Below are 134,625 nucleotides of genomic sequence, written 5' to 3' on the forward strand. Positions count from 1 at the left end.
TGTAACTTGCCCAGACAACTATCCAATGCCACGCACAGATGAACTATTGGAGAAAATGGGAAGGGCCCAATTCATCTCTACTTTGGACTTAACCAAGGGGTACTGGCAAGTACCGCTAGATGAATCCGCCAAGGAAAGGTCAGCCTTCACCACACATGTCGGTCTGTATGAATTTAATATGCTCCCTTTCAGGCTGCGGAATGCACCCGCCACCTTCCAAAAACTTGTAGATGGTCTCCTAGCGGGATTAGGAGAATATGTAGTCACCTACCTTGACGATGTGGCCATATTTTTGGATTCTTGGGCAGAACACCTGGAACATCTACAAAAAGTCTTTGAGCGCATAAGGGAGGCAGGACTAACTGTTAAGGCTAAGAAGTGTCAAATAGGCCTAAACAGAGTGACTTACCTTGGACACCAGGTGGGTCAAGGAACTTTCAACCCCCTACAAGCCAAAGTAGAGGCTATCCAAAAGTGGCCTGTCCCAAAGTCAAAGAAACAGGTCCAATCCTTCTTAGGCTTGGCCGGATATTACAGGCGATTTGTACCGCAATACAGTCACCCCACTAACAGACCTAACCAAAAAGAAACAGCCAAATGCCGTTCAGTGGACCGAAGAGTGCCAGAAGGCCTTTAACCAGCTTAAAGTGACACTCATGTCTGACCCTGTGCTAAGGGCCCCAGACTTTGACAAACCGGTCCTCGTAACCACAGATGTGTCTGAGCGCGGTGTGGGAGCAGTCTTAATGCAGGAAGGACTGGATCAAGAATTCTACCCTGTAGTGTTTCTCAGCAAGAAACTGTCTGAGAGGGAAAGCCACTGGTCAGTCAGTGAAAAGGAATGTTATGCCATTGTCTACGCTCTGGAGAACCTACGCCCATACATCTGGGGACGGCATTTCCACCTGCAGACCGACCATGCTGCGCTCCAGTGGCTTCATACCGCCACAGGAAATAACAAAAAACTTATTCGGTGGAGTCTACCTCTCCAAGATTTTGATTTCGACATACAACACATCTCAGGAGCTTCTAACAAAGTGGCTGATGCACTCTCCCGTGAAAGTTTCTCAGAATCAACTGGCTAAAATCGTCCTTGAAATGTGGAAAATATTGTTAGTCTTTATAAAGTTGGTAGTATATTTAGAGGTGCATGTGTCTTATTAACTCTGTTTTCTCCTAGAGCTCCAGGAAGAAATCACAGCCAGTGTTTCACCCCATCTGTGATTTGGGGGGCGTATCATAAATATAAAGGGAAGGGTATTCACCTTCTGTACACAGTGCTATAAAATCCCTCCCGGCCAGAGGCAAAACCCTTTCACCTGTAAAGGGTTAAGAAGCTAGGATAACCTCGCTGGCACCTGACCCAAAATGACCAATGAGGGGACAAGATACTTTCAAATCTGGTGAGGGAAACAAAGGGTTCTGTCTGTCTGTCTGTGTGATGCTTTTGCTGGGAACAGATCAGAAATGCAAGCCTTCCAACTCCTGTTAAGTTAGTAAGTAATCTAGCTAGAAAATGAGTTAGACTTTCTTTTGTTTAATGGCTGGTAAAATAAGCTGTGCTGGAGGGAATGGATATTCCTGGTTTTGTGTCTTTTTGTAACTTAAGGTTTAGCCTAGAGGGATTCTCTATGTTTTGAATCTGATTACCCTGTAAGGTATTTACCATCCTGATTTTACAGAGATGATTCTTTTCCCTTTTCTTTAACTAAAATTCTTCTTTTCAGAACATGATTGATTTTTCATTGTTCTTAAGATCCAAGGGTTTGGGTCTGTGTTCACCTGTACCAATTGGTGAGGATTATTATCAAGCCTTCCCCAGGAAAGGGGGTGTAGGGCTTGGGGGGATATTTTGGGGGAAGACGTCTCCAAGTGGGCTCTTTCCCTGTTCTTTGTTTAAAACTCTTGGTGGTGGCAGCATAGGGTTCAAGGACAAGGCAAAGTTTGTACCTTGGGGAAGTTTTTAACCTAAGCTGGTAAGAATAAGTTTAGGGGGTCTTTCATGCAGGTCCCCACATCTGTACCCTAGAGTTCAGTGTGGGGAAGGAACCTTGACAGCTGGATTGGCTGCATAAGGGCTTGGTGCATTCCAGGGCACGCTGGACGTCCAAGGTGTGCAGCCACCTCTCCTCCACGATGGAGTGTGGCTTCAGACAGAACATAAGGAGGAAGATATCCTGGTTGACATGAAAAGGGGACACCACCTTTGGAAGGAAGGCCAGATGGGGCTGCAGCTAGCCCTTGTCCTTGTAGAATACCATATACGGCCGCTCCGAAGTGAGGGCCTTAATCTTGGATACGTGAGTCGCCGAGGTAATGGCTACAGAGAAAGCCACTTTCCACGACAGATGGGAAATGGAACAAGAAGCCAGAGACTCAAAGGGTGGGCCCGTGAGTGTAGAGAGGACCAAGTTGAGATCCCATTGGGGAACTGGGTCCCGGACTGGTGGGAAGAACCACTCCAGGTCCTTTAGGAACCGGATAGACACCTCATACGAGAACTTCAATTTACCTGGACACGCAGGTGGAAGGCCGATATGGCTGCCAAGTGCACCTTGATCGATGAAAGCGTGAGGCCTTGGTGCTTTAGGTGGAGCAGGTAATCCAGGATGGACTGCAGAGATGACTGGTCGGGGAGATGCTACGCTCCAACGCCCAGCAGGAGAACTGCTCCCACTTTGCCAGGTAATCACTCTGGTGAGGGGCTTCCTGCTTTCCAAGAAAACCTGTTGTCCCTGGCTAGAGCAGGTCTGCTCCTCTGGATTCAGCCACACAGCAGCCAAGCCGCGAGGTGAAGAGAGGGAAGGTTTGGGTGCAGGTACCAACCGTTGTCCTGCGAGAGCAGGTCCAGGCGGCTGGGCAGTGACCATGGGGCAGTGGCCAGGTCCATGAGTGTGCCGAACCAGTGCTGGCGGGGCCGCGCTGGAGTGATCATAATGACTCGCGTCTTGTCCCTTTTGATTTTCCATAGGACCCTGCAGATCAGCAGAATCGGTGGGAATGCGTACATCAGATCCTCCGCCCACGACAGGAGAAAGGCCCCTGAGAGGGTGCCCCTGCTGAGGCTTCGGAGATAGCAGAACTGATGACATTACCTGTTCTGTCTGGTGGCGAACAGGTCCACTCGGGAGCCCCCTACCTCTGGAAGAGCATGCGGGCAACCTGGTACTAGGCAGCGCCCTCCAAGTGGAGCAACCACTCGTGGGGAGAGGAAAAGGACCTGCTGAGGCGATCCGCCCACGTGTTCCAGACACTGGGGAGATGCAAAGCTTCCAAGTGGATCACGTGCTAGGTGCAAAAGTCCCACAGGTGTAGGGCCTCCTGGCAGAGAGGCAACGAGCACGCTTGCCCCGACCTGTTGACATAGAACATTGAGACCACGCTGTCCGTCAACACCTGCCCTACCCGACCGGACAGCTGGGGAAGGAAGAACTGCAAGCTAGGCGGATGGCCCTGAGCTTCCTGACGTTTATATGTAACACCAACTCCTCTGGAGACCATGTCCCCTGGGTCCACAGCACACCGAGATGTGCTTCCCAACCGAGGTCGGAGGCATCCGATATCAGGGAGACCATGAGCTGTGGACTCTGGAATGGCACTCCTTCCGGCGCCAACCTTGGGTCGGTCCGCCGCTGCAGAGAGGGAAGTACCTTCGGCGGGATCGTGATGACCATTTCCAGGTGATCCCTGGAAGGGGAATAGACTGTGGCTAGCCACAGCTGAAGGGGCCGCAGTCAGAGCCTTGCATGACAGATGACCTAAGTGCACCCTGCCATGCGACCCAATAGTCTGAGGCAGACCCAGGCCGCGGTGAACGGGTGGGCTGAGATGCTGGCAATGCGATCTGACATCGTCCCGAACCTGGCCTGTGGCAGAAACGCCCTGGCTTGGGTAGAGTCAAGTACCACTCCAATAAACTCTGTCCTTTGGATCGGGATTAACGTTGATTTTTGCTCAAATTATCAACTGGCCCAGGGTGTGGCACGTAGTCTGCAGCACAGTGATGCTGCGCTGAACCTGGGCCCTGGAGAGGCCCTTGATGAGCCAGTCATTAAGGTGCGGGGAAATCTGGATACCCCGCTGTCTGAGGTAAGCCACCACCACCAGCATGCACTTGGTGAACACCCTCGGCACTGTTGCTAGGCCGAACGGGAGCTCTGCAAACTGGTAGTGGAAGGTCCCCACCGTGAAGCACAGAAAATGTCTGTGTCCGTGGAATATCAATATGTGAAAGTATGCATCCTTCAAATCGAGGGTGGCGTACCAGTCTCCCAGATCCAGGGAAAGGATGATGGAGGCCAGGGAAACCATGCAAAACTTCAGCTTCTTGAGATATTTGTTGAGGCCTCGCAGGTCTAGGATGGGCCACAGACCCTCCTTGGTCTTTGGGATTAAAAAACAGCAGGAGTAAAACCCCTTGCACCTTAAATACAGTGGGACTCCTTCCCCGGCTCCCACCTGCAGAAGGCTTTGCACCTCCTGACCGAGCAGATGCTTGTCAGAAGGGTCCCTGAAGAGGGATGGGGAGAGGGGTTAGAAATAAACTGGAGGGTATGCCCCCCTGCTACTGTGCTGAGGACCCATAGGTCCGATGTTATAGAGGCCCAGGCAGGGAGGAAAGGGGACAGGTGGTTGGAGAACAACAGGGGAGCAGGATACAGGCTAGAAGGTCGCCCTCGATTGCACCCTCAAAATGCCTGCTTCCCACCCTGTTGGCTATAGGTGGAGCTCAAACGAGCAGCGGATGCTGGCTGGTGACCTTGCCGGCACCTATACCCCTTGCCCTTCTTACAGTAGGGCTGCAACCAACGTTGGCTACCAAACCTCTGGCTCTACTGAAGCTTGAACTGCTTCCTAGCCGGCCCTGGGGTGTGCCGGCCCAGGGTGTGCAGGTCTTTCCGACCATGCCGTTTTCTGTCTGTTTGCTCAGAGAACAGCGCCAGGCCCTTGAAGGGGAGGTCCTGGATCGACGGCTGAACCTCCGTTGAACGGTCTGACGACAGCCTCCGTTGAAAGGCCTGACAACCAGGATGCCCGCCTCATGGAGATGGCCAAGGCCAGGGCTCGGGCCGCAGAGTCCGCTGCATCCCAGGCCGCTGGGAGGGCTGCCCTGACCACCGCTCTGCCCTCCTCGAGGACCGCCAGGAATTCCTTCCTGGGCTCCTCTGCCAGCAAGTCCCAGAACTTGGCCATGGACTGCCAGAGTTAAAGTCAGAGCAGCCCAGCAAGGCCTGGTGATTGGCCACTTGCAGTTGGAGTCTGGAAGTTGGATAAACTTTTCTTCCAAAAAGATCGAGCTTCTTTGCCTCTTTGTTTTTGGGTGTCGCACCTGGTTGGCCCTGCCTGTCATGCTCCTTGACTGCGGACACCACTAGAGAGCTTGGGGCAGGATGCATGTGCAAATATTGGTACGCCTTAGTGGAGTCCTGTGTCCAGTTTTGGGCCCCACACTACAAGAAGGATGTGGAAAAATTGGAAAGAATCCAGCAGAGGGCAACAAAAATGATTAGGGGACTGGAACACATGATTTATGAGGAGAGAATGAGGGAACTGGGATTATTTAGTCTGCGGGAGAGAAGAATGAGGGGGGATTTGATAGCTGCTTTCAACTACCTGAAAGGGGTTTCCAAAGAGGATGGATCTAGACTGTTCTCAGTGGTAGCAGATGACAGAACAAGGAGTAATGGTCTCAAGTTGCAGTGGGGGAGTGTCACGGAGTGTGGGGGAGTCCAGGCCCTGCACCCCTCTTCCTGGGATTCACTGAGACTCTCAGCCAGCCAGTAAAACAGAAGGTTTATTGGACAACAGGAACACAGTCCAAAACAGAGCTTGTGGGTACACCCAGGACCCCTCAGTCAAGTCCTTCTGGGGGAGCAGGGAGCTTAGACCCCAGCCCTGGGGTTCCCTGTGTTCCTCCACCCAGCCCCAAACTGATACTAAACCCACCCAGCAGGTTCCCTGCTGCAGTGTCCATCCACATTCCTGGCAGAGGTGTCACCTCCCCCTCCCCCTCCTGGCTCAGGTGACAGGCTCTCAGGTCTCCCATCCCCAGGGCACATTCCCAGGTCAACACTCCCCCCTCCCTGCTACGTCACGTCGTCACATCTCTCCCCCCTTCGAGACTGAACTGAGCAGGGTCACGCTGACCAGTGATCTGGGGAAGTTCGGGGCCCCCTCTCCGGGACAGCACGTCCGCTATCAGGTTGGCCCTTCCCTTCACGTGGACCACGTCCATGTCGTAATCCCGCAGGAGCAGGCTCCACCTCAGGAGCTTGGCGTTGGCTCCTTTCATCTGGTGCAGCCAGGTCAGGGGAGAGTGGTCGGTGTAGACGGTGAAGTGTTGCCCGAAGAGATAGGGCTCTAGTTTCTTGAGGGCCCACACCATGGCCAGGCACTCCTTCTCGATGGCCGCGTAGTGTTGCTCCCGGGGTAGCAACTTCTTGCTCAGGTACACGATGGGGTGTCTCTCCCCCTTTTCATCCTCCTGCATTAACACCGCCCCCAGTCCCGTGTCGGAGGCGTCGGTGAACACCACAAAGGGCTTGTCAAAGTCTGGGTTTGCCAGAACTGGGCCACTGACCAGAGCCTCCTTCAGCGCCCGGAAAGCCTCCTGGCACTGCAAGGTCCAGACCACCTTGACTGGCTTGCCCTTCTTGCATAGCTCAGTGATGGGGGTGGCTATGGCGCTAAAGTGGGGCACAAATCTTCGGTAGTATCCTGCCATCCCAATAAAGGCTTGGACCTGCTTTTTGGTGTGGGGAGCGGGCCAGTCTCTGATCACCTCCACCTTGGCTGGTTCCGGCTTTAGGCGGCCGCTCCCCACACGATGGCCCAGGTAAGATACTTCAGCCATCCCCACCTTGCACTTCTCCGCTTTTATGGTCAGCCCAGCCCCCTGGAGTCGGTCCAGCACTTGTCTAACCTGGGACACGTGGTCCTCCCAGGTCTGGCTAAAGACACAGATGTCATCAATATACGCCACGGCAAAACTCTCCATCCCCCTCAGGAGCTGGTCCACTAGGCGCTGGAAGGTGGCTGGAGCTCCCTTGAGGCCGAAAGGCAGGGTCAGGAACTCATAGAGCCCCAGAGGGGTGATAAAGGCCGATTTCAGCCGGGCATCTGCATCCAGCGGCACTTGCCAGTAGCCCTTTGTAAGGTCCATGGTGGTAAGGTACCGAGCTCCTCCCAGCTTGTCTAGGAGCTCGTCCGACCTGGGCATGAGGTAGGCATCCGATACAGTGATGGCATTGAGCTTCCCATAGTCCACACAGAACCAGACCAACCCGTCCTTTTTGGGGACCAGCACCACCGGCGAGGCCCAAGGGCTGGCAGATGGCTGGATCACCCCCAAAGCCAGCATGTCCCGGACCTCTCTTTCCAGGTCCTGAGCAGTTTTCCCTGTGACTCGGAAGGGGGAGCATCTTATCGGCGGGTGCGACCCTGTCTGCACCCGGTGGACAGTCAGATTAGTGCGTCCAGGCTGGTTTCAAAATAGCTGTCGGTATGGACGCAGCACCCCCCTGACCTCAGCTTGCTGGGCAGGGGTTAGCTGATCCGAGAGGGGAATTGTTTCCAGGGGGGAACCAGCTCTGGTCCCAGGGAATAGATCTACTAAAGGGTCATCTCCCTGCTCCTCCCACTGTCCACACACGGCCAACACCACATTCCCCCTGGCATAATATGGCTTCATCATATTCACATGGTACACCCGCGGTGGTGTGCCCGGTTCGACAGCTCCACCACATAGTTTACCTCATTGAGCTGCTTGACAACCTTGAAAGGGCCCTCCCAGGCGGCCTGTAGTTTGTTCTTTCTCACGGGGATGAGAACCGTCACCGGATCCCCGGTGGCGTAGGCATGGGCCCGCGCCGTGCGGTCATACCAGACCTTCTGCTTCTTCTGGGCTCTGGTCAGATTCTCCCTGGCCAGGCCCATGAGTTCAGCCAGTCTCTCTCGGAAGATCAGGACATACTCCACCACTGACTCTCCATCGGGGGTGGCCTTCCCCTCCCACTCGTCTCTCATCAGGTCCAGGGGGCCCCTCACCCTCCTTCCATATAACAGTTCGAAAGGTGAAAATCCAGTAGACTCCTGGGGCACCTCCCTGTACGCGAACAGCAGGTGAGGTAAGTACTTGTCCCAATCCTGCGGGTGCTGGTTCATAAAGGTTTTCAGCATCATCTTTAGTGTCCCATTGAACCTCTCCACCAGCCTGTTGGATTGGGGGTGATATGTTGAGGCCCAGTTGTGCTGGACCCCACATTTCTCCCACAAGCACCGGAGCAGGGCCGACATGAAGTTGGAGCCTTGGTCTGTCAAGACTTCCTTGGGGAACCCCACTCGGCTGAAAATGGTCAGGAGCGCATCGGCCACGGTGTCTGCTTCAATGGAAGCTAAGGGCACTGCCTGGGGGTAGCGGGTGGCAAAATCTACCACCACCAGAATGTATTTCTTCCCCGACCGGGTCGTCCTGCTGAGAGGCCCCACGATGTCCATGGCCACCTTCTGGAAAGGCTCCTCTATGATGGGCAAAGGTCTCAAAGCCGCTTTCCCCTTGTCCCGGGCCTTCCCCACCCTCTGACAGGGGTCACAGGATCGGCAATACTGCCGGACCGTGGTAAAGACCCCGGGCCAGTAAAAGTTCTGTAGCAACCTCTGCCGGGTGCGCTGGATTCCCTGGTGCCCTGCGAGGGGGATGTCATGGGCCAGGTACAGGAGCTTGCGGCGATACTTCTGGGGGACCACCAGCTGCCTCCTGATCCCACAGGACTCCACTTCCCCTGGGGGGCCCATTCTCGGTACAGGAACCCCTTCTCCCACAGGAACCTCTCCTGGCAGCCTCTCCTCATGGTCCGTACCACCCTGAGGTCGGCCAGGTCCCTGAGCTTCCGCAAGGAGGGATCTTTCCTCAACTCGGCCTGGAACTCAGCGGCTGGGGAAGGGATGGGGCCCGGTTCTCCCTCAGTGGCCAGGTCTGAGGCCTCAGCCTCTCTGAGCCGTGCCCCTCGGCCCTCCCTCCCCACCAGGGTAGGGTCCTGCGCCTCCGGTGTGGTACCCTCCCCAGGGTCAGGGTGCAGTGTCCCTCTCCGGCTCTGGCTACGGGTCACAACCAGGGCGGTCTGGGGCTTGCTTGGCCAGTCCTCTAGGTCTCCCCCCATCAAAACTTCAGTGGGCAAATGGTGGTGTACCCCCACATCCTTGGGGCCCTCCTTGGCCCCCCATTTCAGGTGTACCCTTGCCACGGGCACCTTAAATGGGGTCCCACCGACCCCTGTCAGGGTCAGGTAGGTGTTGGGCACCACCCGATCTGGGGCCAACACCTCAGGCCGGTCCAGCGTCACCTCCGCGCCCGTATCCCAGTATCCATTGACCTTCCTCCCATCCACCTCCAGGGGAACAAGGCACTCGCTCCGGAGGGACAGCCCCGCGCCCACCCTGTAAACCGAGCACCCTGAGTCCAGAGCATCCAGCCCTCTGGTGGAGCTGGCCTGGGGTACTCTTCCCTCCTGAGCAGGTGGTAAACTGGTAGCCCCCCTTGCCTGGGTCGTCTGCCCCTCGTCCAGCTGGGTCCCTACCCAGTTAACCCTGGGTAGGTTGGGTCTGCTCAGTCTGTCCCTGAGCCCGGGGCACTGGGACCGTACGTGGCCTCTCTGGCCACAGTGATAGCAGCTCAGGTCATGTTGGTCTCCTCGAGCGGGTCGGAGGGGCCCGATGCCAGGCGTTCCCCTTTGGAGGGGGTTCTCCCTATTTTCCCGCTGGGAGGCCCCATGGTGACTCTCTCTGCATCGGGGGGGGGGGGGGCTGTCCTTTTGGGACTCCTCCCGGCTACCCCCGACTGACTGTTCACAAACTCGTTGGCCAGCTGCCCTGCGTGCTGGGGGTTCTCGAGCTTTTTGTCCACCAACCACAGCCTCAGGTCGGAAGGGCACTGTTCATACAGTTCCTCCAGTACGATTAGGTCAAGCAGGTCGTCTTTAGCTTGGGCCCCAGCTGTCCACTTGCGGGCATATCCCTGCATCCGGTTGACCAGTTGTAGGTAGGTGACCTCAGGCATTTTATGCTGACTCCGGAACCTTCTCCGGTACATCTCGGGGGTCAGCCCAAACTCACGGAGCAGGGCCTGTTTGAACAGTTCATAGTCCCCTGCCTCCGGCCCTGTCATTCGGCTGTACACCTCCACGGCTTTGGGGTCCAGTAAGGGCGTGAGGAACTGGAGCCTGTCTGCAGGGTCAACCCTGTGCATCTCGCAGGCATTCTCAACGGCCGTCAGGAAGCTATCTATGTCCTCCCCCTCCTTCCGCTGGGCCAGGAAGCACTTATTAAAGCTCCTTGCAGTCTTGGGTCCCCCCTCACTCACCGCAGCCGGGGTCCCACTGCTCCTCAGCCTGGCCAGCTCCAGTTCATGCTGTCTTTGTTTCTCCTTCTCCTGACGCTCCCTCTCCTTCTCCTCATGTTGACGTTGTTTCTCCTCATGTTGACATTGTTTTTCATGATCCTCCAGCTCCCTCATTTTCATCTCCCTCTCCCATTCCAGCCGCATCCGCTCCAGGGATGGGGAGCTCCGCCGGGAGGATCCCCTGCTGGCTGGCGGGGCCAGGGTGCCCTCGGTATTCGCTGGGCTTTCCCCAACCCCTCCCCCAGGCATAGGTCGGAAGGGTCTCGGGATGTCCTCGGCAGCAGTCTGACCCCTCCCAGCCCGGTCAGGCCCCAGGGCCCATGCTGCGTCCGCCGGGCGGCTTCCCTCAGGGACAGGGATCGGGTCATCCAAGCGATCCCCCTCCTCCAACTGGGCAATCAGCTGTTCCTTGGTGGACCTCCCGATGCGCAGCCCCCTCTGCCTGCACAGCTCCACCAGGTCGCTCTTAAGGCGTTTAGCGTACATCTCCCTGCTGGCCACTCGCAGGCCGGGCAGCTTTCCACGGTTTCCAGGAAAAGCCCCGAGTGTGCCAGTCCTTCTTGAGGTCACCACCTCTTTGCCAGGGTCGAGCTGCAGACTCCTCCGCCCCTGGGACCGCTCGCTGCAATCCCCCGGGGGACCCTGTTACTGCAAGAGTCCTTCTCTCTGGTCACACATTCCCAGGGGTTAACCGCCCCCCGAAACCGTCTCTCTCTGAATCTTCAGCATGCCTGGTCCCCGTCAATTCCTCTTCGTTTTACTGTTTCCCAGTCACTTACTGCAGGAAGCGCCGTTCACGGGGTGCAGTAAATCCCACCTCTGCCACCAGTTGTCACGGAGTGTGCTTGAGTCCAGGCCCTGCACCCCTCTTCCTGGGATCCACTGAGACTCTCAGCCAGCCAGTAAAACAGAAGGTTTATTGGACAACAGGAACACAGTCCAAAACAGAGCTTGTGGGTACACCCAGGACCCCTCAGTCAAGTCCTTCTAGGGGAGCAGGGAGCTTAGACCCCAGCCCTGGGGTTCCCTGTGTTCCTCCACCCAGCCCCAAACTGAAACTAAACCCACACAGCAGGTTCCCTCTTGCAGCCTCCGTTCACATTCCTGGGCAGAGGTGTCACCTCCCCCTCCCCCTCCTGGCTCAGGTGACAGGCTCTCAGGTCTCCCATCCCCAGGTCAACACTCCCCCCTCCCTGCTGAGTCACATCGTCACAGGGAGGTCTAGGTTGGATATTAGGAAAAACTTTTCACTAGGAGGGTGGTGAAGCACTGGAATGGGTTACCTAGGGAGGTGGTGGAATCTCCTTCCTTAGAGGTTTTTAAGGTCAGGCTTGACAAAGCCCTGGCTGGGATGATTTAGTTGGGGATTGGTCCTGCTTTGAGCAGGGGGCTGGACTAGATGACCTCCTGAGGTCCCTTCCAACCCTGATAGTCTATGATTCTATGACATGGTATTTATACTCTGCCCACTTGGAGTTGGGGGGCAGCGATGAAGGCGCCTGCCACAGGGTTTTTCTGATCTTTGCCACCCCTTCGTGTACCGGCAATGCCACCCTGGCTGGGCGGCCGAGCTTAAAACATCAAAGAGGGAGTCCAGGGGCTCCACCAACTCCTTGGCCTCCAGCCCCCGGTTTGAGGCGACCCTCTGTGAGCCTTGGCAGCATCCTGGAGGACCGGAGGAGAGGACCCCGTTATCACCTCACCAGGTGAAGATGATGACGAGGTGGATATCAATGGGTCTGTCGCCTCTGCAGCCTCCGCCATGGTAGCCTCAGCTGAGGCTGGGGGTCCCTGAGGAGCCCGCTCTATGCCCACATCTGAGTCAGGGCGGGCAGGAGACCATCGCCGACCTCTTGGCGGATGCTCCCGAGTCCCTGCAATGGCTGGGGAAACCCCTAGGGGTTCCAGAGATGCCATGGGGCCAGCCACTGGCCCTGAGACCATGCTACTGCTGGTGGTCCTGCGGGGAACGCTGGGGCCCCCAATGGGTGGCCCGGGCCCGTGGGCAGGCTCTGTTCCTCACTGGCGGAGCCTGAGGAGGGGGATACATGTCTGCGGGACCTGGCCAGTGCTGAGGCCATCTGCCCACCCCGGTCCTGTCGGTGCCGACCCCGGACCTCCACTGAGGATCTGAGCAAGGGTGATGACTCTCGATGCTGCAGTCCCGGTGACCGACAGCGGCATTCGGCAGATCGGCGACGGTAACCCCACAATCTATGCCTGCCGCGTAATGGGCAGCGTTACTCCATCGAGCAGGAGCAAGTAGACGGCCGTCTTGGGGATTGATACCGCGCCCGCAGCGACCCGTAACAACGCTCCGGCGACCAGCGGCGGGGCTGAGTGACGAGGCTGGCTCGGGTGCTCCCTGCACCGAGGCTGTGGGGACAGGTGCCGCAGCTTCCGCAGGTCTGCGCCCACCCACTGCTGATCGCTGCCTCGCGCCCGAGGGCCGTTGCCTGGAGTCTGGGGACCGACGCCGGGAACTCTGGCCTGTCCAGGGTCTGGTAGCTCTGCATGGGCGAGCGCTGGCAGGACACACCCTGAGGTGAGGAGCGGTGCCGCGCTCAGGGGAGAGTTGGAAGGGTCCTGAGGCAGGTTTATCCCTCAAGCAGGGCACCTCCGTGGCCGGCGTGGGCGGTACCAGTAGGAACAGGATGGCCTTTGCGGCCTGAAAGGCCTCCAGTGTGGATGGCACCGTCAGGTGTCCGGCGTTTCCCAGGGTGGTGGGCGGGGCATGGAGAGGGCTCACCCGCTCAACAGGAGCTGGGGCATCACCTCCGTCCGGAGGGGAAGAGCTGCCCCTCGCGGGTCCTTGCTCTCCTCCGGCCCTCTCCTTCCCTTTGAGGGACGTAGGAGAACGTCCCCTCCTGGCCTTTCTTTGCTTTCCGCCGGTCCCGGGGGTGGGGGTCGATGCCGGTCCGAGGCCGGTGCTGGTGGCTTGCTCCACACCGAGGACACAGTGCTGGGCGGGGGGAGTCTGACCTGGTCGGCCCCAGGGCGGTGCAAGGGCCGACTCCATAAGGAGCACTCGGAGACCAGTGTCCTGCTCCTTTCTGGTCCGCGGTTTGAAACTTTCACTGATGCGACTTGTCGCTAACGTGGGTTTCCCCCGAGCATTTCAAACAGCTCCTGTGGGGGTCGCCAGCTGGCGTGGGCTTCTCGCAACAGTCGCAAGGTTTGAAGCCTGGGGATCGGGGCATGCCCTGTCCCTAGGCTACGTCCCTCCGGGCCTGCAACCTAACGCGAAAGCACGCTAAGGGAACTCGAAAACTAACGACTATTAACAGCGACGTTTGCAACGAGCAGTCGAGAGGAGGAAGCTTGCCGAGGCCAGGGGAGCATTCCAGCACCAACGCGGGGGTAAGAGGGAACCGAGGGAGCGGGGAGCCGGCGGTGCTCCTTACACCGGCGCATACACGCGTCACTCCAGAGGGGGCCAGAGCCAGCCCCCCATGGACACCGCTGGGGGAAAACGCCCAGCCCCGGTGCCTGGGGCGAGCACTCACCTAACACGGAGTGGACGTAAGCAAGCACTCGAAGAAGTGGATGTGCTCGGCTGCTGCCACTGCTAACCCTCGCAGCTCACCCAGGCCAGCGGCTCTGCAGAGGGGCTTGGGCCCCGGCTGCCCACCTGGCCCATGCCCATGGCAACCAGGTACGTGAGCCAGCAGCCGCATGGGCCAGTAGCAGGCCCAAGCCCCTCGGTGGAGCAGCCTGCCTGCCGTGCTGGCTCCTGGGCGGCCGCGTTTGCCGGCACGCACCGCAATTGCCATTCTCAGCACAGGGCGGGTGGAAGCTGGAAACCGAGGGGAGGGGCAGCCCCCTGATCGGCTGGGAACCAGGCTGGGCAGGCCCCTGGCCGTTTGCTCCTTCGAGGCGGGTGCGGCGCCCCCAGAGCGGAGGGGCCCCGTCCCCCTCAGGGGGGCCCCATCCCCAGGTGCCCACTCCTGCTCAGGCCCGTCTGCACTAGTCCGCCTGCCTGGCTGCTGCTACCTCTGCTCCTGCCGGCAGCTGGGTGCATTCGACTCCACGTGCCCCACTCCATGTGCCTGGCACATCCCCGGGCCCAGCCCGACATGCCAACCCCTGTGCCCGCCCCGGCTTGCAGCAGTTCTCCCGGTGCCACCCCCCATGGTGCTGGCTCCCCATTAGCTCTCCCTCCCTTTCCACTTCCACTAAGGCTTCCTGCACGGGCAGGCCAGGAAGGCCCCTGCCTGTAGATATGGCCCAGCCTTCACCAGCATCGGCTCTGGGGCGGCCGCAGGGCTCTCCTACAGCCGTGCCCCCGAAGGTCAGGCTGCCAGCTGGTCTGGGTCTGGCCCCAGCTGAACTCCACAATGCGTAGTGCCTTGGTTGTGCCCGGGCATCCTGGCACCTGGCTGAGACAGGCCACGCGCCCATGGGCGAGCTGTGCAGGCCCCAAGCCAAAAACCTGCTCTGTTAGCTGCCCAGGGTGGGACGGCTGAGCCATCCCCTCTGCCCGGAGGTGGGGTGCCCTCCCAGCCCAAGGCACCCCGTGAGCCTACAGACGGTGGAGGGCAGCGAGCGTCACCCCTGCACCACAGCAGGGCCTGGGCTGCGGGGCACACCAGGAGCAAGGATCGTCTGCAATCGCTGGTCTTACATAGAGACACAAACCTCAAAAAGCTGCTGCCCGTAACGATGAAGCCGGCCAGGAAAGGCAAGTGAAGTAGCCACGGGCACGTGCCCACTGGCGTTCCCCGGGGGTTGGCTGGAGGATTGCAGCTCAGAGGGGGAGAGTTCCCAGTCTCTGGGGTTCACCCCCCCCCCAAGTTCTGCAGCTGCAGGAAGGGCCGGAGCAGCCCAGCGATGGCAAAGGGCTGGCTCAGCACAACGACAACACCCTGCAGCCCACGCGCCCTGACCCCCGGACCCGCCACAGCAGCTGGGCCGATGGCTCTGGGGCCGGCGCAGAGCCAGACCCTCGGCCCCTGGGATTTGGGTTCTCAAGGGGCTATTTGTCATGCCTGCCGCTGCCGGCTGGTTCTGACGAGGACCCTGCCTGCTACTTAGGGCTCAAGCAGCTGGGGCCAGACCCGGACCAGCTGGCAGCCTGACCGGTGGCCATAAGGGGACGGGAACCTCAGCCCCAGGGAGGTTCGGCTGGGGCCAGACCAGGAACCTCAGCCCCCGGGAGGCCGGTATCTCACTCGGGCCAGACCGGGATGCTGCAGCAGAGCTGTGTCGCTCAAGGGGCGCTGGGCTGTGATTCCCCAACTAGCACGCCTGGGCAGGCGAGGCTTACACCGGCCCAGCTGGGCTTTCACTGGGGCCGCTGGGGGAGCTGCGGGGCTAGCTGCAGCCACAGCATCCCGGTCTGGCCCGAGTGAGCTTCCCCAGCAGCCCGGGCTGAGACACCGGCCTCCCTGGGGCTGAGGGTCCCACTCCTTACGGCCACCAGTCCCCCAGCACTGTGCCTGCCCGGGCTGTGGCTGCAGGGGGAGGCTTGGGCAGAATGCGAGGCCAAGCCGCTCTTGAGGCACAAGCTGAAGCGATGTCCCTCCCGCAGCCAGACGCCCGGAGCTCGGCCAGTCTCCGGTGAACGCGGGCGGCCCAGCCCTTCTCCAGGCTGCGGTCCCTCCAGCCCCCAGCGCCCCCAGAGCTGGGGGAATCCCAGCAGATGGTCCCCCTCAGGGAAATGGGGTCGAGCTGGTGCAGAGCAGCGGGGCCTGGCTGCAGCCCCTCGGTCACTGCTTCGGGGGGCTAAGCACAGCAGGAGAGCGCTCCAGGGCGATGGGGCCATGTGGAGGGGATGGATGGCAGTAGAAGGCACCAGGCAATGCATTTCGGGGTGCTCCCTGGCTGGGTGAACAGGAACCGGAGAGGAAAACCCTGCTTCCTAATCCAGCGTGTGGGGCCAGGCCCTGAGCTGGAGTCAAGGTGCAAACAGAGCTGAAGTCAAAGAACCTGCAGCAGCCGAGGCCGGGACGTCCGGCGACTGCTCAGCAGTGCTGGGGGCAGGGTAACCCCGGTAAGTGGGGATGTGCCAGCAGGGGCCCAAACAGGACATGGCGCTGGGTCGGCGGGGGTCACCTGCCTCCGGCCCTGAGCGGCTTTTGGAAAGAACAGCCCAGGACAGCGTCAAACCAAAAAGTCATTTTTATTGGTACCGTACATGACCCCAGATTGGCACAAACGAGGCCAACCCTCCCCCCCCAAAAGAGGCGGCATTAGAGTGCGCCGGGGATGAGGTGGGGCAGGGCAGGGGGCACATCACGGTGCCCAGGGGTGAAGCAGGGGGCATGCGTCACCATTTCATGCCAAGCCACAGCAATGGGGAGGTGACAATGGTCCCTCCAGTCACAAAAGGACCCTCCCCCCCTCCATTCAGAGTCCCCAGGCTCCTTGGACAGGCTGGTCCCCATGCTCCATCTTAGCCGAGAAGCCTGGAGAGCCGTGCCCAGGGTGGGAGGGGGAGAAGGTGCCCCCCCAAGAGCGTCCAGGCCTCCTGCTCCACACACAGCCTCCTACACGAGCAACACGAACCTGCCCGGCCCCAGGGAGAGGCGCGAGCCGTGCAACTCGGTCGGCAGAGCCAGGGCAGGGGACGCGCTGGAAGGACACCAGGGCTGCCTGGAGTCTAAGCCAGGTGCCCCGCGGGGGGGCCAGGCTTTCCAATGACTCCCCAGCCAGAGCGCTTGTCTGGGCCAGCTGCCCGGGGCCCAGGATGGCGGAGGGACGGTGCTGCCCCCTGCAGGACACTTCTCCAATGCGGGGGGCGGCGCTTTCCCCTGGGCCTTGCAAGCAGAACTGATGGGGCTCCCCACCGGGCTCAGATCTGCCCAGGGCCCTGCAGCAGGAGCCCCCGGCTCGGGACAGGGAAGGAGTCGGGCTGGGGACGCGCAGAGCAGGCAGCCAGCACTGGGAGCCGGGGCCCTTCTGTCCCCAGCCGCCAGGCCTAGGCCCCCCAGAGTGGGTTTGGCCACAGGAAGGCAGGAAGTGGCCCGAGGGGGCAGGGGATGGAACCTACGCTGAGCCCCCATCCCCAGAGGGGGCCACCCTAGGGACCCACAGGGTGACCTGAGAACGGGGCTGGGGGGCACTGGTGTGGGGCAGAGGCGCCCCCTGGTGGTCACTGGGAACCAAACACTGCAGGTTCGGCAGGGAAATTCACCGGAGCAGGGGCCTGACCCCAGCCTGGGGGCACCTTGGGCTGTTAGAGACCTGCTGCCCCTGCGCTCCCCCGCCCTGCCCACAGGGCACCTGCTCTACCACGCTCTGTGCGGCGAGGGGTGGGAGCAGAGAACACCCACCCCCACATTCCTGCCCATTTCCTACAGGCCCCCCCGCTGCCCACACCAGGCTCAACCAGCCCTGTTGGAGCTGCTCTGCCCTGGCCCCATCCCAGCTGGGCACCCAGCAATTCACCTGCCCCACCGCGGGGTCGTGGGCAGCCATCACCCCTCCCTCAGCAGGGTGCTGGCCAACCACATGGTACCGCCTGTCCCACCCCCCGCAGACACCCCAGGTGTGAACTGGTGACGACGCCCCCTTCCACCCGCTCGGAAGAAGCCGGGGAAGGATTTTCCTTTTAAAAATCATTATTATTCTTCTGGTTTCCCCTAACATCAAAGGAGGCAGCTGCTCTAGTGAGAACACATTGAAAGAACAGGATCATACACCGTCTACAGCGCGGAAATGTACAAGCACGAGGTACACAAACCCGAGGAGGGGGGAGTGGGGACAACAGCACACAAGATTTACATTGAGGGAGGGGTGGGGGGGCTTCCCCCCACCCCTGGAGGGATTAGAAAGGAAGTCTGCAAAGTCTCTCCTTGGTTTGAAGCTCTCTGAACTGTATATAAAACAAGACTCCCAAGAGATCTAGAAGCCTGTACAAAAATCAGGACAGGTTTGGGGGGTAGAAGGAGGGGGGACCAGGGGAAGGGGGGACCAGGGGAAGGGGGGGGTTCCATTTTTTTTTAAACTTACAATTTTAATATTATTTTAAAAAAAAACAGGTGGGGGCTGGAGCCCGGGGCTGCACCGGGGCCCAGGCCGACGCGCGCAGAGCGAGAGGCACGGCACAGAAGCCAGGCGTGGACTGGGGGCGCTTTCCCACTGCGGCCTCTGAGCCTTGGGCCCCTCCTCCCATTCCAGCCCCAGGTTTCAGGGGATTCTCTCCGTCGCGGGTTTCTATATACACAACGCTCCGCCTCGGCCCGCCGCGCTCTCGCTCCCGAGGGCAAAACCTCTCCCAGCCAGGCGAGCAGGGAAACGCGGCCGTGCCTGGCTGCCGCTTCCCCAGCCGCCAGACAGGGACGAGCCTCCCGAATGGCTACCTGCCCCAAAGCCCCATCAACCCACACCGCCTACGGCATGCTTGCAGTTGCAGTTGCTTGCAGCTCGGAGGGGGACGGGAGAAGCAGCCGCTTCGTGGTTGTGGGGCTGGAGCGACGCACTCACTTCGCTCCCCATCGCGGCAGGGCCCTGCAGACGCCCGGCCTCAGTGTACCGCAGCTTGGGGAGCCCCAACCCGTGGTCCTCGGGCGCTTGCCGGCTGCTGGTTTCCCCATCAAAGGAGGGTGTCAGGTAGTAACGGGCGGGAGCCACAGAAGCAGACCCCCCTCCCACCAGAGCCGGGCTCTCCCACTTGGCAAGGGCAGGACTGGGAACATGGGAGAGGGAATTCAGGCTCTCCCGGGGGGTGGAGTAGAGAGGGGGCCCCATGGGAAAGCAGGAGTGCAGAGAGCGGGGGCAGGGCGGCTGGCAGGGCTGGGGTCTCCACGCCCTGGTACCAGGCAGCACCGATCCGCTCCCCAGTCCCTTTCCTTTGCAAACGTCCGGGTGGATGGGCCTGGCCGGCGTGGGCCGGGCGGGCCGTTACTGGGAGGCCTGCGACGTGGGGTTCTCCGACTTGCTCTCCTGGCTGGAGGGCGGCTTGCTGTTCCAGGGGCTGTTGGCGCCCAGGGCGGGCGAGTTGTTGAAGCTGTCCTCGTCGTCGATCCCGTTGGCGGCGTCGAACTGCGTGTTCTCCAGCCGGGTGATGAGCCGCTCGTCCTCGTCGCCGAACTCGCCCCCCATCAGCGTGGGCTCGCCCACCACCATCACATCCTGAAAGGGGAGACGGTCCCGAAACATAATCAAGGCAGAGGCAGCCCCGGCCCCCCCTCCTCTCAACGGGACGGGGCTCTAGCCCCGAGTGCCACCTCCTTTCCAGCCACCGCTTCCCTGGGCCCCCATGGCCCCTCTCCCACGGCCCCACGCTGCCAACCTATTTCCGGCAGGATCCCGGCGCGTTACCTGCTGGGCCGTACACAACCTCCCCCAACCCGGGTCACTGCTCAGCTGCGGGCCCCAGAGGTGGGGCTGGGATCCACATGCAGAAAAACCTGAGAGTCTCTGGATTAAGTTTAGAAGCCTGAGCAACAAGGGTGATGTCGTGGTGGGAGTCTGCTATAGACCACAGGACCAGGGGGATGAGGTGGACGAGGCTTTCTTCCGGCAAGTCGCAGAAGCTACTAGATCGCACGCCCTGGTTCTCATGGGAGACTTCAATCACCCTGATATCTGCTGGGAGAGCAATACAGCGGTGCACAGACAATCCAGGAAGCTTTTGGAAACTGTAGGGGACAATTTCCTGGTGCAAGTGTTGGAGGAACCAACTAGGGGCAGAGCTCTTCTTGACCTGCTGCTCACAAACCGGGTAGAATTAGTAGGGGAAGCAAAAGTGGATGGGAACCTGGGAGGCAGTGACCATGAGATGGTCAAGTTCAGGATCCTGACACAAGGAAGAAAGGAAAGCAGCAGAATACGGACCCTGGACTTCAGAAAAGCAGACTTTGACTCCTTCAGGGAACTGATGGGCAAGATCCCCTGGGAGAATAACATGAGGGGGAAAGGAGTCCAGGAGAGCTGGCTGTATTTTAAAGAATCCTTATTGAGGTTACAGGGACAAACCATCCCGATGTGTAGAAGGAATAGTAAATATGGCAGGCAACCAGCTTGGCTTAACAGTGAAATCCTTGCTGATCTTAAACACAAAAAAGAGGCTTACAAGAAGTGGAAGATTGGACAAATGACCAGGGATGAGTATATAAATATTGCTTGGGCATGTAGGAATGGAATCAGGAAGGCTAAATCACACCCGGAGTTGCAGCTAGCGAGGGATGTTAAGAGTAACAAGAAGGGTTTCTTCAGGTATGTTAGCAATAAGAAGAAAGCCAAGAAAAGTGTGGGAGGCAACCTAGTGACAGAGGATGTGGAAAAAGCTAACGTACTCCATGTTTTTTTTGCCTCTGTCTTCACGAACAAGGTCAGCTCCTAGATGGCTGCACTGGGCAGCACAGCATGGGGAGCAGGTGGCCAGCCCTCTGTGAAGGAAGCAGTGGTTCGGGACTATTTAGAAAAGCTGGACGTGCACAAGTCCATGGGGCTGGATGCGCTGCATCCGAGAGTGCTAAACGAATTGGCGGCTGTGATTGCAGAGCCATTGGCCATTATCTTTGAAAACTCATGGCGATCGGGGGAAGTCCCGGGAAGATTGGAAAAAGGCTAATGTAGTGCCCATCTTTAAAAAAGGGAAGAAGGAGGATCCTGGGAACTACAGGCCAGTCAGCCTCACCTCAGTCCCCGGAAAAATCATGGAGCAGGTCCTCAAGGAATCAATTCTGAAGCACTTAGACGAGAGGAAAGTGATCAGGAACAGTCAGCATGGATTCACCAAGGGAAAGTCATGCCTGACTAATCTAATTGCCTTCTATGATGATATAACTGGTTCTGTGGATAAAGGGAAAGCAGTGGATGTGTTATTCCTCAACTTTAGCAAAGCTTTTGACACGGTCTCCCACAGTATTCTTGCCAGCAAGTTAAAGAAGTATGGGCTGGATGAATGCACTATAAGGTGGATAGAAAGCTGGCTAGATTGTCGGGCTCAACGGGTAGTGATCAATGGCTCCATGTCTAGTTGGCAGCCGGTATCTAGCAGAGTGCCCCAAGGGTCGGTCCTGGGGCCGGTTTTGTTCAATATCTTCATTAAAGATCTGGAGGATGGTGTGGATTGCACCCTCCGCAAGTTTGCGGATGACACTAAACTGGGAGGAGAGGTAGATACGCTGGAGAGCAGGGATAGGATACAGAGGGACCTAGACAAATTAGAGGATTGGGCCAAAAGAAATCTGATGAGGTTCAACAAGGATAAGTGCAGAGTCCTGCACTTAGGACGGAAGAATCCCATGCACCGCTACAGACTAGGGACCGAATGGCTAGGCAGCAGTTCTGCAGAGAAGGACCTAGGGGTTACAGTGGACGAGAAGCTGGATATGAGCCAACAGTGTGCCCTTGTTGCCAAGAAGGCCAATGGCATTTTGGGCTGTATAAGTAGGGGCATTGCCAGCAGATCGAGGGACGTGATCGTTCCCCTCTATTCAACACTGGTGAGGCCTCATCTGGAGTATTGTGTCCAGTTTTGGGCCCCACACTACAAGAAGGATGTGGAGAAATTGGAGAGAGTCCAGTGAAGGGCAATAAAAATGATTAGGGGACTGGAACACATGACTTATGAGGAGAGGCTGAGGGAACTGGGATTGTTTAGTCTACGGAAGAGAAGAATGAGGGGGGATTTGATAGCTGCTTTTAACTACCTGAAAGGTGGATCCAAAGAGGATGGATCTAGACTATTCTCAGTGGTAGCTGATGACAGGACAAAGAGTAATGGTCTCAAGTTGCAGTGGGGGAGGTTTAGGTTGGATATTAGGAAAAACTTTTTCACTAGGAGGGTGGTGAAGCACTGGAATGCGTTACCTAGGGAGGTGGTGGAATCTCCTTCCTTTGAGGTTTTTAAGGCCCAGCTTGACAAAGCCCTGGCTGGGCTGATTTAGTTGGGGATCGGTCCTGCTTTGAGCAGGGGGTTGGACTAGATGGCCTCCAGAGGTCCCTTCCAACCCTGGTATTCTATGATTCTATGCAAACTGGAGCTGTTGCGCTCCGGCAGGACCGGCCCGGGCCCAGCCTGGGATCCCACGTGGCCCCGGGCAGTGGCCTGCCGGCTCTGCCCCAGTGCGTCCCCCCAGCTCAGGCCTGATGCAGGGGAACTGGCCGTCGGGGGCCGGGACATGGAGGGTTCCTGCACATTCAGCCCCCTGGAGACAGGGCTCTATGGGCCCGGCCTGGGCGAGGGCTCCGGGGGCGGCTCGGCAGGACGGGGAAGAGAAATGGAAACGGGATGCTTACAGGTACCTGACTGGACAGGGCGAAGGTGCTGGCCGGACTCTTCTTCTTGCTGCTGCTGTTGTTCGCGTTGCCGCCGCTGGAGCTCATGGTGCTGCCCCCCGACATCTTCCTTTTCCGGCGCTTGCTGGGCTGCTGCCGTGCCGGCTCGGCTGAGAGGGGGGCGGGGGGGGGCGGCTGTTAACCAGGCTGGGCTGGAACTGGCTCCCCATCCTCACCCCGAGGGACCCTGCCCAGCCCCCGCTCCCCTTCTCTCCACCGCACTCGCCCGGTTTTCAGCCCCACTGCCCAGGCAGGGAGGCCGAGGGGAAGGGACGTGCCCACGGTCACGCTGGGAACGGAACCCAGGAGTCCTGACACCCAGTCCCCTGCAGCCCACGCTGCTCCCTGCCACGCACCCTCAGACCACGCACTCACAGCCGGGGGGGGGGCGGCCGAGAGCCCCGTCCTGGGTGGTCAGAGACACTACCAGCCCCCCGTCCCATCCCAGGGCAGGTCTCCCCACCAGCCCCCCACCGCCAGGTGCTACGGGCCCCGGGGTCTCACCTGGCGGCGCCACCATCCGCTGCCACTTCTGGAACAGGCAGGTCTTGAGGCAGTCGCGGGGACTGAGGCTGTAGGTCTTGTGCCGGGACATCAGCTCCTGCATCGGCTCCAGGATCACACAGAGCTGGGGGGAGGAGAGATTCAGCCACCGCCGCGTCCGAGCCAGCGCCCCCCCGGGACCCCGGGCACAGCCGCACGCAGCCATCAGGACACCCAGCGCCCCGCCCCACGGGCCCAGCCTCTCCCAGGCCCACCCGCACCAGCCCCACGTATCCTCTCCACCGGCCCCCACCACAGGGGCTGGGCTGCCTGCCTAGGTCCCCTGGGCTGCCCCGGTCCCTGTGGGCGCCAGGCTCCAGAGGAGCTGTGTCACGGTAGCAGGCTGGGCTCTGGACCGTCCCCCAGGCGGGTGGGACTCCCCAGGGCAATAACAGGCCACCAAACACTGGGGGGTCCTGGTGGGCATGACAATGTCCTACAACGTGCACAGCTCATGAATATGCATTGCCATATTTGCCTGAATACTCCCCCACCCCTTCAGGTCCCCCTCTCCCTGCCCTCAGGTCTCTGCCCACCACGGTGCCAGGAGCTCCAGCTACATCTCTAGGGCTGGGCTCCCCAGGCTGGAGTCCTAGAGCCGCCCCCCAGGGCGATAACCCCAGAGCCCTCGGGCAGGAAGAGTCTGGGGCCCCCGGTGACAGAGCCGCGCCCCCCGCCGCGATCCGCACACACGTACCCGGAGGTAGTTGAGGGTGGAGTTGGAGAGCCCGCAGCGGGTGATGTTCTTGGATAACTGGTCCAGCATCTGGGGGTCCTGTGCCTAGGAGCGCAGGGGGACAGGGACACCTCAGCCGCGCTCGGGCTGGGAACGGCACCTGGACAGCTCCAGCCCCCACCCCGCCGGATTTCTGGCCTGCCCCGCCTGTGCGCCCAGGGGAGCCGAGGCTCATCCCCTGTAGGTCTGCAGCCCCCCGGACAGTCGCATGGTGAAGAGACAGCTGAGCAAACAGCGTCGCAGCACACACAGCTCCGGCCCCGGGGGTGGATGTGAGAGTTTGAACTAGTAGGGGAGAGATGCACGTCCTGTCCCGAGGGACTCCTGCCCCGGGCCAGGCTGCAGCCCTGCTGGGGCCTTGGGGCTCGGCCGCGGGGCCATCGGCGCCGAGCCAGGGACTCACGTGCATGGCGAGGATGCTGCGGGGAATGAGCTCTCGATGCTGCCGGATGCTGAAGTGCCACGTCTTTATCCGCATCATGTCGTCGAACATGAACTCCAGGTAGAGCCGCCCCTCCACACACACCTGGGGCGGGGACGAGACGTCAACCCCAAACGCCCCGAGACCCGGCCGAGCCTCCTCCACCCCTCCCCGCAGGATAAACTGCACCTGGCCTCCCACCCAGCGTGCAATGCATGGCCGCACCTTCGGCCTCACCCGCCTGCCTCTTCGGCCACGGTGCCAGGAGACAGGCTTCCCGCGCTGCCAGCCGTGTGGCCCAGACAGACTCCAGTGCCCTGAGCCTACGCAGCTGGCAGCTGCTGGCCCCCTTGCACCAGCGCCCATCTCCCCTTCGCCCGAACACACTCTGACCTGCCAGCATCTCGGGCTGCAGGGGACAGGCACAGCCATGCAGGGGGTGCCCAGGCTGCCCAGGAAGCCCAGATACCCTCTTGCACTGGGCACTACCCGGCGGCTAATCGTCTCCCGAGGGCCAGCACCGCGGCAGAGCCCAGAGCTGGGCTCTCCAGCCCTGCAGAGTCCCGAGGGAGCCAGGCCCGGCGCCCGCCCCTACCTGCGTGAACATGGGCTTGCCGTGCTGGGTCACCATGGTGCACTGGTCGCAGTCCAGAGAGACAAAGTTGTTGTGGAAGGACTCCTTGGGGTGCTTGAGTACATAGTACAGCTCCGTGGCACCCCCCTCAAAGATGCTGCGGAAGTAACGGGGAATCAGAGTCCGGCCGATGGCTGCAGCAGGGAGGGGAGAGAGGGAGAAAGAGAGTCAACGCCTGGCTTCCCTGGAGCCCCGGCTCAGCTCGCTGCAGGGCTGTGGTTCAGGCCAGGCACCCCCAGCTACCGCCCTGCCACCCCATCCTCCAGTGCGATGGGCCGGGAGCCAGGCACAGAGGAACCCAGCTCACACGGCAGCCGTGGGGCAGAGGTGAGAGGTGCAGGGCGGGCAGCCTGCAGGACGAGACGTCCCCAGGGCCGCTGTGCGAGGCCGAGCGCCTGCTGGCAGGAAGCCACCCTGGGTTCCCCGCCACTGGCTCCGCTTTGCCTTTGTTTCCCTGTCCCTGAGGCCACACAGGCAGGGTCCTCGCCCCCTGTCCACAGGACTGCGAAGGTGCCCATCACCGTGGTATCGGGATCTGACATGCAGCTCAGCTCTGCCCTGGAGTAACTGTGGGCCAAGCCCGGAACCACGGCACAGACTCAGCGCGGCAGCTGGGGCCCCCTGTCCGGCCCGCACAGCACGTGGCATCGTACTGACTGGCTATCAGCCCTTTCCCAGCTTCATCGGGGCGGGCCCCCGGCCATGCCTGGAGCCGGGCCCCCGGCCACTCACTGTATCTCTTTGGTCCATCCTCCAGGCAGAAGGTGATCGTTAGCATGGCATCGTCCTCAAAGAACTCCGTGGTGAAGGCGTCCCACCAGAGATTGTCACATTCCTGGGGGCGGGAGATGGGCGCGGCGTCACGGCGAGGGGAGAGAACCCACCCCGCCGGGGGACCTGGGACCCTCCATCCTGGCTGGGCTGAGACAGGGAACGATAACGCCCTCGGGCCCCTGGAGACCCGCACGGTCTGAGGGGTCTGGCCAGGGGCTCTGCCAGTGTGGACACAGGCTGTGTGGCCATTGGGCCCAGCATGCGATGCTCCACCCTGAGGCTACCCACGAGCACCCATGGGTGCTCACCCCCCCGCCCGCCCCCAAGGTCCCCCACTCCCCCGCCCCCGCCCGCACACCTCTGTCCAGTTCTGCAGCCGCTTGTTCAGCTCGAATATCCTGTAATCGGTCTGGTTCCCGTACGGCGTGTGCCTCCTGCCAAGCAAGCACAGCGGGGCCTCTCAGTGGGGCCCGGCCATGCCCAGCCCGCCCCAGCCCACCCGTGCGCCCCACCTCAGCCCCAGCCCGCCCCCGCGCCTGCCCGCCCCCCCCAGCTCCAGCCCGCCCCAGCCCACCCGCGCGCCCCACCTCAGCCCCAGCCCGCCCCCGCGCGCCCCACCTCAGCCCCAGCCCGCCCCCCCAGCCCCCGCACTCCCCGCCCCCCCCGCACTCCCCCCCGAGCCTGCTCCCACCTGCCCCCGCGCTGAGTGCTCCCATGCAGGGAGGGCAGGACCTGCCCCAGGGTGGCGTGAGCTGTGGACCCAGGACCCTAGGCTGCTCACCCCGAGCAGGGGAGTGGTGCCCCATGGCTCGTTTAGCCCAGGGGTTGGCGTGGGGCTCCAAAGCAGCCTCTCCCCCTCTTGGCACCCGGTTGGGCGGCACCACCAGGGCTCCTGCTGCCTCCCACACCCAGGCGTGAGCCCCCCCAGAGCGCGAGCAGTGACCCCCCCGCCCCCCGCCGGAGCGCAAGCTCTTACCCTATCCCGGGCTCCAGGTACGTCGGTGGGTACATGGGGGTAGGTCTGCGGAGAGAGGCGCCAACGGGCGGTTAGGGCACATCCCCATGGAGCCTCAGACCTAGCCTGTGTTGTCACCCCCTCCCTGCCCCCCGAGTGACAGGCTGCCCGGGGCTCTCTGCCCCCAGAACTGGGTCAGATTCTCCCCACACACAGCCTGGGGAGCCCAGCCCCCCTGAGCCCAGCCTGGAGCAGAGAGCAGGCGGGAGGCACGTTCTGCCCAAGGGGCCCACAGGAGGTTCCCTCTAGTGATCAGGTGCCATGGGAGCCGTCTGGTCAGAGCACAGCGAGGAATACCCGTGCCCGGTCGGGGGGGAAGCAAATGGACCCTGAGGATGAACCCCAAACACAGTGTGTGACCCCGTTTGGGGGCAAGGGGGGGGTCGGACCTGCCCTGGCCCACGGTTGCTTTACACCAGGACCTGGGAGCCAGGCAGGAGGGGGCTGGTGCATGGGTGCCTGTGGCTACCCCATTGCACTGTGGGGAGTAACCCACCCTGGCGCCACCCTGAGGCTGAGCCCCCTCAGCTCCCCCCAGAGCCCAGGGGAGTCAAGGACACCCCCAGGATCACTGGGTCTTCCATGCCGTTCTTCCACCTTTCTCAGGGCTATTAACGCCCCTGCCTGCCGCCTGGCACCTCAGCCCGCATGTCTCTAACCTTCCCAGCCCCGGCCACCCCACACCCGCCCTGCCGCTTCGGGGCGGCCCACGCATGCAGGGGGACCGGCCCCCGCCGCTCCGTGCCCCGCGCAGCCGCCACTCACCCCACATCTCGATCCAGCATGGTGCCCGGGTGGAAAGGGGGGAAGGCGTTGCCGTTTGGGGGCTCCTTTGGCGAGTACAGCTTGAATGACTTAGAGGAACAGCCTGGCGGGAGAGACAGAGGTGTGGGGGGAGCAGGTCAGTGGGATGCGCAGCCCGGAGCGCTCGGCCCGTGACGGAGCGAGCAGCACGCATTGCAGCTGGGCCCCGGCAGGATCGGGCCCATCAGGCTAGGCACAGCCCCCCCACCCCCGCTGCAGGCGGTGCGGCTCGGAGGGGCCGAGGGGCCTGAAGGAGCCCACAGTGCGCCGGGGGCCAAGGACACTGTCCCATGGCCCCGGGGTCTCCTCAGCTGGCCTCGGAGCCTGGGAGCTCACAGACCCAGCTGTGTTTCGGGGTGGGGATAGCAGGGGGCTGCGGGGCGCCGGCAGAGCTGGGGGGGGGAGGGAGGGATAGCAGGGGGCTGCGGGTCGGGACTGAGGGACGCCGGCAGAGCTGGGGGAGGGGGGGGGGAATAGCAGGGGGCTGCGGGTCGGGACTGAGGGGCGCCGGCAGAGCTGGGGGGGGGAGGGAGGGATAGCAGGGGGCTGCGGGTCGGAACTGAGGGGTGCCGGCAGAGCTGGGGGAGGGGGGGGGGATAGCAGGGGGCTGCGGGTCGGGACTGAGGGACGCCGGCAGAGCTGGGGGGGATAGCAGGGGGCTGCGGGTCGGAACTGAGGGGTGCCGGCAGAGCTGGGGGCGGGGAGGGAGGGATAGCAGGGGGCTGCGGGTCGGGACTGAGGGGCGCCGGCAGAGCTAGGGGGGGGAGGGAGGGATAGCAGGGGGCTGCGGGTCGGGACTGAGGGGCACCGGCAGAGCTGGGGGGGGGGGGGATAGCAGGGGGCTGCGGGTCGGGACTGAGGGGCGCCGGCAGAGCTGGGGGGGGGAGGGAGGGATAGCAGGGGGCTGCGGGTCGGGACTGAGGGGCGCCGGCAGAGCTGGGGGAGGGGGGGGGATAGCAGGGGGCTGCGGGTCGGGACTGAGGGGCGCCGGCAGAGCTGGGGGGGGGAAGGAGGGATAGCAGGGGGCTGCGGGTCGGGACTGAGGGGCGCCGGCAGAGCTGGGGGGGGGAGGGAGGGATAGCAGGGGGCTGCGGGTCGGGACTGAGGGGCACCGGCAGAGCTGGGGGGGGAGGGAGGGATAGCAGGGGGCTGCGGGTCGGGACTGAGGGGCGCCGGCAGAGCTGGGGGGGGGAGGGAGGGAGGGATAGCAGGGGGCTGCGGGTCGGGACTGAGGGGCGCCGGCAGAGCTGGGGGGGGGGGGATAGCAGGGGGCTGCGGGTCGGGACTGAGGGGCGCCGGCAGAGCTGGGGGGGGGGGGGATAGCAGGGGGCTGCGGGTCGGGACTGAGGGGCGCCGGCAGAGCTGGGGGGGGGAGGGAGGGATAGCAGGGGGCTGCGGGTCGGGACTGAGGGGCACCGGCAGAGCTGGGGGGGGGGATAGCAGGGGGCTGCGGGTCGGGACTGAGGGGCGCCGGCAGAGCTGGGGGGGGGAGGGAGGGATAGCAGGGGGCTGCGGGTCGGGACTGAGGGGTGCCGGCAGAGCTGGGGGCGGGGAGGGAGGGATAGCAGGGGGCTGCGGGTCGGGACTTAGGGGCGCCGGCAGAGCTGGGGGGGGGGGGGATAGCAGGGGGCTGCGGGTCGGGACTGAGGGGCGCCGGCAGAGCTGGGGGGGGGGGGGATAGCAGGGGCTGCGGGTCGGGACTGAGGGGCACCGGCAGAGCTGGGGGAAGGGGGATAGCAGGGGGCTGCGGGTCGGGACTGAGGGACGCCGGCAGAGCTGGGGGGGGGGGGGATAGCAGGGGGCTGCGGGTCGGGACTGAGGGACGCCGGCAGAGCTGGGGGCGGGGAGGGAGGGATAGCAGGGGGCTGCGGGTCGGGACTGAGGGGCGCCGGCAGAGCTGGGGGGGGGGGGGATAGCAGGGGGCTGCGGGTCGGGACTGAGGGACGCCGGCAGAGCTGGGGGGGGGGGGGGAGGGATAGCAGGGGGCTGCGGGTCGGGACTGAGGGACGCCGGCAGAGCTGGGGGCGGGGAGGGAGGGATAGCAGGGGGCTGCGGGTCGGGACTGAGGGGCGCCGGCAGAGCTGGGGGGGGGGGGAGGGATAGCAGGGGGCTGCGGGTCGGGACTGAGGGGCGCCGGCAGAGCTGGGGGAGGGGGGGGGGGATAGCAGGGGGCTGCGGGTCAGGACTGAGGGGCGCCGGCAGAGCTGGGGGGGGGGGGGATAGCAGGGGGCTGCGGGTCGGGACTGAGGGGCGCCGGCAGAGCTGGGGGTGGGGGGGGATAGCAGGGGGCTGCGGGTCAGGACTGAGGGGCGCCGGCAGAGCTGGGGGGGGGGGGGATAGCAGGGGGCTGCGGGTCAGGACTGAGGGGCGCCGGCAGAGCTGGGGGGGGGGGATAGCAGGGGGCAGTGGTTGGGATTTTAGTTCCCTGTCCAGTCCCCTCAAAGACCCTGCATCACAGCAAGTGCAGAGGTCAGGCCAGGCCCGGCTCCCCACACCACACCAGGGTCACCGAGAGCCCAGCTCAAGCTCAGGCTCTGGCCGGTCCCAAAGAACCAGCGCCCCCCACCCCCACCCGGAGGTGCATTCAATGCCGACGGGCCGGGGGGGGAGGCACAAGGGCCAGGATCCCACCCCGTCCCCTGGCTGCTCCGACAGGACTGTCAGCAATGCAGGGCAGCGTGGGGCACGCCTGCCCCTCCGGTCCCTCTCTGGCAGCAGGCAGGAGACAGACCAGCTGGGAGGGGAGGCGCGGCGGATCCTGCCCCAGAGCCGGCGGGTCTGCGGCCTGGCTGGGTGCACTGACGAGCCCTGGAAAACCAGCCCCGAGATTATAAACACCTGGCACCGCCCCAGAGAGGCTCAGGGCATTCGTAGGCATCAGTGGGTCGCCGCTATCTCAGAGGGGTCTTTGCCTGTCCTGGGCCACGCTGGCTCCTCTGGTGGGCAGGGCAATTCTGGGACGGACAAGGGGGCTGGGGGGTCCATGCAGGGTTTGTTGGTCTGGTTCAGGAGGTCGCGGGTTCCAGACACCGGGTCAGTAACTGCTTAACCACCCCCTGGCCCCGACTGATGAAAATCCTGTGCCTTGCTCTTTGCTCAGTTTCCCTTGGTACCCGATACCTGGGTGAGGGGCTGCCACAGCTTTGCCCACATGGACTGGCCCAGCCAACACCCCCCGAGAGCTCTCAGGGCCCAATTCGACCCCAGGGGCTCACGTTCACAGAGATCCCTCTGCCCCCTCCAGCCACGGGCGCTGGGGGGTTGGGCTGGGCCCTCTGGCCATTCCCACACTGATACCAGCACCCTCTGCCACCCGGCCGGGTCAGCAACCCCACAGGCCAGCTCCACCAACAACCCAGCCTCGTGCCCACTCAGCCAGGGCCAACCTGGCCTCGCGCAGCACCCCCAAGGCTTGGTCATGGGGCCGGCCAGGCAGGCATCAAAACGGCACAGAGCTGGCAGCCCCATACCTACCTCCCCCCAGAATACACCCAGCCCTGCCCCCACCAGCACTGCACCCCTGCCAGCCGGAGCTAGGGCCCAGCCTGACCCTGCTCGGAGAGGAGCCGCTCCAGACAGGCAGATCCAAGACACCATCCCCGAGGGAGACCCTGTCTCCGAGAGCAGGGCCCTTGGCAGCAGGTCACCAATTGGGCCTCAGCCCCCAGCACCTTCTCTTGACCCCAGCCCTGTTGTGGCGAGGCTGGGGGGCACCGAGCTGGCACTGGGCTGGGAGGCGCAGGCAGGGCCCCGTTCACAGGTACTGGCTTCTCCTAGCTGCCCCCACCAGAGCGGACAGGAAAGGTGCCCAGCAGGAGGGGACGCTCTCTCCCAGGCCAAGGGGGGAGGCTCCCCAGGGGGTGTAGGGCCCAGCTGCCGGGGCGGTGGGTCCGACAGACCCAGGTAATTCAGGGCCGAGTCAGGGCCGAGCCCCAGCGGGATCCAGCCCCGGCCAGCGTGGGGAGTCTGAGATTCCAGCCCCACTGGGCCGCCTTGCCTGGATCGCGGGGTCAATGCCAGAGCAGTCTCTGCCCGGTGCCATTCCCACAGCCCCAGTGGGACCCGATCCCCCAGCCCAGCGCCAGGCTTGGCACGCCGGCTCCCCCCGGAGCAGCTGGAGCCAAGGAGGCGCGTGATGTGGGGAGGGAATTCTCCCTGACCCCATCACTCCCATCCTTGGCTCTCTCTGCATGCCGCAAGCCGGTGACTCAGCCCCCCTCCCCTGGGCACAGGGCCAGCGGCACAGATGGGAGCTGGGAGCAGCCAGGCAGACCGGGATGGGCTCAGCCCACGGACGGGCGACCTCCATCCGCACAGGATCATCCTGCCCCTGGAACCACCAGGGCCACGACCTCTATCGGGGCTGCTCCCAAGAACCCTCCTCACTGCCCCAACAACAAACAGCGGGGTTGTGAAAGCCTCGGGGAGCAGCAGGGGGGTGTCAGAGCTGCTGGAGCGACCAGGGCCCATCATGCTCCCCCCGTGTGAGATTAGCCGCTGACAAGCACCGCAGTCGCCTCTGACCACAAACGCTGAAGGAGAACGGCACCAGAGGGCGACGCAAAGACGGAGCTGCTCCAAACCGAGACGTCTCCTTGTCCCAGGGCTGCGCTGAGGTTGCGGCTGGTCAGCAAAGGAGCACGGAGCCCAAAATTCATGGACCAAAACAGGGGTTTTGGAAATTTGACGGGTTTATTTGCCACGGTGCCAAGCCGCCAAGGTCTCTGTACCCAAAAAATTCCAGTGACTTCTCACTGCTGGACGATATCACCACTAACATCTTTGTGGCAAGATTTTCCCCACTGTATTTCCCGGTCAACTATCCACGCTCCAATCATACACAGCTGCAGCCACAAGCGTCCATCCCACCCCGTTGGCCAAGCACCCCCTTAACACTGGTTACTGGAGGCCAAGCAACGCACAGAGCCACACGCCAGCGCCCGGGTCTCCAGCCTGCTCCACTCCTGCATCTTCATCGCCTCCTAAACCCCCAGCTCTGTGTGTGCAGGAGAGAGAGACCCCCACGCCCCAATCACTCCGTCATCCTTACTGATGGCTCTCCTCTTCGGAAAGCCCTGGTCCACTGAAGCCCCTAGGCGCCGAGACCCACAGCGACGGTTCCGTCCCCAGTTTCACTACAGAGCGGTGGATGCTAAAATAAAAGCATTTGGCAACCTCGTGGCATTTCCTCTCCTTGCAACAACAGCGCAGTTCCCGGCTGCTGCTGCCTGCGTCTGCAGGAGCACAGAAAGGGTCGTGTCTGGATCATGGCCCCGCCGTGCTGGACACACCTGAGGGAGCCGTGGCCTGAGGAGAAGCGCTCAGTGCAGGAGCTCAGCCTGGTCTGCTCCCAGGGACCCACTATTCGGTGACACGCCCCTTTCTCCTGCAGTCGGTCCTTACGCCCATCGGAGGACGTGGCAGGAGACCGTAAACTCTTCCAGGCAGAGACCACGTTATCTTCCGTGCACGTGCAGGGTATTACAGTGGCACTTGCAAAGAATAGCAGTCCCACGGGCTCCCGTGCTGGCCGTCCCCAGGGGAGCTCTGAAGGCTGTGCGGACCAGGACGGCATGAGGGGCACTGCTTGGTTTCTCTGTATCCGGCTGGTCCGGGTAGCCTGTGGTAGCTTGGTAGCTGCCGCGAATATCCCGTAAGTTCTATGCACCTGCTCCGACAGTGGCCTTCGTGTCTGGGGAGCAGCCAGGGTCTGCACACGAGAGGCTTCTGGGTGCTACTGTAACACCAATAATTAATCCCAATCCCGTGCTGTGAATGAAGTGACGCTGTCTGAGCAGCAGCACCCCAAAGGTGTTAGCTCAGCGGGGAAACCCACCAGGCAGGAGCTGTTCGTGGGTCCTCTCCAGGCCCTGGGGAGAGGGATGTTCAGGGATTGTCACGCACTGAGCTTTGAGCGAATGCCTGCAGCTGAGTAATACATGGGGCTAACGCTCTGTCCCTAAGCCACGGTCGTGGCCCCCGAGCATCCTGTGCGTGGGAGCGACACCCCAGGGGTCATTCCGGAAAGGAACAAAGCCCAGAGGAGGAGGGGTGGGAGAGAGTTTCAGTTTGGGGCTGGCTGGGAACATGGAGTGAAGTGCAGACAGTGTTGTCTGGCTCACTGCCCCCCAAAATGGACCCAGCTGAGGGGTCCTGTTCTCTGCACCTACAAGCTCTGTTTTAGACCATGTTCCTGTCGTCTAATAAACCTCTGTTTTACTGGCTAGCTGAGAGTCACGTCTGACTGCGGAGTTGGGGTGCAGGACCCTCTGGCTTCCCCAGGACCCTGCCTGGCTTCATGGGGAGCAGTTCCAGAGCATCGCCCGGGGACTCCGTGACACACCCCCACCGAGTAATCATGGCTCCTGGAAGTGGAATCGGAACTCTGCGCCCCGGATTCCACTTGGTGTTGCTGAGCCCGGGCCGGGGCTCCCGGAGCAAACATCACTGCTAGAGATGGAAGGGTTGGGTTGTTTAAGAAGTCCGTCCCCTCCCATTCTGCAGCCTGCCCTGTGCCCCGACACGCAGCTTCGTCCAAACGCTCTGAGTCTCAGGGCTTCCAGCACTGTCCCATCACGGTGCAGTAGGCAGGAGCGTACCGGGGAGCTCAGAGACACAGCTCCATCAAATCCAATCACCGAGAGCTCACAGCGAGGGGCTGAAGCTTCACCCCGATAGGAAGGCAGCTGTCCTTGAGGTGGCTCCTGGAGACTACATGTCCCAGCATGCAACACTCCACCCTGCTGCAAATAAGAACTGCTCCTCTCAAGGTGCAGCACGGCATGCTGGGATCTCCAGTCTCCATGTGCCTGGAGGGTGCCCACCTGGACCCCACCTGGGCTTGCGAGTAGGCTGGTGTTTCCAGCCCAGCCCTGGGAGGAGGTCCTATTGGGATCCAGGAAGTGGGTGGGCCACAGGACCTGGAAACCAAATAAGTACGGGGACAACTAATGAAATAACAGGGACAGGAGTGCCGTCAAAGGGGCTCTCTGCCTTTCCAGGCAGTCCTGAACGGTGCAGTCCACTAACACACTCAGGCAGGCCTGAGACCTGCTAGCCAGAGACCAATACACCAGACAAAGGGGGCGGAGAGTGAGTTCCAGGGTAATGCCTTGGTGATCAAGCCCAACCCCCCCAGCTGCCAGGGAAGGAGGAACGTGCTGGGATTGCTACTGACAGGTGCCATCCTCGTACCTGTTCTGGGGCGTCCGTATCCAGCTGGTGGGGGTCTAATGAAGTCCACAGGCTCCCTGCTCTCTCATCTGCCCTATGCAGAGCCTTCTGACAGGGGGGAAGACAAGGTCTCCCTCGCGCCACCTCCCTGGCCTCAGGGTTATGGGTTCTGCTCCCCGACAACGCTCCAGCTGTCCCCCAGCAGCCACAGTGTAATTCTTGACAGCTTCCCTGCTGCCGTCCCCCAGGGGCTCAGAACAGCAGCAGGGAACTCGGCCGGAGTCTTGCTAATCTTGCCTTGATGCTCTGGGGAGATGTGCTGGTGGCAGACTCAGGAGGACAGCGCTGGGTCAGATCACCCAGGGAAAGCTTTCTTCACTGCCACAAAGGCAAAAACCCCTTTCCTGAAGAGGAAAGCTGCCCGCTGCCCAGAAGGTTTTCTCACTGGCTGCTGGCGAGGGCATTTTTCTAGTTTGTAAGAGCCCAGCAGCATTATTTTGGCAGCTCCATAGCTCCGTGTGGTGCTGAATGGTCAAAGGGACCCTGTCCCAAGCACCCTGGTTTGGAGAGGGCTCAGCGAGACACAGGGTGGAACAGGGAGTGAGAACTCTGAGACTGTTCAACGGCGGGGAGTGTCTAACAGGGTTCTTGTGGCTACCATTGGCCAAGACTTGGAGCATGGATCTTGTTAAAGAGATGGAAAGTTTAAAGGGATAAATAGGAGCCGAGTGGCTATTTCTTGGAAGCAGAGGAAATTAGTGAGGCCATGTCTGCTCTACAGAAGAATTCTTCCATCGACCTCATTGCCTCTGCACCAGGGGTTGGGACAGCTTCACAACAGCGCTCGCACCCCCTAAGCGATGTGTCTGTGTTGATCTAGTGTTTAAATGTCAGACCAGGCCTGACTTACACTCCATTGACACAAGTGAGGGTCAATCTGGTTCAAAACGCAGGTTTCAGTCGGGGCTGGCACTGGTGGAACTCACTCCATCAGTTTTACGTCCGTTTGTTACCCCAGTGCAAATCCCTTCACGTAGCCCGGCCTGGAGGGAGCCCCCTCTCCATGGGTCTGAATGACCTACAGGGAGAAGGGGGACCTGATGTTCCAGGGATTTCTAAGGTGGAAAAGCCCCCAGCTTTCAGGTCTTCTTTATAGATGATAAAGAAGCAAAGTACCTCTGCAAACCCAATGGTGTATTTAACCCGATGACTGCGCAGCGAGGCACACAAAAGTCAGGAAAAGCAGACACACCCGTCCAGTACAGCTGTACTATGAGGCACTCGTGCCGTAGCCGCGGGAGCGTTCCCGGTGCAGGGCACTGGCAGGCCCAAAGAGCTGGCCCCGGAAAGGCAGGAACAGGTGGGATACACGTTAAAAAACTGACCCGTCCCTCCTTCAGCTGGGCATCCAGCTGTGGGATCCTCGCCCTGGGGGAAGCTGCTGGGACTTGTGGAGCATCCTGCCCCAGCCGAGAGGTGCCCAGAGCCCAGCGGGGATTTTCCCATCTCTCTCTCTCTCCCAGAGGGACTCACAAATAGACTGGCCTTATAAACACTGACTTCCATGACACGGGCTCTGTGGAGCAGGATTCCCAGAGATCCCAGGAGGGAGGTTGAGAAGCCCCAGGACAAAGCGTGAGCTGAGGACTGGGTTTTATCTGTTATGTGCTTGTCTGAAAAAACAAACCTACTTAATGGAGACCGGGCATGGCAGCGAGGGCTTGTTACGCTGGGGAGAAGCCCTGCCAGGCTGCATATGGTGCAGAACGTGGGAACTTCGGTCAGCCCCGATCCCAGAGGAGACGAGGTGGCTTTCTGGTGCCCAGTGAAGAGGGGGAAAAGAGAGGCAGGGTGCCGCAGAGCGACTTCTGACCACGAGGGGGTGCTCCCGTATTCCAGGGATAAAGAAGGGAACTCAGAGGGTGAACAGGGACACATCCTGGTCTAAACGATCCGCTACTCTGATCTCCTGCACAACACCACACACTCCCCTCTCCTGAGTGACGGAACGACAAGCCCCTTGACAGAGAGAAAAACAGACACGTGGTCCATAAAGCTGAGCCCAGGGCCGGAAGCCAAGGACTTTGGAGTTTAATTCTGGCCTCTGCCAGGCATTCAGCGCATGGCCTTAATCAAGTCACTTCACCTCTGTGCGCCACTTTTCCCACCCGTACATGGGGCGATACCAGTCTGCCCAGTGCACACGAGGGAAGCCAGCATCGCCAGCCCAGGAGTTCCAACCTGTGAGTCAGGCCACACAAAATCATGAGATTTCTTTCAAAAACAATGAATTTGCAGGGCTTTTCATTTGCTTTCTAGTTTCTGAGCCTTTACAGTCACACTCAGGTCACAGCTTCAGGATGTCCTCCGTTCCCACAAGGCCTAGAAATTTACTGTAACAAAAGCCAAAGTTTGCCCCGAATCTCCTGACTCCAAGAGCTGGGTCTGAGAAAACCACCAGAAGTACCAGCCTCAGGATCAAATGAGGAAAGCTGACAACCACATGAAACTGACCCGCTCTGCAGGAGAGGCAGCAAAGTGACTGGCACAGAGCAAACAACCTGGAAAAAACAGCCAGAAGTCATTTGCTCCTCTACTCTCTCCACTCCAGGCCATGGTCTGTTGAACCGAGGACCCTAGGTTTGTCAAGTGCTTGGATTGGGAGAGGACACAGATCCAGGGAAGGGCAAGGGAGGAGAACAAAGATCAAACAGAAGAGGTTACAGATTTCCCACCCAGGCCCCAAATGCTGACTGGCGACAGCTGGCAGAGCAAAGAAAGTATCCCCAGCAGGGAGAGCCCGAATGTACGAACCCACAAGTCCAACGAGCAGGGCAGCTGCCGCTCTGGGTCCCAGAGAGACACCCACTGATACTACAGGCCCAAGTCACAACAAGCAGACATAGGCAATGAGTCAACCCAAATATTGTGGGTTCCCCCCCCACCCAATAGATCTGTAGAGCTTTCCATCTACCAAGTCCTGGACAAATATTAAGCAACCCTCACACCTCCCTGCGAGGGAGTTAAGGATCTTCACCGATCTGTAGGCACCTCTCACTTCATTGCTGCACACAGGAGAGATTCAGAATTTCCCAGCAACAGTGACTAGAACTCGGGACTTCCTATTCCAAAGGGACCCGGGACTCTCCTTCAGCTACCTGCGGTACTGGGCCCATGACACACAGCAAGGCAGGTGTCTCCGTGCAGCAGAGTGCAGTAGTGACACAGGCGCCCTAGCTGGGTCATTGTGATGTTATCCCCATCTCACAGGTGTAGACCAGATGCAGGGCAACTCCCCCAAGGACACACGCTCAGGGGCTGAACCCAGATCTCCCAGTCCATGGCCTGACCCACAAGACAGCCTGCCTCCTTCACTCCGAAGGGAAGAAGACAGACCCGTATCCCTGGGGTTCACAAGCTGTGGATCCACACTGCATTTCTCCTCACCCCCATTATTTTAATTCCCAATACACAGAGGGCCCTGGAGGGAAGCCTCTGGGGGCTGCCTGTGTTATTAGCCGGGCTCTAGACCAAGCCCTTGCCTACATACAAACCTGAGCCAATTTAAAAGCAGACCTTTAATGAAACCGGTGCAAGCAGGTGTGTAAATCAAGGCCCCAACGGCTTTGGCCCCAATCCCACCACCGCACCCTGGGGGCACCTGCACAGGGCAACATCCTGGGTTCTGACTGCAGCTATGGGGGCTTAATCTAAAACAGGTTTTTCCCAGGAACGACCCCAACTACACAGAAAGACCCCCGTTTCTTTGGAGCGGGGGCAGATTATAAAATAGCTTCGCTATTTTAAATTGGAAAACTAACTACAGCGCCCCAGGCTCAGCCCCATACGCAGGGCACAGTCCCCTGGTAGAGCGGGTATCAGAGACGGTACTTATTACACAGGACAGAGGAACAAACATCCCAGCTCCCAGTAGAAGGCGCGAGAAGACAACTTATAAGAATCTGACAGGGGAAGTAGCATGAACCGGGTTCGGGAGCCAGATCCCCACGCAACTCTCACTTACCGTGGGACCCTGGGCAAGTCACTTAATCTCCTGTGCCTCAGTTTCCCATAATCACCTCTTTAGGCTGTCCAGCCTGGGAGCTCTGCGGGGTAGACTCTTGCTCTTACTGGGTCTGTCTACACTGAGTGCAAGCCCCGGGTTAGTAGAGCTCGGGGGAGCAGACCCTGGGTTTGTTAGCCTAGGCCGTGAGCTCCCCTCCTATGTAACCCCAGGTGTGGAATTGTTGAGCCCAGGCCCCAGCGTCTACCCAGCGTTAAGGGTGGTTGGACTTGTCCCTGCATATCCCAGACTTCCCAGCACCCTCCCAAAACGGGGCTGCTCTGGCCCTTTGTGCGTGGGAACACTGCCAGAGGACAAAGGAAGTCGGCCCAGGGCATTGTGGGACACTTTCAGCGAACTCCCAGAGCACGGGTCCAGTGGGACTGTGTCTGCACTGCAAAGCAACAGGGCTTGAACCCTGGGTCCCGGCTTGACTCAGGGTCAGACTTTCCGCCCCCATGAGGCCCTGGGTCCGAGCCTGGGTTAGTGCAACTGGCGTATAGGCGGAAGAGGGGTTAGGTTAGAGGCCGAGTTTGAACCCTGGGCTTACGCTGCAGTGTGGACGTGCCCACTGTGAGTAGGTACAGAGCCTTGCTCAGCTGGGGCCTCCACATGCTACTGTGAGAAGGAAGCCCCAGGTGGCATCCCAGGGAACACAGGCTCACCTCCCAGAAGGGTCATCTCCAACCTCCATCCATTTGCTACCAGTCGCGGGCCGATTGTTGGACTGGGGGTATGCCAGGAGAGACTGTCCGTGCCGCACCGCTCACGGGGAGCTTTCCCAAAGGGCGTGTTCTGCTATCAACATCACCCGTATTGCGGTACAGCCCCAGGCCCAGCGGGCCGGGCACCGGACAGACACAGAGCAAACAATCCCTGCCCCAGGGACTTTACAGCTGAAGCTGTGCTAGACAACTGGCCAACAGCCTGTCCCAGCCTGAGACCACTGCTTAGCATGCTGGCCAGTCCTTTCCCATTGTTTTCTTCTCCTCTCCGGTCTGTCTGCATCCAGCCGGTCTCTCTGGTCGTTGGAGCAGGAACCATCCTTTGGGGTCCTGCTCCATGACTCCAGCACCCAGGCACTATGGCTAACACAATCAATACAGAGTTGGAGGGCAGGCTGTTAGAGGCGTTAGGTAATGTGTTCGAACAGTCCAGTGAACGCTCCAACACGTGCTAGCTGGCAAGCCAGGGGGGGCGGGGGGTTCACATTCAACTCCACCTACTTAGCATGTGTGCGATGCTACACAATCTGCTCCACACTGGAGAGTTACAACGCTAGCCAGAATGGGTCAGCTAGCACCCAGTGGGATTCACCCGGAGTCCCACTCCCCTGCCATAGTGCAGCAGGTCTTCCCACCCAGACAGCTGCTCCGTGGGGGTGCCCCGGGCGAGATTGTTCAAGGAGCCCCCTGGGTCTGCGGAACCGTATCGAGGGCTGTCACAACGGTACTTGGATAGAACGCCACCAGCCTAACGCTCCCACACGTGTTCATTTCACAGCAACAGATGTAGGATTACTATAATTTGTACCATGGTAGCACCAATGAGCCCCCATCCCGGAACAGAACCCTACTTGCTGAACAGCCATAGAACAAAAAGACAGTCCCTGCCCCAGAGAGCTTCCAGTGTAACCGGAGAGCAGGATTTCCAGCTCAGTACGGAGTTTCTGGGGCTTGGCCTACACCGCCGGTGGGTCGCCGCACACCCCTTCCAGCCCTGGCCACGAACAGCAGAAGCCTCATCCCACATCAGGTCAATGCTTTGTCTATTTATTGTCGTTAATTTGTACGGTGGTCGTGCCTGGGCCTCCTGCCATGTCTGATCTAGCCACTGGTCCATCTAGTCTGGGATCCTGTTTCGGACAGTGGCTGCTTCAGAACCGAGAGTGAAACCCCTCTAAGGGAGGCTGCTACACTAACATGGCTCTGGGGCCAACAGGTGGATGGCACGAATCCTGGACCCGGGTTTTATATCCCTGACACATTGTACTTCATTGAAAGTCACTAGTGGGATGAGTTTGGGGTTCTCAGTCTAGTCCCTGTGGACACTGGCCCGCCCTATTGCAACACCTGCCCCATCACCGCACACACATGGAGAATGGGGGAGCCCTCTACCAAAGGGGGGGGACAGCGGGGCCCTGGCAAAGCCACAGGGAGCGCGGGAGCGGAGTAGCAAAGGGGGCAGCCGGCCAGGAGGAAAGGGCCGGGAGGGGTACGGGCGTGGGATAGCAACCAGGGGTACAGCAGATGGGGGCAGAGCGGGCCAGCCCTTGTCCCCACACCGGGCCGGGGGGCTGCTGTCAGTCCCTCTCCCCTGAGCCCTAAAATTCACTCCCGAATTTAAACCATAAACACAAAGACGGGGGAGGGAGCCGTGGATGCCCCCCCCGGCCCAGGCAGGGGGCTCCACACAGAGAAACCCCAGACAACAGCCATTGTCCCACCGCCAAACTTTGCAGAACTGACGGGGGGGGGGCGGGGAGAGGGGTCCCGGGGCCCAGGAACACGGAGCAGGTGGGGGCGTGCGGGGGGAGGGGGGTCCCCGGCACATGGACCCCCCCCCGCCGACCTAGCGGCGGATCCGCGCCGCGGAGGGGTCCCCCGGACCGGGGGGGGGGCGCCCCGGCCCCTTCTGCCCGGCTCGGGCCCCCCAAAGGCCGCACCCCCCGCCCCGACTTACCCGGGAGAAGAGCCGGGCTCCCGCCGGGGGCGAGCCGAGGGAGCGGGGAGACACGCAGCGCGCCCCGGCCCCGGGCCCATCGGCGGCCCAGGGGCCCGCGCCGCCGCCGAGCGCGCCGGGCTGCCCACGGGGGGCCGCGGGCGCGAGTGGGGCCGGCCGCGTGGGGCGCCGCGCCGAGCGGCCCCTTCCTTTGTTCGCGAGCCTGCCCCGGAACAATGGCTGCGGCGCGGCTCGCCCGCCAGGCCCTCGGCGCGGGGATGGAGCCGCCCCCGAGCTCCGCACACGCAGCCCCAGCCCCAGCCCCAGCCCGGCCCCGCCGCCGCCGCCCCGCCTCCCCCCGCGCCGCACGGGGAGACAAAGGGCAGAGCCCGCCCCGCGGCGGGGGCCCCCCCGGGCTCGGACCCGCCCCGACGCACCCTCGCCGCCGGGGCGCAGCGGGGGGCTCCTGCCGGGCAGGTGCGGCACGGCCCCCGAGGCAGGCGGCTGGCTTACCCCCCCCACCCCCGCCCCCGCCCCGAAAAATAAATCACAAGGGTTTTCCAAAATCCGGCACGGGGGGGGGGGCGGTTACCAGTCCCGAGCCGCGGGGCAGCGCAACTCGCAGGGCTGGGACCTTCCTTGCTCGCTTCTCTTTCAAGGCCCGCGGAGGGTCTCGCCCAAGTCCCCTGCCTCCAGGAGCTCGGGCTTTCAGCCGCACGCAGACTTGGCGGGGTTCTGGCCTGGGAGCCACGGATCCTGCTGAACTCAAGCCGGGGCCCGGGCCAGCCAGGGCTCAGACTGGGAAATTCCAAGGATTCTCTGTTTCGGGTAGCCCCCCTGATGTGCCAGGTGCTTCCCCTCCAGGTGGAAATAAGCTGCCCTGTCATCCGCTGAGCCTGCATCCCCAGGGGCCGGGGAGTGGCACCCACGTAAGGGTATCTGTTTAAATTGGTATAAAACCGGTTTGCTGCCCAGCCCGAAGGGGAGAGGAGCAGGGAGCTGGCCGGGCATAACTAGAAGCACAGGGAAAGTGGGCTGTAGCTCACGAAAGCTCATGCTCAAATAAATTGGTTCGTCTCTAAGGTGCCACAAGTCCTCCTGTTCTTTTTGCGAATACAGACTGACACGGCTGTTACTCTGAAACAGGGAAAGTGGGTCTTCAGGAGGAGAAGGCAGGAGCCTGGTGTATGGGCCCAGGGAGGGCACACCATGCATAGGGGGCTGCATGAAAGGAGGGTCTGGCTTCATGGCTCGCGCCCACCGCCCCTCAACTGCTATAAAACCAGAGCAGTCGCATTTAAATAAATAAATAAAGTAAGGGCTTTCAGAGGCTTTTCTGAGATGCGGGTGGTTTGGGAATTGAATAGAAAAGGCCTTGAGAAAATAACAATCAATCTGATCACATACTAACCGGCACATGCTGCCTGGAGCTCTGGGACAAAGCTGGTGCCAAGGCTGATGGAAGGATCGGGGTGGGAGAGGAGTAGCCCCTTTAATCTGTGGATTTTTAACACGGGAGGGGCCTGGACTGTGAAATTCAGAGCCGGACTCCCCCAGGCGCAGGGATGTCCAGGCCAGGTGGTTATAACAAGAGTGACAAGCCGGGAGCAAGCTTGGGCTCCCCACCTTGTGCAGGCCCATGGGCCCGACCCAATGCTGTTGGTCCCTGGAAGACCCACTCATGAACCTGAATTTCCTGCTCTGTGCAGGAGCTCAGATGAGTGGACCATGCTGATCCCTTCCCCTCTCCATCCTGCTCCTGCAGCTGCCTCCGCTTCTGTCCCGCTCCACACACCAAGAGGGGCAGGAGCGGCTGGGCTGCAGAGATGCAGCGCTAGGAAAGAGCAGTCTCCAAAGGAACCGCCCCGTTCACTTCCTAACCCTATTTTGTGTCAGCCAAGTCAGTTTGGTTGCACGTGGCAGTTTTACACGGTTAGAAGCAGCTGCCATTTTGTGAGGCAGGGCAGATGTGGTATAATCCAGAGGAGACGCACACACTATGCTCTCTCCTGGAGACTTGGCTTTTGTTCTCTCTTCTTTTCCCCTCAACTAAATGGAAGAGTCATTCATAGCGGGCTGCTCTGGAAAACAAACAGACACAGCCAGCCCCTGGGCATTTAAAAAAAAATCAACTCCGGCACTAAAAATCATGATATTAGCTTAGAAATCATTATTTTAGAAGTAACGTGTTTTGCGTCTTTTATTTGCCTTTGAGGTTCTGAGCATTTAAGGGTCTTTATTACAAGCTCTTCTCTGCAACCATGAGGGCTAGGAACTTACTTCTAAAAAAGAAGGACAACTAAGGTTCTCACATCACAACATGACTCCTCATTTCTCTGGGTGTTTGCACTAAGCAGGGACACCAGCTGCATGAAGTGGCCAGTGGTCTCGTTTGTCCTTGCACCATATAACCCCTCCCCGCAGCAAACCTGTTTCTGACAAAGCAGCCGTCACACCCAGCACACCTGCCAACCATGGCTACGCTGGGGTATTCTGGGGCACCTCTCCCATCGCGCCCTGTGCAGGAGCGGGGCCAAGCACTGAATGGAGAGAGGGAGCGGGGAACGGGGACGGGGGACAGAAATGCAGCAACTAAATGCGTCTAGCTGCCTGCACATATTAAAGAGAAGCCACTGTCCATGGCGACAGAGCTCAGGACCCCCGCACCGTGCGCAGCAGCCAACTGATACAACCCAGGCCTGGGAACTGCTGCTCCGGGGCGATAAGAGACTCCCGCCCCCGCGGTGACATGCCTGCAGCCGGGCTGGGCGAGGCAGGGGAGCGAGTCAGTGTGGTGAAGACAGCTGCACACTAAGCGCAGCTGGCCGGGAAAGGGTGGTGGGTTCTTCCCCCCATAGAAAATTACAATTCTTTTATTAGTTCATTTTTTGTCTTAGATTTTTTCAGGTTTTCATCAGAAAACTGCATCTTTTCCTGCTTTCCGCAACCAGAAACCACCTTTTTTTCCAATTTGAAATTTTATAAAGTTGGTTTTCAGTTTCTAAAACCCCAAATATTTCCAGTTTCTTGCAAACATCTCCCTCCGCCCCCCCCCCTTTTCTTTTTTTGCAATGGAAGTTTTCATGAAAATCTCCATTTGGTCAAGAAGCCAATTTTGTTTCAAAAACAAACATTTGAAGGGAAATTTTTCAGCCACCCCAGTGCTCGGCTGGGTCATGACGCCAGGGATGGGGCTCAGCGAACGGGAGCTCTGCGTGCAGTACCGTATTCTGGCGCGTGGTACCATGAGACCCCATCCCGGGCTCTCAGCCTCGCCCAGGGCCATGCTGAGCCAGGCGGTTTACAGTCTAGAAGGCCAGGTCCCTGCCCCACGGAGCTGGCAGCCCAGACGGGTGAGGTGTGGGCAGGACAACATGCCATCCCTGGGGTTGAGCATGTGTTTTGCTAACGTCACATGTACTGTTCTGAGTCTCTCCCCCCCCAGCTCCCCACATCTGTACTGCTGCTACTTCGCGGAGGTGGGATGCCAGCACAGCGGGAGGCTGTTAACACATCTGTCTGTCTGTCTACGGTACTTCTGGCGCGCCCATCACTGCAGCGTTGTCCCCGTCGTGCAATGCAGGTGGTAGGAGACAGCAACCCTCCAGTGGAAAGCACGCGCACAAACAAACCCCCTATCGCACACCAACAATCCTGCTGTTGCACACACACGCCCTGATGTTATCAGCTTCACCCGGCTCCATGTGTTATGTCAGGGCCACCAGCTGGGCTGACACCAAGGCCCTCCGGACCTGAAACGTGAGTCTGCATAGCCGGAGATCCACGCCTGGGGCCAGAACACCCCCCATGCTCAGCCCTCTGACCCCACCATCCTTCTGAAATGTGGGCAATAGGGTCCCTCCTCCCCCGAGAGGCTGGGGCGGCAGCATGGGGGCGCCTAGTCCTTCCAGGAACGGTAACGGGTGCCATTCCCGTAGGAAGCAAATGGGGTCCCTTCTCTTCTGCAGGGAGGCAGCAGTGAGGGACCCCAGTACTTACACCACGGGGCGGTGGGTGTGGGGCAGGCTCCCTCTCTACACCCTTCCCAGGAGCTATCGTGTTTTATTCAGCCCCCCCGCCAACAATATCTTCCCCCTTCACCTAGGCCTGCACGTGGGTATACGGTCCTGTGCCGGGAGCACACAAACACACACGCACGCCAGCATGCTGCGGCACCTCACACTTCTCTGTCCACTCATGTTCCTCCCCGCCCTGAGGCAGGCGCAGAACACCACATGATCCCATGCGTGCGGACGCAGCTCCGACACGCTGCCCCGGCAAGTAACACGTCTCTGCTGTGGTACCCACAGGAGATGCACGGCTAAGCCCACGGTGCAGGTTGGGGTGCTCGAAGCATCCTCACCATCCTGTCTCTGGCTGCGCTGCAATTAACCCCCCGTGGCCAGCCAGGCCAGCTGACTTGAGTTCGCAGGGATTGGGCAGTGGGGCTGCCATGGTGGTTTCACGGCAGTGTAGACGTAGCCACAAGCCCCACTCCCACAGAGCCAGTGAGACTCCTCACATGGGGTCAGGGCCCCAAGGTCAGTCGCGACAGGGCTAACCCCTCTCCTAGGGGCCATCCAGGACCACCCCTCTGGCACAGCCACCCCGTAACCATCCCACAGAGCCCCAGGTTGGGGAAACCCCATGCCGAGCCTTCCTGCGCTGGAGCAAGCCAATAAGCAGAGTCAGCATGGGGAACTCCCTGCAAGGGGCTGGAGCATGCCATCTTCCAGCAGACCTCAGCCAGGGCAGGGGGGACGCATGTGGCCCTGCCCTCACCCTGCTGGTCCCCCCCTTTGGGAAGCTGGCAGCCCCCGCATGCCTGTGCTCCTAGGCTGTGCCTGGTCTTCTGTGCCCTCCCTACACGCCAGGCATGGCCAGCCACCGTCTACCTGGTGCACAGCATATAGATCAGGACGATGTACCGCTCCTTCGGCCCTGCCGCAGCTCGCCAGGCCCCCTGCAGGCAACTCAAGGCTCTGCCGCTCAGACCAGCTGCCTCTGCGTGCACCGGTGTGTGTGCACGTGGAAGTGCACACGTGTGTAAAACCACACACTGCCACCAACAGACCAAAAGGGCTGTTACACGTAAATCAGGTCTGCTGCAGCGCCCACGCACCAAGCAACCGACGGGCCTGGGCACCGAAAGCTACAGAAATGCAGCACGGCCCAGCAGACAAAGCACTAGCCTGCGGCTCAAGAGATCTGGCTGCTGTTCCTGACTTTGCCACCGCCCTGCTGGGTGACCCTGGCCAAGTCGCTTCCCCGCTCTGTGCCTCAGTTTCCCCTCTGTCCCCACCCTTTGTCTACATTGCCTATTTAGCTAGCAAGCTTCTTAGGGCAGGGCCTGTCTCTCTCTATCTCTGCATCTGTGCGATGCCCAGCACACTGGGGCCCTGATCTTCACAGCTACACACTTCCACAGCACACATACATAGTAACAACAATGGATAGGGGAAGGCAGATAAGTATTCGAACGCGTTCAGATGGTGCCTGAAATGAAATATGGGTCTGTTCATCCTCATGTGTTTAAATGCTCTTTGTGCTACGTGGGGATGCCGATGCCGACACCTGAGCTCACCCGCAGCTTGGCTGCTGTTGTATTTTCAAATACTGCAAAATTGGGCAATTTCCCCCCCTTATAAGATCCAGCAGGGCACCAGATATTCCAGCGCCCGCGTGACAGTCACGTGGCGCAGAAACGTGCACGGCCCACGCATGAGCGTTCGCACATCGAGCGCTTGAAGGCCGGTACCCCAGGACACCCAGAGGGAGGACATCCCTGTGATTCCCCCAAAGGCTCAGCCGGCCGCTGACGACAGCGGGTCCACGTGGCTGCAGCAGCCCCAGCTGTTTATGGTTACCGCGGAGTTAATAATTAAATAGGTGCTGGCTGGAGAGGGAAGGCTGGGATGCAGCTGGGGAGGGGCAGGTCCATTCCCTCCCTCCTGAGGCGCTGGGGCCCCTTCTTGCATTTACGGGGTGCAGCCCAGCAGGGCCCCTTCACCCTGAATCCCCACATCTCTGGGGCCCTGATCCTATTTCTGTCTGCCGTCCCCCAGGTGCCTCCACAAACTGGCTCTGCCCCGTGTGTTCTGGGTGTGCGGGGGAGGGGAGAAGGATCTCTGAGCCACTCGGCAGTGCGGGGGCTTATGGCTAGTGAGCAGCCCAAGCGGCACCCAGGCCCCATGCTGCAGGCAGGGTCTTGGGCTGTGAGACAGGCAGCAGCTGGCAGGGGCCTGTCGCATGCGCCGGCCCAGGGCAGGCCCAATGGAACACGTCAGGTGGGAAATCAGAGGCACCGAGGCTGGCTGGGGGGCCTCCCGCCTGTTTCCAATCCCAAGGGCAGGGTGTAACAGCCCTGGGAAGCGAATGCCTCTGCATATCTCCACCGCTCCCCAGCCCTGTCCCAGAAGGGCCCTGCTCTTGTGGGGTCTCCTTGGCCTTGCCAGCGAGCAGCAAGCCAAGGACTCACGCAGCCTCAGACACGGGGTTCTTGTGATGTGGTAGGAATTGAGCTGAGATCCACCAAACTCACTGCACACGGGGCCCGGCTCCGCCAGCCAGCGAGCAGCACCTCTCTGGCACTGCTGGGCGGGGAACGGAGAGCCCGAGACACAGGGCTCCAGAGCACAACAGCGGCCCCCCGAGGCAGGCAGGCCCCCAGGCTCGGACTCACTGGGGCCACAGGTCAGGTGGCGGATTACAAAATCTGACCCTGTTGTCTGGCGCAGTCTGTGTCTTCAAGCCCAGGGAATCCTGGGTGGCACTCGTTCCCAGGGGGCTGCTCCCACTCACAGCCAGACCTGCGGGGGCTGCCCCCAACAGCAGGGGATCCCCCTCGTCCAATGGAGTCCTGCCAGCCCCCTGACCTCTGTTCTGCTGCACCCTGCCAGGCAGAGCAAAGCCAGCTCTGTCCAGGTCCTGCCCTGCAGCCCCCTGCTATTCCAGCTCCGGATCCCCCAGGAGGAGCTGGACACATCCCCTGCACGCAGCACCCTCTCCCCTCACACACCAGCCATATTGCACGCACAGATCATGGCAGCTGCCACCACCAGGGCAGGGCTGAGTTCCCAGGCTACAACCATGGCCCACACTTCACTGCTGGCCTGAGCTAGATGTGAGCCAGCCTTCCCGAGGGGACAGGGCAGCCCGGCAGGTGTCGCCCTGCAGAGCCCCCGCCCTGGGGACAGCCCCGGGGCCAGGGAGTGGAGAACAAACTCCCATCCAGCAGACCCCGGGGGGGCCAGTGAGGGGGAGTATGGACACCCACCTAGGAGCTGGCCCATCCCCCTGCAGCTAGCCCTCTTGCACCTCCAATGGGCCACACCCCATAGAGTACGGGGCGCCCCCCCTCACACCTCACTCAGGGCTCATCTCACAGGGAGTAACCACCTATCACAGGTATATGACACTTCTCAGGCTGAAGCCCTTCACAATCTCTACACACGCAGCACTGCTGAAATGCAGCCACCTCTGGGGTGGAGCACAGCAAGCAGCTGCCGCCAGCAGGCTGCACGAGTGGGAATATTCTGATCAAGGAAAAGCCCTGCTCCTCCCAAAAGGTGCTGCCGGGATCTTCCAGCCCCAGGTAGAGCAGACAGGGCTTTGGTTTATAAGGTCTTGACCCACACAGCAAAACCCTGGACACCAGCCTGCACCAGGCACAGTCCTTGTGCTGGAATGTGAGTAGCCGACCACTGTGTAATGCCAGCTGAGTGTGACTCTGTCCCAGCCCCCTGGCCAGCTCCTGCAAGGCTAAGAGCTGGTGGCTCATGACTGGCCTCAGGGGTTGTAGCACCAGGTCTCTGGTGTGTGGGGCCGAAGGGGCCCCCTCGGGCGGGGAGCTGCACAGACGGAGCCGAGCCCCGGCCTCTGCCCCCCACAGTGGAATACAGCAATCAAAGGCCTTGCGTCCTTGCTGGTACGGGGCAGGGAAAGTGAGGGAGCCTGGCAGAGAGCTCAGCCTGGGACTCCAGGGACACCAGCTACTCCAAAGCCTGAGACTTTGGATTCCCAGCAGTCCCCTGCAGCCATTAAGGCAAGTAAATTAATATGGGAAAATACCCCACCCAGAGCATTACACTCCATCAGTGCCTGATGGTTGCTTTCCCTGCCTCGTCTCTAAACACAGGCCTGGGGATTTATCGATCGAGTCCCAGAACATTACCATCATGAAACTCCTTTGGCTGAACTAGAGAATTCGGCCCCACCCCCCGATCATTCTACCAGCCCCCAGCACCAAAACGCCCCTTCCAATGGGACTGGCCAGGAGTGCATGCCCCCTGCAGCCAGGCACAGACCCACTCACAGTGACCAGCCCGTCTACCACCACCAGGATCAATGAGCCTAGGAACGAAGCTGCCACGGGCCCGGGGCAAGCGCCAGCCGGGACAGGGTTCAGCACCGTACTGCCCAGCACCCCAGGGCTCCCTCGCTGCGCAGCTCCCTTGCACCCAGTGCAAGGTGTCTGGTGTTCAAAGTCTCCACAGGGCAGGCCCTGGCTCTGCTGAGACGCCCCGTCCTCCCGCGCTGTGCGTGCACAACCTCCTGCCACAGCTGTCCCCGCGACACAATCAACTGTCAGGAAAGGCTCGTGAGCGTGGGAGACAGAACTGGCCCAGGCACCAGGGACTATGGAACTCACTGCCACAAGAGAGAGGAGAGACTGGGCGTCACGACGCTCAGAGCTGGGACTGAGATTCTTCACACGCACACACCCCGCAGAGACACACAACACATGGCACAGGCACACACGGACACGCAACACACAAACCTCACTCTCATTCAAGTTAAAAAAATCTAACTATCCCCATGACTCCTCCGAGCAGAGAGCGATTGCTCTGTCGGGAGGGGGCTCAGATACTGCAGGGCCTGGGATCACATAATGCACCTAGACAAACAGGTCGCTGCAAGCCACCCCGGCCGACAAAGCACATTGGGCTCACCAAGCTGCCAGAATTCTTGGAGAGTGTCAACAAGCATGTGGACAAGGGGGATCCAGTGGTTATAGTGTACTTAGATTTTCAGAAAGTCTTTGACAAGGTCACTCACCAAAGGCTCTTAAGCAAAGTAAGCGGTCATGGGATAAGAGAGAAGGTCCCTCTCATGGATCAGTGACTGGTCAAAGGGTTGTAATAAACAGGCTTCTCAGTGGAGAGAGGTAAGTAGCGGGGTCCCCCAAGGATCTGTACTGGGGCCAGCACTGTTCATCATGTTCATAAACAATTGGGGAAAAGGGGTAAGCAGGGAGGGGGCAAAGTTTGCAGATGATACAAAATTACTCAAGATAGTTAAGTCCCAGGCAGACTGCAAAGAGCTACAAAATGATCTTACAAAACTGGGTGACTGGGCAGCAAAATGGCAGATGAAATTCAATATTGATAAGTGCAAAGTAATGCACACTGGAAAACAATACCAATTACGCATACAAAATGATGGGGTCTAAATTAGCTCAAGAAAAAGATCTCGGAGTCGTCATGGATCGTTCTCTGAAAACATCCACTCAACGTGCAGCAGCAGTCAAGAAAGCTAACAGAATGTTGGAACCATTAGGAAAGGGATAGATAAGACAGAAAATACCATAATGCCACTATATAAATCCATGGTACATCCACACCGTGAACACTGCATGCAGTTCTGGTCGCCCTATCTCAAAAAAAGATATATTAGAATTGGAAAAAGTACAGAGAAGGACAACAAAAATGATGAAGTGTATAGAACAGCTTGCATATGAGAGATTAAAACATCTGGGACTGTTTAGAAAAAGAGACGACTAAGGGGGGATATGAGGGAGGTCTGTAAAATCATGACTGATGTGGAGAAAGTGAACAGGGAAGTGTTATTTACCCCTTCACATAACACACGAACCAGGGGCACTTAATGAAAGTAATAGGCAGTAGGTTGAAAACAAACCCAAGGAAATTCTTCACACAACACACCGTCAGCCTGTGGAACTCCTTGCCAGGAGATGTTGCGAAGGCCAAAAGTAAAACTGGGTTCAGAAAAGAACTAGTTAAGTCCACAGAGGACAGATCCAGCAATGGCTATTAGCCAGGATGGTCAGGGATGCAACCCCATGATCTGGGTGTCCTGAAAACTCTGTTTGCCAGAAGCTGGGAATGGGCCACAGGGGATGGGTCACTTGGTGACTCCCTGTTCTGTTCATTCCCCCTGGGGCACCTGGCACTAGCCACTGCTGGAAGACAGGATACTGGGCTAGATGGACTTATGGCTTCACATCATGCCCTGAAGATCAACAGACTCAGGCTGTGTCAAAGCAACAGAGGAAACAAGCTGCAGGGCTGAGGGCTCTCAGCCGAGAATTTCCACCCCGCAATGTTAAGAGGAACGGTCCATGAACTCCCCTTGGCTTCTGGCCGTGGGGGTGGGGGGAGGTGTTCTGCTAGAGGCTGGGAGGAAGGAATGGGACCTTTTCATGATGATTATCTATTTGTATTATCGGAGCCCCCAGGAGCCCCAGGCCATGCCAGGCGCTGCACAGACAGAACACAAACATAGTATTTCTCACGGAGAATGAATCATTCACCCTGAAAACATCCCACCTTCTGCTGGATCATCAGGCCACAGCGGCCAGGCTGTGCCTGCAAACCCAGAAATGTGCACAGAAATTAGTCATCTTGGACATCAAATCCCATGGGGCTCCTGCAATTAAGCCCTTTGGATCCTGCATCTTGGAGTCTGAATGGGGGAAAAAAATCACTCCAAGTGGCCAGGGCAAAACTCTGGGATGTGGAGCGAAAATGGCTGGAGGATGGTGAGTGACGGGGAGGTGCCCAAAGCCATCGCTGCTAGGACGGGGCTTATTCACTGTGTACATCAGGGGTCAGCAGCCTTTCAGAAGTGGTGGGCCGAGTCTTCATTTATTCACTCTAATTTACGGTTTCGCGTGCCAGTCATACATTTTAACGTTTTTAGAAGGTCTCTTTCTATACGTCTATATAATATATAACTAAACTATCGCCGTATGTACAGTAAATAAGGTTTTAAAAATGTTTAAGAAGCTTCATTTAAAATTAAATTAAAATGCAGCGCCCCCCGGACCGGTAGCCAGCACCCGGGCAGCATGAGTGCCACTGAAAATCCACTCGCATGCCGGCTTTGGCCCGCGTGCCATAGGTTACCTACCCCTGGTCTACATCAACCACCCGCAAAAGGGTGCACAGCACGACGGGCAGCGGGTACCCAGCTGGGAGGAGCTGCAAAGGGCAGGGGGCACAGAGAGATGCTTTGAGAAAGGGGGTTGGACTAGATGACCTCCTGAGGTCCCCTCCAACCCTGGTATTCTATGATTCTATGACCCAGGGGGATCCAGAGAGACCTGGCAAACAGCGAACAGACAAGTAAATCCACCGGGGGAAAATAACCCCAGCCCTAGAGCCAGCCAGCGGTGAAAGCTGGGGACAGGGTGACAGCAGGCAGCGAGGAGTTTGCAATCTGAGACAGCTGCAAAAGAGGCTGGAGCCGCACACATGGTGGGTGGGTGGTAGGCTCTGGTGTAACCACAGAGGCAATGTCACATTCACTCCCACGCGCCACATTACAGAGACAGACGGGGAAAGCAGGGGAGCTCAGCAGAGAGCAGCAGAAATGGAGAGACTCCCCCTGTAGCTGGGGGGAGTCCCCTCAGCTCGCCTTCTGGGGAGACAGACCCTGCCTTCCGCCCCCACCCCCGCCTCTCTTTGGCTGTTTGCACACTGAGCTCTTCCCGGCAAGGACTGGTTCTGATTATATACCCGGCACAGCGGGGCCCTGATTTCGGCCACGGGGGGGGGGGGGAGGGGGCGAGGGGGGGGTCTGTGGGCCCAGCAGGGCCCCAGTCTCAGTATGGGGCTCGAGGTGCTGCTGTCACACACATCGCTAGTGACTGGGCCGTCGGAGGGACTGGGCCATGGGGAAAGGCGCATGGCAGGGTGTGCCTAGCGTGGCCGGGGGGAGGGTATGCAGAGCCAGGCCAGCATCCTGCAGGAGTGGCTGGGCATGTAGGTAGGAGCAAGGGGAAGAAATGGGGAAAGGAACCTCTCAGACCCACACTCCCAGCCAGGGAACTGAATCAGGCTGAAAGCGATCCGCTCTCCAGGAACGGGGGAGGGGGAAGCCCCCAGACTCAGAACAATCCCTCCTGCTGGGACGGGGAGGGGCTGGAACTGCCGGCAGCTGCGTCTCACCCTGGGGCCGGCTCCATCCCTCAGCCTCCAGCCAGGTGTTGTCTGCTAAATCTGGGCTCCCCCCACTCCAGCTGCTGTCTGTCTTCTGTCCCCTGGGCCCCCACAGCTGCTGTGGAAGGGGGTGGGGAGGGAGCCTTTGCTAAACGTCCCCCCCACAGCCTCTGCCTTTGGGTCCAGAGCAGTGAGGTCAGGATGAAACCGACCTGATGCCTGACAGTTTCCCTGGTGGGCACAGGGCCTGGCAGAGCAGCCTGAAACTGACCGGAGCCTCGTGAATTTCACTCCCAGTTTGGCAGAGCAGCAGCCCCAGGGCTGGGAGCCCTTGTCTGCAGTCTCTGGCAGGTATCACCGCACTGTTACGCAGCTCGCCCACGGGGACAGCTGCTCCCAAAACACCAGGGCCAGAAACGCTGGGGGTTTCTAAAACATTAAAAGCCAGATTCTGCAGAAGTCGATGGCTCAGCCCCCAGTGGTGAGTGGGTCTTTTGACACCCAGTAGCAGGTCTTTGCATCTCTAACGGCTCTGGATTTCAGCTGGCCACATTAGAAACCATGGCCCGGGCACGTCAGCCAGAACCTCGGGGTTTGACAGCTCCCGACCCCATGGATTTTCTCAGGTTACAGAAACGTTCTGGTTTCTGGCCATTCTCCCAGCCTGAGGCTAGTCTCCCCAGCCAGGCAGCTCCTGCTATCTCCGCACAGAAAGTGGCGTGAAGGGGGTCTAGCTGGGCCAGTGTCCTGGGACCACATGGGACTGTGTGTGTGTGTTTTCCCCTCATTTATGTTGGTTTCTCTGGGAGCTTTTTGGTCAAGTCAAACCAGGAGCTGCACATAGATGGGAACAGACCCTGGCCTCCTGCAAACCCAGCACAACTTCCACCTGAGCATCCCTCAGGCCATCAGCGACCATCTGCTAATCCTCACACCCCCTCAGGGAGAACAGCACCAGCGCCAGTCTACACAAGGGGAACCTGAGGCACATCACTCTGCCCAGAGTCACACTGCAGGCCAAAGGCAGAGCCAGGAAACTGACTGCCAGTCTTCTGCTCTACCCACTCCCCTCCCAGAGCTGGGAATAGAACCCAGGAGTCCTGGCTCTCAGCCCTCCCTTTTCTAACCCACTCCCCTCCCAGAGACAGAACCCAGGAGTCCTGGCTCCCAGTCACCCCTGCTCGAACCACTGGAGAATGTCAACTCCATAAACTATAAATATTGATTTTAAAATCAGCTTTTCCGTCCCCCATGAGGGTAACCCGGGTGCAGTGTCTCCCTAGGATAGTCACCGCATGGTGTATTATGCGCTTGTCTCCCCCGTTCAGTGCCGGGCGGCTGAGTGCTCCAAAGCTGCTCTCCCAATATAGCAGCAGCAAACGGCTCCATCAATAATGTATCGCTTCTGTTTCCTTTTGCTGCTTCTTTCCGGTTACTGATACGTGCCTTCTTCCTGTGGAACAGCCGCCCCGGTTCTGCCAGCTGGGCCGAAGGCAACCTGCTGCCACAGCGGCGAGCACCTCGCCAGCGCCCACCAAACCGACGGCCACTCCAACCGCAGACTCTGCCCTGCCCGGGGGGGCTGCAGGGCGGGAAGTATCCCCTAGCCCAGTGGTTCTCAATCCTTTTTCTTTTTCATTTCGAATGCAGGTGCGGCCCCCTCTGGAAATCTACTGTTCAGTTCTGTTGCATCAGTTTTCAGTCTAAGTCTTTTGCGGACCCCTCAGACATAGTCCACAGACCCACGGGGGCTAAGAACCCCTGCCCTAGCCCCACACACCAGGGCCAAGCAACACCCAGGGGCTCACTGGAGTTTCAAGGGGGGAAAGACAATTAAAGCCACTGCCAAGCACAACCTGTCCCAGCAAACGCACTGATGGAGCCAGCAAACAGAACCAGGATACAAGAGGGGGCCAGGCGCGACACGGAGATCAGGTGCGGGCAAAACCAGCACGGCAAGGAGCGTGTGTCCTGACGGAGGGGAAAACCAACAGGCTTTTCGGGGACCCTGCGATCTCAAAATTGCCCTCCGTCCTGATCCACAGCCCCCTGCTAGCCCAGCACCCCCCCAGCTCCGCCAGTTCCCCTCAATCCCGACCCACAGCCCCCTGCTAGCCCAGCCCTGGGCTCCTGAACACACCTGCTCTGCCAGTGACCCACGGCAGCCACCCACCCCCTAGGGGGAAGCTTGAGGACAAAGCCCCCCTGCCCTGGCCCCCTCCACAATGTTAACATGGTGCCCCAGAGACCCCACTGGCCCTGGCTTGGGTGGCTCTTAAGAGCCACTAACTCATGTCTGTTCCCGGTTCCCTCTGCAAGCTGCAATGGTTCTAAGGCCCAAAGTTTTCCTTCAGCAGTCCCCAGTGGGGCAAGGCCCCCGCTAGCACTGCCCTAGCTTGCTCCTGAGCCCCAGCCTGCCCTGAGGCCTGGGCCACACTTCACCCCTCTCCCACGCCCGAGGGACCAGCGGGAAGGCTGGGTCTGGGACCCCTGTGGAGGGGGTCTGCACTCCTGGTGTCAGAGAGCCAGCTGCAGCCCCCCCAGGTGTGTGTGTGTGATGTGCACTTGGGGGAGGAGCCATTCACTGCCAGCGTTCGGGGCTGGTGGAGTGCCGTGGGCAGCTGCAACCATTGCTGAGCTTTGCCTGCAAATTCGCCTTCGCTTCCCCGGCCTCTCCCCCTTCCACAAAGCCTGGAGCTGGGACCGGGTTGCTGCACCGGCAGGGATTCTTTGAGGCTTGGAGCAACATGTGCCAGGTGGGCCGTACAGCGGTGAGAGCTGCACTGGAAATCCAGTGCCACGCGACCTGCCTCCGAACAGCGCGCTGCCCATGAGAACTGCTGCGCTGGGAACTTCCCCCCAGCAGTGCCCTGGCACGGCCAGCTGGCCTGCACCGGGAGCCGCTCAGCCAGCTCAGAGACAACCTGATCCTATGTCGCAGTGCGCACTGGGCCCCTTCCAAAGGGTGACGCCAGCTCCCCGCCCTGCAGAGCCTGAGCCAAGGGCCTCACAGAGAAGCCAGCGGCCCAGCGTGACTCACACCTGCCCAGGAGGCAGTTTCGCTAGGGAGTCCTCACGCCAGTGCCCGCAGCACAAGGGGACGATGAGATGCAAACAGGACACCAAGACAGGCACCATCCCGGCCGACACCCCAGCACTGACGGGGGCCTCCAAAGCCGAAAGCACAAGTCCCTACAGCTGGAGCTAAAAGGCCAGGCCCTGTGTCTGGCTGCACCAGACTCATCTTCCGAAGATCAGACCCCCCCAGGGGGACACGTCACACACTGATCTGGGAGCTCCGAGGCACGTGGCCCGCACACCTCTCCCCACACTGCCCTCTCTGATCACGCCAAGATTCACAGCCACAGGCCAGGGAGAGCGCTGAGCCTCCAACAACACCAGCCCCTGCACCTGTGCTCAGGGAGAATCCCCACGAGCTGCATGCAGTGAAGTGCCTATGACACACAGCTGGGCACTTCTGATTCCGCCCACCGGCCAGCCCAGGACAATACATTGGGTTCCCAGTTCTAAAAATCCTCCATCAAGGCTGTTGCTCGTCCCCACCCCATCCAGGGCCCGGCAAACCCCAGTGGGGTCTGTGCACAGGGGACGACTCCAGGAGCTCCACCCCGCTTTGCTTTGGCCCCCTGCCATTGGCTCCCACTCTGCCCTGAGCCTGGGCCAGCCGAGCCCCCAGCCAGGGTGCCCTGGCATTTCCGGCCCATTTCCCTGGCAGATCGTGAAATAAAGCAGGTCGTTTCACCTAAGCACTTGGGGCAGGGACTGTCTCTCTGTCCCCTGTTTGTACAGTGCCTGGCACAGCGGGGACCTAGGCCTTGACTGGGCTCCTGGGCACTGCCACCATCAGATAACAAATCACCATCTGTGAAACAAGCCAAGAGTCCCCCACTTCGCAGCTTCTGCTGCTGAGCTCCTGGCATCCCTCCAGCTTCCAAGCTCCCTGCGTACCACCCTCCCGTCCCCCTTGGGGTCAGGGAATGCTCTCCTGCCAACCTCCCCCCAGCATGCCGGGGGGTTGCCCCAGTGCCACTCAGGGCCCTTCCACAGCTCTCCAGCCGCGCGCCGGACCCACTGGTACTGGGCAGGGGGACCTGGTGGGCTAACCCTAATGCTAGAACCAAATGGGGACCCTGTGTCCCCGTCCCCCCCAAGTCCTTCTGCACTACGGCTATCTGCTGTTATTGCACCCAGCTCTGGGGGCTGCGGGACGCACCCCTTCCATGCCAGGGCCTGGGAATGCGGGATTACAGGAGGGGTAGGCTGTTATCTGTGGTCACTGGCGGAGCCCCAGAGGGGTGGGGCTGGCATCTGTGACACTTGGAGATCAAACCCTCCCTAACGGTCCCTCTTGTTTTGACCCAGACCCAGCAGCTGAGTGTGTGTGAGGGGGAGGAGGGGTGTGATGGAAAACTCCACAGTTCTGAAAGAGGAAGACCCAGAGACACAGGGAACTGGGTTCAGGGCCCAGCCCTGCCTTCCTCCCACAGACAACTGTCCCATGGGACTCACACCAGAGACCCTGCAGCCAACAGGATAAGGTTTCTGAGAGTCCTGGGTGCCGTGTGTGTGTGTGTGTGTGTGTGTATACAGTCGCGTGTGCGGCGGGGGGAGGGCGTGTATTACAGTCGCGTGTGCGGCGGGGGGAGGGCGTGTATTACCGTCGCGTGTGCAGGCGGGGGGGGGGCGTGTGTATGCACAGTCGCGTATGCATAACAGGCCCCCCTACCCGCACCAGGAGCCCCTCGGGCATGCTGTGTGCAGACCCCAGGGGGTGCTCAGCACAGCTGGGGCTGGCAGGACCCTGTGCTCCCACCAGGAGCTCCCCCGAGCCCCCCAGCAGCAGCAGGAAACCACAGCCGCACCCTGCAGGCAGACTGATAGACATCAGGAGAGGCAGGGGAAGGGAGCCTTTAACGCTCCAACCCCCCCTCCCCGCAGCATGCCAGGGGGCTGCCCCAATGCCACCCAGGGTCCCTCCTGCAGCTCTCCCGCACGCTGGCCCCACTGGTTCTGGGCAGGGGGACCTGGTGGGCTAACCCTAATGCTAGAACCAAGTGGGGACCCTGGCCATGGGCCCCTGCCTCCTCCCAGCGCTGACCCTCCCGGATCACTAGGCCTGCCTGGGCCCAGCATACAGGGCAGGCAAAGTGCAGCCCGCGGGCCAACACAGAGAGGCTGGGCTTGGAGACGACAGACCCTTCTTTTTGACCACAGCAGAAGCCAGGTCATCCGTACAGGGACTTCAGTGGACTCCTCTCCCCCAGGACAGGGGGACATATACTGCAGCATATCTGTGCAGCACTGCTCCCCACTGGGGACAAACCAGACCTGCTTGGCTGTGTGCCATAAGCCCTACACTGCCAGCGGAGAGTCTCCAGTAATTGCATTTCGGAGCAGGAGGATCTGGCTCTGTCCTGCCACGGCTGGGAAATGCCCATGGCCAATGCGTACAGCCCTGTGACGGCTGTGGGGATCCGCATGCACATACATGTTTATGTTTACTCGTGCGCGGATATGGGGGACCCTTGACTCTGGGCAGCGTAATGTGCGTGTCACCCGCAGGGGCGAGGAGAATCCGCGTGGAGCCGAGCAAAGCCACGCGCGGGCTGCGAGCAGTCACAGGCCTGGCGGTGGAATGCGCCTTACGCTGCCCGCTGCCGGGACGCCCCGCTAGTGACGGAGCACACAACGACCTAGCCCGGCACCTTCCCCCAGCTCCTGGGCTCCAACCCAGCCTGCTGCCTCCCCTCCCTCCCCGAAAGATGCAGACACCCTCGCCGCCCGGCTGGCGTCTGTGTGCACCGCTGCCCCTTGCCGGGCAGTCCCACCTGCCCAGCCCCCTGCTAGCAGCCCCACCCTGCCAGAGGAGAGCGCCCCCGGTGGTGTACGGGACCCAGGGGAAGCCCCACAGCTGGGGAGCAATGCATTCCTGGGGAAAGGAGTGACACCCGCTCAGCAGGAACAGCGGGCCGGGGGGAGCGGCTTGATGCAGCCACGGAGAACCCACCTGGCTTGGGCTGGGGAAAACGTCTCCCCAGGAGGCTGGGACACCTGCCGCCCCCCGCGCTGTCCACACCCGCATAGCCGAGAGCTCCTTCCACAAAGCAAGAGCCGTCCCCAGGCACCCAGGCGGACAGTTGCCCTCCACCTGCGCTTGCAGTTTCCACGGGACAAGGCTTCTCCTTCCCTTCTGCCCTACCCTGTTGTGCGGCGGCACCAGGCGCAGTCAGACAGCTGCTGCAGCACACCCCAGAGGTAGCTGCATGTCAGGGGTGGGAAAAGTGATTCCTATGTGTCTGGGGCACCTCACGCTGGGACGTGCTCAGCTGCCAGAGGCTGGGCGACCTATGTGACCCTGCAGCCTCGGGCTAGGTGCCAGAGCTGCGTAGCTCCCGTCACCCCCTCGGCAGGGTGCCACCCACAGGCCCCTCTCCCCACAGCTCTGCTCGCCCGTCCTCTGCTTTGCAGGGAGTCAGGCTAACCCCAGGCTCCCGCACTGACCCCCCGCACCCGGCCAGATGCCAAACGCTGGGCTGCATGTACTTGGGGCAGACGCTGTGCCCCGCTCCCCACAGCACCCCCTGCTGGGAACCCTCCCCCATAGCCAGCCCTGCCCCGAACCCACCCCCACAGCCAGCCCGGCCCCGCTCCCCACAGTACCCCCTGCTGGGAACCCTCCCCCATAGCCAGCCCTGCCCCGAACCCACCCCCACAGCCAGCCCGGCCCCCCTCCCCACAGTACCCCCTGCTGGGAACCCTCCCCCATAGCCAGCCTGGCCTCGCTCCCCACAGCACCCCCTGTTGGGAACCCTCCCCCATAGCCAGCCCGGCCCCGAACCCACCCCCACAGCCAGCCCGGCCCCGCTCCCCACAGTACCCCCTGCTGGGAACCCTCCCCCATAGCCAGCCCGGCCTCGCTCCCCACAGCACCCCCTGTTGGGAACCCTCCCCCATAGCCAGCCCGGCCCCACTCCCCACAGTACCCCCTGCTGGGAACCCTCCCCCATAGCCAGCCTGGCCTCGCTCCCCACAGCACCCCCTGTTGGGAACCCTCCCCCATAGCCAGCCCTGCCCCGAACCCACCCCCACAGCCAGCCCGGCCCCCCTCCCCACAGCACCCCCTGCTGGGAACCCTCCCCCATAGCCAGCCTGGCCTCGCTCCCCACAGCACCCCCTGTTGGGAACCCTCCCCCATAGCCAGCCCTGCCCCGAACCCACCCCCACAGCCAGCCCGGCCCCCCTCCCCACAGCACCCCCTGCTGGGAACCCTCTCCCATAGTCAGCCTGGCCTCGCTCCCCACAGCCAGCCCGGCCCCCCTCCCCACAGCACCCCCTGCTGGGAACCCTCCCCCATAGCCAGCCTGGCCTCGCTCCCCACAGCACCCCCTGTTGGGAACCCTCCCCCATAGCCAGCCCTGCCCCAAACCCACCCCCACAGCCAGCCCGGCCCCCCTCCCCACAGCACCCCCTGCTGGGAACCCTCTCCCATAGTCAGCCCGGCCCCGCTCCCCACAGTACCCCCTGCTGGGAACCCTCTCCCATAGTCAGCCCGGCCCCGCTCCCCACAGCACCCCCTGTTGGGAACCCTCCCCCATAGCCAGCCCGGCCCCGAACCCACCCCCACAGCCAGCCCGGCCCCCCTCCCCACAGTACCCCCTGCTGGGAACCCTCCCCCATAGCCAGCCTGGCCTCGCTCCCCACAGCACCCCCTGTTGGGAACCCTCCCCCATAGCCAGCCCTGCCCCGAACCCACCCCCACAGCCAGCCCGGCCCCCCTCCCCACAGTACCCCCTGCTGGGAACCCTCCCACATAGCCAGCCTGGCCTCGCTCCCCACAGCACCCCCTGTTGGGAACCCTCCCCCATAGCCAGCCCGGCCCCGAACCCACCCCCACAGCCAGCCCGGCCCCCCTCCCCACAGCACCCCCTGCTGGGAACCCTCCCCCATAGCCAGCCTGGCCTTGCTCCCCACAGCACCCCCTGTTGGGAACCCTCCCCCATAGCCAGCCCGGCCCCGAACCCACCCCCACAGCCAACCCGGCCCCGCTCCCCACAGTACCCCGTGCTAGGAACCCTCTCCCATAGTCAGCCCGGCCCCGCTCCCCACAGCACCCCCTGTTGGGAACCCTCCCCCATAGCCAGTCCGGCCCCACTCCCCACAGCACCCCCTGCTGGGAACCTCCTCACAGCCAACCCTGCCCCGAACCCGCCCCCACAGCCAGCCCGGCCCTGCTCCGCACAGCACCCCCTGCTGGGAACCCTCCCCCATAGCCAGCCCGGCCCCACTCCCGCCCCCACAGCCAGCCCGGCCCCGCTCCCCACAGCACCCCCTGCTGGGAACCTCCTCACAGCCAGCCCTGCCCCAAACCCTCCCCCACAGCCAACCCGGCCCCGCTTTCACAGTGCCCCCTGCTGGGAATCCTTCCCCCACAGCCAGCCTGGCCCCGCTCCCCACAGCACCCCCTGCTGGGAATCTTTCCCCCACAGCCAGCCTGGCCCCGCTCCCCACAGCGCCCCCCGCTGGGAACCCCCTCACACCCTAACCCTGCCCCAAACCCTCCCCCACAGCCAGCTCCACCCCACTCCTCACAGAGCCCCGAGAGGGCCACACCAGACACAGCCTGGGCCACAGCGCTGCCTCGGAGGAAAGCGGCGTCCCTGGAGACACATGGGGGCTGCATGGGAGCCATCTGGAGCCTGGAGGGCTTCCCGGATGGGGAGCAGGACCAGGAGGCTGGGCCTGGCAGCTGCCTGCCTCGTGTCCCTGGGCCAGTTACTGCCTGACGGGTTTTCGGACACGGATGCGGAGTCCGGGGACTCCCAGGGCCTGATTCGCAGAGTGGCTGGACACTGAGAGCTCACTGCAGTCAGCGGGAGCTGGGGGCTCAGCACCGCTGGGAATCGGGCCCTGGGCACCTTGTGGCGGGGCCGGAACCTTGTGGCCCCCACAACCAGAGCCACTTGGCTGCCCCAGCCCATGAGGCCCCATGGGAACAAGGCTCGGGTGTCCCTGGGGTACCAGCATCAGGACCGACAGGCATGTGTGTAGCTCACCCATACGGCCACGTGGGAGCCACACAGCACAGACACCCCACTGCAGGCTGGACAAGTTCCTGCGTAGCCACCTCGGAGACGCCCCCACAGCCCCCCGGCCCAGACACCCCACCTGCACCCCCAAACCACCCCAGCCCCCCTCCCTCAGAGACACCCACACACACCCCGCCTGCTCCCCCAACCCCCAACACATCCCACCTGCTCCTCCAAACCACCCCAGCCCCCTCCCTCAGAGACACCCCCAGACACCCTACCTTCTCCCCCAAACCACCCCAGCCCCCTCCCTCAGAGACACCCCCAGACACCTTACCTGCTCCCCCAAACCACCCCAGCCCCCCTTCCTCAGAGACACCTCCACACACCCTGCCTGCTCCCCCAACCCCCACACACCCCACCTGCACCCCCAAACCACCCCAGCCCCCCTCCCTCAGAGACACCCCCACACACCCTGCCTGCTCCCCCAACCCCCACACACCCCACCTGCTCCCCCAAACCACCCCAGCCCCCTCCCTCAGAGACACCCTCACATCCCCAGACACGCCACCTGCTCCCCCAAACCATGCCAGCCCTCCTCCCTCAGACACCCCCAGACACCCTACCTGCTCCCCCAAACTACTCCAGCCCCCTTCCTCAGAGACACCCACACACACCCTGCCCGCTCCCCCAACCCCCCTACACCCCACCTGCACCCCCAAACCACTCCAGCCCCCTCCCTCAGAGACACCCCCACATCCCCAGACACCCCACCTGCTCCCCCAGCCCCCCTCCGTCACAGACACCCCCACGCTCTCTGTTTTGCTGTGGCAAGGGGAGGAGGCTGGCCAAGAGGCACCGAGGGGCTGATCCGCAGCTACTCGCACTAGGGCTGCCGGGGAGCCCAGCGCATGGGAGGAAGGAGGGTTTGGTGGTTAGAGCAGAAGCCTGCATGTCAGGACACCTGGGTTCTCTCCCTGGCTCTGCTACTAGGTCCCTGCATGAGCAAGTCACTTCCCCTTTGCAGAACCAGGCCCCTGCTACTCCCCACCCGGCTCCTAGCCCGACAACGCTGCTCGCTGCCCCCCTCCCCGGGGCCTGTGACTCAGTTACCAAGGGACGAGCCCGGAGTGCTATGGAAACTGCCGCCCCCAGGGGTCAGAGCTCAGCCGGGCTCCGGCAGCTGCCAGACTCCCCCCCGCCCCACACACAGGTCTGCAATTCAGCAAAGGGCAGGGCCCCAGAGGGCCCCAGGCAATGGCGGGGGGGGGGGGGGGGCAGGAGCGCGAACAGGATGCTGGGTGGGGAGGAGCATCACCGCACTGGTGGGGCCTGTTCCCTTCTCCTGCTGTCTCTCCATTGCTGGGGCACGGGGGTTGTGCACACACTCACCCCCTAACCTCACCCCACTGTGGGCTCAGCACAAAGGGGAAATGGGGCAATGACCCAACCCCCACCGCTGTCCACATGGGTATCCACGCTGCCAGCGGGCACAGAGCTCTGACACCCCCCTGCCCCACAAAGCAACTCTCCCCCGCCACCTGAGCTGCAGGAGAATCCCCACCCCCCGTTAGCTATAGAGGGCCTATGATCCCCGTGCAACGCAGCGGAACTGTTCCAATCCCACCAGGCCGAGGGCAGCGCTCAGACCCTCGCAATGCCCCGCTCGTTACATTGCACCGGCCCCCAGACTCAGTTCTTTCACCCGGGTGCAGAGCAAGGGGTGGGGGGCCAGAATTGCTGATGCAAGATGGGGGGGTGCAGGAAGGGCACGAGCGGGACCACTCCCTCCAGGGGACAGGGTATCTGCCCTCCCCCCTCTTGCTTTTTCACCCCTAACAGAGCAGAGGGAGGGGGTGGCCATGGACCCCGCCCCCTCCATGGGGTGAGAGGTTCCTCGGGGCTGGGGGAGCGGCAGACCCCCCAATGGCCAATCCCAAGCAGGAAACTCCTCCAAGTTAACACAGCCCCAGAGCGCAGCCTGGGCCCAGCGGCTCATTAAATGTTTCTGGCTGGCAGGCGGCCAGAGGCAGAGGTTGTTTGTTCTATATTCCCATAAACAGCCCAGGCAGGGCGGGGGGTGGGGGGAGGCGGCTGGCGGGGAAATCTCTCCCTGCATTTCGAGCCCTGCGTGGGGAGGGAGGCAGGAACGGATCTCGCACACGCATGCACGCACACGCATGTATATCCACTCCCGGCTGTTCCCCCTGGGCAGTAACACGCACACCCCAGCCAGAGAGGGGGAGATGTGTGGGGAGGACTGGTTGGCTGGTGCTCTGGGAGCCCTAGGAGAGGATTACGGCTGCTCTTGCAAGGGGTGGGGGGAAGAGCCGGACTCAGTGACCCCACAGGGCCCTGCACCACATGATGGCCGAGGAGCAGGGAGGATATGCCCCCCAACTCCCGTGTAAGGCCCTGCCTGTCACCACTGCTGTGCCATGCAGCGGGCAGTGCCCCCCAACACAACCTCATGGCGGAGCTGGGTCGGGGGCCGGTGCCCCACCCCAGGCTGCAGCAGGAGCAAGGAGGCGGTAGGGCCCGTTGGCGCTGCCCGGCGGAACCTCCTCCGGGCCGAGGGGCCCCCCCGCACCCTGGGCAGAAGGGGGTGCGGGCCCCGTGCGCCGGCTGGGGCAGTGCCCGGCCTGGGGGGCTGCAGGGCGCCGGCTGGGGCTGGCCCTTTAAAGGCTGGCCGGGCTGGCAGGGAGCTCACGTGACTTTCTGCTCGAGGAAGCAGCGCTCTGGCTCTGGCAGCTTCCACGGGAGTGGGGGAGGCGGGTGGGGGAAGGGGCCGCCTGGAACCAGTGCGGGGGAGGGGCAGCCGGGCAGGCACCGCAGGGCCCCCTGCCCCCAACGGAGGGGGAGCCGGCTGGGGGGGCTGGGCCCTGGGGCTGCACAGCCTGGCCTGTGCCCTGCTGAGGGGGCTGGCCCCATGGTGGGGGGCGGGCAGGCCCCTGTGCTCAGGCTCTCTCACCCACCCCTGAGCACAGCTCCTCACCCCACGCACAGCACGGCCCGAAGTGGGGGCAGCTGGAGCCACACCGCGCCCGGGCCACCTCACAGCCACACGCAACACGCTCCTTGCACCCGCCCCACTGGACAGGCGGAGAAACTGAGGCACAGAGCTGAGTGACTCACCCAAGGTCACACATAGTGTCTGTGGCAGAGCAGGGATTGAATCCAGGTCGCCTGGGCCCCCGGGCCACCCCTCCCCCCGCTCCAATGGGACCCACAGACGATAGCATCAGCCCCAGCCAAACCCTTCCCAGTCGGGAGAAGGGGAGCGCTGGGGAGGGCTCAGCCCCACAGCCAGCCCCCAGGCCATGCCCGGGAGGCCCAGCTGGTCTTGCCAAAGGCTGCTCACAGACAGGTTCTAGGCACATCAAAGCCAAGAGCTTTCAGGCCAGGCTCAGAGGGCATCAGCTAATGCCCCACGTGAGGAAGGGCCTCACCACCTGATGGCAGGGCTATGCAGGGCTTGGGAGGCAGGGTGACTGACCCCGCTTCCCCCACTGCCCGCGGGCCCTGCCAGCCAGACCCCCCCACTGCCCTGCCAGCCAGACCCCACTCCCCGCACTGCCCGCCGGCCCTGCCAGCCAGGCCCCGCTCCCCGCATTGCCCGCCGGCCCTGCCAGCCAGACCCCGCACCCCACACTGCCCGCCAGCCAGACCCCGCACTGCCCGCCGGCCCTGCCAGCCAGGCCCCACTCCCCCCACTGTCCGCCGGCCCTGCCAGCCAGACCCCCCACTGCCCTGCCAGCCAGACCCCGCACCCCGCACTGCCCTGCCAGCCAGACCCCGCACCCCGCACTGCCCTGCCAGCCAGACCCCGCACCCCGCACTGCCCTGCCAGCCAGGTCCCCCACTGCCCGCCGGCCCTGCCAGCCAGATCCCGCTCCCCGCACTGCCCGCCGGCCCTGCCAGCCAGACCCCCACTGCCAGTGCCCGCTAGCCCTGCCAGCCAGACCCCCCACTGCCAGTGCCCGCTAGCCCTGCCAGCCAGACCCCCCACTGCCAGTGCCCGCTAGCCCTGCCAGCCAGACCCTGCTCCCCACACTGCTCGCCGGCCCTGCCAGCCAAACCCCGCTCCCCACACTGCTCGCCGGCCCTGCCAGCCAAACCCCGCTCCCCACACTGCTCGCCGGCCCTGCCAGCCAAACCCCGCTCCCCACACTGCTCGCCGGCCCTGCCAGCCAAACCCCGCACTGCTCGCCGGCCCTGCCAGCCATACCCCGCACTGCCCGCCGGCCCTGCCAGCCAAACCCCGCTCCCCACACTGCTCGCCGGCCCTGCCAGCCATACCCCGCACTGCTCGCCGGCCCTGCCAGCCATACCCCGCACTGCCCGCCGGCCCTGCCAGCCAGATCCCGCTCCCCGCACTGCCCGCCGGCCCTGCCAGCCAGATCCCGCTCCCCGCACTGCCCGCCGGCCCTGCCAGCCAGATCCCGCTCCCCGCACTGCCCGCCGGCCCTGCCAGCCAGATCCCGCTCCCCGCACTGCCCGCCGGCCCTGCCCGCCGGCCCTGCCAGCCAGACCCCCCACTGCCAGTGCCCGCTAGCCCTGCCAGCCAGACCCCGCTCCCCGCACGGCCCGCCGGCCCTGCCCACCAGACCCCGCACTCCCACTGCCTGCTGGCTCTTCCAGCCAGACCCCGCTCCCCCCTCACTGTCCTGCCAGCCAGACCCCACACTGCCCGCCAGCTAGACCCCACTCCCCCCTCACTGCCCGCTGGCTCTGCCAGCCAGACCCCACAACGGCCCTAACCCGTCAGTGCACTCTCCCCGCAGTCTGCTGTGCCCTGCAGGTCCCCAAATGGCTTTGGGCAGACGGGGCAGAGGAAGGGAGTGAGGGAACGGGAAGGAATAAGCAACATCTCACCCGCTCCCCGGCACCCCCACATGCCTGAACCAGCACTGCCCACGTCCCCAGCGACTCCACATCCCCCCCAACCCTGGGCCTTGCCCCATCAGCTCACAGCAGCCAGGCACAGGGCCTGAGGGGCACGAGGCCTGCTGCTCCTCCCAGCATGGGGCAGCCGCTGCACTGCTCCAGGAGACCCGCTCTCGCCCAGGTGCTGCCTGCACCCAGCTTGTGCCCTGGCCATGCCCAGGCAGCCCCTCTGAGCGCTGCCAGGGGGACAGGGAAGGGCGGCCAGCGGCCCCTTATCAGCCAGGGGGTTACAACCGTCTGTTTCCTCTCTGAGCTAGAGCTGGCGGGTGCTCAGGGCGCCAACTCCACCGCCACCCCGGCACGGTGCCCCGACCCCCCCGGCCGGGCCCAGGGGCCCCACCCCCACCCCAGTGCCCCGACCCCCCCGGCCGGGCCCAGGGGCCCCACCCCCACCCCGGCACAGTGCCCCGACCCCCCCCGGCCGGGCCCAGGGGCCCCACCCCCACCCTGCTACACCCGGCACGGTGCCCCGACCCCCCCGGCCGGGCCCAGGGGCCCCACCCCCACCCCAGAGCCCCGACCCCCCCCCGGCCGGGCCCAGGGGCCCCACCCCCACCCCGGCACGGTGCCCCGATCCCCCCCGGCCGGGCCCAGGGGCCCCACCCCCACCCTACTACACCCGGCACGGTGCCCCGACCCCCCCCCCGGCCGGGCCCAGGGGCCCCACCCCCACCCCGGCACAGTGCCCCGACCCCCCCCGGCCGGACCCAGGGGCCCCACCCCCACCCTGCTACACCCGGCACGGTGCCCCAACCCCCCCAGACCAGGCCAAGGTGCCCCACCCCCACACCGGCACACCCGGCACGGTGCCCCGACCCCCCCCGGCCGGGCCCAGGGGCCCCGGGGCCCCACCGCCACCCCCACCCTGCTACAGCCGTCACGGTGCCCCGACCCCCCCAGGGGCGCCGCCGCCACGGGGCCAGGCCAGGCGGCACCACCCTGCCCTGGACGCCACCGGCCTCCGCGGGTCCGTCTCCCCTTCGCTGGGACCGACGCCCCCGGGGGCCCGCCCCCGCCCGCCACCCCTGCGAGCCCCAGGCCCCCCCGCGCCCCCCGCGCCCAGCCCAGCCCCCCACGCGCGGGGGGGGCCGGCCGGGGCCACTCACCGGGGCAGGCGCACCCCACTGACATCTTCACATGCCCGGCCGGGCCCCGGCGCGCTGCGAGCCGCCCCCGCGGCGGGACACGAGCCGGCCGCCCGGAGCGGGGCCCCCCGGCGCAGGGGCTCCCCGCGGCGCTGCTCCCACGCGCTGGCCGCCCCGGGGGGAGTCACGGGCGCGTGACGCAGCGCGGAAAAAACCGGGCCGGAGCCGAGGGCTGGGACATGGTGATTGGGCTGCGCGCGCGCGCGGGCGGGCGGGCGTGAGTGTGAGCGAGCGAGTGTGAGAGCGAGCGCGCGCGCCAGCGCGCGTGCGCGGCGGGGGCAGGGCCAGCGTGCCTGCGTGTGCGGCTGCGTCGGGGGGGGGCGCGCAGGGCCCCGTGTGTTGTGCGCGCGCGGCCCTGTGGGGGGGGGTGCGCGCACCTGCGTGCGCGTGCGCGCGCGTGCCCGTGTGGCCCCGCATGTGGGGGTGTGCGCGTGTGCGCACCAACGTGTGGGGGAGGCAGGGTCCGTGTGCGGCTGCGTCTGGGGGGGCGCAGGGACCCGTGCGTGTGCATATGCGTGCATGTGTGTGCACATCTTTGTGTGCAGGCGTGTCCGTGTGTGTGCAGGTACGTGTGTACGTGTACGTGTATGTGTGGCCACCTGTGCGTGCGTGGGCGTATGTGTGAGGGGTGGGTGATGGCAGGGCCGGAGCGCATGTGTGTGCAACTGTATCTGGGTGTGCACGTGTGTGCGCACGTGTGGCCATGTATGCACGCGCGCGTGTGTGTGTGTGAGCACACGCGTGTGTGTATACCCGAGCGTGACCATGTATGTGTGTGTGTACTATGTTCAGGTGTGTGCGTGTGTGACCGTGCGTGTGTGTGTGAGCACACGCGTGTGTGTATACCCGAGCGTGACCATGTATGTGTGTGTGCACTATGTTCAGGTGTGTGCGTGTGTGACCGTGCGTGTGTGTGAGCACACATGTGTGTGTGTATACCCGAGCGTGACCATGTATGTGTGTGTGTACTATGTTCAGGTGTGTGCGTGTGTGACCGTGCGTGTGTGTGTGAGCACACGCGTGTGTGTATACCCGAGCGTGACCATGTATGTGTGTGTGTACTATGTTCAGGTGTGTGCGTGTGTGACCGTGCGTGTGTGTGTGAGCACACGCGTGTGTGTATACCCGAGCGTGACCATGTATGTGTGTGTGTACTATGTTCAGGTGTGTGCGTGTGTGACCGTGCGTGTGTGTGTGAGCACACGCGTGTGTGTATACCCGAGCGTGACCATGTATGTGTGTGTGTACTATGTTCAGGTGTGTGCGTGTGTGACCGTGCGTGTGTGTGTGAGCACACGCGTGTGTGTATACCCGAGCGTGACCATGTATGTGTGTGTGTACTATGTTCAGGTGTGTGCGTGTGTGACCGTGCGTGTGTGTGTGAGCACACGTGCGTGTGTGTATACCCGAGCGTGACCATGTATGTGTGTGTGTACTATGTTCAGGTGTGTGCGTGTGTGACCGTGCGTGTGTGTGTGAGCACACGCGTGTGTGTATACCCGAGCGTGACCATGTATGTGTGTGTGCACTATGTTCAGGTGTGTGCGTGTGTGACCGTGCGTGTGTGTGAGCACACATGCGTGTGTGTATACCCGAGCGTGACCATGTATGTGTGTGTGTACTATGTTCAGGTGTGTGCGTGTGTGACCGTGCGTGTGTGTGAGCACACGTGTGTGTGTGTGTGTGTGAGCACACGTGCGTGTGTGTGTGTGTGTGCCCCCTCCTCGGCATCCCTGGCGCAGCACAGAGCTGAGGACACCCCGCGTTGCCCGGCTGCGGCAGCCCCTTCCGGGCGGGTTGGCCTGGCTGACCCCTCTGGCCTGGGCCTGGAGCTGACGGAGCAGCGCATGGGGTCTGGGCCCCAACGGAGCCGCGGGGCCCCATGGGCTGCCTGGTGTAACATGAGCCACCCGGAGCCAGGCAGGGAGCTGGGGGGGCTGGTGTTAGAGAGGGGTTGGGAACATGTTGGGGAGGCCTAGGGAGGTGGGGGTGGGGAAGGAGGTGGGAGGTCTAGGAGGAGGAGGGGGCGGGGGGCAGGGAGGTGAAGGAAAGCCGTACAGTGGGATCAGGGAGGAGGAGGCTGCGAGGGGGTGCAGGGCGGTAGAGGGGCTGGGCCGGAGCGCAGTTGCCTGTCTCTAGTTCACAGGCAGTCACTGGTCGTGGCTGCCGGCCCAGCCCCCCGGCGCCCGCTGCGCTGCCAAGACAAGAAGTGCCCATGTGCCTCCAAAATGCCAGTTCAGCCCCGCAAGGAGCCACTGAGCCCCACCTGTGCAATGCCGGGGGGGGGCAGGAGGGGTGAGGGAAGGGCGCAGCCTGGATCCCTGTGCCCTGGGCAGTGCCCGGGAGGGATGAGTCCAGCCTGGGTCCCTGTGCCCTGGGCAGTGCCTGGGGGGGTGGGAGGGAGAGGTTAAGGTTGGATCCTGGTGCCCTGTGCAGTGCCCGGGGGGGGGGGGGGGTTAGGGTTGGATCCCTGTGCCCTGCGCTGGGCCCGGGGGGGGGTTAGGGTTGGATCCCTGGGCCCTGCGCTGTGCCCGGGGGGGGGTTAGGGTTGGATCCCTGGGCCCTGCGCTGGCCCCGGGGGGGGGGGGGGGTAGGGTTGGATCCCTGTGCCCTGCGCTGTGCCCGGGGGTGGGGTAGGGTTGGATCCCTGGGCCCTGCGCTGGGCCCGGGGGGGGAGTAGGGTTGGATCCCTGTGCCCTGCGCTGGGCCCGGGGGGGGCGGGGGGTTAGGTTTGGATCCCTGTGCCCTGCGCTGGGCCCGGGGGGGGTTAGGTTTGGATCCCTGGGCCCTGCGCTGGGCCCGGGGGGGGCGGGAGGTTAGGGTTGGATCCCCGGGCCCTGCGCTGGGCCCGGGGGGGGGTTAGGGTTGGATCCCTGGGCCCTGCGCTGTGCCCGGGGGGGGGGGGTAGGATTGGATCCCTGTGCCCTGCGCTGGGCCCGGGGGGGGGGGGTTAGGGTTGGATCCCTGGGCCCTGCGCTGGGCCCGGGGGCGGGGGGTTAGGGTTGGATCCCTGGGCCCTGCGCTGTGCCCGGGGGGGGGGGGTAGGATTGGATCCCTGGGCCCTGCGCTGGGCCCGGGGGGGGGGGTTAGGGTTGGATCCCTGGGCCCTGCGCTGTGCCCGGGGGGGGGGTAGGATTGGATCCCTGGGCCCCGCAATGGAGCCGGAATGCAGTGCCCCAGGGGTGGGGAAGAAGCGGAATTGGAGGGCCCCAGGGATCCGGCTCCTTTCTCTTTGGTGAGGGCGTGCTGTCTCTGGGGTCCATTATCCCCGTGAGCTTGGAGAGCCAGCTCTGGCTCTTCTGCTGGGGGACTGCCCCTGGGTCCCATCCTGGCCCCTAGACCCCCAGTCCCTTGCAGGGGTCATGCCCCCTGGCAACCAGCTTTGGGTTTGCTTCTGCACACAGTGGGGCCCGATGGGAGCAGGGCAAGGAGCCCCGCTGAAGCCCTGGGTTCGTCTCCCTGGGCAGACAGACAGAGGGGGCAGGGAGAGGGACAGGGACACAAAGGGACAGGCCGCAGTGGGGAAGGAGGCTGCTGGAGAGACCTTCCCCATGTGGCTCTTCCCAGCATCCAGCATCCTCCGTGTCTTCCTGAAGTATCCCTGAGCACTGCAGCCCCCCTCCCCGCTCAAGTGGGCCAGCCAGCTGTGCCCTGCTCCCCGCGGCCCAGCCAAGCTGCTCCCATCCCCGCCCCCGCCGGAGCAGGGTTAGGGGTCCGCGCTCACCCTCTGCAGCTGCCCCCACTAGAACAGGCCAGGATCCCTGGGTCCCGCGCCCAATGCAGCCTGCCAGGCCCGGGGGCCGTAGCCCTGGGCCCAGCTGCTGCCGGAGACGCGCACAGGAAGTGCTGTGCCACGGAGGGGCACGGACGGGTGCTGGGGTCCCAGCAGGGCTGGTTGCCAGCCTCCCCCTCCCTGCCACTTCTGGGCCACTTCCTCTGCTTGGCACCAGGCCAGCCCTCTCCTGGCCCAGATGCACAGACATCGTGGGGGGAGGGAAAGGAAGGGGAGGGGAGTTTGAGCTACACCCTCCCCTCTGCCCCTAATGACAGGCGGAGCCTGCCCTGGGATAGGCAGCTGGGGCTGGTGCCAGGAGGCAGGGAGGGGGGACCCTGCCTCTGTCCTGGTGCTCCCAGCCCCCTCCCCACCAGTGCCAACTCCCCCCTCAGGTATCTAGGAATTGCCAGATCAGGGACTGGATCCGTTAGGGGCCGTCCAGCCCAGCGTCAAGTCTGACCCCAGGAGAAGGTGTAGGATGCCCCCCGATGGGCACCTCTGGAATATCTGGCCCCTGGGGAGAGTTTCTCCCCGGCTGTGGAGCGGGGTTCTTGTCTCAGGGCTGTGAGCATTTGGGGAACAGCTTGACTCAGGAATCCGGGCCCTGCCGGCTCAGCGCCAAGACGTCCAGGGCCCCATCGTGGGCGAGGGCAGCCTGTGCCAGCTTGGGGGGCAGCCTGTGCCAGCTTGGGGGGCCACAAGACAAAGGCTGTGGTTATCACTGGCTCTGTGCCGCCCCCACCTCACAGGCATGGGCCCTCCAGCCCACCCCCCACAGCTGCCCCTAGGCCAGGAGCACCCCCTGCCCTGTAGCTGCCTGCTGCCCCCACTGCTGTGAGGGCAGGCTGGGGGGCGCAGCCCCTCCCTGGCAGAGCTCAGCCTGGGGGGCTCTGGAGCAGCAGGGAAGAGGGGTTGTGTATTGGGGTGGGGGCACATGGCAGCTTATAGGGAGCTCCTGCTCTCTGGGATGCCCACCCCAGTATCACCCTGCTGACACTGTGGGGGCAGGGTTGACTGGGACATTGCTCAGGGAGTCCTCTGCCTGCCCCCCACCTCCCTGGGGTGGAGTATGCAGCCTCCCCAGCCCAGTCCCCCAGCACTGAGAACCACCCCCCAATGAGCAGAGCCCCCCAACGCACAGAGCCTGAGAAGCATTACCACCTTTGACTTGCAAAAAGAACCAGGCCACAAGGCAAACCCGCCGCCACCCCAACCACAAGGCAACTCAGCAACCCCCCTGCCCCCCAACAGCCACTTACAGTATCCAGCGAGAGCACAGATACAGAACATTGCACGTCTCCTCACTCGTGCGTGACTCAGCCCCTCTCTCGCACACGCGTGGGGCCCTTGCGTGGTGGTGAGCAGACAGCTGCTGCATTTTCGCCGGTGTTGATCTGTTAGCACGCGCACTGCGGAAGCCGGAACGCTGCAGCAGCTGTGGCTGGACACAGAAACTTTTACCCGGAGCCAGCCCTGGGTATTGGGAGAACAATGCAAATCTTTAGACCCATGTAAAAAATACCTGGCAGATTAAATTATTTTTCCTGGCAAATTGATAAATTGCTGGGCAGGCTGGTCAAATACCGGCCTGGTGGGAACTCGTGCAGCCCTGAGGAGGCACACACAGGCCTGGCCCAAGTAGCTGTCTAGTCCAGGCCGCCCAATGAGGGGCTGCTAGGACCATGGGGTGCTCAGGGCCTCCGGGAGCTGGGCCAGCTGCTCCTGGTACCCTGGCCACGGCTTGTTGCCTCCGCAGGGTCCCCATAGGCGGAGCATGCCCCCTCTGCAGGCTTCCCAGCCCCTTCCATGGGGCCTGCCTGAGCCCGGGGTCTGCTGCCTCTGCCCGCTCTAGGGCAGAGACCTGGCTCCAGCCCTGCAGCTGGGCTCCATGGGGGGCAGCACAGGTGCCTCCTGGCCATCTGGGGCTCCCAGCAGGGTCCCTGACCAGACATGCCAGAGACCCCCCTGCGCTGGGGCCTAGGACGGCAGTGCCCTCCTGGCATCCTGTGCCCAGTTCTGGTGCCCACAAGTCAAGACAGATGTCGCTCAACAGGAGAGGGGTCAGAGAAGAGCCACGAGAATGATTAACAGCTTGGCAAACACCTCCGTCTATTGAACTTCTCCTTGGGAGGCTACGGGGTGACACCCACAGGCTGGAAGTCCCTACAAGCGGGCTCTGCAGTCTGGCGGAGAGCTAACACCATCCAACTGCTGGGAGCTGACGCGAGACACATTCAGTCAGGAAATGAAGGCCGACATTTCTAACGGGGAGAGTAATTAGCCATCAGCACAAGCCCCCGAGGGCCATGGTGGCTTCTCCATCAACTTTTATATCGAGACTGGCTGTGTTTTCAAAGGGGAACACGGGGCAGGTCTCTGGCCTGTGCTGTGCAGCATGATCACAACCGGCCCCTCTGCCCCTGCAATCTCTGCCTGGAGCCGTGACTCAGGGCCCCCGCGGCCCAGCCCTGCAGGGCCAGGGAGGGAGACTGCAGCAAGGTCGACTCATCTGAGTAAAGCAGACGCATTCTTTCCCCTAGGTGCAGGAGGAGAGAGGCTGCCCATGGGCACCTCCACTGCCTGGACATGCAGGGGCTAATAGGACCCCCAGCCAGTGTAGCAGAGCCCCTCAATCAGGCCTAGAACCACGGCTTTAGCCTCTCAGCGAGGCCGCTTAGCTGCGGAAACTACCGGCTCAGCAGCCTTGGGGCTGGGTTCAGGGCACAGCTAGCACCGGAGACATTAGCCTATGGCCCAAATCTCAGCATGAACAATTGGCCAGGGCCTCCCGAAACTTGACCTGTGGTTTCAGTTGGAAACTCATTGCTGTATCTGTCACTTGCCACTGCAATGCAGCCACCTCTGGGGTGGGGCAGGGCTGCTGCACAGCATGCCAGCATAGTGCAGGAAGTGGAGTGGGCATTGTATCAGATTGATGCTGCAGGGGGTGAGAAGGAGTGGAATTTGGCCAGGAGGTGGGGGTCAGTCCCCTGCTCCTGGTAAATCTGAGCAGCGAGGGCCCCCTGGTCTGGACACCCCACCTGCAGCCCCTCACCCCGAGCTGTGGCTGCAGAGTTTTTGTTTGCCACCAAGGTGCCGGGTGGGAAGCGCAAAGCGGGAGAAGAGACAGAGCCCTCAAGTGAGCACTTACAGGCTCCTCCTGGGATGGACCTTCCTCCCCCTCCCAAGTTCTCCCCTCCAGATGCTCTCCATGAGCCCTCAGCGGGTGGGGCGGTATTAAAGCCCCAGGCAGCCTATCTGCAAGGGTGGCACACAGGGAGAGAGGCTCCTGCTCTGATCCTGCCAGCTAGACAGGCTGCAGCCTCCCAGGGAGGGTGTGGGGCTGCCCCAGCATTGCCCCTGCTGTGGCTCCAGCCCAAAGGCCTGGCACCCTCCTGGCCAGCACCCACTGTCCCGTGAGCAGGAGGGGAAGGGGCCCCAGGAAGGGGTTACTCTGGCCTCATTTCCTCCAGCCAGCACCCCTCCCGTTGGGGCAGGCTCAGCCTCAGCCCCCAGGCCATCTGCCTAGGTTCAGCTCTCCTGCCGCTTGCTCTGGGTGCTCTCGGCCCCAGCGTGGCAAGGCTCGGGGAAGGCAGGTGTGTCCATGTGGCTGCTGCAGAGAGCCCCGGGTGCCTGGAGCACCTGGCTGCATCCAAGTGAGCAGGCCCCCACTCACAGGCAGGCCTAGCTGGTCTGAGGCTCACGCATCCTGTGGGGCACCACCTGAGCCGAGCCCCAAAACCCATCACCTGGGGAGGCAGCTGAAACCTGGGCCAGGTGAGGCCGAGCCTCATCCCCTAACACGGCCGACTCCCTCTATGATCTGCCCCTCCTGGACCCCTGCCTGTCTCTGGGCCAGCTTGTCATGCCCCCCTCGCTGCCTGCAGTCCCGCCAGCTCCCTGCTGCCATGGGGCTGGGAAGGGCACCAACTCGCTCTAGGAGAGGGGAGAGCCCTTCCCGGCTCATCCCAAGCTAACCCAGTACCTGGAGGGCCAGCTGTGCCGGCAGGGGGCAAACCTGCCTGGGAAGGGGTGGGGAACAGGAGGAAGATGGCGACACCTGGGTGACCGCTGACTGCTGCAGGCTGCCCCGACCTGGAGTCTGCATGGACCTGAAGCTGGGTGCCCCAAGAAGAGGGAGGGATGGTAGACCCTGATGAAAGGCTATAACGAGGCTGGTTCTGGAGGGACCCAACGGAGAGTGCCAATTCAGGACAAATTGCCTCAAGCAGGGCAGTTACAGCCTAAGGCTGGGGTTTTTCCACCTCTAAGGCAAACCAAACCAGAAAGACAGAGCAGACTTTGGTCTCACCCCACTGGCTAACCACAAGTCTCACAAGCAATTTCCTTAGACACTCCAGTTTCCCAGTATCACCACTCGTTATGAGGACAGATAGTTATGAAAACCAATACCCCAGTAAAAGAAAAGAGGTTCTCTCGATCCTAAAGGACCAAGCCCCAGACCCAGGTCAATATACAAATCAGATCTTACCCACCAATCATGCTGTTGCCAATCCTTCAGAATTTAAAATCTAAAGGTTTATTCATAAGAGGAAAAAGAAAGATAAGAGCAAGAAGTGGTTAAATGGAATCAATGACAGACAGTGACGGCAAAGTTCTTGGTTCAGGCTTGCAGCAGTGATGGAATAAACGGCAGGCTCAAATCCAGTCTCTGGAGAACATCCCCAGCTGGGGTGGGTCTTTCAGTCCTTGGTTCAAAGCTTCAGTGCAGCAAAGTCCCTCCAGAGGTCAGAAGCAGGACTGAAGACCAGATGGAGGAGCTGCAGCAGGTTTTTATAGTCTCTTGCCATGTGGTCTCTGCTTTCTTTGTCCAAAGGAGAAGCTGTCCCTCACACGGCCTGGAAACACCTCAGAGTTCTGTCCATAGGCAGGTCCCTGCACACCTTGCTGAGTCGCAAGGCGTGTCTGCCTTCTCTCAATGGGTCAATTGTGTAGCTGATGGTCCTTAATGGGCCATCAAGCAGGCTAGGCAGAGCTGACACCAACTTGTCTGGGGTGTCCCCCAGAAGCAGAGCATAAGTTTGAAATACAGACAGTACAGAGCCAATACTTATATCTTTAAATACAAAAATGGTACAGATCGCATAATCCTAACCTCGTCTTAGACACCTTATTTGACCCCCTTTATACAAGATTTGGTGCCACTCCAGGACCTTGGTTGCAACGATGATCTATATGGTCCCAGATTATGTCACTAATGTCACAAAGGCACTCTCCCAGTTCATAAGGCAAGCTGCATAAGAGACCGCCCACCAGCCAGGATCTCGTCACCCCACTGCATGCTAAGGCAGAGACAATGCCAGGGACCCAGGAGACCGAGGCCCAGCCGGCGCTGGGCGGGCACCTCTTCCAGTTGGTATTGTGTGATACCACGGGAGGTCTCAACCGTTTTCTCTGAGGCCCCCCCAACATGCTATAAAACCGCCACGGCCTACCAGTGCCACAACAACGGGTTTTCTGTGTATAGAAGCCCGGGCTGGTGTTAGGGGGTAGCAAGCAGGGCAGCTGCTTGGTGCCCCAGGAGCCTCCGTGATGCCACCTTGCTCAGGCTTTGGCTTCAGCCCAGAGTGGCGTGGTCAGGGCCCTGGGCTTTGTGGCCCATAGGATTGCTTTGCTAGCTATTCTAGCCTACTAATCCAGCCAGCCGTATCAAATAATCTGTTTCTCTTTCTGAATTAATCCGTTTCATATAGGATTCTTATATTTTATCAGTAAGAGTTCCTATGAAATTAGGGTGTGTTGAGGCAGGTGATGTGTGTTTCCTAATAGTTATACATAGAATAAGTTTTGCTGAAATGCAAGAATACTAACGGCCTGTATCTGGTCAGATCAGCTAAATAGCTACAAGTCTGATCCTCTAAGGGTAAATCAGCTTAAAAGCTGGCAACCTTTGGCACAGATAGGAATGGTCCCTGAACTTTGGGGAACCAAAGGGAGGAACTACACACAACACTGAACAGGTTTCTCTGGTGTCCGCAGCCAGTTGGTAACCACAGGGCATGCCACAAACCTGGAAGCCGCCAAGAGAGCCTGGGGGGCAGTTTTGGGAGAGAGACAATCCTTATTAATATGTAGAGCGTAAGTGTCATAACCCACTAACCTACAGGAGAAGGGGACCCATACATTTCTTAGGGTACGGGATTAAGATTTGGGTATCGTAGGTTGGGCCTGAATTCCTTAGTGTCAGAATCCTGTAAAATGCCATGGAAGGATATCTTAGGGGGCTTTTTCTTTTCTTTGTTCCCCTAAATTCTATAGACTCTCTTCTCTCACGCTATCAGCCCAGTTTGTGCAGTAGAGTATAACTACTCAACATTCCTAACGATTGGGGAAGCCAGCACCATCGTGTTATTGGGCATGCCAGGAGGAAGACTGGTCCTTCTCCTCCTATTACCGGGTCTTCAGGGAAGGGTGTGAGTATGTTAGGTTAAGGTACTTATAATAGGAATGTTACCACCAGGAGTTTTGGAATTTTTTTACTGTTTTGCAGTCATAAGTTTCATAGCATTTATTATTCTTTTGTTGATCTCAATAAAGCTTTTATCAATTTGGTATTGTCCTCAGTGTAAGTGTTTTTTGCCAAGCACCCCAAGAGTCCTCTCCCAATATGGAACTCTGAGCTCTCAGACCCTGTAGTCTGAATTGGCAAGAACCTATAAATCTTCTGGTGTGATGCGATCAGTAGCAAGCCATAACAACTGACCCATCAAATTCAGGTCAACAGCTTCAGCCCCATGCAGCGGGACTTTGGCTTTCTGCTGAGAACCCCAGTGAGTCCAATGCTGGCCCTAATTGGCAGACCCCCTGAAACCTGCTCCTGGCTCCTTAGAGGGCCCCAGGCCCCGCATAGACCAACCCCAGCCAGGGCTTCTTTCAAGCCAGGCCTTAAAAACCTCTAAGGATGGAGGTTCCACCACCTCCCTAGGTAACCCATTCCAGTGCTTCACCACGCTCCGAGGGAAAGTTTTTCCTAATATCCAACCTAGGCCTCCCCCTCTGCAACTTTAGACCATTACTCCTTGTCCTGTCATCTGCTACCACTGAGAACAGCCTAGGTCCATCCTCTTTGGAACCCCCCCTTCAGGTAGTTGAAGGCTGCTATCAAATCCCCCCTCACTCTTCTCTTCCGCAGACTAAATAAGCCCAGTTCCCTCAGCCTCTCCTCATAAGTCATGTGCCCCAGCCCCCTAATCATTTTCATTGCCCTCTGCTGGACTCTCTCCAATTTGTCCACATCCCTTCTGTAGTGGGGGGCCCAAAACTGGACGCAAGACTCCAGATGTGGCCTCACCAGTGCCAAATAGAGGGGAACGATCACGTCCCTCGATCTGCAGGCAATGCCCCTACTAATGCAGCCCCATATGCGCTTAGCCTTCTTGGCAACGAGGGCACACTGCTGACTCCTATCCAGCTTCTCGTCCACTGTCACCCCAGGTCCTTTCTGCAGAACTGCTGCTTAGCCAGTCAGTCCCCAGCCTGTGGCGTGCATGGGATTCTTCCGTCCTAAGAGCAGGACTCTGCACTTGTCCTTGTTGGACCTCAGATTTCTTTTGGCCCCATCCTCCAATTTGTCTGGGTCACTCTGTATCCTATCCCTACCCTCCAGCGTATCTACCTCTCCCCCCAGCTTAGTGTCATCCGCAAACTTGCTGAGGGTGCAATCCATCCTATCATCCAGATCATTAATGAAGTTGAACAAAAGCGGCCCCAGAACCGCACTCCGCTTGATACCAGCTGCTAACTAGACATCGAGCCGTTGATCACTACCCACTGAGCCCGACAATCTAGCCAGCTTTCTATCCACCTTATAGTCCATCCATCCAGCCCATACTTCTTTAACTTGCTGCAAGAATACTGTGGGAGACCGTGTCAAAAGCTTTGCTAAAGTCAACGTACATCATGTCCACTGCTTTCCCCATGTCCACAGAGCCAGTTATCTCATCATAGAAGGCAATCAGGTTGATCAGGCATGACTTGCCCTTGGTGAATCCATTTTGACTGTTCCTGACCACCTTCCTCTCCTCCAGGTGCTTCAAAATGGATTCCTTGAGGACCTGTTCCATAATTTTTCCAGGGACCGAGGTGAGGCTGACCGGTCTGTAGTTTCCCCAGGTTCTCCTTCTTCCCTGTTTTAAAGATGGACACTATATTTACCTTTTTCCAATAGTCCAGGACCTCCCCTGATCGCCACGAGTTTTCAGAGATCATGGCTCTGCTTTCACATCAGCCAACTCCCTCAACACCCTCAGATGCATTAGATCTGGACCCATGGACTTGTGCATGTCCAGCTGTCCTAAGTAGTCCTTAACCTGTTCTTTCACCACTGAGGGCTGCTCACCTCTGCCCCATACTGTGTTACCCAGTGCAGCCATCTGGGAGCTGCTCTTGTCTGTGAAGGCCAAGGCAAAAAAAGCCTTGAGTACTTCAGCTTTTTCCATTTCATCTGTCACTAGGCTGCTTCCCCCATTCAGTAAGGGGCCCACACTTTCCCTGACCTTCTTGCTGGTAACATACCTGTAGAAACCCTTCTTGTTACCCTTCACATCCCTTGCTAGCTGCAACTTCAGTTGTGCCTTGGCCTTCCTGATTACACCCCTGCATGCTCAAGCAATATGGTTGAGAACTACTGTGATATCACAATACAACAGTACAGGGGGATTTAACCAGCACTGCCTGGGTCCTGCCAGGGCATCACCATGTGTGGCAACCCTCAGTGTCTAGCCCACCCCTCTCAGCCTGCTTAAAACATGCCAGAGAAGCCCTGGAAATATCAAACCGCACAACTATTGGCCAACATCCCCCTCCCATGTCCTTGCTGCCAGCCGCCCTGCTCAGATGGTTGCCCTGTGTGGGTGAGGTGTCAAGCCAGGTTCCTTGTAGCCACAGGTGCAGAACAGGGAAAAGTGCTGGAGGAAGCACTCAGGGGGTACAGTTCATTTGCACCCTCAGCATCTAGCTACCCTGAAGTTTTGAGGATGGAAGTCGCCCGCCTCAGGCCAGAGCCCTTTCTAAAGGCCCAGAGATTGCCCTGCACTGCCAGGCAGGTGCGGAGCCATTACTGCCCAGTTCTGTGCGGAGTTCACAATGATCAGTGGGCTCTGGAAAAGAAAACAGAAGGCAAAGGCCGTGCTCTGGTTTGGGATGCACGTTGCACAAGGAGCTCTCTCTCTACTGTCCCTGGAGCTTGCGGTTCCCTTCTCCACAGCGGGGTGCGCCGGCCTGGTAAACTGCCCCACTACAAATCATCGTGATTTGAACAAGATCCTTCTCTGCCTTTGAGGGACGTAATCCAGGGGAACAGCCCCAGCACAAGGATTGCCTGCAGGGTGCCCATGCAATCCCTAACCTGCCCCTCCAGACCCCCCACCCTGTCAGCTCACCCCAACTGGAAACGAGCAATGTGGAGGAAAAGCAACGCTGGATCCGTGTTGGCCTGGAGACCAGAGCTGGGATGATAACTATTGCTTGTGGTCCCCCCTCCTCCCTGAGCACCTGGCACACCGTGGCACCCATCATGTGCCAGCAATGCCCCTCTGCCATGTACATTGGCCAAACCAGACAGTCTCTACGCAAAAGAATAAATGGAAACAAATCAGACATCAGGAATTATAACAGTCAAAAACCAGGTCGGAGAACACTTCAATCTCTCTGGACACTCAATAACAGACTTGAAGGTGGCCATTCTTCAACAAAAAAAATTCAAAAACAGACTTCAACAAGAAACTGCAGAACTGCAATTACTCTGCAAACTGGACACCATCAAATTAGGCCTGAATAAAGCCTGGGAGTGGCTGGGTCACTACAAAAACTAATTTTCCCCTGCTGATACTCACACCTTCTTGTGAACTGTTTGAAATGGGCCACCTTGATTGCATTGGCCTCGTTAGCACTACAAAAGTGATTTTCCCTCCCTTGGTATTCACCCCTTCTTGTCAACTGTTGAGAATAGCCCACTTCCACCTTAATTGGATTGGCTCATTAGCACTGACCCCCCCACTTGGTAAGGCAACTCCCATCTTTTCATGTGCTGTGTATTTATACCTGCCTCTGTATTTTCCACTCCATGCATCTGATGAAGTGGGTTTTAGCCCACAAAAGCTTATGCCCAAATCAATTTGTCAGTCTCTAAGGTGCCACAAGGAGTCCTCGTTGTTTTTGCGGATACAAACACGGCTCCCCTTCTGAAGCCTGTCAGGTTACAAAATGTAATTGCTCACCCTAAATGTTGTTTTAGGCAGGTTGCAGAGTTTCTGTAGCTTAGAGTTCCGGTTATTTCTCTTTATAGGCTAGACCCCTGTCTCAGCCTGGACTCAGCCCTGGCCTTTCCCTCAGTTTAGTTCCTTTTCCTTCAGGTCTGTTTAGCAATCTTTCGTCTTGGACGGGGAGGCAATGGAGAAGAGTCCTGATTGACTTCCTTCCCAGCCTTAAATAGAATTTACATAAGGTGGGAATCTTTTGTTTCCCAGTCTGACCCCTCACCTCCCCATGGAAAAAAGACTGAAAGCTCAAGATGGGGGTCTAGTACCAGGTGACATGATCACCTGACCCTGTTGCATCAAAGCAGCAACCACAGGAGCTTCTCAGGAAGGCAGGAGATTAGGATCTTCCCAATCTGATGGTTCTTTCCCGTGGCCCATTGCGGCGGATTGCGTACCGTCTGGTGGACACTCCCCAAAATACACACAGCTGTAATGGTTACATAGTCAATACTCCTAAGCTCAGATACAGAGATGATGCAGACACACACGTTGGATAAACACAGTCAGTAAATTATAACCTTTCCAATGATACCTCACATGACCCATCTTGCATAAAACATATCTTAGTTCTGCCATATTCATATCATAAAACATCTTAGTTCTGTCATGTTCACACCATTACTCAATTTCTATGAGGAACGTGGGGTGCAGTGTCATAGGCATAGCACTGGGTGTCCAGATGCAGGCAGGGGGGAGGAGGAGATGGGTGCTGTAACTGGGTTCACTCTCCACCACGGTGCCTCCTGCTGGCTGTCCTGGGAATTAGCTCAGCGGGTGGTGGTGTCACTCCTGCTCTGGGACTCACGTCTCTCTCAGGACTGCGGCATTCTCTTCAGCGACACACCCCTCTGGCCATGCCACACACTGTGCTGCCCCCGTCCGGGGGACCTGCAGTCTGCTGTTCAGACACTTCCCTTAGTGGCCACTGCAGCAAATTATCTGGCCACTTCCTCGTGGCCCCAGCATCCTCTTTGCCCTTGCCTCAGGGCCTCAGCCTGCAAACCCCAGCAGCCAGCCAGGAGCCGTCTCTCGCTTCCCCGGTCCCTGCTAGCAGCACTGCTCTGTCCAGGGGGTGGGCAGGTCTCTCAGCCCTCCAGAGACACAGCCCTTTCTCCCTAGGCTCCCAGCAGAAAACTACCATCCTCTGCCCCGCAACTCCCTTTTTTATATGGGCCTGCCAGCCCCTGATTGGCTGCTCCCTTCAGCCCTTCTCTGATTGGCTGCCTCTTGCGTAGCCTCCCTAGGGCTCTATCAACCCCTTAGAGCCCAGTGTGGGGCAGGTGCCCCGTCACGGTGCCCAAACGCCGGCGGGAGGTAGGCGATGAGTGCCGAGACACGGGCAGGCGCTGGTGCTGCAGGCAGAGCCTTGGCGGTGGAGCTGGGGCATTTGAAGCAGCCAGGAAGCCCACCAGGCTGGGTGTGGTCAGGCTGGCAGGAGAGAAGGGGGGCTCTGCACAGGTAGAGCTGCCTGGCCCCTTGTTGCCCTCCCAACAAGGCTGTGGGGTGAGCCCTGGCGGCTGGACTCCACTCCCAGCCCTGGGGCACCCAGCTTCTCCTCTGACCTCCCGGCCAGACAGCAACTCCAGGCAGGGCTGGGGCACGCAGCCTGTGGACGTTGGGCATGAGCCATGCCCCCTGCCCATGCCGTGCCGGCTCTGGGCCCGCACCGAGGCCTTCGGCCAAGCTGCCAGGCCAGTGCTCTCCGCAACCTCTCACACAAATGGCCACGGCCATGGAGAGATGGAAACGTGGCCCCAGCTCCCCTTTCCCAGGGCTCCCCACAGCACCCCAGGAGGAGCCACCCAAGGAAGGGAGCAGCCTCCTGGGGATCTCCTTACATCCAGGCTGCCCTGCATGGGCCCCTCTGCCCCACCGACAGCCCCCCAGACACTGGGCTCCCTACAAACCCTGGGCCGCAGGGAACCAGGTTTTTGTACTGGGCCTTCAGCCTCCCGGCGAAGGATCTGGCAGGGGACATTAGCTGTGTCCCCAACTGCCTTTTCGAAAACAGGCCTATGCCAGGCCACTGGGCACGGATGGACCCCAAGATTCTAGCTTGGTCCTTGCCTGAGCAACACCCTTAGAACAGGGCAGAGCGGCCAGCTGGGCCGATGCTCCGGCTTGCAAGGTCTTTCCTCGCCTTTCCTTCAGTCTTTCTTTCGCCCGCCTGAACGGGTGTTTGCCTCCAGCTCCCTGGGGCAGCTGTGAACACTTGCAAGAGAACGTGTGTGTGTGTGTGTGTCACACCCCTCCCGGGAGGCTGGGAGGAGGCTGCACACTCTGATTTGGGGGAGAAAGCGCAGAAGCGCCACCTACAGGCAGCACTGGGGAGACACAACACAGGGTCTTGTGGCACCTTAGAGACTAACCCATTTATTTGAGCATCAGCTTTCGTGAGCTACAGCTCACTTCATCGGATGCATACCGTGGAAACTGCAGAAGACATTATATACACAGAGACCATGAAACAATACCTCCTCCCACCCCACTCTCCTGCTGAACTATTACCAGCAGGAGAGTGAGTTTGTGTGTGTATGGGGGGGGGGGGGTGAGAAAACCTGGATTTGTGCTGGAAATGGCCCACCTTGATTTTCATACACATTGTAAGGAGAGCGGTCACTTTGGATAAGCTATTACCAGCAGGAGAGTGAGTTTGTGTGTGTGGTTTTTGGAAAGGGGGGCAGGGGTAAGAAAACCTGGATTTGTGCTGGAAATGGCCCACCTTGATTATCATACACATTGTAAAGAGAGTGGTTACTTTGGATGGGCTATTACCAGCAGGAGAGTGAGTCTGTGGGGGGGAGGGGGGGGGCGGAGGGTGAGAAAACCTGGATTTGTGCTGAAAATGGCCCAACTTGATTATCATGCACATTGTAAGGAGAGTGATCACTTTAGATAAGCTATTACCAGCAGGAGAGCGGGGTGGGGGGAGGTATTTTTTCATGCTTTGTGTGTATATAAAAAGATCTTCTACACTTTCCACAGTATGCATCCAATGAAGTGAGCTGTAGCTCACGAAAGCTTATGCTCAAATAAATTGGTTAGTCTCTAAGGTGCCACAAGTACTCCTTTTCTTTTTGCGAATACAGACTAACACGGCTGTTACTCTGAAACACGGGGTCTGTCCCTCCCAGCCTGGCAGGCACCCCAGCCGGTGAGCTCTGCCCGCCCCCTGCCTTGCCTCCCTGCCGGCAGCCCCCCAAGGCAGAGGGCTTTAGAGCTGTTAGAACGGGTGACAGTGCTCAGGAGTCTGCCCCGTCTCTAGCCGTTCCGGATGCCCCCTCAAAGGCTCTGTCTGTGCCGGGGAAGGAGGGCCGTGCGGGTAACACACAGGCCCAAGCGCGGAGATGACTGGGTTCTACTCTCAGCTCTGCCATGGACTTCCTGTGTGACACTAGCCCCACTCTGTGCCTCAGTTTGCCCACCTGTGAAATGGGAGCAATGATAAGGCGACACCATGAATGGTGCTTTGAGTTCCACGGCTGGATGGCACCAGGGCAGGAAGAGCGTAGGCCAGCGTCCCCCTGGACGGAAGAGTTGAGATGGGGGCCTGGACCCAGGGCCCTTCACCCGCTTGTGTGACCTGATGCCGCCCATCTGCTGTGTTCCGGGGTGGGTTCCAGATTCCTCTTCACTGAGCTGTAGCTGAGACGTGTCAAACTTGGCATGCTGGGAGGTGCCTGCCACGCCCGCCAGCCCGCAGGAACCGGTAGGGATGGGTCAGACCCTTCCTTTGGGGAGTGGGTTTTAGCTATTCCCTGGGAATTGATCAGGTTGTGTTTAAAAATGCAAAAACCAGAAAAAATCATTAAACAAATAAAATGAAGGGCAGTGGGCAGGGATGCCTGGTACTCAGCGGGGCAAGGATGCCCGGTATTCAGGGGGCCGGTGGGCAGGGGTGCTCGGTACGCAGGGGGCCAAGGGACAGGGATGCCCGGTACTCAGGGGGGCTGGTACTCAGAGGGGGCAGGACATGGGGGTGGGGGTGCCTGGTACTCATGGATGTCAAGGCGCCCAGTACTCACAGGGGTACTCGGGGCAGAGGTGGGGGGTGCCTGGTGCTCGGAGGGGGATACACATCATGGAACAGCAGAGGAAGCCTCGGCGCCCTGAGGCGGGTTCAGCCTTGTGCGCCCTGCGGGCCAGTGACTGCTGGGTGGTCGATCTCGGCTCCTGCCCGTCTCGCTCCCGCACTGCCCAGAGGAAGCAGGCGGAGCGGCAATGAAGGGCCGGGGTCAGAAGGCCGCGCCTCACAAGTGCTGCCGGGTCCCTGCCCTTCAGCATGGCCCCCCAACTTCCTCTGCGAAACCTGCCTGGGGCCCACCGGGCCAAGCTTGGGGTGGACAGCGAGAAACCCCAACGCTGGCATGTTTAACCCCAGGAGCCCGGGGGGAAAATCCTGGAAACCTCAGCATGTGCAGAGCTAGCAGATGCTAGTCCAGCTTCCCCTCCCCCCACTCCCATTCTGCCCATGCCCAGCCTTCAGCCCTGACCTCCGAATCCCCGTCCTGTTCCAATCTGGTCCCTTTCCCACATCTCAGCCAGTGCCCCTCGACCCGACCCGCAGCCCCTGCTAGCCAAGCCCTGGGCTTCCCCCGCTCCCCACTCTGCCAGTGCCCCTCAACCCCGACCTGCAGCCCCGTCCTCCACTCCCTTCTCTGCCAAAACTCTACCAACGTCCCTCTGTCCAAAACCTGCAGCATCCCCCTGCTTTTCCATCCTGGGCTCCCCCTTCTCTACCAACTGCTCAACCCTGACCTCAGGTATGGAGGAGTTTGTGTAAGAAGCTGCCAACACAAATGGGGGCATGAGGGTAGGGACACTGGGGGCACAGAGGGGTGGGGCAGGGGCGAGGCAGAGTGAGACGAAGGCAGTTGGGAGGGGCAGCGTTTTGAGGTTGTTGAATGTGCGGTGACATTCACAAAGGGCCAGAGGGGCAGGCGGCGGCGGGGGGAACCTGATCAAATCAGTGGGCCAAGAGGACACACTTGTTGCAGTTTGGGCCGTGACTGGGTGGTTTCCCTTTACAGAAATGGCCGCTCCCCAGGCCATAATGCAGTTTGTCTTGTGCACGGGTGTGAGACCCCCGCGGTGCAGCCTGGACCGGGCCAAGGGGCTTGGCCGTAACACAGCTCTCCCCGGTCCGGCAGGGCTCGAACACCTGAGGACTCAGCACCACCAGACTGGGGGTGTAGGTGGGCCCCCTCCCGCGAGCCAAGCCCAGCGTGTGGCTCAGGCCGGCGACACCCAGCGAGCGGCTTCCCCTGGCTGCGGCCATTCGCCCCCCTGTTGTTCGGCACCCGGGGGGGCAGGGCTGCCCAGAGGCAGACGTTTGTGGCATGACTCTCCGGGGCCCCCCGCACCCGAGGCACTCGGACTAGCTGGCGGGGCCGGGGCCGCGGAGACCCTGGCCTTGTATCTGGCCCAGCGCGGGGTGATCCTGGGCGGCCGCTGCTCCGGTGGGGGGCCCTTGGCTGGGCGCGCCTCGGGGCAGGTCCCTGCAGCCCACGTGGAAGCGACGCCGCAGCTGGGCAGTGGGCGGAGCCCGGGGCTCGATCCGCGGGAAAGGAGGCTGGCGGGGACGGGGGAGAAAGGGGGATGACGTGGCGCTGACTGGCGCCTCGCACGGGTGACGTCAGCCGCTCACTCCCCTCCCCCGCCCGGAAGGGGCGGTCCCAGGGGCGGGGCTGGGTTTTTGACAGCCCTGCCCGCAACAAAGATGGCAGCGAAGCCAGCCCCGCCCGGGCTGCCAGTCACGTGCTGGCAAGGTCCAAACTCCTGGGACAGGGCCCAGGCGCCCGAGAGCGGCCCAGGGAAGAGCCGCGCGAGGAAGGAGAGAGACAGAAGCGCCCGGTGGCCCGGCCGGGCCCAGGGGCCAGCCAGGAGTCCCGCCGGCCTGGCACGGCTCAGGCCCCGCTTGCTCTCGGCTGGCACAGCCCGTGCCGGTTGCAGTGCCCCTGGGCCAGGCCCGCCCCCGCCCCCGCCGCGCCTCTCCCCACGGGACCCCAAGGCGCCCGGCCGAGGAGCTCGGTCCAGTTAGCCCCATTTTACAGAGAAGGAAACCGCGGCCCAGGGGTGCGGGAGTAACTTGCCCAGGGACACCCGGCAGGCCAGTGGCAGCGGCAGGAATAGATCCAGGTCTCCGGAGTCCCAGCCCCGTGCTCTGCCCCCCCGGCACCCCACTGCCGCCTGCCAGGCCCGCCCCGGGTGCGCGGGGAACCCCTCGCCCTGCAGCCGGCCCCTCTCCCGGGGTCAGCATCCCAGCTCCCCCACTGCGGCCCAGTCCCCGCCCGGCCTGGGACCGGCCCCAGGGGCTGCGCCCAGCCGGGCCCCGATCCTGGGGCACGGCCCCTGCCCCCGCGGGCTCCGACCCAGGGAGGCGGCAGGGCGCACGGGCGGGAACTACACTTCCCATGAGGCCCCGCGGAAGCCGCCTCCCAGCAGGCCCCGCGACCCGGCGCCGGCCCCCCCCTCCCCGGGCGAGGCGGCGGCGCGCGGCCTGCCGGGAGCTGTAGTCCCGCGCGCGGCGCCCCGTCCGTCACGTGGCCTCGAGCGAGCGAGCCGCCGGCACTGGCCGCGCTGGGAGCCGCGCTCCGAGATGGCGGCGCTGTGGGGCGCCGGGCGAGCCGCCGGGGCCAGGGCACCGCGCCGGGGCCGGGGGGGCGGCAGCGGCCCGCCGCCGGCCCCGCCCCCCGCCAGCCCCCCGCAGGTAGGAGCGGGCTGGGGGGCGGCGGGGCGGGGCCGGGCCGGGCCGCGCCGCCCGGTGACACGTGGAGGCTGCGGGGGGGGCCGGAGCCGGGCGGGCCCCCCCCCGGCGCGGAGCTCGCTCCTGCCCGAGCCCCGCGCGTGTCCGCGGCCCCCCACGCGCGCGGCGAGCTCGGGGCCAGGCTCGGCCCGGGCCGGCGGGGGCAGCGCACGTGGGCCCCGCCCGGCGGGCTCCGGCTCCTGCACGTGGGTGGGAGCCCGGCGCGGCCGCTGCCGCCGGCCCGGGACAGAGCCGGGGCCGGGGCCTGCTGGGGGCTGTAACGCCCCCCGGTCAGGGTCCCCGCTCGGGGTCAGCGGGGGGGGCTGCGATCTCCCCCCCCCCCCGGTCAGGGTCCCCGCTCGGGGTCAGCGGGGGGGGGGCTGCGATCTCCCCCCCCCCGGTCAGGGTCCCCGCTCGGGGTCAGCGGGGGCTGCGATCTCCCCCCCCCCGGTCAGGGTCCCCGCTCGGGGTCAGCGGGGGCTGCGATCTCCCCCCCCCCGGTCAGGGTCCCCGCTCGGGGTCAGCGGGGGCTGCGATCTCCCCCCCCCCGGTCAGGGTCCCCGCTCGGGGGTCAGCGGGGGCTGCGATCTCCCCCCCCCCCCCGGTCAGGGTCCCCGCTCGGGGGTCAGCGGGGGCTGCGATCTCCCCCCCCCCCCCGGTCAGGGTCCCCGCTCGGGGGTCAGCGGGGGCTGCGATCTCCCCCCCCCCGGTCAGGGTCCCCGCTCGGGGGTCAGCGGGGGCTGCGATCTCCCCCCCCCCGTCAGGGTCCCCGCTCGGGGTCAGCGGGGGGGGGGCTGCGATCTCCCCCCCCCCGTCAGGGTCCCCGCTCGGGGTCAGCGGGGGGGGGGGGCTGCGATCTCCCCCCTCCCGGTCAGGGTCCCCGCTCGGGGTCAGCGGGGGGGGGCTGCGATCTGCCCCCCCCCCGGTCAGGGTCCCCTCTCGGGGTCAGTGGGGGGGGGGCTGCGATCTGGCCCCCCCCCGGTCATGGTGCCCTCTCGGGGTCAGCGGGGGGGGCTGCGATCTGCCCCCCCCCGGTCAGGGTGCCCGCTCGGGGTCAGCGGGGGGGCTGCATTCCCTCCCACCACCCCCCCCCCCGCCACGCTGGGACTGCGGAGCACTGCGGGCTGGGAGAGGCTGCCAACTCCTCGTTCTCTGTAGCGCAGCCTGGGGACTCCGGAGTGACCCTCCTGCGGGGGCTGGGCCTTGGGTGCTGCGGGGCGCCGGGGACCTGCCGCTGGAACCCGGGGGGGTGAAAGCGGCGCCCCCCATCATATCCGGGGGGCTGAAGGCACCTGGCACCAAGCCCTGCACCGTCAGTGCAGAGCAGTGGCCAGCCTAGAAACAGGGCGGGGGTTCAGAGAAGGTGGCTGGCGAGCTGGCCAGGGTGGGGCTGCTCGTCGCAGACCACGGCAGAGCTGGTTTCTTGGGGAGCTTCTAGTGTGCAGGGCTTGAGATGCACATCGGGGTTTAGCGTCCGTCACAGCAGCGTGCCCGGCTGTCATCCTCCTACTCCCCCTGCCCTGGGTGTCCCACCCCTGGCTGTGCTGGCTGGCCAGGGCTGGGGGCTGTTTGCTCTTGCATTCAAAAGGCATCCAATGAAGTGAGCTGTAGCTCACGAAAGCTTATGCTCAAATAAATTGGTTAGTCTCTAAGGTGCCACAAGTCCTCCTTTTCTTTTTGCGAATACAGACTAACACGGCTGTTACTCTGAAACCATTCAAAAGGCAGTGGGCGTGTGACTTTCTTCAGGGACAGTGCTGATGCACAGCTGCCTACCACCTGTATCCTGCCTGAAATAATCCATGGAGTGGTTTCGCTTCTTAATTTTGTCAAGCTCCTCTGAGAAGCAAACCATTGACATGACTGGTTTTGCTTCTGGCCCGGCTTCTCCTCAGAGCATGGTTTGCTTCTCTAGGGCAGAAAACAGACCCGCAGTGCTTTGCGGGGTGGGTGTGTGTGGAGGAGACTTGTGTATCTTATCGCCATGGGGCGGGGGGTGCCAGGTGACACCGGGTCAAGCTGGAGAAGGAGTCACAAATTAATCTTTGTGACCAGCGCATGCCTAATTCTGGGTTGGAGCATTTGGGTAGAAAAGCCCAGTATAGACAGCCAGCCTGTGTCCTTGTGTAATTCCTGTAGACCTGTGCCGTTGTTCCTCATATTACCTGGGGGCAGGCCGTGGCTGATTAAGAAATGGGACACTTAAGCCTTGCCTGGATTAGGGAAATTTCCCCTGAGTGCTGTGTCCCCTCCGTCATCCCCGTCCCCCCCCCCGCTTGGACTTCTGGAGTGTGCAGCGGGGCCGAGAGAAATAAGAGTTTTGGAAGTTGGGAACTGGTGAGGGCCCTTTAACTTGGACTTGCCCCCTTGAGCTGTGTGTTCAGGGCTTAGATACCCCAGCAATAGGTCTGTTAAAGATACCTTGACTATGCTGGACAACATGGAATGCAGTGTGGTCTAGTGGATGGAGCACTGGGCCGGGTTTCAAGAGTCCTCAATTCAGTTTCTTGCTCTGCCCCCAACGTGCTGGGTGAGCTTTGGGCAAGTCACACCCTAGTCCCCTGCCTCAGTTTCCCCATCTTTACAATAGAGGTGATGATACTGGCTTCCTGTGTAAAGTGCTTTGAGCTGTATGGATGAGAAGTGCTAGACACAGAGAACAGATTCTGGTTTTCTAGCTTCTCTTGAGATTTATGGGAGCTGGAGAGGACATGATTTCATTTTTGCTTTTGCGTAGCAGACACTTGCGGGGTGCTCTCTGGGATGATGGACAGGGGCTGGCCCTGCTTTAATAGAGGATCTGATGTTCTGAAATGGCTTTGTCCTGAATCAGAGCTCTGTAAGCTTGGAAGCTCGTCTCTCTCGCCAGCAGAAGTTGGGCCGAGGAAAGAGATTCCCTCACCCACCTTGTTGCGCTTGTCCTGGGAAAGGCATTTACTTTGTTCATGTTTTACAAAGCACATGTGTTCCCACGTCTGCTTGGAAGTCAGTTCACTTCACAGTTGCCCTGGAAGGATGCACTGTATCCTGAACGGGTTCTTTGCCTCTTCCCGCCGTCCGGTTTAACTGCCTCCCCGGAGATGCCTTGGCTGACTGGTAGGCAGCAGCTCTTGCCTTTTGGAAGCGTGGCTGCAGCTTGAGCTGTGTGGGAGTTTAGCTGACTAAACGGGGCTGTCCTGGAGGCTTTTGGTGATAGAGGCAAAATCAAATGTAAGAACCCTCCCAAGTATTTGCTGCGTGATGTCACATCCTTGTATTCAGATCCTTTCTGCCAACACAACGCACAGTGATTTTAGGTTCTTGGATATGCCAAGATTGGGGCTGTCACGCAAGTTGTGTTGAAAACTTGTTCCCTGGCTGCTTTTGAGCCTGTTCTGCCCATTGCCTACCCGCTAAGACCTGGCCCCGGGGACTGCTCTGCTCTAGAGCCCTAGAATGGGACAGGTTCTCCAGTCCAGCCGCCAGGGCCCGGTCTGGCCTGCACTGGTGGTGATGCCAGAGTGACTCTGGAAACCTTGGGGCCCCTTTGAGAGATGTTTGTCCGCTGGGAACCTTCCATTTAAGGGCGGCCAGCTTTGCCCAGGTAAGGCTGGGCTGGCAGCTCACCGGGAGATCGGACTCTGTGCCTAGCAGGCTTGAAGTGAAGCAGGTGGATGCCATCTTGCACTTAAATACAGAGGTGGGACCTGCATCCCAGCATGCCGTGCACCTGTGGGGCCAGGTGGCCTCTGCACAGCTCCATAGAGGCTCCTTTGGGTTTCAGTGGGAGACTTGATTCTCTACTTCTGCTGGTCTGCAACCTGACGCTGAGAGCCCTTGCTAGCGGCAGTGAGGGCTGAGGTTCCTCCTCTCGCTCACCCACTGAGGGGCCACTGGCAAATGCCCCTTCCTGCTTCCAGTGCCCCCAGCTTCCATTTCTAATGAGGGCTGGTGTCCTGGGCCCAGAGAGCTCTGGGAAAGTGTCTTTGAATGGTCCTCTCCAGAGCCTGAGAGCCCAGCTGTAGCCACGTCAAACCCTCGAGCTGCAATGTTTCCGTCTGCTTTGGTGCCCCAGTCCGAGGAGGGAGAGAAGTTGTAGACGAGGCAACAAAAGCCAGTCAGGTGCTGGGGTTGGAGGAGGGAAAAAGTCAAGGCAGGAAAGGAAGTTAGTAAAAGGAGAGCTGTAACTCCACGAAAAACACTCAGGGTGTGAACTGACCCCGTCTGTGATCTGTGAAAAGGAGGAGGTGGGAAGAACTGAAAAGGCACCACATTTAAAATGGCTCCAAGGGGATCTTTTGGGGAATATGGTCTCATTAGCCAATGACTCCCCCAACCTGTAGAACTCATCGCTGCAGGATATTGAGGCAAGCAAGTCAGTAAGTTCTCTGAAGACAGCTCGTCGTTTTTCCCCAACAGCAGCTGCCAGGACACTACCTGTACGAGCAAAGTCTGGGGGTAACCTCTGCACCAGAGCGAATCTCCCCTCCGAGCCATAGCACCGCACAGTGAGGTGATGCGGGAGTATTGACCCCTTCCTTTGAACCATCCAGCATTGGCCATGTACATCCAGGGCAATGGACTAGATGGACCACTGATATATTCCCATGTGGCTGTTGACTGCTCAGTCCTGCAGGAGGCGCTCTCCCCTCCCACGGGAGTTTGATTTTGCTATCCCTCGTTGGACTCCTGAAAGCATCTTTTTAATTGTGACGCATTTGTAACCGTGCAGTGGCCTGGATGCTGCAATAGTGAAGCATCAGGGTGGGGTTCCTTGCGAACTGGACTGCAAAGGCCGACGCTGTATGAGCTGCTGACTGGTCTGACTGCAGCGATTCCGATTCTTGCAAACTCCTGTTCGACCGCGTGGCTCCTCCCTGGGGTGAGCTGCGCCTGCTTGTTCCAGCTGACTCCAAGCTCTGCAGTAAGGGCTGGGTTCCTGGGCGTCGTCCCAGCTCCTTTGATCATTCCTGGGATCTCCAGACTGATTCACCAGAGACTGTTCTGAAATGACAGGTTTCAGAGTAGCAGCCGTGTTAGTCTGTGTTCACAAAAAGAAAAGGAGTACCTGGGCTCTGGAGGGGAATGCCGTGCTTGGGGTTAAGCTGGGTTTTACACGTTACTTTCCCACTGCGTACTGGAGTAATACAAGATAATAAACCATGGCAGCATAATTCATACCAAACACTCGTCTTCTGCATGAGACAGGAGAGTGATCTCATTCCTGTACAGGACATGGATCTGCAGCTTGTGTCAAGCAATCCACCAAACACAAGCTACAGATCACAGCTCTGTCTTTAGTTCACTTTCTAGGGGCCTTTGCTTCAAGAATATTGATGCTTTGGCATTAGAGAAATGATCAGTCCCCACAGCAGCAGCTGCTAGGGGAACTTGCATTGGGCAGCAAAGAAGTTTTTCATGCTGTCCTGGCGTAGGAGCTGATCATGTGACACAGATTCCAACCCCTTCCCCTGGTATTTGACTGCAGAACTGAAACTGTCCATTTAAAAGCCCGAGCCTGGGTTTCTAAGTTCAGCTCCTAAGTAAGAGGTGGAGGTGAGCTGCTGCTGTTCCCAGGGACTCAAGCCGGAGTCGGGGCTGGTTGGGATCTCTGTAAATGAGGTCACCTTTATGTAGTAGCAGAACTTCAGGGGCACAGGTGGAAGTTAAATCCCTAGCTGTTCCGGTGGCCAAGAAAACCTGCTAAACGTGCCCCCCAGGGGATGCTGCCTTCTTGAGTCTAAGCAGCCCTGAGAGGCGAGAATTGCCTGTTGAGACTGGAGGTCCAGGACTCTGGAGAGCTATGCAGATGACTCAAGCAGGTAACCAGGTTATAGCAGACCCAGCGTAAAGGCTCTGCAGCCCGTCATCCTGGGCCTTACCAATGGGATCGACCTAGGTACATCGCTCAGGGCTTTGAATAATTGCACGCCCTGTGCGCCATAGGTAGGTGGATCTAACCCTGTGTAGACGCGGCTGGGTAGAGGTGGGTTAAGTACATGGATGGAGAAACCTCTTGTGTCGTCTGTGGCACAGCCAGAGCGCTGGAGCTGTGCCGTGGGGGGTTTAGTGTACACATACCCTTCCTTGTGAGAGGAGGAGGCTGCAGGAGGGACTTTACCCCCCCTCGCCCCCTCAGGCAGCTGGTGCCTGGGGGCATCTCTGCCCCAAGCCACGTCTCTCATGGGCACAGTGGCTTGTACAAAACACCACCACACTAAACCAAGTACATAAAACCCATGGTGTTTGTGACACTTAACTCAAGGTGCTGAGTGGTATATGCACTGGGGAGGGGGGTTAGGTCTCATGGGACTTCTGACCCCTTGCCCAAGGATTTGGGCTCTGGCCAGGAGACTGGAGTCCACCCCAGCATGTGGTGGTTCCTCTGCAATTTCATTGCTAGTTGCCAGGGAGGCTTACACTCCAACATCCCTGTGGCCTTGATGTGCTGAGTCTCCTGGTGAACTAGTCCTCTAAGCTGAAATTCCTCACTGCGCACTCACGAGCCCTGTTGACTCTGAAACCTAATGTCAACACCAACTCAATGCTATTTCACTGCTCATCATTTAATGGAGCAGCAGTGGGCTGAAATGCTTCTCCTTGGTTGCTGGATGCAGGGGCTTCAGGTTGCCAATTCTCAACTGTATCATGAGCTTCACAATCATTGGTGGTGCTCTTAAAGCCCCAGCTCCTGGAGCCCCGTGATTGAGACAGTCTATTTCCACTTTCATTTTAAAAATTAAGTTTCTGGCCTGCGTGGTTGTGGAGAGAAGCCTGAGAACGTGACACCCCCCTGCCCAAGGGCTAGAATGCTAAGTGGCAAATATAGCCCCGAAGCTGGCTGGATTTTATTCTGTGTTAGCGCAGCACTCCAGTCGTAGAGCAGGGCCCCATTGTGTAGAACAGAACGGAGGCGTGTTTTGTGGTCTGTAGCCTGGTGAGCACTGGCTTCTCCCCTCTAACCTGTCTCCTTGCCCCTCTCTAGTGCTTCTCTCTGGAGGAAGATGAGCTGAGCCTGCACTTGGTTCCCGCCTGCAGCGATGCTATCCTGGAGGCTGAAGGGATCCTGGGAACGATGCAGAGCTACCTCGATTCCTCCGTGATCTCTATCATCGAGGACTTCAGCACCCTGACCGAGGTAACAGGCTGCCTGCAGAGAGGCAGGGGACACAGTCGGGCCCTGGGCTTCCGCATTCACCCATCTCGCCTTCGGGACCTGCCGCAGCCCTGGATCCAAAGCTGCCTGGGGCATCTCCAGTCCCACGACCTTGGTGGGGTGGGGGGCGAGACGGGATACGGCAGGTCTGGGAATCTCCGTCCCTCGCCTGCTTTGACCCCTCTGTTTGCTGCTTTCCCTGCCGGACGCTGCATCGTTTGGCTGGGCGTGAGGTGAGCAGTGCTGGGAAGAGTGGCCAGGAGTCAGTCCCTGGTCCAGCTCTCTCCTGTCATTCCTCTTCCCCTCCTTTTCTTTTGTCTGACAAGGATTCTTTGTCAAGGGCCTCTGCCGGCCCACGCGCCAGCTAGCCTGCTCCTAATGTGTCTAGGTCAGCCTCACGGCAGTGTTAATTCAGGGGGGCAGGGTCCCTGGCACCTCCCCTCCTCTGGGTTCTGAGCTCTTGGGCCAGGACTGAGCCAAGCATGTGCCGGTTGACGGGAGCCTTCCAGTCCTGGGGGCACCTCCCCAGCAGGGCCCTGCTCGAGGGACATTTGGGGCAGAGGCAGAGCTAGTTACCACTGGCCCCTCAGTGGGCACCTGCATTTCTGAGCCTCCGTGTTGCTGACAAGAGACAGGCGTGAAGAGAGGGGAAGACGTCTAGTGGCTAGGGCCTGTCATGAGAGTGGCAGGGCGGGGTTGGTATCTGGCGGTGCCCCTGATGCAAGGGCCTCTTTCACCAGAGCAAGGCCTGCCTGGATGCACCGAACGAGCTGTCACTGCTGACGGCCATCACCGAGATCCTGGACAGCACGGACGACGAGACCCTTTCTCCGTTTGACACCACCCTGGACTCGGAATTGCTGGCACTGCCCCGGGAGCGGGAGAGTTCTTCGGTATGAGGTGCTCTCTGCCCGCCTTCCCCGCCCTTCCCAGGAGGTGCCTAGACCAGCCACTTCCGCTTCACTTAGTCCCTGGCCAGGGCAGCAGCCAAACCGTGCACAGCACACGCGTAGACATGCTAACTCGCCCACCTCTGGGCTGCTCATCTCCCCCCACCGGCTCCTTCCCTTGGGGCTCTGGGAAAGGAGGCTCCAGATCCCAGTCCCATTTCAATGGAAGCCCCCCCATCCCCGAGCCATGCCGTGTCATCGGTGAGATCACTGCATGTACCTGGCAGCTGCAGGGCACCCCCTGGCAGTCACCAGCTGAGCTGCTTCTGAAATGAGCTGTAGGAACTGCCCTGTGGGAAATCAGGAGGAGTGGGATTGGGGGGTGGCACACATCTTATTTGGTGTTGCCTACAGACCAGCAGAAATGCCCCGCGAAGCGGCCTGCATATCCCGCCGTGGTATGTAGGCAGCTCGGGCTGCTCATGCTTTGGTGAGCCAGGCACTAGAGCTGGGTGTGATTCCAGCTCCTGGAACCCAGCGCTGGGATCAAACGGCGGCTGGGGCGTACCCTGGGGGGCCTCGTGTAGCCAGTTGCCATGCTGGGCATGTGGTGAGGAGGGAGAGTCTGGTGCGGGGAGGCTGCTGGCCATGCGGCTTCACCCTGCGCCCCGGCTGGGCTTGGACTGGCAGGTCTGTGTTTTCCACCTTCTCATTCCACTTCTTACCCATCAGTTTCAGAAGTTTCTCAGCTTGTCCCGGGCCTCCCCTGAGTGCAGTGTTCCTGCCCTAGACGATCCGTGGGGCCTCAGCGGCCCAGCTGCCATCGGCAAGGTGAGAGGGCAGCTCCTTGGTGTGTGCAGAGGGTCAGGGAGAGCCTGGGGCCAGGGTAACCAGGGGTGCTTAGGAAAGACATCAGCCGGATTGGCTGTCCTGCTCGTACCCATGGATGGTGGGGCTGTGGGTGACCTTTGGGTTGCCTGGTCTCCGGTTGTGCAGGGTGACTCCTGGTAGCCCTTGACCGCTCTCCAATATCTCCATGGTTTCTGGGCCGCTGCTGAGCTCCGCTTGCTCACGGCTCGGGAGAGGCAGCATCAGGGAGTCGCTCTGGCTTTGGAGCTACCGTGCAGTGCCAGGACTCGCATCTTCATGCTCGCTGCTCTCTTAAAGGGCCGCCAGCCTTTGCCCCTCCTGCTCGCCTGGAGCTGGGAGCAGCCCTGAGCCGGACTGGTGGGAGCCTAGCCAGGCAGTTAACAAGCACCTCTGCGGGACGGCTCACAGTCCTGGCCAGCTGTAACCCCAGCCATGCTGGCACTGCTCTTGGGCTGCAATGTGAATGTAAAGCCTTGCTTTAGGCTGTAGCTCCTCGAGCCCTTGTCCCCTGCAGCGTTGGGAATGCTCTCCGGCAGGGGGGCAAACTCCTGGGCAGTGAGGATTCGCCGTAACACGGGAGCTTGTCAAGGTGCAGACCGGGCAGGAGCGGTGTGGGGCTGTTGCAAATCAGTGAAAACTGCCCCCGGTGGGGCTCAAACTGTGCAATTGTGGGCTGGTCCCTGCCTGTCCACGCACCTCATGAGGAGAGGGCATTGCCCTGGCTGCTAGCCGGGGTGGCTGAGCCCACTGGCAGTCGCCACCTAGGTTACGTGAGCTGCACTGCTCTGCCTCGGGGCTGCCCCGCTTCTGGGGAGCAGCGCCGTCACCTGTCTCTTCCCCCTTTCCCTGCCAGGTGGGGACGGGCCCTGGGGATCTGCCCTGGAACGGCCTCGAAGAGCCGGCAGCACCCAAGCAGGGCAGCAGCAGCAGAGCGGCCCGGGCGGAGCGGAAGCTGCCCAGGCCCCAGCCCCTCCCGCAGCGCAGCGACGGGGAGGAGGAAGAGGAGGCTGCTAGCCCTGGGCAGCACGGCAGCGTGGTGGCAGCTGTGGGGCTGCGGGAGAGCCCCCTGGGTTTGTGCGCCGAGGCTGGGGGTGAGGAGGCGGTGTGGCCGGAAGACAGTGACGCTCCCTGCATCATCAGCACGGGGGCCGGGTCCCTCAGCGAGCTGGTGAAGTCCATGCACCCGTACTGCCTGCCCACGCTCACCGTGTGCCTGGACCCTGCCAGCGAGCCGGTGACGAAGGAGTTCTTAACCGGCCCGCTCCTGCTGGAGATCGTGCCAGGCGAAGGCGAGAGCCTGGAGATCCCCGTGGTCCTGCAGCAGCTGGGCCCAGAAGCCCAGCTCCCAGCTGAAGGGCAGGGAGCCTGCGGTTGCCCAGCTGGCAAGGGGGATGGTGCCCTAGAGCTGTCACCTATGGATGGTGTGTTGCCAGTGGGAACGCCTGCCCAGGGGTGTGAGACTGGGGGCCACGGCAGGGCCCCCCAAGCGGAGCCTCCCAGCCTGACCCAGGCGAGAGAGTCCCCCCGGGGGGTTGACCCCGAAGCAAAGGATGAGGAGAGGCAAAGAGACCAGTATCTGGAGAGCAGCTCCCGGAGCAGTACGGAGGCGCCAGCGGGCGGGAAGCGCCAGGGCACCGAGAAGGGCCGAGGGCGTGAGAGGGCCAGGAAAAGCCGGAAAAAGAAAAGGGAGGAATCGCAGAAGGGCCAGGCCAAGCCTGATGGGGACTGCGTGGTCCGCAGGCTCCTTTCCACATCCTTGGTGCAGCCGCCAGCCACCCAGCGCTCCCCAAGCTGGGCAGCCCGGCCCTCCATGCAGGTGTCCACCTTCCTGGAAAGGCAGCTGGAGCAGGCCAAGAAGGAAGGACAGATGGAGCTGCGATCGGCCCGAGGGAGACCGCGGGCAGCGGCAGCAGGGGGCACCCTGCAGAGGAAGGGTCACCCTGAGGTGCAGAAGGAGCTGGAGGCTGAGAAGCCCAACACGCAGCCAGCTGTGCAGAGTGCTGAGACCCCCGGGCCCTCGGAGCAGGCCGTGCCCAGCCCCGGGGAGCAGCCGGCTGCCGTGGGACGCGGCCCAGCGGAGCAGGGAGAGGTAGCTCCTGGGTGCGGTGAGGGGAACCAGCCTGCCCCCACCAAGGGGAGCATTGGCCCAGAGACCACCCCCCCACACGGTGACCTCAGTGCTGGGGGGGAGGCTCCCCGGAGCCCGCAGGAAGTGGAGCGGGCTGGGGCCGAGGCTGCCGGCTGGCCGTCCAAGCCCAAGGCGCTCAGCCTGACCGAGTACCGGCTGCGGATGCTGCACCGCCAGCCCAGTGGAGCCGACGGGAAGGAGGGGGAGAAGCAGGCAGCGAGCAAGTGGCCCAGCGTCCTCGAGCCCCCCACGGAGCTGGCCGAGATCCCGTGCCTAATGGCACCTGTGCGCCCCCTGCCCTCACAGCCTGCCCAGCCCGTGAAGATGCCCAGCTCCCAGAGGGGCCCAGAGAAACCTGCCAGCCCCCCAGCCACCCCTCCTCTGCCCAGAAAGGCACCTGCAGAGCCCCCCCAGACCGTGCCAGCTCCAGTGCCCCCGGGGCTGCAGCTGCCTTTCCTCCCACCAGCCCTGGGAGCTGCTGCTGCAGCAATCCCCCTGGCCTCCACAGCTCCCTATGCCCTCTACCCACCGGTGCCTTCCTGGCCTTGCTTTGGCCCCCCGCCTGCCGGCTACCCCAGCCTGCCTCCACCACCGGCCGCTGGCGGGTCGCCCAACGCCTTTCACCTGGTGCCTGGCCTGCCCCCGCCAGCCCTGGCCTGGCCCCCCCCTGCCCTGCCACCACCTCCCTTCGGTCCAGGTGCGCCATGTGCCCCCATGGGCTGGGCCCTGGGCCTCCAGCCGTCCTACTGGCCCGGGGTCCCCCTGCCACCTGCAGTGCCTCCAGTGGTGTACAGCGATCCAGGGGCAAAGCCCTTCCCAGCTAGCCCTCTCCCCTTCCCAGCTAGCCCTCTCCCCTTCCCAGCTAGCCCAGCCGCCCCGGCACCAAGCTGCCAAGAGCCCTCAGTTTTCACAGCACAGCCAATGAAGCCAGCGCTAGCCAAGCACGAGGTGCCAGCCCAGCCCCCCCAGCGCAGGGCACAGCCCTCGGCCAGGGCCGCTGGTGGCCGGGCGTCTGACCCCAGGAGGCAGAGCCGGCCTGTGGGCGAGTCATCTGCCACCCAGCCTGTAGGGCAGCCCCCTGCCCCCCGGCCTGTGGGTGAGTCACCCACTGCCCAGCCCCCTATTGCCATGGCCCGGACTGTGGGGGAGTCAACTGCTGCTGGGCCTGTGGGGCAGCACCCTGCCCAGCCCTTGAGGGAGCCCCCAGCCCCCCGGCCTGTGGGCGAGTCGCCCACTGCCCAGCCCGTTATTGCCACTGCCCAGCCTGTGGGAGAGTCTGTTTCTGCTGCTGCCCCTCAGCCCGTGGGAAAGTCCCCTGCTGCCCAGCCTATGGGGGAGCCCCCTGCTCAGCCCACAAGGGAGACCTCTGCCCCACAGCTTGTGGGAGAGTCACCTGCTGCCCAGCCCATGGGGCAGCCGCCTGTTGCCACTGCCTGGCCCGTGGGGGAGCCTGTTTCTGCTGCTGCCTCCCAGCCTGTGGAGCAGCCTTCTGCCCAGGCTACGAGGGAGCCCCCTGCCCCCCAGCCTGTGGGAGAGCCCGCTGCCCTATCTACAAGGCAGCCCACTGCCCCCCAGCCTGTGGGGGAGCCTCCTGATACCTGCCCCATGGCAGAGGCTGCAGCTCCAGCAAAGGTCCCAGTGGCCAGCCTGCTGGAGGGGGACCGGCCAGACCCCAAGGGAGCTGTCCTGCAGGAGCCCCGGCCACCTGGGCGCACGTCCGTCCGCGGGAAAGCAGGGGCACCGCTGAGAGCGCGAGAGGAGAGCCAGCCCACCAAGCTGGCCCCTGCCCGGCCATGGAGACACCGGCCCCTCGTCAGCCCAGCCCAGCCTGGCGCCAGCAAGGACATTGTGCAGGCCTTCATCAGCGAAATCGGTGAGGGGCCACGCTGGGGGCGTCTGGGGGCAGTGGGGCGCCGAGGAGGGGAGGGGCTGATGGGGGGGGCAGTGGGGCGCCGAGGCGGGGAGGGGCCGATGGGGGGGGCAGTGGGGCGCCGAGGCGGGGAGGGGCCGATGGGGGGGCAGTGGGGCGCCGAGGCGGGGAGGGGCCGCTGGGGGAGGGCAGTGGGGCGCCGAGGCGGGGAGGGGCCGCTGGGGGAGGGCAGTGGGGCGCCGAGGCGGGGAGGGGCCGCTGGGGGAGGGCAGTGGGGCGCCGAGGCGGGGAGGGGCCGATGGGGGGGGCAGTGGGGCGCCGAGGCGGGGAGGGGCCGATGGGGGGGGCAGTGGGGCGCCGAGGCGGGGAGGGGCCGATGGGGGGGGCAGTGGGGCGCCGAGGCGGGGAGGGGCCGATGGGGGGGGGCAGTGGGGCGCCGAGGCGGGGAGGGGCCGATGGGGGGGGGCAGTGGGGCGCCGAGGCGGGGAGGGGCAGTGGGGCGCCGAGGCGGGGAGGGGCCGATGGGGGAGGGCAGTGGGGCGCCGAGGCGGGGAGGGGCCGATGGGGGGGGCAGTGGGGCGCCGAGGCGGGGAGGGGCCGATGGGGGGGGGCAGTGGGGCGCCGAGGCGGGGAGGGGCCGATGGGGGGGGGCAGTGGGGCGCCGAGGCGGGGAGGGGCCGATGGGGGGGGGCAGTGGGGCGCCGAGGCGGGGAGGGGCCGATGGGGGGGGGCAGTGGGGCGCCGAGGCGGGGAGGGGCCGCTGGGGGAGGGCAGTGGGGCGCCGAGGCGGGGAGGGGCCGCTGGGGGAGGGCAGTGGGGCGCCGAGGCGGGGAGGGGCCGCTGGGGGAGGGCAGTGGGGCGCCGAGGCGGGGAGGGGCCGATGGGGGAGGGCAGTGGGGCGCCGAGGCGGGGAGGGGCCGATGGGGGGGGGCAGTGGGGCGCCGAGGGGGCATGTCGTGAGCCTGGCTCAGGGTGAGTAGCAGCGAAGCTGAACCTGTCTACATGGCAGAGCCCTTCCCCTGGGGCTGGGGGGCTCAGCCCGCACTGGCCAGTACAGATCTCTGGGGCTGCACTGAATGGGCATCCGGCCTGTGAGCTCCCTGGTGCCTGGGAGGAGCCTTTTCTCTCTGAGCCCCCTTCCTTCCTGCTTGCAGGAAAGGCTGCCCCGCCTTTGTCTGGACGTGGCAAGGCCCCTGGCTCCCCGAGGGTCTCTTCCCCTCCCGCTGCACTCTGCCCCAGAGCCCCGGCTCGCGAGAGTCCCAGCCGGTCCAGGCACGAGAGTGTTGGTCCGGATCTGGCCCCGTTGCCCCATGGCAGCCGCGTGGCCGTCAGGGGTGCCAGTGAGTGTCCCTCGGCGCTGCTCCTGCTGGGGGGGGGCTCGTCAGCCTGAGCCCCTCTGCCCCAGCTCAGGACCCCAGCCCGGAAGTGACCTGACAAGCCGCGTCTCCTCTCCTGTCGCAGGAATCGAAGCCTCCGACCTGTCCAGCCTGCTGGAGCAGTTTGAGAAGACTGAAGGTGAGCGGCTGGCATGCCCTTATCGGCCATCCCCTCTCCCATCTGGCTGCCCCCAGGCTCTGCGCGACCTAGCCCGACAGGCCAGTTGCAATCCCACATCCAGGGAGGTGCTGGACCGGCTGATGCGCCGTCCCAAATTCTGCAAGCATCAGGTTTCTGGCTTGTAGCAGGGACTGCGGTCCCCAGCCTGGGCAGGGCAGCCCCACAGCGGCTTAGCTGAGCAATGGGTCCTGGCGTAAATCGGAGCAGCCTGAAGGCTGCCAGTGTGTAAATGTTACTGCGGTGAAAGGCAGACCTGGCCCGTTTCCCGACCCCTGCCCCATATGTGAACCGGGCCAGTGAGGGGCCCCAGGTGAGGCCAGGAGGGAGGGGACCCAAGCAGAGGTGTTGTGCTGCGCAGGGAGCCAGCCCTTTGGGGCGAGGAGGAAACAGGCCCCCAAGCCCGGCACCCGGAGTCGCCCAGCGAACGGGCCCTGGAGTGGGGACGCCAGGCTCCCCGCCGTGGCAGCATCTCCCTCAGCTCTCCCTGCACTTGCTCTCGTTTCAGCCACGAAGGAGGTGCTGCAGGTGCGACGTCCTGGAGACAGGCTGGTGCCGGGGAACGCCTGGTGAGTCTGGAGGTGCCCACGGTGCCACCCAGTCCCAGTCTGTGCTGGCGACAGCCCCGGGGCTCCTGGCTCCAGGGAGGGGCGCGGGCAGAGCTCGGGCAGCTGGGGTGGGTCGGTGCTGTGTCTCTGTGCGGCTGTGAGCTGGACAGCGAGTGCCCCCAGGGCCCAAACGACAAAGGCTGCTTGAGTGGGCCGGGCCAGAGATGGCAGTACCTGGCAGCATGCTGAGCGCCCAGGGCTGTGCCAGCTGGGCCCAGGGCTGCGGTGATGGGCACTTCGGGTGCTGGGAGGCAGCATGCTGGGGCGCTGGGCCAGCGCTCCCTGGTGAGGTGGGGGGTGCGTGACCTGGCCCTGAAGGTCACGGGTCTCGGTCGTTGCCGCTTTTAGGACCCCTCTCTCCCTGCAGCAGGTCCGAGAGCAACCCGGACAAGAACCCGCTGGACAGCCTGCATGCCCCGGAGCTGGCCAACGTCGCTGGTAAAGCCCTGGGGCTGGAGGGGTCGTGGGGGAAGGGGATCTGGCACCTGCCTGGCAAGCGCTGCCCAGGTTCGGCGCCTCGCTCCAGGGCAGACGGGGGCCAGGGGGCATGGCTGGCAGCTGCCATGGGGAATGCTGAGCAAGGGGATGTGGGGAGGGGTGCAAACCTGTCCTGGGGGAGGGGCCCAGGCCACAGAATGCTCCTGCTTGCTATCGGGGCGCATGCCGTGTCCTGGGGGCCCCCCCTGAACACCCTCGTTACCTCGCAGGCCTCACCCCACCAGCGACGCCGCCTCACCAGCTCTGGAAGCCCTTGGCTGCTGTCTCGCTGCTGGGGAAGCCCAGGTCCCCCGGGGCCGCCGCCCAGGAGGGCAGCCAGAGAACTGCCAAGTTCATGGAGGCCAAGCCACTGCCCCAGAGCAAACCTCGGGGGAAGGGCCTGCCCCCCACAACCTGTGGCCCACCCCCCAGCCACGTGGGTTCCGGAGACCATGACTACTGCGTCCGTGGCCCCGGCCAGCCAGAGGAGGGCGCCAGGCTCCCCAGCGTGCCGGCCCCGTCGGAGCTGGGCTCCCGCTGGAATGTGAAGCATCACCAGGATATCACCATCAAGCCGCCCTCCTCCCTCCCCACACGGACGCTGGCCTGGCCCGGGCTCAGCCCCCGGCCTGGTGCCTCCCCTGGCTCCAGCGAGCAGCTGGATCACCGGACTAGTGCCCGAAGCCAGGCTGCCGCTGGCAGGAGCAGCTCCCCCACCTCGGTCCTGCTGTCTCCGGACGCGTCCCCCTGCCGGGACGAGGAGCCGCAGACTCGGGACCCCCAGCCGAAGCAGCTGGCTACCAAAAGGTCCCTGCACTGCTACCGGAGACGTGGGGCCTCGCCGAGCCCCCGGGCCCGCGCCAGCCGCTCTTTCAGCTCCACGTCCAGCGGGGCCAGCGCCTCCTCCTCTTCCTCCTCCTCCTCCCGGTCTCGATCCCGGTCGCTGTCCCCCCCACTGAAGCGGTGGCGAAGGTAAGTGGCAGGTTCCCGGTCCCCTGGCTGTCTGGCACTCTGCTGCGGCTCCGTCGCCAAGCCACCGTGGCTGGCTCTCCCCGCGGAGTCTGGCCATCCGTGCGGCTGGGCACCCCAGGCAGCTGGGAGCGTTTGGGCTGGGCACAGGGAGACACGCCTTGCAGAGCGGGGATCTTTGAGGGATAGGCTGGGGCAGAAGGGCTCCCCTGCAATGGCGTTTGCTGGGCGTGTGGAGGGCACAGTGATGCCCAAGACCCAGCGGACCCTCCCGCACTGAGCCCAACAGTCACTGAGCCACCGGTGCAGCTCGCTGTGGGAACAGGGTTACCACCTGGGCTGGTTCCAGGGGCCATCAGCTGCCCATCGCTCGCCTGCGTCGGTGGCCCCATACAGTGTCATAACCAAGCGGAGGGGCACTGGGCTGGCCATGGAGAGAGCAGGGCTGTGTCTGCCCGGGCAGAGCTAGGAGCTCATACAGCAGGGCTGCCCCTGCGCCAGAGGCCTTGGCATAGGCAAGACGTCAGCGCTGACCCCAGGGCTCATGGTCCGGGGCTGGCGCCCGGCCTGGCCTGTGTGGGTCGGACCAAGTCGCACCGCTGGCGGGGCACTTGGCCCGGCTGGCGCTGCTGAGTAGCCAGAGGGGCCTGGAGCTGCATGGGAGGCACCGAAGAGCTCTCCTTCCCCGCGAGCGCACCCGGGGGCCTGGCGCTGCCCTCCGGAGCTGGGCATTGCAGCCCCGTGCCGGCCGGAGCAAGTAGCTAGCTCTGACTGGGCAGCAGGTGTGTGGGTGGGGGGCTGCCCGGTCCCTCCAGCCAGGGCACGATCCCCTCCGCTCCCCTGGTGCCAATCACAGTCTGAAATGGCTGTAGCAGCCCTGCCCACGGCTGAGGGCACTCCCCGCCATCCAGTCTGTACCTCTCAATCCCATTGTCCTAATCCTCGGGCGGTCCCCTTCCTGGGCCTTGTGTCCCACCCAGCCCTGCTGGCGCTCTGCCAGGCAGCAGGGAGCTCCAGGGCCCTGTGGGATCAGGGTCCTCGGCCCCACGTCCTGCTGTGCAGCTCAGGGGAGAGCGGTCCTCTCCTCTCCATACAGCCAGGCCGGCTCAGCTCCTCCACAGCTGCCAGGCCCAAATGCCTGGTCTTACTTGCAGCCCCTGGCTAGCAGTTGGGCTGATGTGCAGCCCCAAGAGAAGAGAGACTGTCCCCTCTGGGGCAAGAGGCCCTGGATTGTGCTGGGCTCCCCTGCCACCATCAATCGTAGGGAACCCCTCCCCTGCCCCCCGCAAGCCACCTTGAGAGGGTCTGTGCCTCTCCTGCCCCTTGTCCACTGTGCTCAGCTCCCCTCGGCCAGCCCGGATGGGGGCTGGAGGCAGATCAGCCCCTTTGCTCCCCAAGAGGCCGGGCCCAGCCCAGTCCCGCTGCAGGCAGAGGAGTCGCTGAGCATGGACTCAGGCACCGGACTCGTGTCTCTGGCTACTCCCCACCTCGCTCCCTAGGCGACCAGCGAGCGGAGCCGTCCCACCTTGCGTCCGCCCTGCTCCCTCCGCCTCCCGGGGAGCCGTGCTCCAGTCGCTGCACTGGCCGGCTAGCCCTGCCGCTGCACTGGCCGGCTAGCCCTGCCCGAACACTGCATGCTCCTGCTCTGTCCTGGTAGCTGAGCCGTTCAGCTGCCCCCGTCGCTGCCTCCCCGTCAGCAACACGTGACAGCCGGCGCGGGCCAGGCCGTGAGCGGCTCGTTAAGTTTCACTCAATATCGTACCATATTGAACACTGCTGTTCACCTCGCTGAGCTGTTGGCTCAGGCTCTCTGCAGACTCAGGCAGGTGCTGTCCTGCCTGGGTCACGTTTTGAAGGCTTTCCTCATCTCCATGAGGTTCGGGAGGCCTACTTGGGCAGGAAGCTGTCCCCTGGAGCGCCCCAGGCCATGCTGAGTGTCCTGTGCATGTGGGTCAGGAGAGCACCTCGCGGCCTCGATGCTTTGGGGATGGGAGGAAGCCCCAGCTGGGGTGGGCAGTGAGGGGCTTGGGGCCCACTGGAGGCTCACGGGGTGACATGCTTGTTCGGCAGGTATCGTTCGAGACGCTCCCGCAGCTCCCACTCTTCCTCCCGCTCGAGCTGCGGGTCCTGTGGCCGGTCCCGGGGAAGGTCCTCGTCCTCGTCCTACTCGTCCAGATCCTCCTCGGCTTCCCGCAGCCACTCCCGCTCCCCATCCCCCCGCAGGAGGAGTAACCGGAGGAGAAGGTAAGGACACATCCGTGGGCCATCAGGACAGGGAAACCCCGCTCCCTAGTCCCCCTCAGCTCAGACCCCTGCGCCGTTTGGGCCCCCACTGCCTACCCTGCACATCTGGGCAGTGGTGGTAACAGTGGTGCCCCCCCACCCCCGCTCTGCTGGCCCGCTGCTGCCCCGAGATGCTCCAGATGTCTCCACTCTGGGAGGGGCCCGTGCCCCGCCCCAGGCCTGGGGAAGCAGCAGCAGCCTCCCTTGGGGGAGGGGAGCTCCTGTCTTTTGGGGTTGGGGGGAGGGCTGTTCCCTAGGGCGCGTGAGGGCCTGGCCTGGGGCTCTCCACAGCCCATGACCCCCACAGGCTCTGTCGGCCTGGTGTGCACCTGGGTGTGCCCACCAGAGCCAGGGGTGGCCGTGGCCTTGCACTGGGTTGAGGGCACATGCCCGTAACTCTTGGCAAGCCTGTGGCCTCCCCCGGGCACCAGTCACAAAGCCAGGAACAGCTCTGGGGGCCTGTCGGGGCAGTGGCTGGTGTCCTGGCCTCCCCCGGGCACCAGCCACAAAGCCAGGAACAGCTCTGGGGGCCTGTCGGGGCAGTGGCTGGTGTCCTGGCCTCCCCCGGGCACCAGCCACAAAGCCAGGAACAGCTCTGGGGGCCTGTCGGGGCAGTGGCTGGTGTCCTGGCTCTCCTGGCTCCCAACCGGCCTGATTGTGCCCTGCCAGATACGATTACTGCGACCCTCCGGATCACTGCCAGCACCAGAAAGTCCTCCACAAGGAACGTGCAATAGTGAGTGAGGGCGTGCACCAAGCGGGGGTGTGGAGGTCCCTGGGAGCTGTGGGCTAGTGCAACGTGGTGGGGGTGTCTGGTCCCTGGGAGCTGTGGGCTGGGCATGGGGGGTCCTGTCCCTGGGAGCTGTGGGTTGGGCATGTGCAACGTGGTGGGGGTGTCTGGTCCCTGGGAGCTGTGGGCTAGGCGTGGGGGGTCCGTCCCTAGGAGCTGTGGGTTGGGCGTGTGCAATGTGGTGGGGGGGTCTGGTCCCTGGGAGCTATGGGGTGTGGGGGGGAAGGGCGTGTCTGGGGAGCCCAGCTGACCAGGTCTCTGCTCCCTGCAGGGCCGGCTCCTCCCACACCAGGGCCCAGAGCTGAGCCTCCCCAGGCAGAGAAAGGGGACGCCCTGTGTGAATGTCCGGCCCGTTTCCCTGCTTCCTCAGGGGGCTCTGAGCCCCTCTGGCCTGGGGGCCTTGCCAGGTGAATGGGGCTCACCCGCGCTCCGGACTGGGGGCGCAGTAGGGCCATGCGCTGTGGCCGCGTCTGCCCTGCTCCACCCCCGACTTGCTGAGCTGGGGGCAGGGTCCCCGCCTTAGGGCCCCACTGGGCTCCGAGCGGGGCAGGAAGCAGCCCTGCCCATGCCCGGCTCCTGGCTACCAGCCGGGGTTGTGCGGCGGAGTTGTAACGCCGGGTCTCCAGGGTGAGCTGGGCGGGAGCGCGTGCCGAACTCTGGGGCTGGGAGCACCCGGCTCATTGCTTCGTGCTGTGCTCCCTGCAGGAGGAGAGGAGAGTCGTCTTCATCGGCAAGATCCCCAGCAGGATGACGCGGGCAGAGCTCCGGCACCGCTTCTCTGTGTTCGGGGACATCGAGGAGTGCACCCTCCACTTCCGGGCTGAGGGGTGAGGCTGGGCCCTGCCCTGGGGAGGAGGGGGCCGCTTGGAGTCTGGGGGGGATTGCCGGGGCTCCCTAGGAGATGTCAGGGTAGCTCCTGGCACCCTGTCCTTACCCAGAGCAGGCTGTGCCCCTGCCCAGGATGGGCATGGCCAGGCCCACGCGTCTCAGCCTTGGGAAGCCTCTGCCAGTCACCAGGTCGCATGGGAGGGGACCCAGCGAGTCACCGGCTCTGCCTCTGCCCCCAGGGACAACTACGGCTTTGTCACCTACCGCTACGCCAAGGAGGCCTTCGCCGCCATCGAGAGCGGCCACAAGCTGCGGCGCCCGGACGAGCAGCCCTTCGACCTGTGCTTCGGGGGGCGCCGGCAGTTCTGTAGGAGGAACTACGCGGACCTGGGTGAGTCAGGGAGCCCAAGACGTAGCCAGGGCCCGGGCCCCGCCGGGGGCCCTGCGGCAGGAGTCTGCCGAGCTCCTTCCCTGCTGCTCTGCGCAGTGCGAGGCTGCAGAGCTCCCCTTCCGTCAGCGTCCCGCCCCTGGGCCCCCGGCCTGCCGCCGAGCACAGCCTAGAGCTCTGGGCGTGGGGCGGCACTGCCGTGCGGTGCCTTCACCTCCACGCCTGGCTTCCCTCCGGGAGCGGGGTGACCCCCGTGCGGTGCGTCCCCGCCCCAGTGCCTTGCGCTCACTGCAGCCTTGTGTCCTCCAGACTCCAACCGGGAAGACTTCGACCCCGCCCCCATCAAGAGCAAGTTCGACTCCCTCGACTTCGACACCTTATTGAAGCAGGCGCAGCGTAACCTGCGGAGGTAGTGCCAGGCCCATGGCGGCTGCCGCCGGTGCCCGCGGGAGGTGCCAGCTGGCGGCCTGGCCTGGCCCGGCCTGGCCTGGCCGCAGCCGAGCCGGGCTGCACCGAGAAATGCAAAGACAAAAAAAGTGTCAAACCAGATTTTTTTAAACAATTTGTTTTTATAACAAATATTTAAGGAAGATGAATTGCCTCTGTTAACTGAGGGGCTGGAGGCAAATGGCTGCCCCAGCCCAGTCACCCCGGTTAATAAACCCGGGTCCAACCTAGTCCTGGCTTGTCTCCCTTCTTCGGCTGCGTGGGCCTGGCGTCCCCTGGGTGGGCTGGGCCCAGGGGCACCACCTCCTGCGTGGGTGAGGGCGGCTGGGCTGAGATGGGCCTTGGGAGTGAGTCTCTGGGCAGCAGTGCCCAGCTGGGGTCCAGCATGGCCACCCCCAGCTGAGCCTGCACTGCAGCCGCCTGCAAGTGGTAGGGGAGAGATGGCAGTGCCCGGCCCAGGGACGTCTCGCCCCTCAGCCTCACTGCGGGGTGGAATGCATGTGAGCTGGAGGGTCTCACACAGCTCCGGCCTGGCGCTACCAGCGTGTCTGACCTCCTCTATGGGAGGGTTCAACACAGGGAACTTACCTTCTCTCTGCGCCAGGCCAGGTTGCCGTCAGGGGGTACAGGGCCGTGGCATCGTGATCCGCCCCCAGCGTGACCGACCTGCGTCCTGTGGCTGACCCCAAGGGGCATGCGCCCCTGCAGTCACTGTCCTGGTGTCATCTCGTCCAGTTCTGCTGGGCACTTTCCCAGAGCAAGCGCAGGGACAGAACCCTGTAACCGGCAGGGACATGGGTCTCTGAACCCCAGAGACTGGGGGAGGGAGGGGCCGGGCCTGGAGCAGCAAAATTAACTGGGGCCCACATCCCAAGACGTAAGGGGAGAAGGACAGTTAATCGTCCCACATGGCCTGCAGGGCTCAGGCCCGAGAGGTTCCTGAGCTAGGGTCCCTCTAATCCTGCTGTGCCCTGACAGAGCTGGAGCAGGCCCCCGAGAGCTCTGCAGCTGCCACGGAGCTGAGGTCACTGGTTCTGCAGCCAGGCAAGCAAGGCTAGAACCTGGCTCTTGTCTGTCCCTGGCTTTAGCACTCGCGGGTTTGGTGCCTGACAAGCCAGGGCGCAGCCCCTGTGTTCCCTGACCCCAGGGTGCTCGTGGGGAGCTGAGGACCAGCAGGGCTGGGATGGTTCCGGGAAGAGGAGCATGGCTTGCCAACTCCTGTCTAGGTCCCATGAGTGGTGCCAGCGACTGCCCTGTGCCCCAGTCAGCACCACGAGTGCGCAGCTGGGCAGAGTGGATTGGGAGGGCCAAGGCAGGGCAGCCTGCACAGAGGCTCCGAGGTGGGGCAGGAGGAGGCCGACCTGTGGGGTGGAGCTGAAGGAGCCGAGGTCGGGGTGTGGCTGAGCGTTTTTGCCTCCAGGAAGGGGTGGGGTTTCTGCGACATCTGGGGGGTGGAGATGGGCCTGGTGGGGAGGAGTCTGTGGGCCCCTGCCCCTAGCTCTGGGCCTGGAGGCTGGGGTGGGAGGCGGGTGCTGGAGTTGGTGCACTCTGTCCAGCCCGGTGACTGCACACAGCATGGGGCTGCCCCTGCTGCGTGGCTGGGCTCTGCGTAACGCGGGTGCCCTAGGCATGCCGGGCAGGGGAGCTGCCCGCCTGCCCGGGGTGGCTGTGGGCTAATACCAGCAATTCCCCAGTGGCCCGAGGGCAGAGCAAAGAGCCATGGTGGCCAGGAACTCCCAGCTGCCCTTTCGCCTGCTGCTGCTGCAGGGGCTCCTTGGGCTGCCGTTCCGATGTGCGCCACGGGGTGGCACTGCATGCCCCTAGCGCTCCAGCCGAGTCCCCACTGCCCAGCGTGGCCAGGGGCCAGCGCCGTGGCCCAGCCCGGGGCTCAAAGCCCAGGCTGCACCGGAGGTCGTTTTTATGGGGAGGAGCTGGTCATGGCTGCCAGGGCTCAGCCTTGTCCAGTGAGGGCAGGGGCGGGAGCGCTGTGATGGGAGCCCTTGTCGCTGAATTGCCCGCCCAGCTGCCCCGTTCCCGGGGAGCAGGATTTGTGTCTGTCACGGGCCAGCATGGCAGCGGGCAGGGCTTGGGCTCAGGGCTGTTTACAGATGGGACTTGGCTGGAGGGAGAGCTCCCCCTTCCCCCGGTGTGGGCTGCAGGGTCCTGCTGTGTAATGCAAAATCAGCAGGAGGGGCTGGCCCTGCATTCCTCCTCCCTTCTGTGGGCCACTGCTTCCAGCAGGAGTTCCCTAGCCCCCGTCCACACAAAGGGGGGGCGGGGGGAATGGTATTGGACCTGGGGCTCTAAAGCAGCCTGGGTTCCAGGGCAGACCAGCTGCCTAGAGAAGCACTGTGTCCTCCTGGCCTGGGGGATGCTGGCAGCTCCCCCTGCACGCACTGCCCTGCAGTCACTCACATGGGCACCTGAAAGCAGCCCTGCCCGAGGTGCTCTGTGGCATGGATGGCAAAGGGCACAAGGGGGAGGCAGGGATAAAGAATGTAACTTGCCGGCTCACTCCCTTTGCTGCTCTGGTGTCTCTCTCTCCAGTCTGACCGTGCGGCAGGGCAGGGGCTCTCTCACCTGGGTCCTGCTGCCATGCAGACGGTGAGCAGCAAGGGCCAGCAGGGCTCTCCAGCCCCCATGCAAATGTGCTGGCTGGTGCTTGACAGTGCACTCAGCAGAGGAAGGGTTAATAATGGTGGTGATAGCCCTACAGCCCCCTGCCCCTCCCTGCCCGAGACATGGTTATGCCTCTGCTCCTCATTCAGGCTGTAGAACCGAAGGCTCAGCATGCGGGGGGGCCGCTGGCCGTGTCCCGGTGCTTTGCAAGCAGGAGAGCTTGAAACTGCTTAAAAAGCAAGGGAAGGGAAGGGAGCTTTAGGACGTCAGCTGAGAAACCGGACTGGAGATGACTGAGTGCCCTGAGCAGCTCTGGGAACGTGCCGTCCCGGCGAGGGGGGGCAGGCCGGCTAGGCCCTGTGTCACTCTGCAGGATGGGACGCTCTGGTGCCGGGGGTGGGCGCACGGGAGGGTAGCCGCACTATGGGTGGTGGTGATGGGTCGGGTCTCTGCCCATGTGACCTGGGGCCTCAGCATCCTGCAGGCTGGACCCGGGGTGCAGGGACTCTCCACCTGCACCAGGTGTGGCTTTTGCCGCCATCTCTACTGCCCCGGGCCAAACTCCCAGCCAATCGGCGAGTGGGAATGGCTCGGTGCAGCTGATGGATGGAGGGCTGGGCTGGGCCGGGCCAGGCCACCAGCACCCCCAGGAGGTTAGGGGTAGGTCAGATGTGATCCCCGGGCTGCCCCCTTGGAGCCGGCCTGGTCCCTATGGCCACACCCCAGGCAGGCTTGTTTTCTGAGCCGTTTCCCAGCATGTTTGCTTGGGGCCTTCATATCTGGCAGCCACACAGCTGCCCCCTTCACAAGGCCACTGGCCCTTGGCTGCTTCTGCTGTTGCCTTCTCCTGGCTGGCAAAAGCTCTCAGCTCCTGCTTTGCTTCCCTGGCTTGTTCCCAAGGAACCCGTGCAGCTTGCAGACCTGGCGTCAATCCCCTGCCCCGCTGCCACAGAGTCGGTGCTATGGCCCCAGCTTTGGAGCAGTCTGGGGGGAATCTGTTCAGGGTGTCAGTCCCCCTTGGGTCTTGCTCTTCTTCCCGAGTGAGCCCTGTGGCCTCTTGGACCGGACCTCCGGGGCTCCAGCCCTCCAGTGTCGCCCTGCGCTCTGCCCAGTGAGGCCAGCTGAGACAGACCCTGGGTAGAAATGGGTGCACTCTCTGGGGATCAGTGCCCCTCTGCCTGTGTTCACAGCGACTCCCCAGCGCTGTCGGACAGTCGGGTTTATCCAGTGACTGGCCACGGCCTAGGCCAGCCGTCGGGTCGCCCAGAGAATGGAAGGTTACAGCATGGCCCATTCTGGGGGGCCCAGCCAGGCTGTAGGGAGCCTACGTGTTCGGGCTCTGACTGACCTTGGTCAGTGAGTAGGTGAGAGCCCCAACTGGGATTCCCCAACCTCACACCTTCCCGCCCTCTCTTCTCAGCTGGGGAGTCTGTGATCTGTGTCCCTGCGGAGAGGGAGGAAATCCATCTTCTGCTGGGGTGTTGGTTGCTATTGTCAATGGCCTGGTGATTGGGTTTTCCATTGTCCTCTCTGATAATGGGGCCGGCCAGGGCTGCTCCTTTTTAAGCGACCCATTCAGGCTCAGACAGCTAGGTGTCATTCATAGCCAGGTCTGCCCTAAGAGCAAACAGTCCTTTCCCCACACTGGGTTGCCATATGAAATATAGGGGAAACTGAGGCATGCATAGGATTCCTAAAACTATTTCAGAAAATTCCCGCTTGGTCACACCTGGCTCATCTGAGTCCGTGTTAGCATGGTGTGTCTTTCTCGTGCCTCTTACCTCCAAGAAGTGCGCAATCTGTGCAGCCAGCTCTGGGGTGGAACAAGCAGCTCTTAAACAATCCCCAGCAGTGCGATACACCAGTCTAGGCCAGGGAGTGAAAGATCCCCCACAGTGCAGAGGGGAGGACTGAAAGTTAACACTGCCCTATGGGAGCAATAATGACCACAAGGTGTCAGGCCCTCAGTTTTATGCTTTAACCCGAGTCCAGCACCTCCTGCACGTCCTGGCCCTAGCACTGCACTAGGCCACTGGCTTGGGCCTGAGGCAGGGGCACCTGCCAGGACAAACAGGAGCAGCTAACAGGAGTTTTGCGAGGGAGTTCTCCGGGTGACTAGGTGACCTTGGGGTGAGTTTGTTGTCTGTAGCATGTGTGTTTGTGGTGGGCTTGCTGCTTGACTGATGTATATAGTGTGCTCTGTATGTTTGGGGGCCAGCGTACTGAGTCTAGCAGCCTGTTAGGCAAGACTGAGACCTTCTTAACGAGGCTTTGAGCCTTAACGCCTTTAGCACCCATCAACCCTTAATCAGGGGCGGGGCTTCTCAGGGAGACCAGGGCTTTAAAAAGCCCATCCCTTAGTGACCAGAGGAGCTAGTGAACAGGGGACCTTTGCAAGGGAGTTTAGAGGAGGAGTGGGGGGCTAGATACACTTAACATTCTTTAAACTTAAGGCAATAAACACCCCCTGATAAAAACAAAACATCAACAAAGGAACAAGCTGCAGGCAATGCAGCATGTCCGATTACCTGCCCTATGGGCAGGTGGTGTATGTGTGCATTCAGTGCAAGGAGCTCCTGGAGACCAGAGTGGCCGAACAGGAGGAGCTGAGAGAGACAGAGAGGTACATAGATGAGACTTTCTGGGACACAGTAGAACGGTCCCACCCCTGGTCTGACAGCCTCTGTACTGTTGGGGAGGATGAAAGTCTCAGGGAAAGAGAACATCCAACTGGAGCAGAGGGTAGTGAAGACATACCCTTAGAAACTAACAAATGTATTTGGGCATAAGCTTTGGTGGGCTAAAACCCACTTCATCAGTTGTATGGAGTGGAAAATACAGTAAGCAAAATATATATTCTAGCACATGGAAAGATGGGTGTTGCCTTACTAAGTGGGGGGTCAGTGCTAATGAGCCAATTCAATTAAGGTGGAAGTGGCCTATTCTCAACAGTTGACAAGAAGGGGTGAATACCAAGGGAGGGAAAGGTTTCAGAGTAACAGCCGTGCTAGTCCTGTATTTGCAAAAAGAAAAGGAGGACTTGTGGCACCTTAGAGACTAACCAATTTATTTGAGCATAAGCTTTTGTGAGCTACAGCTCACTTCATCGGATGCATGCTGTGGAAAGTGTAGAAGATCTTTTTATACACACAAAGCATGAAAAAATACCTCCCCCCACCCCGCTCTCCTGCTGGTAACAGCTTATCTAATGTGTATGATAATCAAGGTGGGCCATTTCCAGCACAAATCCAGGTTTTCTCACTCCCCCCCACACAAACCCATTCTCCTGCTGGTAATAGCTTATCTAAAGTGACCACTCTCCTTACAATGTGTATGATAATCAAGGTGAGCCATTTCCAGCGCAAATCCAGGGTTTAAGAAGAACGTCTGGGGGGGGGGGGGGTTAGGAAAAAATAAGGGAAAATAGGTTACCTTGCATAATGACTTAGCCACTCCCAGTCTCTATTCAAGCCTAAGTTAATTGTATCCAATTTGCAAATGAATTCCAATTCAACAGTTTCTCACTGGAGTCTGGATTTGAAGTTTTTTTGTTGTAATATTGCAACTTTCATGTCTGTAAGCGCGTGACCAGAGAGATTGAAGTGTTCTCCGACTGGTTTATGAATGTTATAATTCTTGACATCTGATTTGTGTCCATTTATTCTTTTACGTAGAGACTGTCCAGTTTGACCAATGTACATGGAAGAGGGGCATTGCTGGCACATGATGGCCTATGTCACATTGGTGTATGTGCAGGTGAACAAGTCTCTGATAGCGTGGCTGATGTGATTAGGCGCTATGATGGTGTCCCCTGAATAGATATGTGGGCACAGTTGGCAACGGGCTTTGTTGCAAGGATAGGTTCCTGGGTTAGTGGTTCTGTTGTGTGGTATGTGGTTGTTGGTGAGTATTTGCTTCAGATTCGGGGGCTGTCTGTAAGCGAGGACTGGCCTGTCTCCCAAGATTTGTGAGAGTGTTGGGTCATCCTTCAGGATAGGTTGTAGATCCTTAAAAATGCGTTGGAGGGGTTTTAGTTGGGGGCTGAAGGTGACGGCTAGTGGCGTTGTGTTATTTTCTTTGTTAGGCCTGTCCTGTAGTAAGTGACTTCTGGGAACTCTTCTGGCTCTATCAATCTGTTTCTTCACTTCCGCAGGTGGGTATTGTAGTTGTAAGAATGCTTGATAGAGATCTTGTAGGTGTTTGTCTCTGTCTGAGGGATTGGAGCAAATGCGGTTGTATCGCAGATCATGTGGTGTGGTCAGGGTGAAAGCTGGAGGCATGTAGGTAAGAATAGCGGTCAGTAGGTTTCCGGTATAGGGTGATGTTTATGTGACCATCGTTTATTAGCACTGTAGTATCCAGGAAGTGGATCTCTTGTGTGGACTGGACCAGGCTGAGGTTGATGTGGGATGGAAATTGTTGAAATTATGGTGGAATTTCTCAAGGGCTTCTTTTCCATGGGTCCAGATGATGAAGATGTCATCAATATAGCGCAAGTAGAGTAGGGGTGTTAGGGGACGAGAGCTGAGGAAGCGTTGTTCTAAGTCAGCCATAAAAATGTTGGCATACTGTGGGGCCATGCGGGAACCCATAGCAGTGCCGCTGATCTGAAGGTATACATTGTCTCCAAATGTGGAGTAGTTATGGGTGAGGACAAAGTCAAAAGTTCAGCCACCAGGTTAGCCGTGACATTATCGGGGATAGTGTTCTTGACGGCTTGTAGTCCATCTTTGTGTGGAATGTTGGTGTCGAGGGCTTCTACATCCATAGTGGCCAGGATGGTGTTATCAGGAAGATCACCGATGGATTGTAGTTTCCTCAGGAAGTCAGTGATGTCTCAAAGGTAGCTGGGAGTGCTGGTAGCGTAGGGCCTGAGGAGGGAGTCTATATAGCCAGACAATCCTGCTGTCAGAGTGACAATGCCTGAGATGATGGGGCGCCCAGGATTTCCAGGTTTATGGATCTTGGGTAGCAGATAGAATATCCCAGGTCAGGGTTCCAGGGGTGTGTCTGTGCGGATTTGATCTTGTGCTTTTTCAGGGAGTTTCTTGAGCAAATGCTGTAGCTTCTTTTGGTAACTCTCAGTGGGATCAGAGGGTAATGGCTTGTAGAAAGTGGTGCTGGAGAGCTGCTGAGCAGCCTCTTGTTCATATTCTGACCTATTCATGATGACAACAGCACCTCCTTTGTCAGCCTTTTTGATTATGATGTCAGAGTTGTTTCTGAGGCTGTGGATGGCATTGTGTTCTGCACGGCTGAGGTTATGGGGCAAGTGATGCTGCTTTTCCACAATTTCAGCCCGTGCACGTCGGCGGAAGCACTCTATGTAGAAGTCCAGTCTGCTGTTTCGACCTTCAGGAGGAGTCCACCTAGAATCCTTCTTTTTGTTGTGTTGGTAGGGAGGTCTCTGTGGATTAGTATGTTGTTCAGAGGTATATTGGAAATATTCCTTGAGTCGGAGACGTTGAAAATAGGATTCTAGGTCACCACAGAACTGTATCATGTTCGTGGGGGTGGAGGGGAGGGAAAATTACTTTTGTAGTGCTAACAAGGCCAATGCAAACAAGGTGGCCCATTACCAACAGTTGACAAGAAAGTACGAGTATCAGCAGAGGGATAATTACTTTTTCTAGTGACCCATCCACTCCCAGTCTTTATTCAGGCCTAATTTGAAGGTGTCCAGTTTGCAATTTTATTCCAGTTCTACAGTTTCATGTTAGAATCTGTTTTTGAAGATTTTTTTTTGTTGAAGAATGGCCACTTTTAAATCTGTTATTGAGTGTCCAGGGAGATTGAAGTGCTTTCCTACTGGTTTTTGAATGCTGCAATTCTTGACGTCTGATTTGTGTCCATTTATTCTTTTGCGTAGAGACTGTCCGGTTTAGCCAATGTACATGGCAGAAGGGCATTGCTGGCACATGATAGCATATATCACATTGGTAGATGTGCAGGTGAACGAGCCCCTGATGGTGTGGCTGATGTGGTTAGGTCCTATGATGGTGTCCCCTGAATAGATATGCAGACAGAGTAGGCATCAGGGTTTGTTGCAAGGATAGGTTCCTGGGTTAGTGGTTCTGTTGTGTGGTGTGTGGTTGCTGGTGAGTATTTGTTTCAGGTTGGGGGGCTGTCTGTAAGCAAGGACTGGCCTGTCTCCCAAGGTCTGTGAGAATGCGGGATCATCCTTCAGGATAGGTTGTAGATCCTTGATGATGCGTTGGAGAGGTTTTAGTTGGGGGCTGAAGGTGACGGCTAGTGGCGTTCTGTTACTTTCTTTGTTGGGCCTGTCCTGTAATAGGTGACTTCTGGGTACTCTTCTGGCTCTGTCAGTCTATTTCTTCACGTTAGAGGGTGGGTATTGTAGTTGTAAGAACACTTGATAGAGATCCTTGTGACGCAGTAGGAAGTGGGGTAGATTCCCCTTGAAGGGGAAAGGAGTCCAGGAGAGCTGGCTGTATTTCAAGGAATCCCTGTTGAGGTTACAGGGACAAACCATCCCAATGAGTCGAAAGAATAGTAAATATGGCAGGCGACCAGCTTGGCTTAACGGTGAAATCCTAGCGGATCTTAAACATAAAAAAGAAGCTTACAAGAAGTGGAAGGTTGGACATATGACCAGGGAAGAGTATAAAAATATTGCTCGGGCATGTAGGAATGAAATCAGGAGGGCCAAATCGCACCTGGAGCTGCAGCTAGCGAGAGATGTCAAGAGTAACAAGAAGGGTTTCTTCAGGTATGTTGGCAACAAGAAGAAAGCCAAGGAAAGTGTGGGCCCCTTACTGAATGAGGGAGGCAACCTAGTGACAGAGGATGTGGAAAAAGCTAATGTACTCAATGCTTTTTTTGCCTCTGTTTTCACTAACAAGGTCAGCTCCCAGACTGCTGCGCTGGGCATCACAAAATGGGGAAGAGATGGCCAGCCCTCTGTGGAGATAGAGGTGGTTAGGGACTATTTAGAAAAGCTGGACGTGCACAAGTCCATGGGGCCGGACGAGTTGCATCCGAGAGTGCTGAAGGAATTGGTGGCTGTGATTGCAGAGCCATTGGCCATTATCTTTGAAAACTCGTGGCGAACCGGGGAAGTCCCGGATGACTGGAAAAAGGCTAATGTAGTGCCAATCTTTAAAAAAGGGAAGAAGGAGGATCCTGGGAACTACAGGCCAGTCAGCCTCACCTCAGTCCCTGGAAAAATCATGGAGCAGGTCCTCGAAGAATCAATCTTGAAGTACTTGCATGAGAGGAAAGTGATCAGGAACAGCCAGCATGGATTCACCAAGGGAAGGTCATGCCTGACTAATCTAATCGCCTTTTATCGTGAGATTACTGGTTCTGTGGATGAAGGGAAAGCAGTGGATGTATTGTTTCTTGACTTTAGCAAAGCTTTTGACACGGTCTCCCACAGTATTCTTGTCAGCAAGTTAAGGAAGTATGGGCTGGATGAATGCACTATAAGGTGGGTAGAAAGCTGGCTAGATTGTCGGGCTCAACGGGTAGTGATCAATGGCTCCATGTCTAGTTGGCAGCCGGTGTCAAGTGGAGTGCCCCAGGGGTCGGTCCTGGGGCCGGTTTTGTTCAATATCTTCATAAATGATCTGGAGGATGGTGTGGATTGCACTCTCAGCAAATTTGCGGACGATACTAAACTGGGAGGAGTGGTAGATACGCTGGAGGGGAGGGATAGGATACAGAAGGACCTAGACAAATTGGAGGATTGGGCCAAAAGAAATCTGATGAGGTTCAATAAGGATAAGTGCAGGGTCCTGCACTTAGGACGGAAGAATCCAATGCACCGCTCCAGACTAGGGACCGAATGGCTAGGCAGCAGTTCTGCGGAAAAGGACCTAGGGGTGACAGTGGACGAGAAGCTGGATATGAGTCAGCAGTGTGCCCTTGTTGCCAAGAAGGCCAATGGCATTTTGGGATGTATAAGTAGGGGCATAGCGAGCAGATCGAGGGACGTGATCGTCCCCCTCTATTCGACATTGGTGAGGCCTCATCTGGAGTACTGTGTCCAGTTTTGGGCCCCACACTACAAGAAGGATGTGGATAAATTGGAGAGAGTCCAGCGAAGGGCAATAAAAATGATTAGGGGTCTAGAACACATGACTTATGAGGAAAGGCTGAGGGAGCTGGGATTGTTTAGCCTGCAGAAGAGAAGAATGAGGGGGGATTTGATAGGTGCTTTCAACTACCTGAAAGGGGGTTCCAAAGAGGATGGCTCTAGACTGTTCTCAATGGTAGCAGATGACAGAACGAGGAGTAATGGTCTCAAGTTGCAGTGGGGGAGGTTTAGATTGAATATTAGGAAAAACTTTTTCACTAAGAGGGTGGTGAAACACTGGAATGCGTTGCCTAGGGAGGTGGTGGAATCTCCTTCCTTGGAAGTTTTTAAGGTCAGGCTTGACAAAGCCCTGGCTGGGATGATTTAACTGGGAATTGGTCCTGCTTCGAGCAGGGGGTTGGACTAGATGACCTTCAGGGGTCCCTTCCAACCCTGATATTCTATGATTCTATGATTCTATGACCGGTGAATGTGGTCTAATTCTACTGGGCCTGTCGGCATTGGGGATGGGATAGCAGGGGATGAGCCTGTGACCTGAGCCAGGAAGGGGGTGGGACCAGGTGACACCTTGGCCCCGGAAACTGGACAAAGGCTAGAGGAGAGAGTCTTGTGGGGGGTTTTGGTTTCAGTTTTGTGCTGGGTGGTAGAAAGCAGGGAACCCCAAGGCTGGGGTCTAAGCTCCCTGCCCCCGAGAAGGACTTGACTGAGGGGTCCTGGTTGTACCCACAAGCTCTGTTTTAGACTGTGTTCCTATTGTCCAATAAACCTTCTGTTTTACTGACTGGCTGAGAGTCACAGTGAATCCCAGGAAGAGGGGTGCAGGGCCCTGACTCCCCCACACTCCATGACAATCCTGTAGGTGTTTGTCTCTGTCTGAGGGATTGGAGCAAATGCGGTTGTATCTTAGAGCTTGGCTGTAGACAATGGATTGTGCGGTGTGGTCTGGGTGAAAGCTGGAGGCATGTAGGTAGGAATAGCGGTCAGTAGGTTTCCGATATAGGGTGGTGTTTATTTGACAATCACTTATTAGAACTGTAATGTCTAGGAAGTAGATCTCTTGTGTGGATTGGTCCAGGCTGAGGTTAGTGGTGGAGTGGAAATTGTTGAAATCCTGGTGGAATTCCTCAAGGTCCTCCTTCCCATGGGTCCAGGTGATGAAGATGTCATCAATGTAGCGCAAATAGAGGAGGGGCATTAGGGGACAAGAGCTGAGGAAGCGTTGTTCTAAGTCAGCCATAAAAATGTTGGCATACTGTGGGGCCATGCGGGTACCCATGAAAATGAAAAAGTCCCATTCAGTTCCATCACATAACGGCAGACAGCTAAAAAGTGTCAATTTTTTAAAGTGCTGATATACAAATGCTAGAAGTCTAAATAATAAGATGAGTGAACTAGAGTGCCTCGTATTGAATGAGGAGATTGATATAATAGGCATCACAGAAACTTGGTGGAATGGGGATACTCAATAGGACACAGTAATACCAAGGTACAAAATATATCGGAAGGACAGAACAGGTCCTGCTGGTGGGGGAGTGGCACTGTATGTGAAAAAGCGTAGAATCAAATGAAGAAAAAATCTTAAATGAACCAAACTGTACCACAGAATCTCTATGGATAGTAATTCCATGCTCAGATAATAAGAATATAGCAGTAGGGATATATTACTGACCACCTGGCCAGGATGGTGATAGTGACTGTGAAATGCTCAGGGAGATTAGAGAGGCTACTAAAATAAAAAGCTCAATAATAATGGGGGATTTCAACTATCCCTATATTGGCTGGGTACATGTCACCTCAGGACAGGATGCAGAGAAAGTTTCTTGACACCTTAAATGACTGATTCTTGGAGCAGCTAGTCCTGGAACCCACCAGAAGAGAGGCAATTCTTGATTTAGTCCTAAGTGGAGCACAGGATCAGGTCCAAGAGATGAATATAGCTGGACCCCTTGGTAATAGTGACCATAATATAAATGAATTAACATCCCTGTGGTGGGGAAAACCCCACAGTGGCCCAACACGATGGTGTTTAATTTCAGAAAGGGGAACTACACAAAAATGAGGAAGTTAGTTGAACAGAAATTAAAAGGTACAGCGCAAAAAGTGAAATCCCTGCAAGCTGCATGGAAACTTTTTAAAGACAGCATAATAGAGGCTTAACTTAAATGCATACCCCAAATTAAAAAACATAGTAAGAGAACTAAAAAAGTGCCACCGTAGCTAAAGAACAAAGTAAATGAAGCAGTGAGAGGCAAAAAGGCCTCCTTTAAAAGGTGGAAGTTAAATCCTAGTGAGGAAAATAGAAAGGAGCATAAACTCTGGAAAATGAAGTATAAAACTATAATTAGGAAGCCCAAAAAAGAATTTGAAGAACAGTTAGCCAAAGAAGTACAACAGAAGCAGGAAGCCTGCTAAACAACCCGTGGGGCCACTGGACGATCGAGATGCTAAAGGAGCACTCAAGGATTTGATAGCTGCTTTTAACTACCTGAAAGGTGGCTCCAAAGAAGATGGATCTAGACTATTCTCAGTGATAGCAGATGATAGGACAAGGAGGAATGGTCTCAAGTTGCAGCGGGGGAAGTTTAGGTTGAATATTAGGAAAAACTTTTTCACTAGGAGGGTGGTGAAACACTGGAATGCGTTACCTAAGGAGGTGGTGGAATCCCCTTCCTTAGAAGTTTTTACGGTCAGGCTTGACAAAGCCCTGGCTGGGATGCTTTAGTTGGGATTGGTTCTGCTCTGGGCAGGGGGTTGGACTAGATGGCCTCCAGAGGTCCCTTCCAACTCTGTTATTCTATGATTCTATGATAAGGACGATAAGGCCATTGCAGAGAAACTAAATGAATTCTTTGCATTGGTCTTCACAGCTGAGGATGTGACGGGGATTCCTAAACCTGAGCAATTCTTTTTAGATGGCAAAACTGAGGAACTGTCCCAGATTGAGGTGTCATTAGAGGAGGTTTTCGAACAAATTGATGAACTAAACAGTAATAAGTCACCAGGACCAGATGGGATTCACCCAAGAGTTCTGAAGGAACTCAAATGGGAAATTGCAGAACTACTAACTGTAGCCTGTAACCTATCATTTAAATCGGTTTCTGTACCAGGTGACTGGAGAATAGCTAATGTGACGCCAATATTTAAAAAGGGCTCCAGTGGTAATCCTGGCAATTACAGGTTGGTAAGCCTAACTTCAGTACCGGGTAAACTGATTGAAACTGTAGTAAAGAACAGAATTGTCAGACACATAGATGAACACGATTTGTTGGGGAAGAATCAACATGGTTTTTGTAAAGGGAAATCTGCCTCACCAACACACTAGAATTCTTTGAGGTGGTCAACAAGGATGTGGACAAGGGTGATCCAGTGGATACAGTGTACTTAGATATTCAGAAGGCCTTTGACAAGGTCCCTCACCAAAGGCTCTTAAGCAAAGTAAGGAGTCATGGGATAAGCGGGAAGGTACCTCTCACGGATCAGTGATTGGTTAAAAGATAGCAAACAAAGGGTAGGAATAAATGGCCAGTTTTCAGACTAGAGAGAGGTAAATAGTGGTGTCCCCCAGGGGTCTGTACTGGGACCAGTCCTATTCAACATATTCATAAATGACCTGGGAAAAGGGGTAAACAGGTGGAAACATTTGCAGATGATACAAACCTACTCAAGATAGTACTACGCAAGTCCCAGGCAGACTGCGAAGAGTTTAATAGATGCATAGATATTAAGATCAGAAGGGACCATTATGATCATCCAGTCCGACCTCCTGCACAACGCAGGCCACAGAATCTCACCCACCCACTCCTGCGATAAACCTCTCACCTATGTCTGAGCTATTGAAGTCCTCAAATCGTGGTTTAAAGACTTCAAGGAGCAGAGAATCCTCCAGCAAGTGACCCATGCCCCAGAGGAAGGCGAAAAACCTCCAGGGCCTCTTCCAATCTGCCCTGGAGGAAAATTCCTTCCCGACCCCAAACAAAACTGGGTGACTGGACAACAAAATGGCAGATGAAATTCAACGTTGATAAATGCAAAGTGATGCATGTTGGACAACGTCACCCCAACTGCATATAAAATGATGCTGTTACCACTCAAGAACGAGCTCTTGGAGTCATTGTGCGTAACTCTCTGAAAACTTCCACTCAGTGTGCAGCGGCCGTCAAAAAAGCGAACAGAATGTTGGGAATCATTAGGAAACAGATAGATAAGACATATTGCCTCTATATAAATCCATGGTACACCCAGACCTTGAATACTGCGGGCAAATGTGGTCGTCCCATCTCAAAAAAGATATATTGGAATTAGAAAATGTTCAGAGAAGGGCAACAAAAATTATTAGGGGTCTGGAACGGCTTCCATACAATGAGTGATTAATAAGTCTGGGACTTTTCAGCTTGGAAAAGAGACGACTGAGGGGGGGGATATGATTGAGGTCTATAAAATCATGACTGATGTGGAGAAAGTAAATAAGGAAGTGATATTTACTCCTCCTCATAACACAAGAACTAGGAGTCACCCAGTGAAATTAATAGGCAGCAGGTTTAAAACAAACAAAAGGAAGTATTCCTTCACACAATGCACACTCAACCTGTGGAACTCCTTGCCTGGGGATGTTGTGAAGACAAGACTATAACCGGGTTCAAAAAAGAACTAGATAAGTTCCTGGAGGATAGATCCACCAAATGCTATTAGCCACGATGGGCAGGGATGGTGTCCCTGGCCTCTGTTTGCCAGAAGCTGGGAATGGGCAACAGGGGATGGATCACTGGAGGATTCCCTATTCTGTTCATTCCCTCTGGGGCACCTGGTGCCGGCCACTGTCGGAAGACAGGACACTGGCCTAGATGGACCTTTGGTCTGGCCGTTCTTATGTCTCTTCATGAGGGATTTAACCTAAGTTCAGGCTGGCTTGGCTCTGCTAACTCCCCCTTTCCCCCCATCAGGTGTTACTTGTGGCATTGCTTGAACTGGTTAGCGATGCCCCACAATAGCTCATGGCCACTAGTACTACAGTGCCGCCCCACAATCCCCAGCATGGGGCCTATCATGCCATCTATGCATTTGCAATCCCTTGACTGGACATCACGTACCACTGTGGCTAGGGGGCTTGGCATCCTGGTTCCTATTTGCACACACCGCCTGGTACCAGTCCTTGCACATGGCTCCAACACGGTGCTCCGAACCCCCGCCAGAAGCCGTCATCTCAGTGTGCCACCACCCTGCCCCGAGGCCAGCACTGAGGAAGTTCCTGACCTATGCAAGGCTAGCAGGGCACCTGGCGTGAGGGGCAACAGGAATGCCAAGGGCCCCCGACGTGCCTGGTTCCTGGGGTTCTACTCTTTCTGCCCACTGGGGCGGCCACATTCTCACGCCATGCCAGGCAAGAGCGGTTTTCTGTGGCAGTATGCCCCATGGGGTGTGCACCCCCCCATTACAGTACGGTACGGATGCAGGGTGGGCCGGTGAGCGCCTGGAACGCAATCAGCCCTAGGCTGACAGGAGAGAAGATCCTCGAGTGTGTACCCCTGCTGCACTGCCAGCTCCATGGCCCAGTGAAGACGTAGCACAGATGTGTGCCTAGGACATCACCAGCACGTCGTCGGTGAGTTCACCACCGACCCTGCGTCCGAGTGACGGTGCAGTGTGGGCGTGACCCCAGTGTGTCACCAGCCCCACCCCACCACTGCTGGCGTAGTGTGGACGTGCCTCTGGAGCATCACTAACCCCACACCCCAGGGAGCGTGCGGGTGTTCCTCCGGTGTGTCTCTGACCCCCACGTCCAGTGACGTCGTAATGTGGGCGTGTCCCCAGTGTGTCTCTGACCCCCATGTCTCAGTGACGGTGCAGTGTGGGTGTGCCCCGGTGCATCATCAATCCTACAGCCCGGTGACAGCGTAGTCTGGTTGGCTCTGTTCAATCCATGGCGGTGAGATGGCACACTGCTTCCTCGTCACAGCTATAATAAGCTCCGCAGCCAGCACTTCTTGGATTGGGTCCTGCTGGCTAGGCCGCAGTCCTGGAGAATGGGCTGGCCCGAGGACAGTCTCTCACTGTGTCGTGTGAAACATCCTGGAACTGGAGCGTATGACTGCTGCCCTTCACTTCAGAGATGGTTAGGCCGCTTTGACAGAAGCGTGGTCTTTGCTCTAAGCCCAGGCACATGGTGCTGCCCGAACAAGAGCGCACACGAGCCTGTGTAGGAATGAGAAGTACATGGGCAGGGGGTTTTCGCAGAGTATTGTGTGGTGGCGGTGGTGTACCTGTGTGTGACGGACAGAAGGGGCAGCAAGGGACTGAAGCAGCCAAAAACCCAAGCTAATGGTAATGGAAGTCCTGGTAATATGGCGCTGAGTGAAAGCCTTTTGGGCACTGAGTGTTGTCTGGAAAGGTAGGCTTGGAACAGCTGGCAAATAAACTGGCTCCTGTTGTTTGATCCCTGCTGTGTTCAGAAAAGAAGCTTTATGTACAATCTCTGCCCATAAATAAGATTGCATCAAAGAAAATATCTGGCTCTATCATCGGTTTCTCCTCCCAGCAGAAACAACCCACTGGACCCCAGCTATGGCTATCTGGTAGGGGACTACAGCAGTGTCAGCTGTGGGCTTCAAATTCATCCCTCCAGGTAATAATATGAACAGCAGAGACTGGGAGTTCAGCCCTTCTGCCTGAGGAGAAATATTCCCAGCCTCTGCCTCTTCAGCTAGGGCAGGTGTTGGATCATATTAAAGAAGTTCTGTGTTAAAATCACAAATGAGTTTGATTCCCCATAGTTTAAATTCTAGGGTATTACTAATTAAGAGGTCTCTTGGTTTTTGGTACTGTTCTCTCCCTCTGTGTGTGAAACTTGCAAGCTGCTAATTGCGTTAGTACATTCTAAGACAGAGTCTGTTCTCAAAGCAATTCTTTGTAATAACAACCACTCACACAGAGAGAGACTCAAAGCAATACTCTGTAACAACAGAAACAGCACCCAGAGACTCCCCGCCCTTTTGTTGTATTCATCTCGCTTTGTTAACAATTGTAATTAAAATATAGAGGATGTATGTGGATAATAACTGAATGATCAGGGAGGTGCCAGCCTAAGAATCCAGTGTCCATCGGCTGAAGAAGGCGTCAAGTGGAAATAACCAGAGGACCCCCGGAGGGCAGACTGGAATCCACCCAACAGCCTCAAGAATGGGAGAACCAAAGAACAAGATAACATCTGGCAGCACAGAGCTGTTAGGAATGTGCCATCTGCTGATTGATTCAGCAACAGCATGATGAAGCAATTCCCATAGACTGGCATAGGAAGACATTCCTATAAAAATGGACTCTAGAAAGTGAGAACTTTGGGGTCTGATTCTGCAAACCAACTTCCAGGAGCATCAGATGAGCATCTGACAAGTCCCTGCTCCCTCCTCATTTCCAGGCCACCTGGCCAGTGGCTTGGCATGAGCAACTCTAAGGCTGGTAACTATGATAACAATCTTGCAGAACCTCTGTGTGTGTGTATGAATGAATGTGTGAATAAATATGAGATTGAATGGAATGTTATAGCTATAACTAACTGCTTACTATGATTCTTTCTGTATCCACAATAAATGTGGTACTTTGCCTTTTCCCCTTTAATAAGATCCTGCTGGTTTTTATTTTATTGGTATAACACAGGCACAGGCTTCCACTTCCACTCTCCTGAGGCGCACAGGCTGTGAATGGACCGTAAGCAGTCAGGCCGAGAGGCTCTCTTCCATGAAAACATGCTCTGTGACTCTGCAGATTTGTCACACTTAGGCTGCTCAAATGTACACAGGCCACTTGGCTGCTGGAAAGGTAGCTACAAACAGCACCACTCTGACAGCAGCCTTTCACCTCTGGAGTCTGGAATGCACTGTAGGGAACAGTCCTGCCCTGGCCACAAAGGGACAGGCAACCTGGCACATCACTGCCATTTCTCAGAACAAGTACAGTACATTACAAGGAAGTTGAGTTCCTCGAAGACAAATTTTTTTCAAACTTTCAGCATAATTTGTCAGATTTCCCTGATGGGAGCTCTTGATTAAGAAACTAGAAGAACATAACATTAACATGGCACACATTAAATTGAACATTGGCTGACTGGCAGGTCTCCAAATGTAATAGTAAATGGGGGTGACACCAAAAAGTGGGTGTGCTTCCAGTGGGGTCCCCCAGGGATCAGTTCTTGGCCCCATGCTATTTAACATTTTTATCAATGGCCTGGAAGGAAACTTAGAGCCATCACTGATAAAGTTTGCAGATGACACAAAAACTGGGGGGAGTGGTAAATAACGAAGAGGATGTGTCACTGATACAGACAGATGTGGATCACTTGGTTACCTGGCCGGAAGCAAACAATATGTGTTTTAATGCAGCTAAATGTAAATGTACACATCTAGGAACAAAGAACGTTGGCCATACTTACATGATGGGGAACTCTATCCTGGGAAGCAGCGAGTCTGAAAAAGACTTGGGAGTGGTGGTGGATAATCAGCTGAACATGAATTCCCAGTGGATGCTGTGGCCAAAAGGGGCTAATGAGATTCTGAGATGTATAATTTGGACTATCAAGCAGGTTATATTACTTCAGTATTTGGCACCGGTGCAACCGCTGCTGGAATCCTGTGTTCAGTTCTGGTGTCCACGCTTCAAGAAGGATGTTAATAAATTGGAGAGTATTCACAGAAGAGGGTAGGGATAGGATACAGAGGGCCCTAGACAAATTGGAGGATTGGGCCAAAAGAAATCTGATCAGGTTCAACAAGGACAAGTGCAGAGTCTTGCACTTAGGAAGGAAGAATCCCATGCACCGCCACAGACTAGGGACCGAGTGGCTAGGCAGCAGTTCTGCAGAAAAGGACCTAGGGGTTACAGTGGACGAGAAGCTGGATATGAGTCAACAGTGTGCCCTTGTTGCCAAGAAGGCCAGTGGCATTTTGGGATGTATATGTAGGGGCATTGCCAGCAGATCGAGGGACGTGATCATTCCCCTCTATTCGACATTGGTGAGGCCTCATCTGGAGTACAGTGTCTAGTTTTGGTCCCCACACTACAAGAAGGATGTGGAAAATTGGAAAACGTCCAGCGGAAGGCAACAAAAATGATTAGGGGACTGGAACACATGACTTATGAGGAGAGGCTGAGGGAACTAGGATTGTTTAGTCTGCGGAAGAGAAGAATGAGGGGGGATTTGATAGCTGCTTTCAACTACCTGAAAGGGGGTTCCAAAGAGGATGGCTCTAGACTGTTCTCAGTGGTAGCAGATGACAGAACAAGGAGTAATGGTCTCAAGTTGCAGTGGGGGAGGTTTAGGTTGGACATTAGGAAAAACTTTTTCACTAGGAGGGTGGTGAAACACTTGAATGCGTCACCTAGGGAGGTGGTGGAATCTCCTTCCTTAGAAGTTTTTAAGGTCAGGCTTGACAAAGCCCTGGCGGGGATGATTTAGTTGGGGATTGGTCTTGCTTTGAGCAGGGGGTTGGACTAGATGACCTCCTGAGGTCCCTTCCAACCCTGATAGTCTATGATTCTAAGAGCCACGGGAATGATTAAAGGCTTGGAAAACCCGCCTTATAACAATAGACTCAAGGAGCTCAATCTGTTTAGCTTAATCAAGAAAAGCTTAAGGGGTGACTTGATCACAGCCTAAAAGTATCTAAACAGGGAACACAACTTTGACAGAGGGCTCTTCAGTCTAAAAGAGAAAGATCTAACAAGAGCCAATGGCTGGATGTTGAAGCTACACACATTAAGACTGGACATAAGGTGCACATTTTTACCAGTGAGTGTACTTAATCATTAAAGCAACTTACCACAGGCTGTGATGGAGTATCCATCGAATCAAGATGGGATGTTTTTTCTAAAAGTGCTGCTCTGGTTCAAACACGAATTATTCTGGGGGCAGGTCTCTGGCCTGTGTTACCCAGGAGGTCAGACAAGATGATCACAATGGTCCCTTTTTGCCTTGTAACTGATGAATCTACGACCCACTCTGTGTTCTGTTTTGTCAGTAAGTTCCTTTATAGATAACAAGAACTTGCCCTGAGGATCTCCAGAGAGTTAGGTTATTTACTCATTCGCTCAAAGGCTAATGCACCTCTCTTTAAGCTCAGCACTCAATTTTGTAAGCACTAAATGGCTTTTTAAATGGCTATGGGAGAGATTACTTCTTCCTCACTGGCTCCAGAGTGCAGGGGAGCAGGGGCCCAGACCTTCCCAGCTAGAGGGGCAAATACAAGGGTTGTCTAAGTGCACAGAAATGGTGAAATGTTTGACTGAGCATTCTTTCCATCTCACACGTCATCACCACTAATAAAGGCTGGGGTAGACCCTTTGGTATCTGAGAGTTTGCACAGGTTCAGCTAAGCGGAACTTAGCTAATTGGTGCTACACAAGAAGGAAGAGTCCAGTGCTGGTTTTGCATGGCTCAGAGGAGTAAAGTCACTCACTCCCCTGGAGCCAGCAGCTCTGATGCTGCTACACATTGATGTGCTCATTAAGAAGGTGCCATTTTCAGAGTCACTTTCCAGAATGGCCCGTGCTGTGTGCACAGACGGCATGAGACCTGCAATCACACTCCTGCAGATTTGCAACTCGCAGGCCAGCCTGTTATTACTGCCCCTGACTCAGCCCAGCAGTAGCACCACAGAGGTAGGCAATTCCCAGCTGGGTGAAATCCTGGTCCCACTGAAGTCAACAGCAAACTCCCATTGACTTCAGTGGAGCCAGGATTTCACTCTGGATTTTTCCCACCTCTGGCGTCTCATGGGCCCCATGTCCTAATACTGAGTGCAAGAGAATGCAGGTTCCTGCTGCTAGAGCCTTTTCATGCATTTTCCATTCCTGTGGCAAAGCAGATGTTGGAGTGACTCGCTGGACAATCCGCCTGGAAATTCTTACCTTTAAGAGGCCGAGCACTCCTTGGCGCTAAGTGAAATCGTCTGTGTCTCATTAACATCAAAGAGTTTCCTTCAGTAGTCCAGGCAGTGGGAGAGCAATGAGCAGATGAGCTGGGGAACTGCTAGTCTCCACTAATGTGGCCTGCAACCAATTAACATCAAAGGGGAGCCACTAGAATGTATGAAAGAGGGAAGGAGGGCAGCAGCAAGGGTAAATCACACCAACTGGGGAGAAAGGGGCAATGCTAAAGTTTCAGCTCAAATTGTGACCCCACCCAAAGACCATTTGAATCCTGTGCTGGTGGGTTCCTCTGAAATCCCCCCATCCCTTTGTACTGGCCATGGTGGGTCCCACTTTTGTCATCCAGGCTGGACTGCAACCCTCTCTATCTTGGGGCTTGTCTACACTGGCTCTTTACAGCACTGCCACTTTCTCACTCAGCGGTGTGGAAAAAACCCAGCCCTGAGCGCTGCGACTTTCAGCACTGTAAAGCACCAGCGTAGACAGTGCGCCAAGAAACTCCCAAAGAAGCTACCACTGGTGCTCAGCACAACAGCAGTCTGTAAGTACTTCGGTGGGGAGAAGAGTTCTACATAGGAATGGCCAATTTGTGTCAGACCAATGGCCTATCTAGTCCGGTATCCTGTCTTCCGATGCTTTTGTGGGAATGAACAGAACAAGGCAATTATTAAGTGATCCATCCCCTGTCGTCCAGAACCAGCTTTTGGCCATCACAAGCTAGGGACACCCAGAGCATGGAGTTGCATCCCAGACAATCTTGGCTAATAGCCATTGATGGACCTCTCCTCCATGAATTTATCGAATTCTTTTTTGAACCCTGTTATACTTTTGGCCTTCACGACATTCCCTGGTAACAAGTTCAACAGGCTGATTGTGCATTGTGTGAAGAAATACTTCCTTCTGTTTGTTCTAACCCTCCTACCTATTAATTTAATTCAGTGACCCCTGGTTCATGTGTTATGGGAAGCGGTAAGTAATACTTCCCTGTTCACTGTCTCCACCCCGTCATGATTTTATAGACCTCCCTCATATCTGTCCCCCCCCTTAGTCGTCTCTTTTCCAAGCTGACCAGCCCCAGTCTTTTCAATCTCTCCTCATACGGAAGCTGTTCCATCCCCTAATCACTTTTGTTGCCCTGCTCTTCCCATTTCTAATGTGTCTTTTTCGAGATGGGGCCACCAGAACTGCATGCAGTATTAACGGTGTGGGTGTGCCCTGGATTTCTATAGTAGCATTATGATATTTTCTGTCTTATCTATCCCTTTCCTAATAGTTTCTAACATGCTGGTTGCTTTTTTGACAGCCGCTGCACGTTGAGTGGATGTTTTCAGAGAACTATCCACGATGACCCCAAGATCTGTTTCTTGAATGGGAACAGCTAATTCAGATTGCATCATTTTGGATGCATAGTTGGGATTGTTTTCCGACGGGCATTGCTTTGCATTTATCAACGCTGAATTTCATCGGTCATTTTGCTGCCCAGTCACCCAATTTTGTGAGATCCCTTTGTAAATATTTGTAGTCAGCTTTGGACTATCTTGAGAAATTTTGTATCACCTGCAAATTTTGCCATCTTACTGCTTACCCCCTTTTCCAGATCTTCTATGAATATGTTGTACAGCACAGATCCCAATACAGATCCTTGGAGAACCTTGCTATTTACCTCTCTCCACTGTGAAAACTGAACATTTATTCTTATCCTTATCCTTTGTTTTCTATCTTTTAACCTGTCACTGATCCATGAGAGGACCTTCCTTCTTATAACGTCTGCTTAATTTGCTTAAAAGCCTTTGGTAGGGAACCTTGTCAAAGGCTTTCTGAAGGTCCAAGTATACTATATCCACTGGATCACCCTTAGCCACATGTTTGTTGACCGTCTCAAAGAATTCTAATAGATTGTGAGGCACGATTTCCCTTTACAGAAGCTGTACGGAAGTTGACTCTTCCCCAGCATAGTATGTTCTTCTATGCGTCTGGTAATTCTGTTCTTTACTATAGTATCAACCAGTTTTCCTGGTACTAAAGTTAGGCTTTTTGGCCTGTAGTTGCCAGGATTACTACTGGAGCCTTTAAATATTGGTGTCACAATAGCTACCCTCCAGTCATCTGGTACAGAGGGTGACTTCAGCGATAAGCTACAGACCCCCATTAATTATTCTGAAATTTCATATTTGAGTTGCTTCAGAACTCTTGGGTGAATCCCATCTGGTCCTGGTGACTTATT

General features: G+C 59.9%; 2 protein-coding genes across 4 annotated transcripts; one reads left to right on the forward strand and one right to left on the reverse strand.

Moving 5' to 3' along the window:
* Nucleotides 1-16,498: 16,498 nt before the first annotated feature.
* LDB1 (LIM domain binding 1) lies at nucleotides 16,499-68,930 on the reverse strand. Of its 3 annotated transcripts, none has more exons than XM_077823338.1 (11): nucleotides 68,734-68,930; nucleotides 27,516-27,618; nucleotides 26,712-26,756; nucleotides 26,094-26,169; nucleotides 25,694-25,796; nucleotides 24,923-25,095; nucleotides 24,310-24,432; nucleotides 23,868-23,951; nucleotides 23,132-23,255; nucleotides 22,595-22,737; nucleotides 16,499-19,471 (listed from the first exon to the last, which is right to left on the reverse strand). In XM_077823338.1, exons 1-11 carry the CDS (start codon nucleotides 68,756-68,758, stop codon nucleotides 19,241-19,243), a joined length of 1,230 nt encoding a protein of 409 aa, XP_077679464.1. In that variant the 5' UTR covers nucleotides 68,759-68,930; the 3' UTR covers nucleotides 16,499-19,240. The 3 variants fall into 3 exon arrangements, with proteins under 3 accessions (XP_077679464.1, XP_077679463.1, XP_077679465.1); XM_077823337.1 differs by having other exon boundaries at nucleotides 22,589-22,737; nucleotides 68,734-68,928; XM_077823339.1 differs by lacking the exon at nucleotides 68,734-68,930 and adding an exon at nucleotides 41,473-41,571 and having other exon boundaries at nucleotides 22,589-22,737.
* Nucleotides 68,931-95,364: 26,434 nt separating this feature from the next.
* PPRC1 (PPARG related coactivator 1) lies at nucleotides 95,365-111,005 on the forward strand (the record flags this gene model as incomplete). The annotated part of the gene is made up of 14 exons (XM_077823340.1): nucleotides 95,365-95,373; nucleotides 96,537-96,689; nucleotides 97,448-97,600; nucleotides 98,330-98,428; nucleotides 99,321-102,468; nucleotides 103,927-103,980; nucleotides 104,528-104,588; nucleotides 104,995-105,065; nucleotides 105,335-106,076; nucleotides 108,144-108,317; nucleotides 109,026-109,092; nucleotides 109,852-109,973; nucleotides 110,214-110,365; nucleotides 110,672-111,005. Coding segments are annotated over 14 exons (5,109 nt in total), but the record flags the coding sequence as incomplete, so codon positions are not given.
* Between the last annotated feature and the right edge of the window lie 23,620 nt (nucleotides 111,006-134,625).

The sequence above is a fragment of the Eretmochelys imbricata genome, chromosome 7 (assembly GCF_965152235.1).
Source record: "Eretmochelys imbricata isolate rEreImb1 chromosome 7, rEreImb1.hap1, whole genome shotgun sequence".
Taxonomy (NCBI): Eukaryota; Metazoa; Chordata; order Testudines; family Cheloniidae; genus Eretmochelys; species Eretmochelys imbricata.

Excerpts from the sequence above, each read along its gene's own strand:
- LDB1 (XM_077823337.1), bottom strand. The coding sequence starts at position 68,758 with ATGTCAGTGGGGTGCGCCTGCCCCG. Across the intron at positions 26,170-26,711 it reads TACCTGGAGCCCGGGATAGG|GAGGCACACGCCGTACGGGA; the intron begins GTAAGAGCTTGC and ends CTTGCTTGGCAG. Across the intron at positions 25,096-25,693 it reads GGATGGACCAAAGAGATACA|CCATCGGCCGGACTCTGATT; the intron begins GTGAGTGGCCGG and ends TCCCTGCTGCAG.